At 46.8% G+C, this 144,179-nt stretch overlaps 1 pseudogene; it reads left to right on the top strand.

The window, feature by feature from the left end:
• The first annotated feature begins 79,684 nt into the window (after positions 1–79,684).
• On the top strand, positions 79,685–81,608 carry LOC109764706 (F-box/LRR-repeat protein At3g03360-like; annotated as a pseudogene).
• The last annotated feature ends 62,571 nt before the right edge of the window (positions 81,609–144,179 follow it).

Raw genomic sequence — 144,179 nt, 5'->3', positions numbered from 1 at the left:
AGTTGCGGGTGGAGGCTGGAGGAGGTCGACGGTGGATGAACAGTAGCCCGTGGAGGCTGGAGGGGGTCGACGGTGGAGATGAGCAGTATCCCGTGGAGTCCCGTTTTGCGGTACGCCCCACCCCTCCCGATGAATAGGACCCCTGTTTCGACCGTAGCGCTCCAACACAAGTCCGTTTCCTCCGTTTTGCCGTACGCCACACCCCTCCCGATCAACAGGACCCCCGTTTGGACAATATGAGGTCCGTTTCCTTCGTTTTGCGGTATGCCAGACCCCTCCCGATGAACAGGATCCCGTTTCGAACGTGGCCGGTCAAACACAAGGCCGTTTCCTCCGTTCTGCGGTACGCCAGGCCTCGTTTCCATCGGCTGTTCCGTCCAAGCCGGTTGGCTCCCACGCGTTCCATTGCCTCCCGATGAACACGACGCATTCCGTTGCCTCCCCATGAACACGACGACGACGCAGTTTCTGCATTCCGACCCAGCCATGTACACGAGCCCTGGCCGTACGTACGCGCGAGTAGGCGTTCGAGACCCCGCCCGTATGTACGTACGTGGCCGTATTTACTTTCTTGCACCCTGGCCGCTGTACGTACGTGTACATGCTACGTGCGCGCCTCTACTACGACACGTGCGCGCCTCTGCATCGACCAGTATGTATGTACATGTTCGCGACCAGAATGACAACGCTACGTACGCTTCGACCAGGTGGGTCCCGACTGTCAGTCACTTCCTTGCGTGCGAAGATGTAGCTGGTGGGTCCCAGCAGTCAGGGGGCGAATCATTTTTTTTGCCCGGGCGGACTTCCTTGCGTGCGAAGATGTAGCTGGTGGGTCCCAGCAGTCAGGGGGAAACATTTTTTTTCACAAAATATGGTGGCCCGTCCGGTGGGTCCCCGATGCCAGGTGGAGGAATAATTATTTTGCGTGTAATAAGGAGGCACTTCCTTGCTGCGGCCGTGGACCTAGCTGTCAGCCTCTCCACGTATAGTCCACGTCCGATGGAAGCCGTTCCTTGACCACGTTGACCATGCCGCGCCGAGAGCACCAGGGCGGTGGACGACGGCGAGGCCTAGGAAGGGGACAACACGGAGCCGAGGAAGACGCGACAGTGGATGCCCACGCGTAGAGGAGTACAAGGGTTCACTGGTTCACTGCGGTGTGAGGCTGCCGTCACCGCAGAATAACAAGGGGTGTGGGTGAGTAGAGGGATGGCCTGGCCAGCGGTGGGAATAGTAGGGGGCGGTGAGGCCTCCGCGGCAGCACAGCCGTCCACGAGAGGCAGGAGCATGCGGCACAACCAGCGCTGCTTTGGGCGGCTGGAGCAAGAAGACCAGAGGTTGAAGAAGCACTACGGCCGTTGGATGGACATCGTACGGTCACTGGAGCTAGAATCGTTCATATTGACTAAGTTGACAAAGCACTCCGTCCCCGTCAACTTAGTAGGCCCACAAGTCAGCCTCCCACCAAGGTGGGTCCCAACTAGCAGGGGGGTATTCATTTTTTTGTGCGTAATAAGGAGGCACTTCCTTGCTGCCGTCATGGACCCAGCTGTCAGCCTCTCCACGTACAGTCCACGTCCGATGGAAGCCGTTCCTTGACCATGTTGACCACGCCGCGCCGAGAGCACCAGGTCGGTGGACGACGGCGAGGCCTAGGAAGGGGACGACGCGGAGCCGGGGAAGACGCGGCAGTGGAAGCCCGCGCGGAGAGGAGTACGAGGGTTCACTGGTTCGGCTGCGGTGTGAGGCTGCCATCGTCGTAGAATAACAGGGGTGTGGGTGAGTAGAGGGATGGCCTGGCCAGCGGTGGGAGTAGTAGGGGGCGGTGAGGCCTCCGCGGCATCACAGCCGGCCACGGGAGGCAGGAGCACGTGACACGACCGGCGCTGCTTTGGGCGGCTGGAGCAAGAAGACCAGAGGTTGAAGAAGCACTACGGCCGTTGGATGGACATCGTACGGTCACTGCAGCTAGAATCGTTTATATTGACTAAGTTGACAAAGCCCTTGGTACGCGTCAACTTAGTAGGCCCACAGGTCAGCCTCCGAAATGGTGTGCCCCAGATGTCAAGGGGAGGAATCATTTTTTGGGCGGCTGAAGCAAGAATATCCGAGATTGAAGAAGAAGCACGACATCCGTTGGATGGACATCCAACGACCACAGCTGCCAGAACCGTGTGTTGTTGACAAAGCCTTGCATACGCGTCAACTTAGTTTTTTTAGGGGACGCGTCAACTTAGAAGGCCCACAAGTGTGTGGCAGAGAACATATAGCCCATTTGCGATTTGTAAGAATGTACAACCCATTTTTTAATTCTAATGGAATTTACTACAACCCATTTACAGTTTGTTAAAAGTACAGCCCATTTTCTAGCTAGGACAACAATTAATAATTTCAACCAACCACTCAAAACAAAATTCAAAAAAATTCCCACATTTTTATGGGATCCGAAATATTTTTATCCGAAATTTCTAGGCAGATTAAATATAATTTCAAAATAAAGTTGTATTACGTTGAAATCCAACGAAATATTGCGCGCGCAACAAGTAATGAAATTAAAAATTTCAAATTCCAAAAATAATATATTTTTTAAACTAATTACGCGTTTGGTGCATTTTTTTATAGTTACTGCCCAGTTATTATAATTACATCCCATTTATTATTTCTTAAAGTCCATTTTCTTGTTAGGCCTAATGCATACCTCCTAGGAAAGTTTGCAGCCCAGCGGGGCGGAGAATAACAAGTTGACCCGGATATTGTGTACAACTGTCGGCCCAGTTGCATTGCTGATGTTGAAAAAAAGGCCTGTGTAGTACAGTACAACCTAACATGGCTACTCAGCCCACATTAAGCGACGCCGGAAAGGCCCAAACAAGGCTTCTGTACAACTTTTTGAAGTCACTGAGCTCAATTAATAACTTAAGAAAAAAGTTAAATTACAGTGGAACCTAATTCAACGGGTCCCACTTGTGCGTGTGTGCATGTGTGCGTGTGTGTGTGTGTGTGTGTGTGTGTGTGTGAGAGAGACCCATCGGTCGATGCTCGTAAATACATCTTTCAGCCATGTGCATTGCTGATGCTCAGTAAATACTTATATAGTTGACACAATCATATAGAACATCATAGCACACTGAACTTGCATACAAAAATTTCACGCAGGCGGCACAATCAGGATGGAAGCAGTGGATCGCTACGGGTAGGGCTATGTTGAAACCAACGAACTCGTACATAACGGTTCATCGTCTTTATCAATGACAGGGAAATATCTTGAATGCTGTGCAAAGAAAACAGACAGACAACACAATAAGTTCTGCTAGCACATTAAGTTGACGTACAACCCTTTCTAAAAAAAGTTCAGGTACAAAATTAGAATAGGTCACGATCAAATGTACTGGCACATGAGTGCTTCACACCCATAGCTCGGATTTAACTAGTATCTGACAAGATTCACTTGTTACCTCAAATTAGAGCACATCCAGGCAGCCAGCCTTGCCTCTTCTCCCAAAGAAGCAGTGGCCTCCGCCGCGCGATGGAGTAGGCCCTGTGCATCCATCGTTCTGAGCAACACGGGGAAAGTCTGACGTTGACTCCTGTAATAGACGTTGTCGACGGACCCTGGCACCAGCGGCGGCGGCAGGACTTCGATTGATGGATTGACCACTTCTTCGACATGCACGAACACTCGATATAGGTACATCCCTAACGTGGTCCGCGGCGGCCTTGGTGGCGACGAATAGTACAACCCCGGTTCCTGCACCGATATCTCAACACCAATCACCTTCGGTATGGTGGACGGCTTCTTCATCCATGCCATAATCGTCAGAGCCAGCTGTCTGGAGGAACAAACAGTACAAAAAAAGACACATCCGTGACATTTTGGGCGGAACATTTTTTTTCTGTCATACATATGACACTTCTATGACGATAATTGTGACAAAACCCGGTATCATCATAGGTGTGGTGGGCTCCTACTTCTATGACAAAAAATCATGACAGAAAATGGGCTTTTCGTCCTGGGCGGGCTGGAGACGCAGCTGCATGACATTCTTTGGGCCGTCCATGACGGAAAAAACCGTGGTAGAAGCGAGGGCGAGGAAAATTTCGGCGAGTTCCCGGTTACGGTGGGAGGTCGGGGGCCGAGCGATGCGCGTTTCTCTCGTACACGTATGCGCGTGTGTGCGAGGCGTTGGCTCTAACTAAACCCGAGCGAGGCGTTGGGCTCTAACTGAACCCGAGCGATTGCACTACAGGCTACGCGTTACTGAACCCGAGCGATCGATCGATGGCTGTTAATTGAACCCGATCGAGCGATTCCTTCGCTACTGCTGCTAACTGAAGCCGATCGATGCTGCCTCTGGGATGAACAGTGAGCGTTGCGGGGGGGTTTGGATGAACAGTGAGCGGCGGCGTTGCCTCTGGATGAACAGGACCCCGTGGTGTGGTGGAGGGCTGGATGAACAGTAGACGGTGGAGGGGTGCCCGTGGAGGGGTGGTTGAACAGGACCCCGTGGTGTGGAGGGCTGGATGAACAGTAGACGGTGGAGGGGTGCCCGTGGAGGGGTGGTTGAACAGTAGCCGGTGGAGTAGCGCGCGGTGGAGGCTGGATGAACAGGAGCCCGTGAAGGCTGGAGGAGGTCGACGGTAGCCCGTGGAGGCTAGAGAAGGTCGACGGTGGAGATGAACAATATCCCGTGGTGTCCCGTTTTGCAGTACGCCACACCCCTCCCGATGAATAGGACCCCCGTTTCGACCGTAGGAGGTCCGTTTCGTCCGTTTTGCGGTACGCCACACCCCTCCCGATCAACAGGACCCCCGTTTCGACCGTAGGAGGTCCGTTTCCTCCGTTTTGCGGTACGCCACACCCCTCCTGATCAACAGGACCCCGTTCCGAACATAGGAGGTCCGTTTCCTCCGTTGTGCGGTACGCCAGGCCTCGTTTCCATCGTCTGTTCCGTCCAAGCCCTCTCGATGAACACGACCACGCATTCCGTTCCGACCCAGCCGGTTGGCTCCCACGCGTTCCGTTGCCTCCCCATGAACACGACGCATTCCGTTGCCTCCCCATGAACACGACGACGACGCTGTTTCTCCGTTCCGACCTAGCCATGTACACGAGCCCTGGCCATACGTATGCGCGAGTAGGCGTTCGAGACCCCGCCCGTATGTACACATACGTGGCCGTATTTTCTTTCTTGCACCCTGGCCGCTGTACGTACGTGTACATGCTACGTGCGCGCCTCTACTACGACACGTACGCGCCTCTACTACGACACGTGCGCGCCTCTACATCCACCAGTATATATGTACGTACACGTTCGCGACCAGAATGACAACGCTACGTACGCTTCGACCAGGTGGGTCCCGACTGTCACGCACTTCCTTGCCTGCGAAGATGTAGCTGGTGGGTCCCAGTAGTCAGGGGGCGAATCGTTTTTTTTCCTGGATGCACTTCCTTGCGTGCGAAGATGTAGCGGGTGGGTCCCAGCAGTCAGGGGCAAACGTTTTTTTCACAAAATACGGTGGCCCGTCCGGTGGGTCCCCGCTGTCAGGTGGAGGAATAATTATTTTGCGCGTAATAAGGAGGCACTTCCTTGCTACGGCCGTGGACCCAGCTGTCAGTCTCTCCACGTACAGTCCACGTCCCATGGAAGCCGTTCCTTGACCACGTTGACCACGCCGCGCCGAGAGCACCAGGGCGGTGGATGAAAGCGAGGCCTGGGAAGGGGACGACGCGGAGCCGGAGAAGACGCGGCAGTGGATGCCCACGCGTAGAGGAGTACGAGGGTTCACTGGTTCGCTGCGGTGTGAGGCTGCCGTCACCGCAGAATAACAGGGGGTGTGGGTGAGTAGAGGGATGGCCTGGCCAGCGGTGGAAGTAGTAGGGGGCGGTGAGGCCTCCGCCGCATCGCAGCCGACCACGGGAGGCAGGAGCACGAGGCATGACCGGCGCTGGTTTGGGCGGCTGGAGCAAGAAGACCAGAGGTTGAAGAAGCACTACGGCCGTTGGATGGACATCGTACGGTCACTGGAGCTAGAATCGTGCATATTGACTAAGTTGACAAAGCCCTCTGTCCCTGTCAACTTAGTAGGCCCACAAGTCAGCCTGCCACTATACTGGGTCCCAGCTAACAGGGGGAGTATTCATTTTTTTTGGGCGTAATAAGGAGGCACTTCCTTGCGTGCGAAGATATAGCTGGTGGGTCCGAGCTGTCAGTGGCGGTAACGTTTTTTTCGTGAAATACAGAGGCCCTTTCGGTGGGTCCCTGATGTCAGGTGGAGGAATCATTATTTTGCGCGTAATAAGGAGGCATTTCCTTGCGTGCGGCCGTGGACCCAGCTGTCGGCCTCTCCACGGACAGTCCACTTCAGATGCATGTCGGTCGTTGACCACGTTGACCAGGCCGCGCCGAGAGCACCAGGGCGGTGGACGACGGCGAGGCCTAGGAAGGGAACGACACGGAGGCAGGGAAGACTCGGCAGTTGTTTCCCACGCGGAGGGGAGTACGACTGTACGAGGGTTTACTGGTTCGTCTGCCGTCGCTGGAGAATAACAGGAGGTGTGGGTGAGTAGAGGGATGGCTAGGCCAGCGATGGGAGTACGGTGGGGCGGTGAGGCCTACGCGGCAGCACAACCGACCACGGGGAGGAGGGAGCAGGCAGTCCCGCCGACGCTTGTTTGAGCGGCTGGAGCAGGAAGAGCAGAGATTGAAGAAGCACGACGGCCGTTCGATGGACATCCAACAGTCACTGCTTGTGCGTCAACCTTTTTTTAGGAAAGCCTCAAATCTGTGAAAAACAGCATACAACCCATCTGCCATTATTTCTAATAATTTATAGCCCATTTGCTAATTCTTAAGGTTTTTGGAGCCCATATTCTTTTTGTTAGCATTACAGCCCATATTGTGGCCACGGTTAAAAAAGTATACAAAATTTTGCATATTTCGGTGCAGTCCGAACTGTTTTTAATCCCGAAATTTCGACTCACATTCAAACTGATTTTAAAAATAAATGTATATCAATATAAAATCCAACAAATTCTCCACGCATAAAAATTAATGTAATTTAAAATCTCAAAATGAAAAAAAGATATTTGAAACTAATTGCCGGTTTGATGTGTTAAAAAAATGTACAACCCATTTCTCATTACTGATAGGCCATTTTCTCGGCCAGCCGAATGAAGCTCTCCTCGTCTTGAAAGATTTGCAGCCCAACAGGCCTGACAAAGCGACTTACTTGGCAAATCACAAAAAACTGGGCTGTGGCCGTGGACCCAGCTGTCAGCCTCTCCACGTACAGTACTCTTTCGATGGAAGTCGGTCGTTGACCACATTGACCACGCCGCGCCGAGAGCACCAAGGCAGTGGACAACGGCGAGGCCTAGGAAGGGGACGACGCGGAGCCGGGGAAGACGCGGCAGTGGATGCCCACGCGGAGAGGAGTACAAGGGTTCACTGTTCGGCTGCGGCGTGAGGCTACCGTCGCCGCAGAATAACTGGGGGTGTGGGTGAGTAGAGGGATACCCCGGGCCAGCGGTGGGAGTAGTAGGCGGCGGTGAGGCCTCTGCGGCATCACATCCGGCCACGAGAGGCAGGAGCACGCGGCACGGCCGACGCTGCTTTGGGCGGCTGGAGCAAGAAGACCAGAGGTTGAAGAAGCACTATGGCCGTTGGATGGACATTGTACGGTCACTGGAACTAGAATCGTTCATATTGACTAAGTTGAAAAAGTCCTCCGTCCTCGTCAACTTAGTAGGCCCACAAGTCAGCCACCCACTATGGTGGGTCCCAGCTAGCAGGGGGTATTCATTTTTTGGTGCGTAATAAGGAGGCACTTCCTTGCGTGCGAAGATATAGCTGGTGGGTCCGACCTGTTAGCGGGAGGAACTTTTTTTCGCGAAATACAGAAGCCCTTCCCACGTACAGTGCACGTACAGTGTGTAATAAGGAGGAACTTTCCTTGCGTGCGACCATGGACCTCGTGGGTCCCAGCCGTCAGGCTCTCCACGTACAGTCCTCTTCCGATGACTCTCGTATGTTGACCACGCCGTGCCGAGCGCACCGAGGCGGTGGACGACGGCGAGGCCCCAGACTGGAACGACCCGGAGATGGGGAAGACGCGGCAATGGAGTCGCAGACAGAGAGCACTGGGAAATTTGACTGGTTCGGGTGCGGGGTGGGCCTACACTCGGCAGAGAATAACAGGAGGTGCGGAGTGGAGGGATGGCCTGGCCGTCGGCGGGGTAGCGTTCGGCTGAGGAGCGCAAAACAACGCCGCTGGACGCCGAAGGCTGGAGCATGCAGTTCCGGCAGCGCTGGGGGAAGAAGACGAGAGATTGAAGAAGAATGCCGGCCGTTGGATGTAAATCCAACGCCTTCTTAGGCTTCGACCCACTGGCCCACATGTCAGCCAGTCCATTTGTTTTTTTAGTCCATTTGGTGGGCTGGGTGAAACAATGATGTAGCATCTATGCAGCCCGTTTAAATCCCATTTGCATTTTTCTCGAATCCGCGGACTTGCTGGGCTGGGTGAAAAATATCATGTTGGGCTAGACGGAGAAATGTTATAAAAACATAAACACATGATTGCACGTCAGTAAAATCTTTGCAAGCTTATGTACGCAATCACTAGGAGTTAACTTGCCAAGTTATATATAAACAATTATTATTATTATTATTTTGTAAGAACTTTCAACTTACGAAATAAAATATCATTTTAATTTGATGAGTTAATAGTACGTGGGGTATTATTATTTTTTAGGCTAGACGTGGGACAGTTGAGTTGGTTCTAGGGGAAAGTACTGGGAGAAAACTTAGTTTACATCGAAAAAGAAAGTGGGAGAAAATTCAGGGACCTGCTGGGTCCACCTGAGGAGGGGAATATGTTGGGAGGAAGGAGATTCAAAGCACGGCAGCCGAGTGAACTAGTTTTTTTTACGGACAAGTGAACTAGTTTACATACATAAGCAAATAGCCACTAAAAAAAGCAATCAGGTTAATGGGTTCTTAAAAGAAATATTTCGGACAAAACAGATAATTACGACACATAGGCTAATGCATGAAACACTCAGATGATAAAGGTGCTTATAAACAGATAAAGTAAAACATCTAGACCTTCCTGGCACGCTTGATCATGACGCTGCGGCTGTCCATGTACTCGTCGGTTACGGGAAGCAGACACGCCCTCATGTCCAAGATCTGCCTGTACATGTGGTAGCATGCGTATGCGTCCTTGGCCGCGTAGGTTATGTAGGCTAGATTCAGAGGTACCTCCCACGTGTTCAGGTCGTCTTCTTTCATGTTGGCGTATCAGGGGTCGATGATGGTCTCAGCGAGGTCAACCACGGAGTCCTTCTCCTGCCCATTGCTGTTGATCTTGTATTGCTTTTGGATGTCGACAAGCTTGTTGCACCAGATGGCCGAATCGTCACGTTCTTCCTTCTCTCCACCGTAGCGAAGGTGCAGTCGGCGCTACCGATGAAACAGGCGAATGCTCCAGAACCTGGTGCAGCCATAGGACTAAGGCGAGGCAGAGCTTCACCGAGTCCGTATCGTTGGTGTACATCACATTCAACTTGGTGCAGCCATAGGACTGAACGGCGAACTCAAAGGGGAACTCCTTGCTGAAGTCCATATCCAGATGCCTCACCCCTCAGATCGCCATTGGAGTCTCTTAGAGTGAACGAGTGTGTAGGCGGCGGCAGCAGTTCGTTTTTCAGCTCTTGGGGAACTGGATTCAACAGTAAGCTAAGTGTGTATAGGCGACAACAGTTACTACCCCTCCCTCGTCCACTGCACGCCCGACAGAAGATGCACCCTCGGCCACACGTCGGTTCACGAGCGGGTCTGTATTGGTACTGTAATAACAGGAGTTAGTGGTCACTTTACTTAAATTTAATTAGCTTTAATAGAAATTTATACTTAAAACAAGCAATGCATTCGCTCGTTCTATCAGTGCCACAGGATCAACATGCACAACAATTAGAATTATTATTCTCAGGACGCAAACGATCAGCACATTTGTCGCACTTGCACAAAGATAATACTACCAAGTTTGAACTGTTTGTTATGGTTGTTGTCCTCTGCATCATCATGCCGTGTTTCCCAGCTTGCAAGATTCAGAACCAACAAATAAGATCAAAATAATAAGTACAACAAAGATGCCTACACATCTCATTGATTCCCAGCTTGCAAGATTCAGAACCAACAAATAATATCCAAATAATAAGTACAACAAAGATGCCTACACATCTCATTGATTCCCAGCTTGCAAGATTCAGAACCAACAAATAAGATTCAAATAATAAGTACAACAAAGATGCCTACACATCTCACTGATTCCCAGCTTGCAAGATTCAGAACCAACCCATTAGAGCCTTTTGATAAAGTGAATATTGGGATTAAATCCATCTTGGCTAGCCATGTCATACAATCGAAGAACTTGGCGAATGCTCTTGACCGTCACAACATCTGTAGTTGAGTATTCCTGTTTGCACAACACAAACAAGGAGACAGGAGAGCATGATTTCACTTTAATAGCGGCCTCCTTGAACTCAACCTCCAGCTCTACTTGGATGAGGTCTGCCTGGAGTTCCATGATTCAATTCATGCGCCTTTTTCCGCAGTTCACCTAAAATGAAGCAAAGATTGCATCATTCAGCTAGGAAGAAGTACTTGCTCTTGCGAGCTGGCAGGTTCTTCTTTAGTAGTTGCACTAAAATTGAGGAACATTAAGGTTGGTTGTCCGGCTCATGTAAGGTGCAACCATAATTTTCTTATCCTTTTGTGCAGTTCCACTAAAATAAAGTGCCATTGTGGTGACAGTGACGGCTCCATCTTGCAAAGGCTAATAAAATGTTGCACGAGATTACCAGCAGAACTTGACGGAGATTTTGGAAACTCCAATCACCATTTTGTGCAGTTCCACCAAAATTTAGAGATGTTGCCCACGTGACATTTTAGTTGAACTGCACAAGACACTCATTCCAAAAAAGTGTTTTGTGCAGTTCACCAAAAGGTAACAATAGCAACAAGGTGAAATGGATATCCCTATCTGCACAAAAAGATAGAAAATAAACAGTTGTTGGTCAATAAGAATATACGAAACATATACAAAATGAAAAGAAGCATCTTAATTATGTTCATGGCAATCACGCAAGGACAGTAGAAATTTAAAAACGTCAGCAATACTTCATGTTACCAGAAGCATTACGATCAACAATGAGATTCCTCAAATATGGGATTACTTTAATGGTGGCATTCCTTGTTTACAAGACACTGTAAATCAACAGCAGCTAAAGAGTTGGTTTAAGGGCATGGGACCGTGGGGACACCAGGACACTCAGCAGCGTAAAGGAGCAACTTACTTATCATACTGGGGAAAACAGTAGGAGTGCCATTTGTAACACAGTTTAATTGCATCTTATCACTGGAGGCATTAGATTAACAATAACACTGGTTAGACATGTCCCTAAGGTAACAGTGTGATCGCTTCATTTTACATGCGCCCTTACATTAACAACAGCAAAAGGTTGGTATAAGGACATGCGACAGTGGACGCATCAACACAATGTACCTACAAGGAGGCATAAAGTGGTGATGCCGAGTTTGTTCATGCTATGTGAGGGCAGCAAACCTAATCCTGGAGACCTTGTACTATGTGAGGGTAGCAAATCTAATCCTGGAGACCTTTTACTATGTGAGGGCAGCAAATCTAATCCTGGAGACCTTTTACTATGTGAGGGCAGCAAATCTAATCCTGAGACCTTTTACTATGTGAGGGCAGCAAATCTAATCCTGAGACCTTTTACTATGTGAGGGCAGCAAATCTAATCCTGGAGACCTTTTACTATGTGATGGCAGCAAATCTAATCCTGGACATACTCTGTTGACTTGTCCACCAGCCGCCACTTTCTATCCTTTTTTCAACCAATAATAGATCTGTTCCTTATCCAGTTTGTACTGCGTTTTCCCATTATTTCCCTTTTCAACCAAGAGACCGGTTGGGTATCCGGTCTCTACTACTTTCACCATATTATTTCCTCTTTGAATCAAGTCCTAGATTCATGCTACAACTTTCCCCCTTTCTTCGTTGTTTGAACAAAGCCCTAGATTCGAATGCATGAAGTAGCTTTACCTCTAATAATACTAAAAATTTAGGTGGCTTTGGAAGAGCTGATGGGAGTAGAAAAAGATGCACATGCAGATACGTGGGGAGCTGGGGCAGTAGAGCAAGGCCGCTTTCGAAGAACTTATACCTGTGGGTCGCTGGGATGTCGGCGGCGGCAGGTCGGATCTGCGGACAATACGACAGGGAGGAAGAAGGGTCGGAGGATCTCCCGAGCCAGCGCTGTGTCGGAGAGAACGACACGGGCAGAGGATCGGGCCCCTCCGGCAGCTGTGGGTTTCCTCCCTCGGCGGCGATGACCGCGTGAACGATGCACCTTTTAGTCCTCTACACACACCGGCCGAAGGGATCCAGCCGGATCTGTGACCAGCGGTGAGCAGAGAGAAAATGTCGCTACCGCTGTCTTGTTTATATCTGGAGACGATGAGAGAATGAAGAGAGCAACCCTAGTAAAGCAAGCGCTCAGGCCCTTGCGTCCATATATAGTGGAGTGATTATCTTTTTTCTCTCCACAACAAGCATTTCAATTTGTGTACGTGGCATTAAAGAAAAGAAACTCTCTATTTAAGGTGACTACTATACGACTCCTACTTACTACTAGTAGTACTACAGTATTGTTCACTTGTGCTCCCCGCCCCTCCATTCATTGAACAACCCCACGGGTGAATAAACATATAGTAAGTACAGTATTTATATAGAACGAACAAGCTCGAACTATTTTCGTGTAGTTAAAAGTTGAGGGCGGGGCTTTTCCCGGGCAGTACGCGTGGCAGTTTTTGGGTAGGCGGTTTGACAGAGAGGCGAGGAGGGTGAGCGAGTGGGGCTGTGCGATTTGATGGCGCGTTACTGCTGGAAAGACTTGTGATATGACCACTCACTATAGTCATGAATTACTGGCGCTCCGACCGGGGTGATGCCCCCCTTCCGTTCCGCGCTCTAATCTGGTGCATGACACGTTGACCCGGATGCTGGCTCTCCCACATGTCAGAGTAGTAAGAAGGAGCAAAGAATGATGCGGTATATACTAGTACTATACTACTCCCTCCGTTCCTAAATATAAGTCTTTGGAGAGATTTCACTATGGACCACATACGGAGAAAAATGAGTGAATCTACACATAAAATGCATCTATATACATCCGTATGTGGTCCACAGTGAAATATCTACGAAGACTTATATTTAGGAACGGAGGGAGTACTACTCAGGTCGGAGGAGTGTGAACCACGACAGCCCAGTGAACCAGCAGTGCGAACCACGGTAGCCCAGTGAACCAGCAGTAGAAAACAATGTGGTGATATGGCCATAAAAAACAATGTGCTACGGTCCACACTGTAGCATGTACAGTAACACTCCTCTTTGTTTCGATCCGTGAGTTAGAGCTAGTTTGGGTTGAAATAGCCTCAAATTATCGAAACAAGAGGGGTTAGTTTGAGCTAGTTTGCTCTAACCCAGCTAAAAAAACTAGCCCGGTGGAGAGGTTCTAATTGGGTTAGTTATCCTCGGGCCCACTAAAAGAGAACTAAAAAAATCTCCCCTGCCCGCACCAGATCGCTCCCCCCTCTCGCACGACTCCTCTCTGTTCCCCATAGGGCCGCTCACGCTCTCTCTCCTCCGTCCGCCCTCTCCTTCCGGCCTCCGCCGCCCTACTCCGGCCGCCCTCTCCCTCCGGCCTTCGAAGGTCGCCCCGCTCCCCCTTCACCAGTCGTTTTTCTCCCTCTGTCGTGCGCGGCGGCGGCGCATCTACCAGGGAGGTCGCGAGAGGGGTGAGTTTGTTCGTTCCTTCTCTGTCTCACAGCCATATCATTGATCTTGCTTGCTCTAGCGCTAATTCTGATTTGGAAAAGTAGATCCTGATCAAACTTGGTATAGATTTGTGGTGCACGCATGGAATTGTTTGATGCTGCTTGAGGAGGTAATAAATCTTTCTAGAGGCCCAAAGATTCAGGTCACCTTTCTAGGTATTTCAATTTCAGGCTTGCATTATTTCTAGAGGCCCAAAGATTCAGTTCACCTTTCTAGGTATTTCAATTTCAGGCTTGCATTATTTCTAGAGGCCCAAAGATTCAGTTCACCTTTCTAGGTATTTCAGTTTCAGGCTTGCATTATTTCTAGAGACCCAAAGATTCAGTTCACCTTTCTAGGTATTTCAGTTTCAGGCTTGCATTATTTCTAGAGGCCCAAAGATTCAGTTCACGTTTCTAGGTATTTCAGTTTCAGGCTTGCATTATTTCTAGAGGCCCAAAGATTCAGTTCACCTTTCTAGGTATTTTAGTTACAGGCTTGCATTATTTCTAGAGGCCCAAAGATTAAGTTCCCAGTCGGCGGCAAGCGGCCCTGCTACCCATGCCGGTGTCGACCTCAACTCGCAAGGGCCAGTGTCGGAGGGGTTCCCGGGGCTTGGGCTCTACGGAGCCTTCCTCCAGAGCGACGATGGCGAGCTCCTCCCTCGGTGCGTGAGGGGCTCCGGGCTCCCTCCCTATCGTGAATGACTTCCGTGATGAGTTAGCTCATTCTTTGTTTCATGAAGTGTTTTTTTATTTTGTGAAGCTTGATTGACGACTTGTATGTTTAAGTGGGATATCTCATTTGTATGGACAAAGTAAAAATTATCATGTTTTGCATGCTTGATTTGTATAGATGGTTCGTTTATGTCAATTGTGAGCGGGAGGAGGCCACAGAAGAGCCGGCCACACCAAGAGGGTGCTTGGATCCAAGGGACTTATTTTAGTCTGACTAAAAATAGTCTCTTTAAGAGGCTAAAGTTCCAAGCACCCCTGACTAAAGAGGGGCTAAAACTAGTCTTGAGACTAATTTTTTTTAGTCAAGGGTACCCCTACTAAAATGTGGATTAGTCCTCTCTCTCCTCATTTAACTCCTCTCCTTTAACACAGACGAGTTCTGGATTGGAGGGTTTGGAGGATAATAAATGCTCATTAACTTGATTTTAGTCTCTTTAGTATTTGATCTCAAGCATGGGTGAGGCTAGCAAGTTTTAGTCCCACTACTTTTAGTCATGGAACTAAAACGTATCCAAGCACCCTCCAAATCCGGCAGGAAATAGAGTCCAAAGTAGTCAAATGATTGAGATAGAGCATTTATTGTCAATCTAACCCTGCCATCCATACACCTCTTTGGTTTAGAGTTAGTTCAGGGTTAGAATCTAACTCTAACCTCTAACTGAGTTAGAGTTCTCCTCGTCTCGGTTCATCGCCATCATACTTTCCCCATTCCTATGTTTTCAGTATCCTGCGAATCAAAGAGGCCCTTTTTTCCGGGAAAAATCAAAGAGGCCCTTAGACTGGTTTCGGTCCGGTCATTTTTTATAAACGTGTTATGTCCAAAATTTAATGAACGTGCTCCGGTTTCCATGAAAATAATCCGGTTTCATGTAGTAATTCATTCATTTATTTATTCTTCTGCGGGGGGTTTGCATGTAATTCATGAGGTCTGAAATGTAAAGTACCCCGGCATATGCTCCGAGTCGTGCATGCACTACGACCCAGATGCTCTATGTCCCACATGTCGGTGAATGAGAGCACGTGGAAATAGCCTAGGAGTACATATAGGAGGATAAATGCGTGAAATAATATGTACTGTGAAGCGTAGCCGCGGTTCGAAAAGGAGACCTAAAGTGATGACAGCTATAGGTCGCACGCACCCAACTAGTGGTACTAGACATATGACTAATTTTTCCCTCAAAAAAAAGAGAGGCACGAGTGCTCAGTACTCCTATTCTATAAACACGAGTCCCATCTGACAACAGCGTCCGTGCTACAGCTAGCTCTCCTCCCTCGTTTCTCTCTTCTAATTCTAAACTCGGCCGACGCCCGGTGGGCGGGGTGGGTTTGCTCAACTGCGGCCCCACCTCACAGTGAAAACGTTATGACTGGAATAAAAATGCCATATACTCCCTCCGTTCATAAATATAAGCCTTTTTAGATACTATTTCAAATGGAATACAGCATACATATGTATGTAGACATAGTTTAGAGTGTAGATTCACTCATTTTGCTCTGTATGTAGTAGTCACTTGATGGAATCTTTAGAAAGACTTATATTTGGGAATGGAGGGAGTACTATACTAATAAAACATTAAGGCCACGAGGCGATGCAGTGCTGGTTACAGGAGGCAAGAAGAGATGCGTCCATCGACAACGTCCACCTCCTCGACTCAGGGCGCCGGCCCACCGAACGACGCCTAAGTTGCAGCGGCTTTCGTGGCCAGGTCGACGTGCTTTTGAACAATGGCATCCAAAGATTCCAGCCGCTGGAAGAAGGCCAACGTCTTTCTGTCCTTGCTTGCCTTGTAGTGGCCTATGTAGATGATTTCCTCGTAGACGTGGATGTGCAGGTCGACGGTTTCTTGCATGGCGAGGCGCTGCGCGGCGAGCGCGGCCTCGAGGTGCACAATCTTCGTCGCGACCTCCGGCACCTGCAGGGCCACCAGAGCTTGAAAGAGTTCGTCACCATGGAGGCCGATGAGGGTGGCAGGCAATGAGGAGCCTGGGCGCGCGGGCTGGAGCAGTACGGCAAGGTCGTCCGTGCGCTTCTTGATGGCGGTGAACTTGCGGATGGAGTTGACCATCATGTCGTCCATGCGAGAGGCGAAGCCGGTGTCGGCGAGGGCTACGATGCCTGCGGTCGCCAGCACTGTCTGGAAACGCTGCGCGGTGCGGGGCCGCAGGCCGGCGCCTTGGATGATTTGGCACAGCCGACTGCTGCTCGCGTCCATCGCCTCCATAGGTGCTTGTGGCTTCTGGTCACTTGGTCTTGGATTGGAGTGAGCAGTGTTGCGCAGAGACTTGGGAGTAGATGGATTGGAGTGGTGGGGCGCCTTTATTATACGAGAGTCCAAACTCTGTTGCATTCACATCATGCTGGCTCTATTCTGCTTCTCCAATTAATTCCCTCTGCATGTAATTGAGGATGCATCATTGACCGTTCAACATCTCGGGAACCGCTACCCTCTCCCTCCTTGGCATTCAAGCACCTATGGACCCGTCGACGACGAGGTGCCTATGGTGACTTCGTAAATTTCAAGATGATAGTGCCGTGCGTGTGTGCGTTCATAGGGGTGAGTGTATGCGCGTGTATATGAGCGCTTGTGTCTGTACTGTGTAAAAAACGTAAATGCGTGTCAAAAAGAGACTAGTCAGTATACTCAATAGTGTGCACCTCAGAGAGGAAAACGATAGAATTAGTACGTATTTATTTACGGTGCAGATTCACTCATTTTGCTCCATATGTACTCCGTCTCGGTGTAGTCTAGTCACTTGTTGAAATCTCTATAAGGGCAAATACTCCTTTCTAGTTTACAGGGCTATACTAGCAAGTAGTTGTACGTACTAGTACAATAGTGGGCTCACATAGCAATTTTGTCTCATGCAAGAGCCTGGCTATATGTGTGCTCCAATGTTCGCAACTGCAACGTTCGGTTTGCGCTTGGCTCTTCGCCTCTTCGAGAAGACGAACAATGATGTTACTACTACTGCTTCTACAGTGTCGAATCCACTGCTGCATGTCCGTCCACCGCGAGCGGGACGGATAGCTTGTTGTAGAAGTACTACTCCCTCCATTCCCTTATACAAGGCCACAAACTCAGATTACAGGTACCAAGGTAAAATTTAATAACCGCTTTGTAATCCAACTTTTCTTCTTGTTAACCGAGATCATTAATGCGCCCACATGCATGCAAGGAAGGAATGAGAAGAAAGTAGCATAGTGTCATTATGACTACATGCATGCAAGTGTTAGACAAGTTGCTACTACGACAAAACATCATTAACTTTTACCTCGATTGCTATTAGTGGCCTGTATAGATGTAAAATATATTTTTCATAGTGGCCTTGTATAAGGGAATGGAGGGAGTACTAAGCAAAAGCCTGTCCTCGTTTGCGAGCAACCGCGCCCATGGGTGAGGGAGAAGGCGTGTAGTAAAATCAAGCTTCTCCTCGTTGTACGAGTTGACGCGACACATCATAGCACTGGCCCCACATGCTTGCCTCTAAACTTGGCTGAAAGACCCGCAGTGTACAATATATTTGCTGCAACCTCTAACATTTACCCACCACAAATTAAAATATATGTGGCCGTATGCATCGTTCTGATGCAGAGGCCGGGGAGTCCCCCCTTTTTGAAAAAAAACAAATTAAAATATATATTCCTGTCTTGACCAGATGAGCGTGCAAACTACAATCACCAGGGTGTCAGGTAGGGCCAGAAGACTATTTTAATTTTTTTTAAAACTTCGAGACGGCCACATAGCATGGAGCCGACCCCAACGATTTTAAGCTTACAGGCACGGTACATGCTATCCTAGACTACTCTACACATGAAACTGCCACACGAGCGTCCGGGCTGCGCTTGGCTCTTCGCCTCTTCAGGAAGTCGAACAATGATGGAGTACTACTACACTGGAGGAGTACTATAGTATGCTTCTGGCCATCTGACACTGATTGAACTGCTGCATGTCCACCACGTGCGGGAGGGAGAGCGTGTAGCGAAAGCTTCTCCTAGTCTTGCCAGCCACCACGCTCATGGGCGAGGGAGGGACGCTCCTGCCTTTGCGTGTATGACAGGTGGGCCCGACAGGTGTGTGGCCAACCTGTCATACAGCCAAAGGCAGGTGCAGTTAAGTCCGCGAGGGAGAGGATAATCAAACTTCTCGTTGATGTACAAGTTGACATGACACATCAAAGCACTGCACTCGATATATTTCAATAATTTGCGTTTACCGATGCATTAATTACAACGCATGCATGCATGCCGTGACTCTCCTTTTGATACTTGCATGTGTTGATTTAATGCACCTTGAAGTAGTATAAAATATGTGACGGTAAAGCTTTGTAATACCCCGGCCCAAGTCAAGAGATGGTTGTGCACGAGGAGGGCGAGATCATGCAGACCGAACAGGACCCGATGATGGATCTCTCTAAGGTCTCGATGGACCTCACCGTGCTCCACTGCCCCTTGTGCCTCTGCCCCTTGACGCCTCCAGTGTATGAGGTTCGAATACACCTCGTCCGTTCGGCTGATTGAGCAAGGTGCAGGTTTCTTGATTGATGTGCTATTCGATTGATTTCTGCAGTGCAAGGGAGGGCACCTGGCCTGCGCGGGCTGCCGCGTCGAGCGCCCCGGGAACCAGTGGCAGTGCCAGAAGTGCGAGCGCGGCGGTGGCTTCGACGTGCGGAACACGGCGGTGGACTCCGTCCTTTCGTCGGTGAGGGTGGAGTGCCCGCACGAAGGCTGTGGGCTCTACGTCGCTTACCACAAGCTCGCCGATCACCAGAGCGTGTGTCCGCTCGTGCCCTGCAAATGCCCCGTGCCCGTCTACGGCTACGAAGGCCCGCCACCGGCGCTCTACCACCACATCAGCACCGCGCATCCCATGCCCGTGCACAAGATCCAGTACGGCAAGGTGCTCCAGCTACAAGTGCCACTGTCGAAGCCACGGCTCTTGCTGTTCGTGGAGGAGGACCGCCGCGCGTTTTTCTTGGTCGGCGGCGTGCTCGACATCGGCGCGCCTATCGCCGTGTCGGTCGTCTGCATCAGAGCGGGGGCGTCCCCACTGCCGCACTACGTGGCCAAGATGTGGGCGAACGGCCTGCCGGGGGAGCCCAAAGGCATGACCGACGCCGTCAAGGTGGAAATGGAGGTGACAAGCAGCAAGGATCCCGGCGACGTCGATGTGCAGGAGCTGACCTTCTTGACAGTACCGCCCAAGCTGCTGGCCGGGGCTAAGCTTGTGTCCCTCCACATTCAGATTGACAAGCTCGCGTCCTAAATGTTTCTACAATGCCTTCTGTTTATCTTAGTAATATGCTAATATAGGGATTACCTTGGTCTACTTTAGCTTAAGAAATGGTGGGTTTTCGTGGCGATGCAGCAATTACTTCGACATCAGATCAGTAATTTCCAACAGTCGAACGGATATTTTGTGTCTGTTGGATATAAAGTTCCTTTGGGTAAGAAGTACTACTTGTCATCAAAATGGATAAAAGGAGATGTATGTAGACGTATTTTAGTTCTAGATACGTCCCTTTTTATCCATTTTGATGACAAGCACTCCCTCCGTTCCACAATACATGCCTTCCGTTTGTCAAAATATAGATGTATCTAGACATGTTTTAGTATATAGGTACATCCATGATAGAGCCAATCGGATGGTTGAGAACACTACAATTCGTAGCTACAGATGCGTGTGTGACTCCCAGATGCAGAGGTCGGGGGTCATCATCCTCCTTTTTGAGAAAAAACAGACGCGTGTGTGAGAGGACAAGTGCGTGCGTGCACCTCTTCTCTTCCTGTATAACGTACTACTAAACTCAGAGTACAAGTTTTTGTGGGTGGCACGATGGTGCATGCGAGAAGTCCCGAGAGATAGGTTTAATGCCTCTGAAAAAAAGACTAGCCTAGAGCTCGCCACGCGGCTATTCCTGTCGAACGCCCCATTAACCGTAAGATATGTATACGACGGTGCCAGTTATTGCACGTACACAGCAGTACTCCCTCCTTTCCGGTTTATAGGGCTTAATTCAAAAATCTCACCAACCAAGATGGTGAGTGGTGGAATATTTTTTGTAGTTTGCAAAAGCACCTAATTAATGCTCTTGTTTTTCTCAAAAAATTATGTTTATCAATGCATTAATTGCAATGCATGCATGCATAAAGTACATGCATTGGTCAATTTTCTCTTAATACTTGCATGCAATGATTTAATGCACCTTGGAATCTGAACATGTGTTGGGGAACAACCAAATTGAGCCTTATAAAATGGAAAAACTAAAATTTTGAGATAAGCCCTATGAAACCGGAAAGGAGGGAGTAGAAAAAGAAGTACCTCATTCGGGAATAGTGCCGCACTTCGAAACTAGAACCGTCAATAAATTTTGAGCTTGCGCCTCGTCACATTCCAAATTACTCCACGCTATATTCAATTGCAAACCTGTTCACACCGATCACAACCTAAACGGTTTCCCACTTAGGAGCGTATTAGTACCACGCTATATTGAATTGCAAGCCTGTTCACACCGATCACAACCTAAACGGTTTCCCACTTAGGAGCGTATTAGTACTCGGTTATAAATACTAGTATGCCAAGATGACTGCACATTCCTCCTCAACTCCTCATCCACAAAAACAAACAAGTCATTCAGCATCCTTCCCTTGCGTCTGCCATGGCCAGCGTGAGTTCTGGGTCGAGAGATTGCCACCAGGGAGAGGCGAGCATGGAAGCGGAAGCACGAGAGATGTCCCGCCTCGCTGCAAGAGCAGCCGACATGTCCCGCCGCACGGAAGTAGCAGCAAAGAGGTCCCGACGCGCCGTCGATGCAGCAGACTGGTCCGGCCGCGCCGCGGAAGCAGCAGAGATGTCCCGCCGCACCATGAATGCAGTAGAGATGTCCCGCCGCGCCGCGGCGTCCTGGGAAAATTTCTCGCGGGCAGGCGATGACTGTTACAGGCGCATGCATGCGATCGTCCATAGCCAGATGGATCAGATCTCCGGCTGGGCGAGGTTGCAGGACAACATGAAAGCCTCGTTTGAACAGGCTACCGGCGTCATCCGGCAACTAAGGGAGGGCAATGAGAGGCTCCGGGCCGAGCGCGACCTGCTGAGGGAGAAGATCGTCCGAAGTGCAGACCAGCAGGAGGAGACCAGTGCCTTGTTGAAGAGGACCGGCGTCATCGTCAAGAAACTTATGGACGAGAATGACATGCTCCGCAACGAGCGCCAAAGGCTGGTGGAGGAATCCGTGGATGTTCTCAAGCAGCATCTTGAGGACACGAAAGAGCTCATCGCCGCTCGCCGCGAAGACTAGTTCCCGCGGCCTGCAACAACGCATCAAGAAAGTAGAGATCAGCGAGGCAGATCCTTGTCTTCCTTCTTCTTTTGCACTGTGTATTTCGGGCGTAGCCGCATGTGGCTTTTTAATTATCTTTCTAATTATGTAAGACAATTAATCGTCCTTATCTTTCTGTGGAAGATCAATGTTGCGAGGCTGGAATGAAGAAAACTCTTGCTGTGGCGACCCTGGCGTTGCTGTTCTTCTAGTTGCTGCTGGGCTTCCTTCAGTTTCCTGGTTTCTTTTGATGTAATAATCGGTTTAGGATCTGGATTGTGTCGTCGGTTGTGAAATGTTGGGTTCTAGCACGGATGTTTGGCCTTTGTTGGCCTCTTGGGATGTTGCGATTTCAATCTGGTAGCTTTTAGTCCTTCGTGTTAGGCTGGAGTTGTGCTGAACTTCTTGTGAATTGTGGTGGTTTTCAGTAATGAAAATCGGAAGGGGCAAGCCCTTCTTTGATCAAAAAAAATATTTAATCGTCCTTATATATTCATCAGTCTTGCTATAAGTCGCAGTAGATGCTATATAGGTCCGTCGGTAGGACTGGGCGTTCGATTTATATGGTTAATACGGTTCGGTTTGTTCGGTTTTTAATAATTTCGGTTTTGAAGAAATGGAAACCGAAACAATCACACAAAATTAATAAACCGAACCATATTAACCATAATATATCGGTTCGGTTTCTTCGGTTAACCGAAAAACCAAAATACATGCATTGTCAGTATAAGTGTAATGATTCATGAGCGTTGATTCACATTTGTATAGAAAGCATAAAATAGTCACAAGAGCATGCAACTTTAACATTAGGCAATACTTTATTCGGTCAAGCAAACTAGTGAACATAATTAAGTGGAAAAATCACATGGATTGTGCCATGTATTATATATGGAAGAATACGTATGATGCCTCTAAACTGAGCAGCTCATGCACTAAATGATACACTAGTACTCCCTCAGTCCCCGCCTAAGTACCTTTTGGAGATACCTCCGCATGATGGAGTGAACATGGTATTACACAGGGCATCCTACACTTCGGTTTGTTCGGTCTATTCGGTTTCTGGGCATTCAAAACCGAACACAAACCAAACACCGAACAACCTTAAAATTTCCCACCGAACCAAAAACCAAACCACCGAATTAACCGACATATCGGTTAATACGGTTCGGTTCGGTTTGGTTTTTCGGTTTTTGGTTTACTGTGCCCACCCCTATCCGTCGGATCTTACATCAAGATCCGTGCTTTCAGATTTTCTTTTTTCTCTCTTAAATCTCAGTCGAGTGAGACATAGCCACGCCATTAAACAGAGGCTCGGGCGCCATTAATGGAGACCTTGGGAGAGAGGTGGACGGCAGATGGAGGTCAAAGGGCTCTCCTCTCGATAAGCACGCGCAGGGGTCTGATCGCACGCCTCTTGTACTCAAATAGCTACCCTGCACGGCGCCTCCTAGCTAATAAAAAATGGGGACGCGTGGCGGCACGTAAATGGTACTAGTAAGTAGAACGCCCACGGTTTCAATAATACTTGTGTTTCCGATTGTAACATGACAGCACTTGTTCCAAAATGACTTTGTTGATTGTTAATGTGTGCGCCTTCACAAATCGGACTGCAAATTTACCACAGCATGTTGGTGCCATGTCATGGCACCAAGCCAACTTTCATTATTTTCATGCATGTTTTGGATTTACAGGAATTAAAAAACTAAGTTTCTCAATGTTTCCAACCCAGCCACGACGCCCAGAATTTTGAATTTCATTCCCATTTCTTGCATGGAACCTAGAAATTTACCCGAGGACACACATGTGATTTTTCAACCAACTTTGGTGCACTGGAATATGTGCTTGTATTTCAAATTTGAATTATGCACACAAAGGTGACACGTTCCCTCCCAGAACCACGAGCCTTCTTGAGAGAAGCTCCGATTTGCAAGAAGCTTATACCAAAATTTGTTCCTATTCGGCCAAATCTTTTTACCACGGCATGGTACTACCATGACATGACACCATGCCAAGTTTCATGATTTTAAAACCAAGTTTCTCAATGTTCTCGACCGAGCCACGATGCCTAGATGTTTGAATTTTATTCTCATTTTTTGCATGGGACCTACTCCCTCCTTCCATCTATATAGGGCCTAGTGTGTTTTTCAAGACAGCCTTTGACTATTGACAAGATTAATAGCACATGAGATGTATACTATGAAAATTATATTATTGGAAGCTCCTTTGACATACAAATTTGAAGGTATGCTTTGTGTAAGTTGCATGTCATATATTATTGCTCTAACGTTTGGTCAAAGTTAGCCTCGAAAAACGCATTAGGACCTATATAGATGGAAGGAGGGAGTAGAAATTCACCCGAGGACACAAATGTGATTTTTCAACCAAATTTGGTGCACGGGAGCATGTGCTTGTAGTTCAAATTTGTATTATGCACATTAAATGACCAAAAACTCAATTAATGTGTAAATAAGGCCAAACGAAGCCGGAATAATTCCAAAATTTAACAGGGCACTCATGTAGTTCTATGTTGCCTTTGTAAATAAACTCAAGGGGGACAACGTATATCGTTTCACACTCAAAGGTGGCACGTTCCCTCTCAGAACCACAAGCCTTCTTGAGAGAAGCTTCGGTTTGCAAGAAGCTTATACCAAAATCTGTTCCTATTCGGCCAATTTTTTTACCACAACATGGTAGTACCATGACATGACATCCATGCCAAGTTTCATGATTTTCAGACATGTTTTGGATTTATAAGAATTTTAAAACCAAGTTTCTCAATGTTCTCGGCCGAGCCACGATGCCCAGATGTTTTAATTTTATTCTCATTTCTTGCATGGGACCTAGAAATTCACCCGAGGACACAAATGTGATTTTTCAACCAACTTTGGTGCACAAGAGCATGTGCTTGTAGTTCAAATTTGACTTATGCACATTAAATGACCAGAAACTCAATTAATGTATTAAAAACGACAAACGAACGCGGAATAATTCCAAAATTTAACAGGGCACTAATGTAGTTCTATGTTGCCTTTGTTAAGAAACTCAAGGGGGGGGGGCAGCGTATATCGTTTCACACTCAAAGGTGGCACGTTCCCTCTTAGAACCACGAGCTTCCAAATCGGCCCAATTTTTTACCACAACATGTTAGTGCCATGACATGACACCATGCCAAGTTTCATGATTTCCAGGCGAGTTTTGGATTTACATGAATTTAAAATCAAAGTTTCTCGATGTTCTCGACCGAGTCATGACGCCCAGATGTTTGAATTTCATTCTCATTTCTTCCATGGGACCTAGAAATTCAACCAAGGACACACATGTGATTTTTCAACCCACTTTGGTGCACCGGAGCATGTGCATGCAATTCATATTTAGATTATGCACATTAAAAGTCCAGAAACTCAATTAATGTATAAAAAGGCCAAATGAACCTGAAATAATTCCAAAATTTAACAGGGCACTCATATAGTTCTATGTTGCCTCTGTAAATAAAATCAGGGGGGAGGCAGCGTATATCGTTTCGCACACAAAGGTGACACATTCCCTCTCGGAACCACGAGGCTTGTTGAGAGAATCTCCGGTTTTGCAAGAGGCTTATACCAAAACTTGTCCCAATTCAGCCAAAAATTATACGTATGAAAACAGGGTTTAGATTATCCCAAACATCTCGCTACCTAGACCAATAATGTACTATGATTTGAATTCAACATAAAATGGATACAAATATTTGAATTGGAGAGCGTATGGTACATGTAGTTCATAGTGAAATATGATTACTGCTATATGTATGTTTTTTGTTATCAAGATAATATTTAAATTATTGTATAACTTGACAACAATCGTATTCAAATAAGGAAAATTGATTCAAATTTAGTCCATATGGTAGACGACAATATATATGTTCACATGGTGGAGTAAAATGTTCATATATGATGGAAGATCAAAATGTACGACTACATCAATTATAAACCGCAAGGTCACCTAACGATATATTCGAATTCAACATAACGTGGATTCAAAAATTGAAATTCGAGATCATGGCATTTGTAATCATATAAAAAGGACATTACTCTTTCTTTGGTGGGAATTGATTTGTTTTTTGTTATTGTTGAGGGAAGTGCGAATCGATTTGGTACTGTGCAGGGTAATCTTGTTCTCCCAATTTTTTTTACATTTTTCTTGTAGTTTTTTCAATGGCATCTATAGCAATATAGTAAAAGGGGACATGACTCTCTTGTGTCTTGTATGAATTGTTTTTTTACACGTTAAGTTTGTTCTGCCGAACAAGGAATCCGCACCTTGTTATCCCGAAATTTTCAAGCTCGAGTATCTTTTGTCTCACCTGCTTTGAAACTCCCGCTTCTTCAACCCGCGCCGCGCCTTGTTATCCCGAAATTTGGAATCGCGCGAGAACTCCCTCCTCATCCGAAATCGCTCCCGCAGCCCAGACATGCGAAATCCCCCTTCTACCCCTCAGCCGGAAATGAAGCTCCACGTCGCGGTGTCAAAACCAGTGGGGGTACGCTGGTAACTTACCCTACATTTCGGACAAGCGGGTCCCTAAGCTTGGCTCCCCCTCCCCTTCGCCCCCCATCCGTACACTGAGGCCGCCAAAACCCGCGAAACCCCACGCTCCTCCGTCGGCCTCCCGACCGCCGCCCAGCCGGAGACTCTTCCCCGACTACGTCGTCCACCGCAACAGCTCGCCGTCCCTCATCCACTGCACTGGATGAGGATACGTTGTCGATCTCTTCGTCCCGCCGGATCAGCCGCCCCGTCCTCCACCTCCAAGGAGCTGCCCCGACGTTCGCCTCGTCTATCGCGCCACCTCAATCCCCACAGCGCCGTCTTGACCTGCCCCACCGGAACCGCAGCAACCTCACCAATTCCTCCGATGAAGCCGAGGCCAACTCGGCGCCACCAAGGAGGTTCTGCACTCACCGCTGCATTTTATCTTTTATTCGATCTCACGGGGCTGCCGGTGCTCGATACCGAGCAGACATGCATGGCGTGTCTCCATCGACGGCGCCGTCACCGGCCACATCATCCACGGCGTCTCTCCCCCATGTCATCAATTCCTCGGCGGCGACTTCCACAATGGCACTAGCTGCAGCTGCTCCGGCTCTCGCTCGCGCTGCGGCTCTGTTCTTGCTGTCGGTCGCGCTGCTGCACTGCTTCTGCTTTCGTTCGTGCTGCTGCTCTGCTCTTGCTCTCGCTTGCGCTGCTGCTGCTGCATGACCTCCGACAGCTACAGGAGTTGCTGCTTTAGCACTCGCTCGCGGTGCTACTGCACGACTTGCTCTCTGCTAGTGCGTTCCCTGCTCGAGCGTCTGTTGACTTAGATCACTGCTTCTCTGCTACTAGTGCTCGAACGCCCTAAACATCTATTGCAATGCTCTGTTACTAGTTCAATCAGTTTCGACAGTAAAATTCAGTTTCAACTGTGAAGTCCATTTTCTTCAGTTAAGTTCAGAGTGAACAGTACTTACAGCATCTGTCGGAGCGGCCGTGGCACGGCTGATGCGTTTTACATCTAGCACTTTTTGGTGATGTATTTTACACCATCTATTGCAGATGATATTAGGGTCCCACTTCAGATTAACGTTGTCTATCTTGTCATGCTTCAGCCTCGTTGCCGTACACCTTAGCGGAGCTGCTCCAATGACGGAACCATCCATCACAGCGGAGCAGTACCCTCGGCGCTGTTTCCAGAGGCCTCGGATCTTCTTCCCCGCCTCCGACAGTCACACCAGCATCATCACCATCCTCCACGTCCAACCCAATGATGCTGAGGTCCACAAGGCTATGCCAAAGAGGTTGTACACTTGTTGCATCACTTTGTTTCTCCATTCCTCTGTTCTTCCAATTCATGTGAGCCAAACACCCAGGTTGACTGAAATCCTATGTTTCCAAATGCTCTGTTTTGCACGTGCATTCCTATCCTATTCCTGTGTTTTTCCTGTGCCTGCGTTTATAGAATCCTCCAATTCTAAGGAGCCCTTACAGATTTACTTCATTTTCAGATAGGCGTCAAAAAAACTCTGTGTGTTATATCCTGCTCCTGCCGTGCCGTCATCCACCCCACCTGAGGTGCACCATCGACAGAAGCGTTCACTGCAGCAGAGATCCCCCTGCAGACTTCCTTTCGCCGCCTCAGATCATCTTCCCCGTTGCCGGCAGCCACGCCAACTGCATTACCATCATCGACTGAGCAGGTGAACCTGAGGACTACACAGTTCCGGAAGAGAGGTCGCAGTCTTTCGTGTTTTCTTACGTTATACATCGGTTATTATTACCTGCTACTTTATCGTTCAATCTTGAGTTTTGAATTGCCCATGGGTCTCATATCGAGCCAGCAACGAATAGTATCTGTCTACTATCTGGTTCATCTGGGGTCTTCTATGTGGTTCATGTTGGGTGGGCAACAAACAATAGATGATCCATTGTCTATCTTTTTAGACTGAAGCTATAATCTACCTGCTATCATTAGTTTTGGATCCATCCACTCGTTTGCTACCATCAGTCTTGATTTTTGCATGCACCCCTTAGGCCTTACAAAATCTAACTATTTTTTATTATGCATGTCAGATATTGTACACAATCGTACTGAACATGTAGAGAAAAAGAGAAGACTGTTGCGTGCGAATATAATGTCATGCAGACGCCGCTCCATGGTGGGCGAAGTGCCCCCCCTCCTGCATTTCCAGATTGTATTCCAGAGGAAGATAACTGTTCAGATGGAGATTCAGAAGGAGCCGACCACGCCTGTTTACCAACTGAGGTGTTTGCTCTAACCTGGCATGCTGATGTTGGTCATATCATGCATATGGCGCCTTGCATTGCTTACATTATACATCTTATATGTCATCAGCTTAGATTAGATTTGCTTTGTGTGAATGCCACCTGTTTGGTTTCTATATCATACTCCCACCATTCCTAAATATTTGTCTTTTTAGAGATTTCAACAAGTGACTACATACGGAACAAAATGGGTGAATCTACACTCTAAAATATGTCTATATACATCCGTATGTGGTAGTCCATTTGAAATCTCTAAAAAGACAAATATTTAGGAACGGAGGGAGTATATGGGAATTATGCAATGCCATCTTCTTTAGCCAGGCATCATATACGTGAATCATGCAATGCCATCCTGTTTAGCCAGTCATCGTATATGTGAATTGTATTGTGCCATATTTTTTTCCATAATGTATTCCATTTGTCAACAATGTTTATACATTCATCTACTCTTCCTGTGCATCAGCCATTTGAGTCGGTCATGGGAAAATCTGGAGTGAAAACAAGGTCTTCTGAGCAGTCAATGCTACCTGTCGATGCAGATTTCTTGCTGGTTACAGATAGCTCCTCAGAGGAGGATTCAGAGAGAGATGACCAGTTGTATTCCCCCCCGAGGTGCATGCTCTAACTTGGCTGGGTTATATTGCTCATATCATGAATATGGTGTCTTGCATTGCCATGCCATCTGCTTAGATTAGACATGCTTTGTGTGAATGCCTCCTGTTTGCTTTCTATATCAGATATGTGAATTATGCAATGCCATGTTTTTCAGCCAGTTATCATATATGTGAATTATGCACCGCCATGGAGCCAGGCATCATATATGTGAATTATCTCATGCCATCTTTTTTTTCATTACGTATTCCATTTGTCGACAATCTGTGTATATTGAACTACTCTTCATGTGTATCAGCCATTTGAGCCGGTTATAGAAAAATCTGGAGTGAAAACAAGGTCTTCAGAGCAGGTAATGGTACCTGTTGAAGCATATATCTCGATGGTTATAGGGAGCTCCTCAGAGGAGGATTCAGAGACAGATGACCAGTCCTATATCCCACCTGAGGTGTATGCTCTAAGTTGCAATGTTTATATTTCTCATATGATGCATATGGTGTCTTGCATTGCTTAGTTTAGACATCATATGCACAATATTGAATTCTATCTGCTTAGTTTAGAGATCATACATGCGAGTGCCAGCTGCTTAGTATATGAATCAATTATGTCAATTATATCATGCCATCATGTATACTTAGACAACATTTATGTGAATTATTTCATCCCAACCTATTTTAGAAAGACATCATATAGTTTTGTCATGTCATCCTGTTTAGGTATTCATCATATGTTGAATTATGCCATTATATCCTGTTAAGTTATACATCATATATCTGAAACTGTGTCATGCTATCATGTTTAGTTAGGCATCGTATATGTGAAATTGTGTCATGCTGTCCTGTTTGGTTAGACAACATATATGTGAATTACCACATCTGTCTATCATACAATGTCTGTACGTTCAATTTCTTTTCTTGTTTATCAGCCATTTGAATTGGAGGTGGTGATGGCAGTATCTAAGGGAGCAAAAACCCGTTCTTCACAAAAGACAGTGCTACCCGTCGATGCAGATAGAACCATGGTTGTACTGGCCCACAAACTAGCCCCACCACACATAATTGAGACTCTTCCAGATTGCACACTTACACCGTTGGGCAGAGAACCAGCTACAACCCATCTGACCGCAACCCCAGCGGATAGTAACCCACTTATAGTTGACAAAGCACCATGTCCACCACAAAGTACCCCCACACGAGCAGTTTGTAAAGCTACTGCAGTGCCCAAAGCACGAAGACCACCACAGCTAACCCAAACTCCACGTTTAAAGCAGAAGAGCAACTGTTCTCAGGTCAAATTCCGTAGCTATGGTCCATACTCCTTTGCTGTTGCATCACTGTATTTACTCATACCAACTACTTTCGAATTTGAAGGATCCAATTGAAACTCCAATGGTGCAACATGTATGTTTTAAACCTATTTGTTTAACTGGATTGCTGTTCTAACTTCTTGCTCTATGTTGATTTCAGTTTAAGTTGTATAAACAGTTATGTTCTCATGTGATGCACATTACAAGTGCTGCCAATGCTGTGTAGTTTCTCACACTTATATTCTCTCTATGCTGCCGTGTCTTAAAAATATATGAGTTGAACTGTGTCTCTATCTTGATTAGGGAACATAAACTAGAATGATATGGACAATACAGTGACCATAGTACATAGATATATGTTTGTTTCATGCTATTATCCTGTCCACCTTACTACTGAACCGGTTTACCAAAATGAGTTTCGTATACTACAAGCTAAACCTGTGATGTGTCTGCTTGTTTCTCTTGTAGTATGCAAGCAGAATATTGGAGAAGAGCACCCCACTATGCAATGGTAGAGAAAGTAATGCAGATAAGGTTCAAGATAGTGAGACAACCTTGTTGGTCTCCAAGAAAGGTGATAAAAATGATCTTGTAGACAGTGAAAAAAACCCACAGTCCTGCGTTGATGTAGTGTTCGAGTTACTGGCCAGTACCACTGGCACAAGCTCTTCGAACTCGCTGCCTGAATCACCTCGGCTTCTTCAGTCTCAGCTACAAGCTGAAAGGCATCAGTCAGCCGTGCTGCGGCAAGAAGCCGAAGGACTGAGGAAGTCCCTGCAGAATTCAGATGCGTACTTTCTTGTGCAACAGCAAGCGCTGGAGGATTTAAGCGCCAAACAAGAGAAAGTTAATAAGCTTGCTAAGCATCTTGCCAGCATTATGGGTACCCAGGATATTGTTTCTTGAACTCTTCTGAAGTGGTTTCAGTTCTGGACTTGTTTTGCTGCGGCGTTTATATGTTGCTTTGTTCCTATATTTGCACTGGTGGCGAACTTTGATGCCCAGTGGATGTAATATGTGTAATAGCCGTGATAGCCTAGCATAAGTTGCTTGCTTATTTATTTCCTTGTTGTCTTGTTTATTTGTTTGCTTGTAGTCAATGCAGTTCTTTTTCCGCGGTTTGCTAGTGGCTGCAATAACCTATTTTTTAAAACTAGGCCATAATAACCATGGGCTAATATTTACTGTAGTGACACTGGGCCTCCTACGGGTCGTAGAAACAGTGGGCCTTCTACGGTCCGTAGTAGTAGGCCTTCTACGGGCCGTAGAAACAATGGGCCTTCTACGGGCCGTAGAAACAATGGGCCTTCTACGGGCCGTATCATCAATGGGCCTTATACGAGCCGTATGATCGATTGGCCAAACATGGGCCAATAACAGGCCGCATCATGGCCGTAAACGGGCTAGAGTTGGAATCCTCCGTTCATGGGCCGACCATAATGGTCCATCGTTAATAGGCCGTATTTGATGACGCTATGAAAACGGCCCAACGTATTAACGGACCACAAATGGGCCAACTGTAACCACGGGCTGAATTTGGCCCACAAGCAGAAAATGACAGTAACGGGCCGTAAGTAAACGAATGCTGGAAATGAGCCCAAGAATAAATGGGCTCTGAGAAGGCCGAAAGATAACATGGGCTGGAAACGGCCCAACGGAATAACGGGCCGTTAATGGGTATAAAGTGATACACTGTTCATTACGGGCCAGTTTCACCACGGGCCGTTAATGGGTGTAAAGTGATACACTGTTCATTACGGGCCAGTTTCACCACGGGCCGTTAATAGGCCAAGAGTTACATAGGGCCTCATATGGGCCGAAAGACGTCATGGGCCATACATGGGCCAGAAGTGAAAACGTGCTGGAATCATATTGGATGGCCCAGATGACGCTACTGGGCCTAATTCGGATATGGCGTAACGGGCCTTGGGTTAGCGGGCTGTAAATGGGCTATATGCGAACAGGCCGTTAACAGGCTTTCCATGGGCCGGCCCGCCACCTTTTGACCAAGTCAAACGGGCCGGCCTTTTCACAGGAATGGGCCTCTATTGGGCCGTGCCACGTGTCGACGTATCATAGGCGCCTTCTGTCCAATGAGTGGATGACATCTGTCCCAGCGATGAGCCGACACGTGTTTCCTCCAGCCAATGATGATTTTACACGTGGAAAATCCCCATTGGTCGGGGCTGTTAACGGGTTATCGGATCCAAAACCCAACCCGATAGCTTAACGGCGTTCCGTTACGGTGGATGCCACGTGTCGGTCACCCTTGACGAAAGCACTTCTGTGACGCGCGAGTTATCGTCATGGAAGTGCACACTTCCGTGATGATAATTTTGGTAATGTCATGGAACACTTCTACGACAGCACATGTATGACTATCTTGATTCTGTCATAAAATCGTCATGGATGTACATGCATGACAAAAAACGCGACCTACTGTGACAAACACGTATCATCACGGAAGTGTATTTTTTTTGTAGTGAAACATACTTACGAGCTCACCCTAAGGTCGTTGATAAGCTCATTCATGGACTCGCTGTTCCAAGCACGTCGAGGCATGCCATGGAAGGTAAGCTTTGTTAAAAACTCAAGCTCAGAGGGCACCGAGCCCCATCCTGGGTGCCACCGATCAAAGCTCACCAGTGCGCCATCGCAGAACAAACGCCGGGGAGATTCGAACACACGACTGCAGTCGAAAGTTGTCCGGAACCTGACGAAGAAATCAGCCGGTGGCGGACAGACTTCGACGAGCAATTCACTTATTTGGATGTCGTGCGCAATGCCAAGAGCTTTGACAAGGTCGTCCGGCGAGACGGGAGGCCGGTCGCCGTTGATGGTTACCATCAGCACTTTGCCGGCAAACTGGTCGTCAAGCGCCGCCATGCCACTGTTGAGCGACAACATGCAGCGACCGAAGGCAGGACGGACCTCAGGATCTCCGGCTCAGAGATCCGCGTTGACCGGTGACATGATAGTGAGCTTGAGTACAGGGAGTACAGGAGGGGGATTTGGGGGAACCGGAGTAGGAATCGAGATTCCAGAGGTGGGGGAGGGGCGGGAGATTGGGGATGAAAAGGTAGCTTGAATTTTTAACACGCGCCAATATCCTCTCGGCGCGCAAGCGCACGAAAACACCGGTGGCGCCCACATGTCGGCCTAAGAGTCCTTATTCTTTCTTTTTTGGAGAGCTCGTCCTTTTTTTTGAGGATCTTTTGAGAGCCCGGCCTGAGAGTCATAATTGACCTGTTTGGCATTGCGTTACTACTCGGCCCATATTCAACGACACCTCACTGGCCCAAACAAGTGTACATCATCGAAAAGACACTGAGCTCAAATTATATAACTTGAAAAAAGGAGATACACTCTGAACACTGGAGAATGGTGATGCCCTCATTTAGCCCACCAGTAGTTCGAGAAAATAAACAGTTCGAAACAACGATATATACAAAATTCAAACACTGACTAGTGACTACTACTGACATAAACAGCAAGACATGATAGTTCATAAGAAGTCTTGCTACACCACCAGAACGCACCCATGTGCAGCGCTCAGACTCTCGTGATCCAGACGAGAAGGACATTCTAAACAGAGGCAACTATTACATAGTAAGAGTGACATAGACGAGGATGACCAAATGACAAGGAATATGCATAACAAAAGAAAGAACTACCCATCCAGAACAAGCAGCAAAGACAACAAAGTCATTCGAAGAGATGATCCAACACCATCATAATTTGCAGCCCCGCTTCAGCGACCAATGATCCGGAGACACCAGTACTCCACCCTTTCGACGCAACAGCCCAATTACCTATCAACCTGAAGGCTTGAACCACATCACTGCCTGTCATAATTGAGACATCCAATGATCAAAGTTAATGTGGATGCCTTTGTCATTCTCACCTTCTTTTGGCTGCAGGCTGTATCGTTGACAATCAGGGGAGTTTGCTCCCAAACTCCTAGGGCTCGCCGTGTAGACACAGTTTTCCATAGCAAACAAAGCCTCTCTACCATCAAGGTCCTTGCCAACGGTGATCTCCTGGTTAATCAGATAATTGAGTCCGAGAAACAGAGAGTGTGAACCAAGGCTGTTTACCCGCCTCCAACTAAAAAATCCTGAAGGCCCCAACAAGCTGGTATCCTACTCATAGACGTAACAACCACTGTCCGGATACTCACGTATTTCACGGTGCTTGTATATAGTGGGGTTTTTGCAATATAACTTTTCCGGCTCATGTGTCCGAATGATCATCAGTCTTTTGCCGTCGTCTGATCAAGCAAGGAACCAGTTGTGCTTCCCTATTTTTGGCAAAGGTGGTGTGATTACAAAGGGCAGTAACTGTAGGGACACTGCATCATATAAAAAAGGACAGACATTGTTAATGTAAGATCAGCATTGTTCAGAGTATGAGTAGGATAATGCAAGAAACAACATTGATATGTCCCTGTTGGAACTGGGAGGAAAATACAGGGAAATATATACTGGGTTCGAAAATATAGAAGTGCCATGCATGGTTATACTCATGTTATCTCGCAATCGATTCTTCACAGGAAACTACCATGTCATGCATGTTATGTAATCATGTTCTGTCCTCACAAACAAATTCTTCAAGGTAACTAACAGACCATGCATTGTTATATACTCGTGTTCTGTGGGCAAATTTTTTGTGAGGATATTATTCTAGCCATTGATTGCTGAAGGGCGAATATAGGTATGTACACATGGTAAGCATTACAGGATTTCACTACTTCCAAATATAGAGTTCTCCATATGCACATTTACTTCCCTAATGTATGGTTAGATGAAACCAATAGTGTGGTGCATGTTTCTACATCATGAAAAATGAGGAAACTAACATGGCCATTGATACACACTCATATTTAGTAGTAGTATATAGATTACTGTAAAATAAGGAGAATATCCATATATTCCTAACCGTTTGATTATTCAGGGGTACAAATTGGCTGTAATGACATGATCACAATCGCATGAATTAACTCATTCCAAATATAGCTGATTTACGGCATCTCTAATACATTGTCATAGTTCTACTCAAATTCGGCTCAAACAGGGATATGCCAATCATCACAAAAAGTTCAAACCGTGTCATGGCGTCATCATTAACATGAGACGGAAACAACTTACACGCGCCGTCCCAGCAATACGTGGTGCCATCTGCTTTGTCGATCGCGTAGATGATGCCATTGTGTTCAATAGCATCACAGAAGTGTGTATTAGCTTTGACGATGATCCACTTCAAGCTGAGTTGTCTCCAGCTAAAGAAGGCACCGGCGTAAAGATAGGCGAGTCCGCGGTCGAACAAGGCAATTAGCTTGAAGTCTGCGTAATTCGCATGTCATGTGGGCACTTGGCAGATTACAATCTTCTGCAAAACAAGGTCCGTCCAACTGACGTGGTAATCTAGATGACTAGGACCGCGATAGTAAAACTCTATATAATCCAACGGAGGAAGGATAATCTCATGGGAAGTTTGGAAGTTCACGAGCACCAACTTTTTACCGTCTTCTCTGAAGGCAGCCATCCAGTGGGAGTTCATGCCGACTCGGTACATACCTGCCAAGAAGTTTCGGGCGATGGTGATCAGATCGAAGTCAAGGGAAATGATGTACGGCGGCCCACTACATACCTGCAAAGAAGTTTCAGCTAATGGAGATCGGATTGAAGTCGAGGGGCATCATGTACGCCTCCGTATCATGGTGAGCCAATCAGGCAAAACCAGATAGCAGCAAGCAGGGTGTCTTGAAAAGCTTTGGCCTCGCTTCGATGATGGCCGTGTGCATGCCCCTCGAGCATGTAGCCAGCCGCAGGGCGCTCAACATATCCATACACGAACAACAGAGGTCGAGGACGTCACTGGGGAGATTGCTCCAATCGCGGCTCATATGGATCCTGTGCGGTTCACGTTCGGCCATGGTGGAGTTTGGAAGGTGGGGTTTTGGGGGGCTTGATTTACGGGGGAGAAGGTTGTCGGTGCTGGAGCGGCTAGCGAGGGAATAGTGGTACTGGGGGAGGCGAGCGAGGCGAGGGTACGCGGGGGCACAATGAGATGATGAAGAGTGACCTCAGGATCTCTGGCGAGACGGAGATGGAGATGGAGTGGTGCTAGGGGAGAGGGAGACGAGGCGAGGCATGCTATACAGCGGCGGTGACAGTGATTGCATAGTGCACAAGGTGAGGCTGACTTTGGTAGCCCGGACACACCGCCTGGACTGGTGTCACCTCGGGCGCAGGGTCTTGTCACTTCAGTGTGAGGACCGGATGAATAATAGTATTTTGACCATCAAGTGTACCACAGTTGTACTACTACTAGTAGTAGGAGTAGTAGGAACATGAGTAGTACTCCCGTGCTAGCATGCCTCTGGGTTCACTTCATCCTCCGGCTATCATCCATATTGCGAGCAGAACCAAATTCTCGTGCATGCGGAAGCGCGAAGAAGGACTTTTCTTTTTTGAGGATAACCGCATATTCCTTAACCGTAGTAGGAACATGAGTAGTACTCCCTCCGGTCCTCTTTTGTCTGCGCATAACTTTTTTCAGTATTTCTCTAATTAGTCTGCGTATATACCCTTTTGCATGCGCCCATTTCCCTCCCTGCCCCACATTCACAGCATTAATTAGCGTACGCATGAGCAGCAACAGCCAGACTCCAGCCAATAAACTGCAGCATGCAAGTGGGCCATTCTGTGCACGTGGGAGAGAGAAAAGGCAACCGAAGAGCCCGTCCAATCCATTGCATGCAGCAGTCAAACCACCGCAGCTCTCCTCATGCATGCGCATAACTTCTACAATTTACTTCTCCATCGGAACCAATTTTCCTCGGCTTTTTCACTACTCCTTGATCTTCATTTGCATCCAAACCACACTGCATTCACATTGTTTTAACCTCTTCACATCCTCCTGGAGTAATTCCGAAGCCCCTATAAATAATCATCTTCTTCAGTTAGACTAGCCATCTAATCTTAATTCTCCAAACCATAGCCCTCCGGTCCAGCGGTTCCAAATGGCGAAAGAGATCGAGATGCAGGTTTTTAGCGTCCAACATGTCCTCGTCGAAGGCTCGTTGAGCATAGTTGCCATAGTCACCGACCACCCAAGGGTTGTTCTGAAGTGGATCAACAATGTATCCAACTCCCTCCAAAAGGTGGAGATGAATGTCATCGGTCTCGACGCAGAGTACACGGAGCATGCCACTGGGAAGATCCAACGCGCCGCTGTCCTTCAGCTGTGCCTCTAAGATGATGTTTTGGTGTACCACATCATACACGCGCCCTCCATACCAGGTGAGCTTCACGATTTCTTGTCTCGGGAGGACATATACTTCTGTGGGGCAGCCATCGCAGGGGACAAACAGAAGTTGGAGCCGTACAACCTTGATTTGAAAAGCATCACTGACCTACAAACCAAAATAAAAATTCCTGTAGAAGATTGTGATAAATCGACACCATCCCTATTCGACGTAGCAAATTTTGTGCTAGGAACAAATCTTCAGAAGGGTGACGAGACGCTGGCATTAAGGTCGTCTGGATGGGAGAATTATCCCTTGACGTACGAGCGGATAAAATATGCTGCCCTCGATGACTGTGTGAGTTTCGAGATAGCTGCAAGGTCCAAAGAGCTTGTTGCGAAGCCGTCTCCCACAGAAAATGAGAACAAGAAGAAGAAGAAGATGTTGCACCAGCAGTAGGGCATTATGGATGGATGAACTATTACATCTCTTGTAAAAAAATATCACTATCTATGTATGCGTGTGAGAGAGATTGCACAATTCATTCACATATCACTATCTAGCGATCGTGGACGTGCATCGCTTGAACATAAATCAATATCTACTTCGTATCGTGGCCAAAGGTACAATATCGATTCAACGCTATAAAGATTGGACACTCACATATCACATTTTTCTATTTAAATAAACCTTTTCAGTTGTGCATGCCAAAGTTACAGTGATGTTTCTTCAAACAACCAATGTAGCTATCATGTACATGCACCATTGTTACTCTTGCATTCAAAATCATTAGTCTTGGATGATTTTGTTGGAAATATGCCCTAGAGGCAATAATAAAATGGTTATTATTGTATTTCCTTGTTCATGATAATTGTCTATTGTTCATGCTATAATTGTATTAACTGGAAACCGTAATACATGTGTGAATACATAGACCACAACATGTCCCTAGTAAACCTCTAGTTGACTAGCTCGTTGATCAATAGATGGTTATGGTTTCCTGACCATGGACATTGGATGTCATTGATAACGGGATCACATCATTAGGAGAATGATGTGATGGACAAGACCCAATCCTAAGCATAGCACAAGATCGTGTAGTTCGTTTGCTAAGAGCTTTTCTAATGTCAAGTATCGTTTCCTTAGACCATGAGATTGTGCAACTCCCGGATACCGTAGGAATGCTTTGGGTGTACCAAACGTCACAACGTAACTGGGTGGCTATAAAGGTGCACTACAGGTATCTCCGAAAGTGTCTGTTGGGTTGGCACAAATCGAGACTGGGATTTGTCACTCCGTATGACGGAGAGGTATCTCTGGGCCCACTCCGTAATGCATCATCATAATGAGCTCAATGTGACTAAGGAGTTAGCCACGGGATCATGCATTACGGAACGAGTAAAGAGACTTGCCGGTAACGAGATTGAACGAGGTATTGGGATACCGACGATCGAATCTCGGGCAAGTAACATACTGATAGACAAAGGGAATTGTATACGGGATTGATTGAATCCCCGACATCGTGGTTCATCCGATGAGATCATCGTGGAACATGTGGGAGCCAATATGGGTATCCAGATCCTGCTATTGGTTATTGGCCGGAGAGGTGTCTCGGTCATGTCTGCATGGTTCCCGAACCCGTAGGGTCTACACACTTAAGGTTCGGTGACGCTAGAGTTGTTATGGGAAATAGTATGTGGTTACCGAAGGTTGTTTGGAGTCCCGGATGAGATCCCGAACATCACGAGGAGTTCCAGAATGGTCCGGCGGTGAAGATCGATATATTGGACGAAGGGTATTGGAGTCCGGAAGTGTTCCGGGGGTACCAGGCTATGGCCGGCATGACCGAAAGGTGTTTCGGGAGCCCCGGCAAGTGTTGGAGGGCCTCATGGGCCAAAGGGGAAGGGGAAAACCAGCCCGCTAAGGGGTGGTGCGCCCCCCACACCCTTTCCCACGTTACTTGGGGAGGTGGGGCGCCTCCACCTGGCTTGGGAGGCAAGCCTCCACCTGCTTGGCTTGGGGGGCAAGTCTCCCTAGGATTTTCCCTAGGGAGATCCAATCTGCTTGGCCGCCGCCCCCTAGGGGAAACCCTAGGGCGCCTCCCCCTCTCCCCTTGCCCCTATATATAGTGGAGGGGTGGGAGGGCAGCCGCACCTCTTCCCTGGCGCAGCCCTCCCTCCTCATACACCTCCTCCGTAGTGCTTAGCGAAGCTCTGCCGGAGAACCACGAGCTCCATTGCCACCACGCCGTCGTGCTGCTGGAGTTCTCCCTCAACTTCTCCTCTCCCCTTGCTGGATCAAGAAGGAGGAGACGTCCCCGGGCTGTACGTGTGTTGAACGCGGAGGCGCCGTCCGTTCGGCGCTAGATCGGATCTTCCGCGATTTGAATCGCTGCGAGTACGACTCCATCAACCGTGTTCTTGTAACGCTTCCGCTTAGTGATCTTCAAGGGTATGAAGATGCACCCCCTCTCTCTCGTTGCTAGCATCTCCTAGATTGATCTTGGTGACACGTAGGAAAATTTTGAATTATTGCTACGTTCCCCAACAGATTTAAGGTTCTATTATGAAGTAATATATGTAATATTCATATATGAATTCAACGGGTGCGCAATTTATGAAATGGAGGCTATGTAATCATATGAGGTAACACTTTTAAGTAGCGGACTACAATATCCATTTCTTTTTGTGCGCCTCTACACTAACACGTCAATGCATTATGTTTAAAGTAAATAACCAATTGCACTAAATTATCTATTTACACGAGAAATACATGGGTTGAGCGTTTGATCCCTTTTTTTGTGAACGCGCCACTACACCCATACGATTGGCACGGTCCAAAATTAGTTGAAACTGGATACGAACGATCTCGCGGGCGGCAAAATCTCACGCCTCCTTCTAAAATTTCCGCCACCATAGTCTTTAGCATGCAAAATTCCCCTTTTATCCTTGGTGCACGGAGACCAACAGTTACAATACCGCCCTCATCTACATAATAGGTCGGGGCTGCTTTGGTAACTTCCGGTTCCCCCACTACACGGCACCCCCATTTCCTCTCCCCCTCCCGCAAAAATGACTAACTCCACAACACTAGAGCATCTCACATCACGCCGTCCGTACTTCATCGGCCTTTCTCCCCTCCCCTCTCGAAACCCTAGACTGCTCATCCACCGGCGTACCAGAGCCCATTCACTGCCAGCGGCGTCCACCTCGCTGGATCTGCTTCTGCGGCCGCATCTACCCCTCCCACCTCCCCTAGAAACAAGTAGACTGCTCATCCACCACTGTACCACAGCCCATTCAGTGCCGGCCTTGTCCACGGCGCCGGATCTGCTTCGCTGGTACTCTCGTCAACCGCAGCGCATCTGCAGCGGCTCATTCGTACTCCCCACGGGAGACGCTTCGTCCACACCCCCCCCGGAGCCGTCCCACCGACGCCCCCGTTGACGGCCTCTGATCCTCTTCGCCAACACCTTCCTCAACCCTACCGGAGCCGCTTCGCCAACACCATCATCAACCCCACCGGAGTAGCTTCGCCTATACCATTTTCAACCCTACTGGGGCCGCTTTGCCAACTCACAAGTCCAGGGCGTCAGATCCGCTTCCTCGCACCCTCATCCAACCTACCGGAGCAGCTTATGTCGCCCCGTCCACGGCCGTAGATCCGCATTGTCGACACCATCCTTAACCCAACCACCGGAGCAGCTTCACCTACGCCCTCGTCCACGACCACAGATCCGCTTCGCCCACACCGTAGTCCACCCTACCGGAGCCGCTCCACAAACACCCTACTCGACGGTTCTAGATCTCCTTACCGGACCCCGACAGCGAGCACAACGTCATCACCCTTGACGTTTCTAACCTGATTCCCACCATCTGGCAAGATGCCAAGCACCCGCCACGGCCTAGGTACTTGTCACCTTTAAACCCGTCCAGCATCACCTGCCCGATGTACTTCAAATATACTAATAGGTCGCTGTTACCTGTTATGCAGCTGGCAAAAACTGTAAGGACGATGTTTCTTCTGGATCTAGCAGCTTGGCCAACCAAGATCCTGGACCGAGGCATTGCTATGATCTTGTAAGCGCGTCTCTCTCTCCTGTATTGTTCTGTGCCTGCCAACGTGTTTTGCTAGGATTTTTGACCAGTAATCCCTTTGTGCAGACAATGATTTCTACTACTGGCTGCTAAATTAGATATGTAGATGTCATACATGATACTACCTCGTACCTCCGATCCTAAATATAAGTCTTTCTAGAGATTCCACTATAGGCTACATACGGAGCAAAATGAGTGAATCTACACTCGAAAATGCATCTATATACATTTGTATGTGGTCCATACTGGAATCTCTACATAGGCATATATTTAGGAACAGAGGCAGTACATTACACAAAATCGTAGGTGGCATGTAGGAATTCCAGTGCACTACATTAGGCTCCCTTAGAGTGCCTGCTAGTCCAGCACACAGAGTCATGGCTAGTTTATGCTATGCACACAATCATTAATTGGTGGTTTAAATATGCGCAAGGGATATGCAATGTATTATCATGTAGAGATGTCTGAAATTAGCCGTGTCAACTTGCAGATAGGGTTACACAATGAAAAAGTACAAGATGTATGTGGTAATTTCATGGAACATCGCAAAAAAAGGAGAGCCAGTGGTGAGCCTATACAGTGTGCTATGGTACGTCACTCCTCCATTGCAATCATCATGACATGTTATTTGTATGTCAGTTCTATTGGCCAAGTTTCTTAGGGACAGTTATTACGAGTTATCCTCAGAAAATAAGCACCTGTGAATATAAGCTCCATGTAATAAGCCAACCAGTTCTTTTAATTGATCAGTGAAAAGTCTAGATTGCATTATATTTTTTTTATTTTGCTGCAAACATCACAAATTGAACCCAGTGCAGTAATTAATATGATAGGAAAACAGACCATAACTATTTGCTCAAAATGCAAATACAAAGATACCATCTACTTGGCACAATCTACTTTGGTCAATGTTTTCCATAGAGATCCCATTGCCTAATTTAAACGAAGAACACATGACCCACATTTAAATGAAGAACAATTATTTATTGAATTTCGATGGTCCAAGTGGTTGGTTATTATCATATAGCAGCACCACCTGAAAGCATCATATAGCAGCAGTAGCAGCTCATAGCAACTCATCATACAGCAGCATCAGTGTGCAATTCATCATATACCAACAGCAGCTCATAGCAATTCATCATATAGCAGCAGCAGGAGCAGCTCATAGCAATTCATCATGTAGCAGCAGCAGGAGCAGCTAACAGCAATTCATCATATAGTAGCAGCAGGAGCAGCTCATAGCAATTCATCATATAGCAGTAGCAGTAGAAGCTTATAGCAATTCATCATATAGCATCAGCAGGAGCAGCTCATAGCAATTCATCATACAGCAGCAGCAGGAGCAGCTTATAGCAACTCATCATATAGCAGCAGCAATAGCTCATAGCAATTCATCATATAGCAGCAGCAGCAACTCATAGCAATTCATCATATAGCAGCAGCAGCTCATAGAAATTCATCATATAGCAGCAGCAGGAGCAGCTCATAGCAATGCATTATATAGCAGCAACACAAGCAGCTCATAGCAATTCATCGTATAGTGGATCAGAATGAAAATTTGGCAAAAAATCAGAGGAGATCCTCACCTTGTTGGATGAGCTCATCCTTCAACAGCACCTCAAGGCCACGGCCTGGGAGGTGGGGAGGGGGAATAAGATGCAAGCGGGCAGGGCAATGAACGCTTGCGTGTTTGTTTTTACTTGAGGGTGAGGTGTGACGCGGGCGTCATCAGTTGCATTTTGAGTGTAATATAGGCAGACAACAGAGTCATTTCACTATTCCCCTTCCCTTCAATTTTTAGTGAGGTTCTACCCGAAATACCCCCCTCCAAAGCGAAATTAGTTAAGCCCAAGCCCATAACTCAAAAATGACTTCTTTACATCTTTTATGGCTTATTTCGACAATAAGCCCTGAAAAGGCGGAATAGAACTGGCCCTTAACCTGCAATTCAATTGTGCGTGCAATGATGAATCACTCCTGCCTACTATAGTGTACATTTAGGCATCATCATACATGGCATATCTAATACATGTGCATTCCATTGTAGAATCTGGAATATGCAATGTTTATGTTAGTTCATACGTTGCACATGATGTTTAAATGCCCCTTAAATCTGGTCAGTCAAGTGATGGTCTTTAAGCCTCCTTCTTTGCTTCTTTTCTTGATATGTAAGATTTGCTCACACATCTGTTCAATTGCTTGTTTGCATCAGCCAGCCATACTAGGACTGTTTGATTTGATTACTTGTTGTTCTTGACCTAACACTCTAATAGAGCTTGTCAACGATTTAAACACTAAGGGCTGCTGTAGTGGGGCCTTTTCTAACTCATAGATGACATAAAGGTTTGGCTATACACTAAAGTAGGCTCTCCAAGAGTACTTGGAGATCCAGTTCGAAGGTATGCCTAGTTTTTACATAGTGCAGACATAGTAAATGCTCATTTCATTGTGTGCAAGTGCAAGAGATGCGGCATGTTTCATTATGTGGTCTTGTTTTGTTATAATCTCATCCTTTTGTGTTCATAGACTGGAAAGTATGCATATTTATCTTCCAAGGAGACGAGTAACTAGTTTGTGTCACCTTGCAGAGGGGGTGCAATAAAGATAAGATTGAGGATTTCCAAGTACAAGATGTTAGGAAGGAGCCTTGCAAGAGAAGTAGGAGCTGCGCTGAGCCTCTTCAACCTGTTAAGGTAAGTCACTGTATCCAACTCAACAGTTCAATTCCTTGTTTGTTTCAGGCATAGTTAATTTGCTCTTTTCAATTGCTTTATTTGTCCTCAGTTAATGAGATGCCCAAAGAAATGATGCCTGATGTTGGGTACTTGTATAACTATTAGTTGACATAATTAAAGGCCTTACCATTTAATTACTCTGCCGAAGTGTGCCTGAAGCTTTGAAGTCTATTAACCAACTATTATTGCATGAGGCTCACAATCTAGTTTATACTACGCTAATGATTGCATAGTTTTGCTTGCTGTAGTATGTTTGTATGAAACCGTCTGCTGTTCATTATGCTCCCTAAGACTTTAATTGAGCTACAGAATGGCCAACCGCTTTCTTACTTCTACGCAACGTGCTATCTAAATTTGTAACTTGTCTGTGTTTTGGATTGGGCCCCAACATCATGCTCCTCTGGTGAGCTAAGAGAGATTTCTGTATGCAGGCTGCACAAACTACCTTTTTTATAATTTTTAAAATATCGCCTACTTATGCTTCATGACGTGTAACATTATTGTTAGTCCTATTTTGCCATGTACAAAATAGTCTGTCTTGCTCGCTTCACTGTTGTAACTATATTTTTGCCCGAGTCATGTGTACTTACAGAAACATTTCAGGATGAAGTGACATCAACACAAAGATCTGCGAGCAGTGTGGCATGGCCGTTACCGAATGATTATGGATTGGAATTGGAATGTGCTGATGTTCTCGAGCATCAACTAGAGGTGGCAAGACAACGTGTACATGATTCTCAACGTACAATCAAAAAGTTGAGACTGGACATGCAGGTATTAGATGCAGGAGTCAAAAAATGAAACAAGACACTGAGGTAACAACGAAGGAATTGGAGATTTTGCAGACTGAAATTTGTGCTATCTAAATCCGGCCAATCCTATTTTCTGAAGAGATTATAGTTCAAATGGTAAGTTATGTTGATGCGCGTCCATGATGTATGAGCTGTATTTGCCCAGTGTATGTAATTTGCTGTTTGTGTATGTTTTGTTATCACTGGTGCCGAACCATAATGCCCAGTGGGTATAATCGGCTGTAATTTCTTTATTGTATAGTGTAGGATTATTCTACGTTGCTATGCCTTAGTCTCTTTATTGTATAGTGTATGTCTTTTAGAGGTGATAGTATAGAGTAGGATAATTCTTTGAATATGCTATATCGTTCAAAAGGGGACCAACTCGCCCAAACGTTGTAGTGACCATGGCCCTCCACAGGCCGTACGATCCATGGGCCATCTACGGGATGGACGATCCATGGCCTTCTATGGCCGTCGGATCCATGGGCCTTCTATGGGCTCTCGGATCCACGGGCCTTCTATCGGCTGTAGGATCCATGGGCCTTCGATGGGCCGTCGGATCCATGGGCCTACTGTGGGCCGTCGGATCCATGGGCCTTCTATGGGCCGTCGGATCCATGGGCCTTCTATGGGCCGTCGGATAAATGGGCCTTCTATGGGCCGTCGGGTCAATGGGCCTTCTACGTCCCGTAGGATCCATGGGCTTTCTACAGGTCGTCTCATCTATGGGCCTTGTACTGGCCGTATAAGGGGCCATAAACGGGCTAGACTGGAAATCGTACGTTTTATGGGCTGACCATAACGGGCCATTAGTAGACCGTATTTGATGATGCTATGAAAATGGCCCAACAGATTAAGGGGCCACAAACGGGCCGACTGTATCCAGGGCTGAATTTGGCTCACAAGCAGAAAAGGCCAGTAACGGGCCGTAAGTAACCGAATGCTGGAAATGAGCCCAAGAATAAATGGGCCCTGAGAAGGCCGAAAGGTAACATGGGCTGGAAACGAACCAATGGAATAATGGGCCGCTAATGGGTATAAAGCGATACACTGTTCATTACGGGCCGGTTTCACCACGGGCCGTTAAGGGACCGAGGGTTACTAAGGGCCTCATATGGGCCGAAAGACGTCATGAGCCATACATGGGCCGGAAGTTAAAATGGGCTGGAATTATATTGGATGGCCCAGATGACGCTACTGGGCCTAATTCGGATAGGCCGTAAACGGGCCCTGGGTTAGCGGGCTGTAAATGGGCTATATGCGAACATGCCGTTAACAGGCTTGCCGTGGGCCGGTCCACCACCTTTTGACCAAGTCAAAGGGGCCGGCCTTTTCACAGGAATGGGCCTCTATTGGGCCGTGCCACGTGTCGACGTATCATAGGCGCTTTGTGTCCAATGAGTGGATGACATTTTTCCCAACGGTGAGCCGACACGTGTTTCCTCCAGCCAATGATGATTTTACACGTGGAAAATCCCCATTGGTCGGGGCTGTTAACAGGTTATCGGATCCAAAACCGGGCCCGATAGCTTAACGGCGTTCCGTTACGGTGGATGCCACGTGTTGGTCACCCTTGACGAAAGCAATTCTGTGACGCGCGATTTATCGTCATGGAAGTGGACACTTCCATGATGATAATTTTGGTAATGTCATGGAACCCTTCTACGACAGCACAGGTATGACTATCTTGATTCTATCATAAATTTGTCATGGATGTACATGCATGACAGAAAACGTGACCTACTGTGACAAACACGTATCATCATGGAAGTGTATTTTTTTGTAGTGGAGAGAGAGAGACGGCGTGGGGAGAAACAGATGAATGGGTATTGGAGTGGAGGTCGGCTTGACATCACTTAGCTTGAATCTCTTGAGCATGTCTTGAGTATATTTGGCTTGGTTCATGAAGGTTCCTTCTCTTATTTGCTTGACTTCGAACCCGAGAAAGAACTTCAACTCTCCCATTGAAGACATCTTGAACTTTGAGGTCATGAGAGCGGCAAATTCCTCATTGAAAGCTTTGTTAGGGGAACCAAAGATAATATCATCAACATATAGTTGGCACACAAACAACTCCCCTTTGACCTTCTTAGTAAAAAGAGTGGGGTCGATTTTCCCAACTTCAAATCCACGATCTTGCAACAACTCGGTAAGGTGGTCATACCACACATGTGGGGCTTGTTTAAGGCCGTAGAGTGCCTTATCGAGTTGATACACATGATCGGGGAAGTAGGGATCCTCGAACCCGGGGGGTTGCTTGACATACACCAACTCATTAATAGGACCATTAAGAAAAGCACTCTTCACATCCATTTGTTGCAACTTAAAGTTATGATGAGAAGCATAAGCAATCAACAAACAAATGGATTCAAGGTGAGCAACGGGAACAAAGGTTTCACCATAGTCGATACCCTCGACTTGGGAGTAGCCCTGTGCTACCAATCTTGCCTTGTTGTGAATGATGGTCCCATGAGCATATTGCTTGTTCTTGAATATCCACTTGGTTCCAATGACATTGTGGTTCCCCGTTGGCCTTGGCACCAATCTCCACACCTTGTTGTACTCAAAGTTGTTGAGTTCTTCATGCATGGCATTGAGCCAATCCGGATCTTTGGGGTTCGACATAAGAGACAAACGCGTGATGTTCACAATAGTTTGCCAATTGTCTACGAGTGCTTACCCCCTTTTGAATGCTTCCAAGCACATTCTTCATGAGATGACCCTTGGTGGAGAGCTTGGATGCAATCTTGGCGGCACGACGCTCCAATTCCTCCTTGGGGGTGAGTTGAGGAGCAGTCACTTGATCATCTTGAGCACCGTCTTGAGCTTGTTCTTGATCTTGAGGTTGCTCTTGATCTTGAACTTGCTCGGAGGAGAGAACTTGACCTTGGGCATCACTTGGTGATTCAACACCATCTTGAGATTGATCTTGCCCCTGGTCTTGTTCATGAGGTTGAGGGCCTTCACTTTGTTCTTCGGAAGCGTGTGGGCCTTGGGTTGGTGATGGCTCCACTTGAGTGGAGCATTGTCCTTCTCCTTCGGCCACAAAGGGTTACTCAATGGGTAGGATAAAACCAACTCCCATTCTTCTTATGGCTTGAGGAGGAATTTCGTCACCTACATCACAAGTGCCACTTTGCTCCACGTGGGAGCCGTTATTCTCAGCAAACTCCATGTTACACGTCTCCTCAATAAGTCCCGCGGACTTATTGAGGACACGGTAAGCATGAGAGTTTGTAGCATAACCAAGAAATATGCCCTCATAAGCTCTAGCCTCAAATTTAGACAACCGAACACCTTTCTTGAGAATGAAACACTTACACCCGAACACCCGAAAGTACTTGAGGTTGGGCTTGTTATCGGTGAGTATCTCATATGGAGTCTTGTTCAAGCCTTTGCGGAGATAGAGCCGATTTGATGCATGACACGCGGTGTTGATGGCTTCGGCCCAAAAGTTGTATGGAGACTTGAACTCTGCCATCATGGTCCTTGCCGCATCCATCAACGTCCGGTTCTTTCTCTCCGCTACACCATTTTGTTGAGGGGTGTATGGTGCATAATATTGATGCTTGATCCCCTCATCACTAAGAAACTCATCCAAGGTGTAGTTCTTGAACTCGGTGCCATTTTCACTTCTTATAGTCAAGATCTTTGCATTGTGTTGACGTTGGGCTTCATTTGCAAAGTCAATGACGGTTTGTTGGGTCTCGCTCTTCCTCTTGAAGAAGTATACTCAAGTGTATCTTGAATAATCATCCACAATCACCAAGCAATACTTTCTACCCCCAAGACTATCAAAGGATGGAGGCCCAAAGATATCCATGTGGAGGATCTCCAAAGGTCTCTTCGAGTGTGGGAGGGTGAGCCTTCTCATGTAGCTTTCCTTCGATACAAGCACTGCAAGCACGATCTTTAGCAAAACTAACATTTGTTAGTCCACGGACATGGTCCCCCTTGAGAAGACTTTGCAAAGATCTCATATTGACATGGGCTAAATGGCGATGCCAAAGCCATCCCACGTCAACTTTAGCCATTAGGCATGTCGCGGTCTTAGTGGGTCGCTCCGAAAAGGTAATCACATAGAGACCGTTCTCGACATGCCCAACAAAGGCTACTTTAAGAGTCTTGCTCCACAAGAGGGCCACGGTATCAACATCAAAGAAAGTGGCAAAGCCCATGAGTGCAAGTTGACGAACGGAAAGTAAATTGTATGCAAGGGACTCAACAAGCATGACCTTCTCGATCGTGAGATCATGAGAAATGACAACCTTGCCAAGTCCCAATACCTTAGAGGACGAGGCATCACCCCACTCGACATTGGTGGGCATAGATGGAATCTTGTGAACGTTCACCACCAAGTCCTTGCTTCCGGTCATATGATTAGTGGCTCCACTATCGAGCAACCATGATCCCCCACCGGAAGAAAACACCTACAAGAAATCAATGCTTGGTTTTAGGTACCCATTTTCTAATGGGTCCTTTGATGTTAGTAACAAGGGTCTTAGGAACCCAAATAGACCATTCAATGTACTCATAAGAAGAACCAACAAATTTGGCATAAACATGTCCATCACTAGCACGGCATAACACATAAGAAGGGTTAAGGTCGCCGGCTTTGTTGGGAGGGGTAGCATTGCCCTTCTTAGCATCACTACCCTTCAAATTGTTCTTCTTCTTCTTCTTAGAAGCACCCTCTCCCTCCTTCACAAAAGTTTGCTTGAGAGGGGGAGGTCGTTTGGCCTTGTTATCCTTCTTCTTGTTCTTGGACTTGGGTGTGAACCCAATTCCTTCCTTGGCCATAACTTCCTTTTGATTGCTCAAAAGGTCATTGAGGTTCTTCTCACCTTGTATGCACGACACAAGGCCTTTCTCAAGCTGCTTCTTCAACTTTGCATTCTCCTCAACAAGATGCACATGCTCACAACAAGGGTTAGTAGCATTTGCATTATCAATTAAGACCATATGAGGAAAGGTGGCTTTCTCCTTGGTTAGCTTTACTTGGAGTTGATCATGAGACTCTTTGAGGCTAGCATGAGAACCCTTCAAGACCTTGTGAGCCTTGTCACGTAAATCAAACTCCTCTTTGAGTCTAGCAAGATCAACCCCAAGCTTGGCCTTCTCGGAGTTTAGCACACGAGACACAACAAGAGCATGATCAAGATCTTTCTTTAATTTAACGTGGTCATCGTTGTATGACTCCTCAAGAGACAAACGAAGACCTCGCTCTTCCTCAAGAGCATTGGAAAGATCCGAAATCTCATCGGCATAGTCACGACTATGCCCCTCCATCTTAGAGATGGTATCTTCGTGAGCCTCGATCATGTCATTGGCTTCACCAAGTTGTTCCAAGAGAGCAACGAAGTGCTTCTTGGATTTACCCTTGAGCTTACTCATAAAAGACTCAAATTCATTCTCCTCCACATTAGACCCCTCATGTTCATCAATGCAATCCATCAAAGAAGGATTATTAATGATGGTAGTTTTGATGTTGGGGGTTACCTTGTTGGTGGCTTTAGCCATGAGGCACTTGGCGGTGATGTTCTCATTGGGTGAGTCGAAGAGAGACACCCGTGGAGTTGTCACAATGGCAATGGAGGCCATGGCAACCGACTCACCGTCTTCATTATCATCATCATCCTCATTGTACTCTTCTTGTGCCACCAACCCCTTGGGAGGAGTCTTCTTGGTGAAGTTGCTCTTGTTGGGGAAAGACTTGGCCTTGTCCTTTCGGATGAGCTTGCCACCAATGTCTTCCCTCTTCTCATAAGGACATTCCGCAACAAAGTGGCTCACGTTGCCACAATTATAGCAAGTCCTCACTCGTTGCTTGACCTTCGTGCCACTTGAGTTGTTCTTGTTGAAGTTGGGCCTTGTGTTCTTCTTGCTCCAAATTTGCCTTGAAGCAAGAGCCATGTGGTCATGATAAGAATGCTTTGTATCTTCGGGGTTGCTCTCCTCTTCTTCCTCATCATCCTCTTCTTCCACACTAGCCTTGGCCTTCAAGGCAAGATTGGGCTTCTTTGCTCTTTGAGAATGTAACACCGCATTGTCAGCGGTCTTGTCCAAGATGCTCATAGCCACAAACTCATCCAACACTTCACTTGAGGACAAGGTGTGGAAGTCCGGCCTTTGATGAATGACGGAGGACATGGCCTTGTGGTAAGGCATCATGGCCTCGAGGAATTTGTGCTTGATCCAATTTTCATCTGTATCCTTGCTCCCATGATCTCGGAGTGAGATCGCGAGAGTAATTAATCTCCGATAAAGCTCACGAGGTTCCTCATCTTCTTTCATTGCAAACTCATCGGCTTCATCTTGCATGTGACGCCCGGATAATCATGCTACAGTAATCCCACGCTAACGATGCCACGTCACCTCCATTCCTGTTGCTAACCTATCGTTAGATCAAAACCGGTCCAAAAATTCAAATTCAAAATTTGGCAAATAACAAAAGTTTTCAAAATATTAAACTAAAATGTTCGGAGTGTGCAAATAAATGCCTAGGTATTTATGGTGAAGGAACCATGCCTTTATAAAAAAACCTAAATGAATTCAAACAGAAAAGAGAGATAAATAAAAGAAAAAGGGAAAAGACAAAACTAAAAAAGAAAGAAAGAAAGAAACAGAACCTCCCCTTGGGCCATTCGGCCCAGCTAGCCAGCCGACCCAGCTGCTGGCCAGCCCACTGCCCCCTCAGGCCCAACCGGCCATTCCCCCACTCCCCCTTATCCAGTACCCCCCAAACCCTAACCCCTGACCGCACCACTCCTCCCTCTGCTCCCCCGATCCAGATTGGATCGGGCGCTCGACAGCGCCTCTCGCCGCGTCGGCCATCGACCCCGCCTCGCCGGAATGCTCCCTCTCCGGACCGCCTCCCCGACTCCGTCGCTGCTCGTCGTCCCCGTCCTCCTCCCCAAAGGCTCCACCGAGCCTCGCCGCCCCCTGCTCACCAACGCGGGTGAGAACCCCGGCCGTCCTCCCTCGCCGCCCCCGTACCCTTCCGCTCGCACACAGCTCCGGCCGCACCGAGCGCCCCTTGCACGCGCCCACACGCACTCATCTGTGCCGATCCGCGCCTGCCCGTGCTCTCCCTCGCCCTACCGCTCGTCCCCCCGCCGCGCGTGCGCCCACGACCGCGTCCACGCGCCGTCCAGCCGCCGCCCTGGCCCCCGTGCCGAACCCCGTCACCGTACGCCGCGGCCCCTGCTGCATCTGCGCCGCCCCGCTGCGTGCAGTGCGCGCCCGCACGCGCCTACGCGCCCAGCGCCCGCCTGCGGTCACCCAGCGTGTGCGCGGCACCGCGCCTCGCCGCGCCACCGCGACCGCTCGCCGCCCCTGCTCCCCTCTGCTGGTCTGCTCCGCCGCGCAGCCGCGCCGCCTCGCTCCCACTGGCCACAAGCCGCCGGAGCCCCCACACCGCACGGCCCCTCCTGCCCCCCCACGGCGCCCACCTCCGCCCCGACCGGCGCCTGGGGCCAGCTGGGTTGCGCCCGCCTCCAGCGCCCATTAGCGCCCGGGCGCCCGCTAGTGCCCGCTCGCCCGATAGGCCCCTCTGGGCCACAGACACATGGGACCCCCCCCCCAGAACGTTATTGTTAAAAAAAGAATTAAAAATAAAAATAATAAATAAATATATTAATTAAGTAACTAATTAACTTAATTAATCCATTTTAGATTAACCTAATCACTAGTTAAACTAATTAAACTTGTTTAGTTAGTCTTGGACTATGACAGTGGGACCCGCCTGTCAGTTTGACTAAGTCAACTAACTGGTTGACTGATGACATCATGCTGACCTCATGCTGACATCATAATGACATTTTCTAAATTAAATTAATTCTGTTAATTCTAAAAATGAATTAAAAACTTTGAAAATTAATATTAAATAAACCGTAACTCGGAGGAAAATACTTTGTACATGAAAGTTGCTCAGAACGACGAGACGAATCCGGATACGTAGCCCGTTCGTCCGCCACACCTCCCTAACATAGCAAACACGCAACTTTCCCCCTCCGGTTGATCTGTCCGAAAACGCAAAACACCGGGAATACTTTCCCGGATGTTTCCCCCTTTGCCAGTATAGCCTAGTACTGCGTTAGGGCACACCTAGCACCGTTCATTGTCATGTCATGCATCGTCATGCATATGTTTGCTTTATATTTATTTTTTCTTCCCCCTCTTCTCTCGCTAGACACCGAGACCGACGCCGCTGCTACCCAGTACGACTACGGTGTTGACGACCCCTTCTTGCCAGAGCAACCAGGCAAGCCCCCCCTTTGATCACTAGATATCGCCTATTCCTTCTCTCTACTGCTTGCATTAGAGTAGTGTAGCATGATACTGCTTTCGGTTAATCCTATTCTGCTGCATAGCCTGTCATTGTTGATACAGTTGTTACCCTTACCTGCTATCCTACTGCTTAGTATAGGATGCTAGTGTTCCATCAGTGGCCCTACACTCTTGTCCGTCTGCCATGCTATACTACTGGGCCGTCGTCACTTCGGGAGGTGATCACGGGCATATGCTATATACTTTATACTGTTACATTACTTATGATACTGTTCGGAGATGGGGGCTGAAGGGGCAGGTGGCTCCATCCCGGCAGAGGTGGGCTTGGGTTCCCGACGGCCTCCGGCTGTTACTTTGTGGTGGAGCGACAGGGCAGGTTGAGACCACCTAGGAGAGAGGTGGGCCTGGCCCTGGTCGGCGTTCCTGGTTACTTCATAATAACACGCTTAACGAGATCTTGGTATTTGATCTGAGTCTGGCCACTGGCCTATACGCACTAACCAACTACGCGGGAACAGTTATGGGCACTCGACGTCGTGGTATCAGCCGAAGCCTTCGTGATGTCAGCGACTGAGCGGCGCGCGCCGGGTTGGACTGGAACGCCTGCTAGGCTAGGTCTGCTTCCGGCCGCATACGCAATGTGCAGGTGTGCAATGGGCGATGGGCCCAGACCCCTGCGCGCATAGGATTTAGACCGGCGTGCTGACCTCTCTGTTGTGCCTAGGTAGGGCTGCGACGTGTTGATCTTCCGAGGCCGGGCATGACCCTGGAAAGTGTGTCCGGCCAAATGGGATCGAGCGTGTTGGGTTATGTGGTGCACCCCTGCAGGGAAGTTTATCTATTCGAATAGCCGTGATCTTCGGTAACAGATGACTTGGAGTTGTACCTTGACCTTATGACAACTAGAACCGGATACTTAATAAAACACACCCTTCCAAGTGCCAGATATAACCCGGTGATTGCTCTCACACAGGGCGACGAGGGGAGGATCGCCGGGTAGGATTATGCTATGCGATGCTACTTGGTGAACTTACCATCTACTCTCTTCTACATGCTGCAAGATGGAGGTGGCCTGAAGCGTAGTCTTCGACAAGATTAGCTATCCCCCTCTTATTCTGGCATTCTGCAGTTCAGTCCACCGATATGGCCCTTTACACATATACCCATGCATATGTAGTGTAGCTCCTTGCTTGCGAGTACTTTGGATGAGTACTCACGGTTGCTTTTCTCCCTCTTTCCCCCTTTCCCTTCTACCTGGTTGTCGCAACCAGATACTGGAGCCCAGGAGCCAGACGCCACCATTGACGACGACTCCTACTACACCGGAGGTGCCTACTACTACGTGCAGCCCGCTGACGACGACCAGGAGTAGTTTAGGAGGATCCCAGGCAGGAGGTCTGCGCCTCTTTCGATCTGTATCCCAGTTTGTGCTAGCCTTCTTAAGGAAAACTTGTTTAACTTATGTCTGTACTCAGATATTGTTGCTTCCGCTGACTAGTCTATGATCGAGCACTTGTATTCGAGCCTTCGAGGCCCCTGGCTTGTATTATGAGCTTGTATGACTTATTTTATTTTTAGAGTTGTGTTGTGATATCTTCCCGTGAGTCCCTGATCTTGATCGTACACGTTTGCGTGTATGATTAGTGTACGATTGAAGCGGGGGCGTCACAAGTTGGTACCAGAGCCGACTGCCTGTAGGAATCCCCCTTTCCAACTCCTTGGCCGAAGTCGAGTCTAGTCATTGAAAAAGTTTTTACTAACATGGCTGTGCGGCTTACGGGCCCACGTCGCCATTGGGTGGTATTAGGATCTTTTATTCCTTGATCTATTCTCTGGGACTCTGATCTCTCTTCTATTCGCGTTAAATGATTTTGCTAACTCTAACTATAGGTTCTCGTAATTACTTCGTCCCGGAGAGCCCCTCACTCCAGATGATTGTTTGGTGCACCGAAGGATTCCGAAGATACTCTCCGATGTTCTCTCGAGACTCTTTGCTCGTCGCTTTTGCAATCCCCTACCACCGATACATCCCTATGGATAAATACTTACACCTGTCCTTCTTACTTTCATTCCCAGCTGCTCTTGTTATTACAAGATGCATCGAATTATTTTTGACTTTTAAGAATCTCTTGAGCTACTGCCTTGCAGTTCCTTGCCACCTGAATACCCCTACGGAAAATTCCTCACACTTATCAAGGATTCATTCATCCCCAGTTGTTCATGCATTTCACAAAATACTTCGAAATGCCATTTGATCTTCCAAGAATCCTCTACAGCTTAGTGATCTTGAGATTCTTGTTGCCTGCTGCATTGTGGTTAATTCCATATGCCTAGCAATATTCTTTGACGTCCTTTGTCATTATCATCTTGAGTCCCTCGATTCAATACGTGTGTGATTGCTCACAATCATCACCTGATCCTTATGAATTGTCTTTCTGGCTCAGACGCCATTCCAGATATGAGCTGGTTTTCCGCCAATCAAACATTGAGTGATGGTGCCTCTAAGTCTACTCAACTTTCTCGTAATTGATCAGGGCATCTGATTCTGATACACCGATCTGGAATCATAATTTCTTTGATTTTAAAACATCAAAGTATTCAGATATTGCCATAATCTGATGCCTTTGCATTCTTTCTTCCTCTGATTGAGTACCGATACTCATGTCAGCTCCGTTGTGGACCGCCAGACCCATTGCTGGGTTGTTATCCGATGGTACCATTCACATTCAAATCTTTTGAGTTCTTTTCCTGATACATAATTCCTTTGGTAAATTGTATCCTCTGCTTTGACAACCATGCTCTACTTTCGAGCTTGTGTTAATTACTCCCAAAAGTTTGTGGTATATGTTCCTAAGATGCCCCTACGGGTTGAACCTATGCCTTCATTAAATCTGTGTGAACCCAAAAGATTTCACGGGTCATACTTATCGGGTATTGCACCAGGTAAAACTTTCAACAACTAATGTCATTTTTGAAAAGCGAGAGGTGAATGGAAGGTTATACATTGAAGAAGTGGGAGTCGACCTTGAACTTGTGTTCATGCCCATGGACACGATGTAGATCCTATCATGGAAGCTTCTTGTAATAATAACCATTGCCTTGATATAATATTATCTGGTATATGTGAATTGATCATTTGCAATCGTGGTTCCGACCATATTTTCTACTTGATCCCATTTCTCAAGCAAGTGAAAACACTTGTCTTTTGCGGATCAATACATCTCCGCAACCCCTATGTCGATCTACCTTTGAGTTTTACCCTCCGGTATCTCGAGAGTATCAAAGAACTGTGTTGCTTCCTGCGAGTCTTCATCTAGTATTGCTTCTCACCGATATCAGATTTCCTCCAGGTTCTGAGTTATTAGTCACTCGAGAACACCGATAAGTGAATCGATTCCGCACTCTGATTCAATAACTCTAAGTAATTCTCGTTGCTTACGACTTTATTAATCCTTTTAAGTCATTCCTAGCCTGATCGGCTATATCGTTATCATGCTAAATTTTAACCGTGCTACCCGGTCCTTCTTCCCGGAGCACAAATTTCGACGGTGAGCTAATCTTACGTCGATCTTCCTCATCATATCATTTCTCCTTGAACAACAAACTTGATTTCGAGTTTGTGTCGTACCTGTGGTTCCAATAACCTCTTGCTTCATCATTCCTTTGACTTGATGTCATCACTGATCGATTACATCTTCATGAAATCTCTCTACAAAATTTGTCGTGATCCTCATCAACATTTTGACTGCTTTTAGGATATCAATCGAATTCATGACGAGAAATACCATCCTTGCCCTCGATGATTGTGTTATCATCGGCCACTTTATTGCCTTCCCTCCAACACAAACTTGTTCGTGTTTTGTGTTATACCTTGAGTTCCTTGCTACCCAGCATTTGTTCTTCCTTACCTTGGAATATTACCATCTTTTATGTCAGGAATGTCGTGAGAATTTCACCACCTCTTAAGAAATTCTTGTTGCAGCGATGCTTCTCGCCTGTTGTGAGAATTTAATACCTCTAGCAATCCTATTGTTTCGAAGTGAATGGCTGATAGTTTCATTATTGAATCACCATTCTAACTTTGATCGTCCTACTTGGTCCATATTTCCAGGTGCATTTTCGTTCAACATTTAATTGTGGAGGTTCTCATCGAACATACCTCATTATATACTTATGCGTGTCCGATGCTATCACCTCGTTCACTTAATCGTGTTGATCTTCCGAGGCCGGGCATGACCCAGGAAAGTGTGTCCGGCCAAATGGGATCGAGCGTGTTGGGTTATGTGGTGCACCCCTGCAGGGAAGTTTATCTATTCGAATAGCCGTGATCTTCGGTAAAAGGACGACTTGGAGTTGTACCTTGACCTTATGACAATTAGAACCGGATACTTAATAAAACACACCCTTCCAAGTGCCAGATATAACCCGGTGATCGCTCTCACACAGGGCGACGAGGGGAGGATCGCCGGGTAGGATTATGCTATGCGATGCTACTTGGTGAACTTACCATCTACTCTCTTCTACATGCTGCAAGATGGAGGTGGCCTGAAGCGTAGTCTTCGACAGGATTAGCTATCCCCCTCTTATTCTGGCATTCTATAGTTCAGTCCACCGATATGGCCCTTTACACATATACCCATGCATATGTAGTGTAGCTCCTTGCTTGCGAGTACTTTGGATGAGTACTCACAGTTGCTTTTCTCCCTCTTTTCCCCCTTTCCCTTCTACCTGGTTGTCGCAACCAGATGCTGGAGCCCAGGAGCCAGACGCCACCGTTGACGACGACTCCTACTACACCGGAGGTGCCTACTACTACGTGCAGCCCGCTGACGACGACCAGGAGTAGTTTAGGAGGATCCCAGGCAGGAGGCCTGCGCCTCTTTCGATCTGTATCCCAGTTTGTGCTAGCCTTCTTAAGGCAAACTTGTTTAACCTATGTCTGTACTCAGATATTGTTGCTTCCGCTGACTCGTCTATGATCGAGCACTTGTATTCGAGCCTTCGAGGCCCCTGGCTTGTATTATGATGCTTGTATGACTTATTTTATTTTTAGAGTTGTGTTGTGATATCTTCCCATGAGTCCCTGATCTTGATCGTACACGTTTGTGTGTATGATTAGTGTACGATTGAACCGAGGGCGTCACACCGGGGCCTCGACGGCGACGAGCCCGTGCGAGTGCGTCACATTGCACCACTTCGTAGTTGGAGCGTTGAATGCTTGTGGTTCCCCGGTAGAGGGACACAACGTGGTGCCATGCATCCTTGGCCACGGTGAATGGCCGGAGGTGAGCAAGATCTTCGGGTGGAATTGCATCTTGGATGATGAAGAGAGTATTCTCATTGAATTGATTGTCCGCGGCTTCTCTAGGGGTGAAGTTGCTTCGGTCATGCGGATAAAAACTTTCTTCAATGATTCTCCAAAGATTAGTATTAACATGGTTCAAATGACGCTTAAAGCGATAAACCCAAGAATAAAAGTCATCATATTTCACAATATTAGGGGGAGGACCGGCATGATTCAAATGAGTGGAAGGAATCAGTCCACCATAAGTAAGTGGAGGTTCCACATGGGCAAAGATGTCGTTGCCAATTTTACCACTAGAAGGAGCCTTTTCACTAGTAGCTCCCCCCTTGTCGGAGTTAGCATCCGTCACCTTGTTAGTGGGATCACCCACTTCCATCGGTGCGGTAGATAGTCTAAGCCCTTCTAAGAATTTATTAAACATGCTTTCAACCTCGGTCGTCATGGAGGTTTTCAATGTGTCCAAAGCCACACTGAATTCCTCACGAGAGACCGCGGTTCCCCCATCGGCCGTAGACGATACCGGAGTCACACCGGAGTGCTCCTCCCCACCGTCTACGGTGCCAACCATACTCTTCGGACGGCAAAGTCCTTAATAAAGAGACGAGGCTCTGATACCAATTGAAAGGATCGATATAGTTGACTAGAGGGGGGTGAATAGGCAACAACAATTTTTAGCTTTTCTTTACCAATTTAAACTTTGCATCAAAGAAGGTTTTGTAGATATGCAACTAGGTGAGCAACCTATATGATGCAACAACAACAAGCACACAAGCAAGCAAGGGATATAACACAAATAAGCTTGCACAAGTAAAGGCACGAGATAACCAAGAGTGGATCCGGTGAAGACGATGATGTGTTACCGAAGTTCCTTCCTTTTGAGGGGAAGTATGTCTCCGTTGGAGCGGTGTGGATACACAATGCTCCCCAAGAAGCCACTAGGGCCACCATATTCTCCTCACTCCCTCACACAATGCGAGATGCCGTGATTCCACTATTGGTGCCCTTGGAGGCGGCGACCGAACCTTTACAAACAAGGTTGGGGCAATCTCCACAACTTAATTGGAGGCTCCCAACGACACCACGAAGCTTCACCACAATGGAATATGGCTCTGCGGTGACCTCAACCATCTAGGGTGCTCAAACACCCAAGAGTAACAAGATCCGCAAGGGATTAGTGGGGGGAATCAAATTTCTCTTGGTGGAAGTGTAGATCGAGGCCTTCTCAACCAATCCCTAGAAAATCAACAAGTTTGATTGTCTAGGGAGAGAGATCGGGCGAAAATGGAGCTTGGAGCAACAATGGAGCTTGGGGATGGAAGAGGTAGTCAACTCGGAGAAGAAGACACCCCTTATATAGTGGAAGAACAAATCCAACCATTATCCACCAACCCAGCCTGCGTAGCATGGTACTACCACGCCGGGGACGCGGTACTACCGCAAGGGCACGCAGTACTACCGCAAGGCACTGCGGTACTACCGCCCGTGCAGCAGAAACCAGAACAGCCCTGATGCGATGAAGCAGAGGGTGGTAGAACCGTTGGCGCGGTACTACCGCTCCCCCTTGCGGTACTACCGCAAGGCAGGGAAAATCCAGATTTTGGGAAGGCACGGACATATAAAAATACATCCGTGGCAACTTCCACTGAGTTTGGATCTATGCAAAAATCCGACACGGTAGTACTCCAAGCCAGGAGTGGTACTACCGCACGGGGCGCGGATGTAAAAAATTACATCCGCCCCTACTGCCGCGCATGATGCTGAGCCTCGCCAGAGCGCACGGTACTACCGCGTAGGGCACGGATGTAAAAAATTACATCCGCCCCTACTACCGCAAAAGCTGCAGCGCTACCGTGGGCGCTTGCGGTACTACCGCGCCAGGGGGCCGGTACTATCATAAGGGCCTGCGGTACCACTACTCCTAGGAGTAGTACTACCGCATGCCCAAGTTCTGCAATCACGACATTTTGCATAGACAAGAAAAGACGGAGGATGCTCCAAAGTGCCAAAGGAAAGATGGTGCAAATGGAGTAGACGTGTATGTGATGATTCCACCCAAACCTTTCCAAAGCGGACCACCTCTTAATAATACAGCTTACTACGACTCAAATCCACCGAAAAGAAACATAGAGAAACGCCGTCTTCAATAGTCTTCGAGGGCCACCAAATCGTCTTTGTGCCTAGTCATGATATATCTGAAATACTCAATGCACACGATTAGTCCGCAAAAGCATTGTCATCAATCACCAAAACAACTAAGGGATAAATATGCCCTTACACACGTCTCCGATCAATAACCAATTGCGGAACCTGGATGCTCATATTGGTTCCTACATATTCTACGAATATCTTTATCGGTCAGACCGCATAACAACATACGTTATTCCCTTTGTCATCGGTATCTCAATACCTAGTTCAATCTCGTTACCGGCAAGTCTCTTTACTCATTCCGTAATGCATCATCCCGCAACTAACTCATTAGTTACATTGCTTGCAAGGCTTATAGTGATGTGCATTACCGAGAGGGCCCAGAGATACCTCCCCGACAATCGGAGTGACAAATCCTAATCTTGATCTATGCCAACTCAACAAGTACCATCGGAGACACCTATAGAGCACCTTATATAATCACCCAGTTACGTTGTGACGTTTGGTAGCACACAAAGTGTTCCTCCGGTATTCGGGAGTTACATAATCTCATAGTCAAAGGAACATGTATAAGTCATGAAGAAAGCAATAGCAATATACTAAACGATCAAATGCTAAGCTAACGGAATGGGTCAAGTCAATCACATCATTCTCTAATGATGTGACCCCGTTAATCAAATGACAACTTATGTCTATGGTTAGGAAACTTAACCATCTTTGATTCAACGAGCTAGTCAAGTAGAGGCATATTAGTGACACTCTGTTTGTCTATGTATTCACACATGTACTAAGTTTCCGGTTAATAAAATTCTAGCATGAATAATAAACATTTATCATGGTATAAGGAAATATAAATAACAACTTTATTATTGCCTCTAGGGCATATTTCCTTCAATTTTTACCGACCAAAAGAAGTATCGTGCAAGAAAATGGAGTCCGGAGGGCACACGAGGTGCCCACGAGGCAGGGGGCGCGCCCAAGTGGGTAGGGCGCGCCCTCCACCCTCGTGGATGCCTCGTGTCCCTTTTGGACTACTTCTTATTTTCCTATTTTCTTAAATATTCCAAAACGGAGAAAAATTGCCATTAGAACTATTTTGGAGTCGGTTTACTTACCGTACCACATACCTATTCCTTTTCGGAGTCTGAAACATTCTGGAAAGTGTCCCTTATATATTCCTCCGGGGTTACGGTTTCAATAACATTAGTTTCAACATTTATTGGATTACCTGAGATATAATGTTTGATTCTTTGACCGTTCACCACCTTTGGATTCGTGCCTTCGAAGTTGTTGATTGTTATGGCACCGGAACGATAGACCTCCTCGATAACGTAAGGACCTTCCCATTTAGAGAGAAGTTTTCCTGCAAAAAATCTTAAACGAGAGTTGTATAGCAAAACATAATCACCTACATTAAACTCACGCTTTTGTATCCTTTTGTCATGCCATCTTTTAACTTTTTCTTTAAACAGTTTGGCATTCTCATAGGCCTGGGTTCTCCATTCATCAAGTGAGCTAATGTCAAATAACCTCTTCTCACCAGTAAGTTTGAAATCATAATTGAGCTCTTTAATGGCCCAATATGCCTTGTGTTCTAGTTCGAGAGGTAAGTGAGGGAGTCCTGGACTAAGGGGTCCTCGGGCGTCCGGCCTGTTGGACATGGGCCGGACTCATGGGGTGTGAAGATACAAGACCAAAGACTCTCTCCCGTGTCCGGATAGGACTTTCCCTGGCGTGGAAGGCAAGCTTGGTGATATCTGTGTCTCCGGAACATTGGAGCCGCACGCAGACCCAACCTTGGGTGATATCTGTGTCTCCGGAACCTCGGACTTGTTTCCGGTGATAAGTTCCGAACCATGTGCGTCCGCTATGTCGAGCTGGATCGGTCATCGATCACCGAATTCAGTGCGGCGGACATCTTCTGGCACTCGCCTCTAGGTGACGTGCTGAACTCATTAAAAAATTTGTCCTTAGCAGGGGACTCACAGCTGAACTATGTCCGATTCGAACTAGAGGCTGATGATGGGGAATTTCGCTTCCTACCCGCCACCCACTACATAGCCACTGCTGAGGACTTAACTGACATGCTTGAGTATGGCTCCGAAGACATCGACGGTATGGACGACGATGCAAATGAGGAGCATGGCCAAAACCCGCCGTTTACCGGACGCTGGACGGCCACCTCTTCGTACGACGTATACATAGTGGATACACCCAAAGAGAATAGCGGCGAGGACAAGGAAAAGCCAGTCGAGGACGAGCCTCCCAAGACACAACCAAAGCACCGGCGTTAGCGGCGCCGCTCTAAATTCCGCCGCATCAAGGACAGCAACACCAGCGCAGGAGACGATCACACTCCGGACGGTGCCGAAGACAATGAAGAATGACCGAACAGGATGAACGGGAAGATGGGCATGTTAGCCCTGACGAACAGGCCATACATGAAGACTTAGAGGACAGTAACTATCTTCCGCTCTCCAAGGATGAGGAGAGCCTCGGCAATGAGGATTTCATTGTGCCTGAGGAACCCCTCGAACAGGAGCGCTTTAAACGCCCGCTAATAGCCACAACAAGGAGCCTGAAAAAGAAGCAGCAACAGCTTCAAGCTGACCAAGATCTGCTCAATGATAGATGGACCGAAATCCTAGCCGCCAAAGAATATGACCTCAGCGGCCCAGCTAAAAGTTACCCGAAGCGCAAATTGCTACCTCAGTTCGATGACGGGGCGCTGGAGCCCGTACCATCATCGCACAATGCGGCTGACCGACCACCACGTGGTCGGGATAAAGTAGTAACTCAAGCCGAACATCAGATCGCCCCACCTCGCTGTAAAGGCAGGGACAAAACAGCCCGTCGTTACACATACGACCCTCGGCAGGACCTGGATAGTAGAGCAGGACACACAAGATCGATCTATGGATCGCGAGGACGTGCCTCGACACACGACGATGGCTACCTATTCGGACGTGACAAACCTAGTCACGCCCGGTCCAAAAACCACAGACGGACTCCATTGGAACTACGTCGCAGTGTGGCCCAATATAGAGGCGCCGCACATCCTCTTTGCTTCACAGACGAAGTAATGGAGCACGAATTCCCAGATGGGTTTAAACCCATGAATATCGAATCATACGACGGAACAACTGATCCCGCAGTATGGATCGAGGATTTCCTCCTCCATATCCACATGGCCAGAGGAGATGACCTTCACGCCATCAAATACCTGCCGTTAAAACTCAAAGGACCAGCTCGGTACTGGTTAAACAGTCTGCCGGAAAACTCTATTGGCAGCTGGGAGGACTTAGAAGACGCCTTCCGCAATAACTTCCAAGGCACATATGTTCGGCTACCAGATGCCGATGACTTAAGTCACATTATCCAGCAGCCCGGAGAGTCAGCCAGGAAGCTCTGGACTAGGTTCTTAGTTAAAAAGAACCAAATCGTCGACTGTCCAGACGCGGAAGCCCTAGCGGCCTTCAAACACAGCGTCCGAGACGAGTGGCTTGCCCGCCACCTTGGTCAAGAAAAACCAAAATCCATGCCATCCCTTACCGCTCTAATGACCCGCTTTTGCGCGGGAGAAGACAGCTAGCTCGCTCGTAGAAGCAACAGCGCCAGCGATCCGGGCACTTCCAAAGTCCGAGACGGCAATGGCAAGCCACGGCGCAGTAAGCACAAACGTCGCAATGATAATGAAAGAACGCACGACACTGCGGTCAACACCGGATTCAGCAGTCCCAAACCCAGTCAACGGAAAAAGCCCTTCAAGGCAAATAGAGATGGACCATCCAATTTAGACATGATATTGGATCGGCCCTGCCAGATTCACGGCCACCCCGATAAACCAGCTAATCATACCAACAGAAGTTGTTGGGTCTTCAAGCAGGCCGGCAAGTTCAACGCCGAACACAAGGGGAGAAGGCCGCCCGGTGATAGCAACGATGAAGAGACTCACCAACCAAATACCGGGGGTCAGAAGCAATCTCCCCCCCCCCCCCCCCCCGAATTAAAAACGGTGAATATGGTACACGCGACACACAACTCCACATGGGAGAAGGAGAAGCACTCCCTCTGGACTAAAGATTATACTACGGCAACCTCAGCTGAAGTACAAAGCGGTCTCATTAAACCGCACACCTTGCCGGCCATTAAGCCACCGGTGTCCGTTCAACAGGATCGACCGATTTCGGAGCGGACCTAGTAGTTCGGCTTCCGCCGCCCGCCTCATATACCTGCGAAATCTGTATCGCGCATACATAACTATGCACTTAAGATACCATGGGCATCGGCGGAAGCACAATACGGACGAGCCTGCAAGCACTCCCATAACCCTTTTTTTTCTAATTACTCTTTCTCTTTCATTATCCTTTACCACAGGTGACGCAAAGGCTAATCATCTCAATGGACTCCATCAGAGTTCTGATTCATACACTCACCTAAGGGCTATTTCCATCAAGGAATCCAATCACCAAGGACAGGCGACGCAGACGTGCGACAGGAGGTCCAAAATAACTTTTTGTAGACCACACTCTTTATTTTGAGCCTGTAATGTGCCTTTTTCCTCCGCCTTCGACCCCGAGCATGTCAAATAGCCGGGTTTGCGGCTTTGTTATCTATAAAATAAATATTGGCATATCACTCAGGTCCTAGTAAATATAACCCGCATACAGCTCCTGTGGTGGTTTCACATATATACCTCGGCATAACTTGCCAGGGGCTCGGTATGGGAACAAATGAGTTGCCGATAAGTCCGAACAGCTTTATAGCGTACTTCGGCGTCACGAGTTTGGCCTTATATGCATCAGCTCCGAATCATGTCTTGGGTCAATAGTTGGGTTGCCCGGCTCCTGTGCTTGCTACCTTATGTTCCGCTCTATCGGCTAGGGTAGTAAAGGGAGAACTACTGCGATTGTGCTTCCAGTTCATCTGGTCAAGCACCTCAGTAGAGGAAGCCGAAAACTGACTGTCATGATGCGGCGAGAGCTGGTCAACCACTGGATGACTTATCGGAATCTTTTGCGATTCCCTCCGTATTATACGAAGGACCTTTTTCTTCAGGTTATACATGTAACGCACCATATTGGAATAAGCCGTATACATACCAGGGGCTATATCGTAGTCCCCCCATAAAACTCCTATGGCTAAGTAAAAGTGTTAATGCCCTATAGTCCGATTGCCTAGTTCACCGCATTGACACCTCCTTAAAGGACCAAGACGTTGGGTTAAGAGTGATCAAATGCTTTTCTGAACACCCCCGTACTTTATACGAGGGGGCTGAAGCCGACGACTGGAAAATTAATACAAAAGCGGCCGCACAGGAGGAACAAAAGTTTTGGACGAAACTAAAAAATATATAGCCTTATCACAATATTGTCTTTTACAAATTCCCATACATTTCACTCGAATATCACGTTTTTCGAGCATTGACCCTCTATCAAGCGGGCACCCTCCAGGACGTCCTCGAAATAATGCTCTGGTGCGTGGTGGTCCTTGCCCTTGGGTGGACCCTTCGCTGCAACATCGGTGACCTTCATCTTCGCCTAGTACGTCTTGACGCGGGCAAAAGCCATCCGTGCACCTTCAATGCACGCTGACCGCTTAATGACGTTGATACACGGCACCGCATCAGCAAGTCGCCACACCAAACCAAAATAACTATCCGGAATTGGCTCGTTTAGCCACAACCCGAACACGGCATCCTTCATGGCAGAACCGGATAGTCTATGCAGTTCAGCCCATTGGGTCATCTGTTCGTTCAGCAACAGTGGGCGTTTTGACGCATCGAACTGCGACCAGAAAAGCTTCTCCGTTGCATACCCTTCTTGCACTTGGTAAAACTGCGCCGCATCGGAAGCACTCTTCGGCAAGTCCAACAACGCGTCTGGAGAACTCCACACTTTATTAAGTGGAGCATAATTCGGATCGCTGAACTTAGTTTGAAATAAAAAGGGCTTCCTAGCCACGATCTCCCCAGCTTGTCGGATCTCCTCTCGGGCCGCTCTAGACTCGGACCGCGCTTCTTTCGCCTCTCGCAAGGCCTTGTCAAGATCAGCCGTTTTTGCTTTATTATCCTTCTCGGGGATCTCACAGCGGCTAGCAGCATCCTTTAGCTCACGTGCCATCGTGGATATTCTCTCCTCGCATTGGCGCCGAGCAGCCTGTTCGGCCTTTAGCTCGGCAGACGCCTTCTCGGCAGCCGCATCATTAACCCTGGCCTGCTCCTTGGCCCGGGCCAGCTCAGCCTGAAGGATCTCGACCGCGGCGGCACCATCTGCAGTCATGCATATTTCAATATCAAATTCTTAGCGTCATGATCAATTACAGGCACGTGCATGTAATGACAAACCTCGAGACATACCTTGCACCTCGTCAAGCCGCCTGTTGATCAGCGTAATGTCATCATCTGCCACATCAAGCTTCCGCCGCAGCTCTGCCACCTCCGTAGTCCGGGCAGTCGCCAGAGGGGTAATAACCTGTGTTCCAGTTCATCTGGTTATTTCCTGGGCATATCTTTTTGATCCTCTGACTGCCCCCCTTGGGTGGCCAATCAGAGTCTCAGGGGCTACTACCTATACACAGATGCAGTTCGTGAATAAAACACACTCAATGGTTTTTTTAGTACAAACCTCGAAGCCTCTTAACAGGCTCGCGCAGGCTTCGCTTAATCCGCTTTTCGCGGACAGAACCCTTTCAACCACCATACCCATCAAGGTACGATGTTCTTCCGAGATGGACGCCTGTCGTAGCATGCTCGTCAATATATCCGACGCTTCTGGACCTCCGGAAGCTGCCGCAGGAGTACGGCCTCCTTTCGAAGGTATCCGCTCATCTGTTCACAGAGTCGTCTCCAGCTGTAAACCGGACAGTCCGGGGGCTTTATTGTTGGCCCCTGGATCCTGGGCTACCAAAGTATCACCTTTGGCGGTGTCTTCATCACCCCTCGCACCACTTGTTGATTAGCAGAGGTCCTCCGGGACGACACCTCAAAGTCGTCCGCCTTATTAGGCGAGGAGACCGGTGGAGGTGTCTCACTTTCCATCATCTCTGGGAGAAGATCTCCTGAAGAAGAAGATTGGTGAAGAAGACTATTTGCCGAGCTGCGAAAACATATATTTTAGAAGTTACCCTGGTAACAGGAAAGGAACGGGATATGTTTAAAGAAAACATCCTGGTCCACTCACGATTCGGTTGGAGGCTTGCCCTCATCACGGGACTGTGCGAAGACGCCATCCTCCAAGCCCGAGCCACACGACTGGGGCACCTTGCCTCGCTTAGGAGCCTCTTTCTCCCAATCTTCGGAGGCAGCCCTTTCTTTACCATGGGGCGAGGAGACGTCAACTCCTCCTTCACCTTTGTCTTCGGACGAGGGAATTTTGATTCCACTGGGCACAATGTTCGGTATACCTTCGGGATGAAGACCACCTTTGGTCCTCCCACTCTCCACCTTGTCCTCCTCCACAGGCATCTGGTACGGTGCCGGGGCCAGCATCCTTGTTAGTACGGGATCTGCAGAGTCTTCGGGGAGGGGAGCCGGACACCAAATTCGCTCCGCTTTCTTTACCCAGCCTTGGAAGAAGATAGCTTGCTCAGTAACATATTACGACACGCTTAACTACAAAGTGTTCGGGGATTGAGCGCTTACCGAGGTATCCGGATGGTTGCAGTCGAGGCCGATGTCCTCGGTGGTGTCCGGCCACTGTTTCCGCTTCCCGAAAAACAACTTCCACATCCCTTTGTGCGTAGTGCCGAAGAAGTGTTGGAGGGTTCGTGGTCCTTTCGGATTAAACTCCCACATGCGAAGAGGCCTACGCTGGCATGGCAGGACTCGGCGGACTAGCATTACTTGAATCACATTGACAAGGTCGATGTCCTTCTCAAGGAGGGTTCGGATGCGGCTCTGTAGAGTCTGCACTTCGTCAACTGATCCCTAGTCCAACCCCTTATTGATCCATGATGCAAGCTGTAACGGAGGGCCAGAACGGAACGCGGGTATAGCCGCCCACTTGGTACCGCGGGGTTCGGTGACGTAGAACCACTCCCGCTGTCATTGGTTGGACGCTTCGGTGAAAGAGCCTTTTGGCCAGGGAATATTGGTAAGCTTGCTCACTGCAGCGCTGCCGCACTCCGCTTGTTTCCCGTCGACCACCTTTGGCCTCACGCTAAAGGTCTTGAGCCATAAGCCGAAGTGTGGGGGAATTCGGAGGAAAGCCACACACGTGATGATGAACGCCGAGACATGGAGGAAAGAATCTGGGGCTAGATCGTGGAAATCTAGTCCGTAATAAAACATGAGCCCCCGGACGAAGGGGTCAAGAGAAAACCCTAGCCCTCGGAGGAAGTGAGAGATGAACACGACCCTCTCGCCGGATATGGGAGTCGAAACAACCTGTCCTTGAGCAGGAAGCCTGTGGGGGATCTCCGTGGTCAGATATCTGGCCGCCCGAAGCTTCACAACATCCTCCTCTGTAACAGAGGAAGCCACCCATCAGCCCTGAGAGCTGAGCCCGGACATGGCTGGAAGCTTGAAGCAATGGAGTCGAACCTTGGATGCTAGAACTCGAGGGTGGGAAGGCTGAAGAGAGGTTTGGCGTAAATAAAGATGGCCCTTGGCTCCTTTATAAAGGCAACGGGTATCGAACGCCCCCTCCTAAGCCTGAAAACCTGCCTATTCCTAGGGAATCTTTCCAATGGAACGGTTGGGTTACCCACGCTCGTATTAATAAAAATCCCGCGATAAGGGAACACGATCTCTGCTTCGACAAGACGTGCCAATAAAAACCTCGCCTCAAAACATGGAACGGCGGGATAGAAACGGTTCAAAATAATGACCGGGCGAGCGTGATGTCACGTTATGAAAAGACGTTGACAGATTGGACTCGTGAAATATTATATTCTCTTGTGATGTTCGTGTTGCAGATTCGGTCACATTTGTTCGAAGACTATCTTGGAGTATTCGGGAAGGGGAACCCGCCTTGCAATGCCGAAGACAATCTGCGCGCCGGACACCTCGTCATTGAAGCCTGGTTCAGGGGCTACTGAGGGAGTCCTGGACTAAGGGGTCCTCGGGAGTCTGGCCTGGTGGACATGGGCCAGACTCATGGGCTGTGAAGATACAAGACCAAAGACTCTCTCCCGTGTCCGGATAGGACTCTCCCTGGCATGGAAGGCAAGCTTGGCAACCACATATGAAGATTCCTTTCTCTGTAACCGACTTTGTACAACCCTAGTCCCCTCTGGTGTCTATATAAACCGGAGGGCTTAGTCTGGAAACAGATACAGTCATACAGGCTAGACTTTTAGGGTTTTAGCCATTACGATCTCGTGGTAGATCAACTCTTGTAATACTCATATTCATCAAGATCAATCAAGCGGGAAGTAGGGTATTACCTCCATAGAGAGGGCCCGAACCTGGGTAAACATTGTGTCCCCCGTCTCCTGTTACCATCGACCTTAGACGCACAGTTCGGGACCCCCTACCCGAGATCCGCCGGTTTTGACACCGACAGTAAGTGACATGCTTTTCCATAAACCATTTTATACGGAGACATACCCCTAGGAATTTTATATGCAGTTCTATAGGCCCATAATGCATCATCAAGTTTTTTGGACCAATTCTTTCTAGATCTATTAACAGTCTTTTGCAAAATTAATTTAATCTCTCTATTACTCAATTCTACTTGACCACTAGACTGTGGGTGGTATGGAGATGCAATTCTATGATTAACATCATACTTAGCAAGCATTTTACGAAAGGCACCATGAATAAAATGTGAACCACCATCAGTCATTAAATATCTAGGGACTCCAAACCTCAGAAAAATAACTTCTTTAAGCATCTTAATAGAGGTGTTATGATCAACACTACTAGTTGGAATAGCTTCTACCCACTTAGTAACGTAATCAACAGCAACTAAAATATGTGTATACCCATTAGAGGAAGGAAACGGTCCCATATAATCAAAGCCCCAAACATCAAATGGTTCAATAACAAGTGAATAGTTCATAGGCATTTCTTGACGTCTACTAATATTACCAATTATTTGACATTCATCACAAGACAAGACAAACTTACGGGCATCTTTAAAAAGAGTAGGCCAATAAAAACCGGATTGCAATACCTTATCCGCAGTTCTATCTCCAGCATGGTGTCCTCCATAAGCCTCAGAGTGGCACTTGCGTAGGATCTATTCCTGTTCATGCTCAGGTACACAACGTCTAATAACACCATCTACTTCTATATAAAGGTGTGGGTCATCCCAGAAGTAATGTCTTAAATCATAGAAAAACTTTTTCTTTTGCTGGTATGTGAAACTAGGTGGTATAAATTTAGCAACAATGTAATTAGCATAATCAGCATACCATGGAGCAGTACGAGAAGCATTTATGACAGCTAATTGTTCATCAGGAAAACTATCATCAATAGGTAGTGGGTCATCAAGAACATTATCTAACCTAGACAAGTTGTCTGCAACGGGGTTCTCAGCTCCCTTTCTATCAATAATATGCAAATCAAATTCTTGTAGCAAGAGAACCCATCTAATAAGTCTAGGTTTAGCATCTTTCTTTTCCATAAGATATTTAATAATAGCATGATCAGTGTGAACAGTTACTTTAGAATCAACAATATATGGTCTGAACTTATCACAAGCAAATACAACCGCTAAAAATTCTTTTTCAGTAGTAGCATAATTTCTCTGGGCACTGTCTAGAGTTTTACTAGCATATTAGATAACATTTAATTTCTTATCAACTCTTTGTCCTAAAACAACACCTACAGCATAATCACTAACATCACACATAATTTTAAAGGCTAAATTCCAATCAGGTGGCTGAACAATAGATGCAGAAATCAAGGCTTTCTTAAGTATTTCAAATGCTTCTACACAATCATCATCAAAGACAAAAGGAACATCTTTTTGTAAGAGATTAGTCAGAGGCCTAGAATTTTTTGAGAAGTCTTTAATGAACCTCCTATAAAAACCGGCATGACCAAGGAAACTTCTTATACCTTTAATGTCCTTAGGACACGGCATCTTTTCAATAGCATCAACTTTAGCTTTATCAACTTCAATACCTCTTTCAGAAATTTTATGCCCCAAGACAATACCTTCATTAACCATAAAGTGGCACTTCTCCCAATTCAAGACAAGATTAGTTTCTTCACATCTCTGCAAAACTCGGTTAAGGTTGCTTAAGCAATCATCAAAAGAAGTTCCATAAATGGAGAAATCATCCATGAAAACCTCAACAATCTTTTCACAAAAGTCAGAGAATATAGCGGTCATACATCTTTGAAAGGTAGCAGGTGCATTACATACACCAAAAGGCATACGTCTATAAGCAAAGGTACCGAAAGGGCAAGTGAAAGTGGTCTTTTCTTGATCCTCTTTTGACACAGGTATTTGAGAGAAACCAGAATAACCGTCTAGAAAGCAAAAATGTATATGTTTGGATAATCTTTCTAGCATTTGATCAATAAAAGGTAAAGGGTAATGATCCTTTTTAGTAGCTTTATTTAGTTTATGGAAATCAATTACCATTCTATAACCGGTAACAATTCTTTGTGGGATCAATTCATCTTTATCATTAGGAACAACAGTAATACCTCCCTTCTTAGGGACACAATGGACAGGACTTACCCACTGACTATCAGCAACATGATAAATTATACCTGCCTCCAGAAGCTTTAGTATTTCTTTTCTTACCACTTCTTTCATCTTAGGATTTAACCGTTGTTGGTGATCAACAACCGGTTTAGCGTCTTTCTCCAATTTTATTTTGTGCGGGCATAGAGTGGGACTAATGCCCTTAAGATCATCCAGAGTATATCCAATGGCAGCATGGTGCTTCTTCAGAGTTTTCAACAATTTCTCTTCTTCCTGCTCTGAAAGGTTAGCACTAATAATAACAGGATATAGCTTCTTTTCATCAAGATAAGCATATTTAAGAGTATCAGGTAATGGTTTAAGTTCAAACACGGGATCACCCTTGGGTGGAGGAGGATCCCCTAGGATTTCAACAGGCAAGTTGTGTTTCAAAATAGGTCCCTGTTTAAAGAATACTTCATCTATTTCCCTTCTTTCATTCATAAACATATCATTTTCATGGTCTAAAAAATATTATTCTAAAGGATCATTAGGAGGCACGGCAATAGAAGCAAGACCAATAATTCCATCTTTACTAGGCAATTCTTTATCATGGGGTTGTCTATGAAATTTAGCAAAATTAAAATCATGAGACATATCCCCTAATCCAACAGTAACAACATCCTTTTTGTAGTCTATCTTAGCATTAACAGTATTCAAGAAGGGTCTACCAAATATAATGGGACAGAAGTTATCTTGTGGGGAAGCAAGAATAAGAAAATCAGTAGGATATTTAATTTTCCCACACAAGACCTCAACATCTCTAACAATCCCAACCGGTGAGATAGTATCTCTATTGGCAAGCCTAATTGTAACATCAATACCTTCTAACTCAGTAGGTGCAATATCATGCATAATTTCTTCATATAAAGAATGAGGTATTGCACTCACACTAGCACCCATATCACATAAACCATGATAGCAATGATCTCCTATTTTAACAGAAATAACAGGCATGCCTACAATAGGTCTATGTTTATTTTTAGTATCGGGTCTAGCAATCCTAGCAGCTTCATCACATAAGTAAATAACATGCCCATCAATATTATCAACCAAGAGATCTTTAACTAGGTTCAACTTTAATTTGCTCAGAGGGTTTGGGTGTTCTTATATTACTTTTGTTGACCACAGTTGAAGCTTTAGCATGATCCTTTATTCTAACAGGGAAATGTGGTTTCTCAATATAAGCAGTAGGAACAATAGGATCAATATTATAAGTGATAGTCTTTTCTTCAACTTTAATAGGTTCAACTACTTCAATGGGAGGATGATATTTAAACCACTTCTTCTTAGGGAGATCAACATGAGTAGCAAATGATTCATAGAAAGAAATTACTATCTCAGAGTCAAGTCCATATTTAGTGCTAAATTCACGGAAAACATCGGTATCCATAAAAGATTTAACACAATCAAACTTAGGTGTTATACCTGACTCCTTACCTTCGCCGAGTTCCCAATCTTCAGAGTTGCGTTTAATTCTTTCCAATAAATCCCATTTTAATTCAATAGTCTTCATCATAAAAGAACCAGTACAAGAAATATCGAGCATGGAGCGATTATTGAGAGAAAGCCGAGCATAAAAAATTTGAATAATAATTTCTCTTGAGAGCTCATGATTGGGGCATGAATATAACATTGACTTAAGCCTCCCCCAAGCTTGAGAAATGCTTTCTCCTTCGCGAGGCCAAAAATTATATATATAATTACGATCACGATGAACCAGATGCATAAGATAAAACTTCTGATGAAATTCCAATTTCAATCGGTTGTAGTTCCATGATCCAATATCATCACATAGCCTAAACCATGTCAATGCATTTCCCTTCAAAGATAAAGGGAAGACCTTCTTATTGATAACATCCTCGAGCATACCTGCAAGCTTAAATAATCCACAAACTTCATCCACATAGATTAGGTGCAAATCGGGATGCAATTTTCCACCTCCTGTAAAAGGATTAGCTAGCAGTTTCTCTATCATACCCGAAGGAATTTCAAAGTAAACATTTTCAGTAGGTTCATTAGGTTGAGGAGCAACTCTTTGCTCTACTGGTCGGGGTGAAGATACCCCGAACAAGCCCCTCAAAGGATTATGTTCCATAGTAACAAGTGACAGTAAATTTTAGCACACTATATAAATTTTTCCTTACCAAATTCCACCTACCAAAGGCGCTTCACTCCCCGGCAACGGCACCAGAAAAGAGTCTTGATGACCCACAAGTATAGGGGATCTATCGTAGTCCTTTCGATAAGTAAGAGTGTCGAACCCAACGAGGAGTAGAAGGAAATGACAAGCGGTTTTGAGTAAGGTATTCTGTGCAAGCACTGAAATTATCGGTAACAGATAGTTTTGTGATAAGGTAATTTGTAACGGGTAATAAGTAATAAAAGTAAATAAGGTGCAGAAAGGTGACCCAATCCTTTTTGTAGCAAAGGACAAGCCTGGACAAACTCTTATATAAAGGAAAACACTCTCGAGGACACATGGGAACTATCGTCGAGCTAGTTTTCATCACGCTCATATGATTCGCGCTCGTTACTTTGATAATTTGATATGTGGGTGGACCGGTGCTTGGGTACTGCCCTTCCTTGGACAAGCATCCCACTTATGATTAACCCCTATTGCAAGCATCCGCAACTACAAAAGAAGTATTAAGGTAAACCTAACCATAGCATGAAACATATGGACCCAAATCAGCCCCTTACGAAGCAACGCATAAACTAGGGTTTAAGCTTCTGTCACTCTAGCAACCCATCATCTACTTATTACTTCCCAATGCCTTCCTCTAGGCCCAAACAATGGTGAAGTGTCATGTAGTCGACGTTCACATAACACCACTAGAGGAAAGACAACATACATCTCATCAAAATATCGAACGAATACCAAATTCACATCATTACTTATAGCAAGACTTCTCCCATGTCCTCAGGAACAAACGTAACTACTCACAAATCATATTCATGTTCATAATCAAAGGGTATTAATATGCATAAAGGATCTGAACATATGATCTTCCACCAAATAAACCAACTAGCATCAACTACAAGGAGTAATCAACACTACTAGCAACCCACAGGTACCAATCTGAGGTTTTGGGACAAAGATTGGATACAAGAGATGAACTAGGGTTTGAGAGGAGATGGTGCTGGTGAAGATGTTGATGGAGATTGACCCCCTCCCGATGAGAGGATCGATGGTGATGATTTCCCCCTCCCGGAGGGATGTTTCCCCAGCAGAACAGCTCCACCGGAGCCCTTGATTGGTTTCGCCAGGTTCCGCCTCGTGGCGGCGGTGCTTCGTCCCGAAAGCTTGCTTATGATTTTTTCCCGGGCAGAAGACTTCATATAGCAGAAGATGGGCACCGGAGGCCTGCCAGGGGGCCCACGAGGCAGGGGCGCGCCCAGGGGGGTAGGGCGCGCCCCCCACCCTCATGGATGGTGGGTGGCCCCCCTCTGGTGCTTTCTTCGCCCAATATTTTTTTATATATTCTGAAACTGACTTCCGTGGAGTTTTAGGACTTTTGGAGTTGTGCAGAATAGGGCTCTAATATTTGCTCATTTTCCAGCCTAGAATTCCAGCTGCCGGCATTCTCCCTCTTCATGTAAACCTTGTAAAATAAGAGAGAATAGGCATAAGTATTGTGACATAATGTGTAGTAACAGCCCATAATGCAATAAATATTGATATAAAAGCATGATGCAAAATGGACGTATCACAAGCCACCGCCGACGTAGCCAGGACGAGAAGGAAGAGGTGGTTTCGATCTCGATGATGTCCGTGGACGTGGTGCGCGGAGTCGGGGGAGGCGAACGTCCACGGTCACCAAAGTGGCAATCCTTCATGCTGACATCCACGTCATCCCTTGCCGCAAGCTCAGCCAAGCGGTGGCGGGGGCGCCTACCAGAGGCCGGAATGACCGAGCCGTCCGGCAGGCGCTGCATCCATGCCTCGTCAATGCGGCGAGCATCAGGTACGCCCACCTCTGTCCCGCGCCTCCTGCCATCGGCGCGGTCATCACGGCGGTGGTCTCGGTGTCGTGGAATTGTCACGTCAGATGTCCTAGTGTGAGGACTTAGTCGTGGAGCCATCGCACTAGGTTAGCTTAGAGGGGTTAAACGGGACAGAGGACACGGGAGTTTATACTGGTTCGGCCCCTTGCAGTGAAGGTAAAGGCCTAATCCAGTTGGAGGTGGTATTGCTTAGGTTTCGATTACCAGGGAGCGATTAAGCTTGACCTAGTTCTCGATTTGTTGTCTGTCGCCCTAACTCGCCGCCGGGTCGTCCCTTTATATACTCAGGTTGACGCCCGGTGGCTTACAGAGTCCCGACCGGCTCATAAACGTGTCCGGCCCGGTGACTTAATTACAATTGCCTTATAATACAAGTCACACACATATGGCGGTTTACACCTACGGGCCTTAAGCTGCCTTTGGGCCTTGGGCTCTTCATAAGTCATCCTCATGAACCACCATCGTTGATTCCTTCATGGGCTTTGTCTTGTGAGTCGCCATGAGTATAACCCGGCCCCTCCTGGGCGGGTTAACTCAATAGCTATATCCCCAACACTCGGCGTTCGTCGCGCCTCGAATCGCGGCGATCATCCTCCCGGCGCCTCTCCGGAGCCCTGGAGCGGCTACGGAAGATGCGGTCGCGCCAAGAGGACCTTCTGCAGTCATGGCCATCAGGGTGGCCACGGCGGTCGCCGTCGTCGCGGCCATCATGGCGACGCCCGCGGTGACCATCTCTGTCGTCGTTGTCATTGTCGCGCCTGTCTCGGTCTTCATAGCACGACCAATCATCTTTGCATCTGGATTGACAGGCTCCGCACCGCGACGACGATCAATACAGCCACCACGTCTGCATCTGCCGTCCGCCGCAGGTGGAGCATCGGGATTGGGAGGAGGTGCAGACGTGCGCTGGACGGCGGCTGCACGCGACGAGGTGCAATTCCGGGCGCGGTGGCCAATCTGTCGGCATCTGAGGTAGGTGAATGGATTTCGGCAATCCACCTTTACTCTTCGTGCTTGCTATCGACCCGCTGCACCATATCCTCAACAAGGCCACGGCTCAGGGGATGCTCCAACCCCTTCCTGGGAGGCACATGGAGATTCGTGCCTCTCTTTATGCCGACGATGCTGCTGTTTTTTGTGCCCCTATTAAGGAGGATGTCCGATTCCTGGCCACCATGCTTGCTTCCTTCGGCGAATACACCGGTCTATCCACTAATTTCGCAAAGTGTATTGTTGCCCCCATCAGATGTGGTAGTGTGGACCTCGCGATATTCTTCGTTCCTTCCCGGCAGGTCGCTCCAACTTCCCTATTCGTTACCTTGGTCTCCCTCTCGCAATCAAAAGGCTAAAGAGGATTCATCTCCAACTTTTGGAAGACAAGGCAACTGGCAAATTGGTACCTTGGAAAGGCAAGCATGTGGCTATCTCGGGTCGCATGACCTTGGTCAAGGCGGTCCTTACCGCAGTGGCAATCTATCATATCACACCACTGGACCTGCCGGTGGAGGTTCTCAAGACAATTGGCAAGCTGAGGCGGGCCTATCTTTGGGCTGGAATGGACAAAGTGACAGGTGGAAAATGCAAAGTCAACTGGAAGCTGGTGTGCAAACCGAAAGAGTATGGAGGTCTTGGCATTTTGCACCTTGGAAAGTTCGCAACTGCTCTCCGGCTGAGGTGGTTGTGGCTAGACTGGGACGACCCGCCAAGGGCGTGGTGCGGGCTGGGCACGCCTTGCATGAAACATGATCATGATCTCTTCGCGACTGCGACCAAGGTGACGGCTGGTGATGGAAATAAAGCAAAATTTTGGGCCTCTTCCTGGCTGGAGGGGCTCAGGCCAAAAGATATCGCCCCAAAGATTTTTGAGATATCACGCAAAAAAGGTTGCATTGTTGCTACGGCCTTAAGGGATGGGAGCTGGATAACTCAAATTGACACCCAAAGCGGCCTCACACTTGTGCACCTCCAGCAATTCACGGCCCTATGGGAGAAGCTTGCAAGTGTTGTCATCCAGCCGGGCGTCAAGGATACCATTATGTGGAAGCTTGCCAATGATGGAATCTACTCTACTAAGACCGCTTATATGGCGCAGTTCTCCAGACTATCTCGTTCAAGCTTGCAGGTTTCGGTTTGGAAGGCTTGGCCCCTCCCAAATGCAAATTCTTCGCCTGGCTTGTCAATCAAAACAGGATTTGAACCGCGGACATGCTTCAACGCAGAGGATGGCCCAACTGCGACCGTTGCCCTCTGTGCAAGCAAGTACAAGAATCGGCGGCTCACCTCCTTTTCCAATGCAGGTTCTCTATCCGTATTTGGAATGAGGTGTTCGCCTGGCTTGGTATGCATATCCCCACGGCTCTCTGGCACCGGTTTGGCACGGTGAAAGCTTGGTGGGATGAGCTCCTCACTTCCAATGCTCATCCAGTTAAAGCCTTGTCTTCTGCATTACTTCTTGTGTGATGGGAAATCTAGAAGGAAAGAAATGCGCACGTTTTCAGAAACAAGGCGACACCGGTGGAGGTCGTCTTGCGAAGCATCAAAGAGGAAATGTCGCTTTGGGCCATTGCAGGTGCCAAGCACTTAAGTAATGTAATGCCGCGAGAATAATACATCTAGTGTTTGCCGCTTGACGGCGTGTGTGTATCAAAACTCTCTTCTTAATTAATGAAAATGGCAAATCTTTTGCCTTGTTAAAAAAAAAAACTTGGAGCCCTTCCCTCACAAGCTTCAAACCCTCGCCACACGAACTGTTCTGAAAAAATGTCCGAGAGACCGCGGCGGCGCCAGTGAGCCAGCCTCCTCTGCGCAGCTGCGCCTGCGCCGCGCCGCCACCGGCCATGGAGATGGAGGCGGCGGCTCCTCTTCCCAAGAAGAGGAGGTCGGAGGTGCCCGGAAGCAACCAACCGGAGGAAATCTCGAGCCACGAGCCGGCGGCGGCGGCCATGGAGGCGCCCGAATCCGACATCGGTGAACCACCGCCTGGAGCTGGAGGGGCAGAAGACGGGGTCGACCACATCAGCGGACTGCCCGACGCCGTCCTCGGCGACATCATCTCCCTCCTCCCCACCAGGGAGGGCGCCCGCACCCAAACCCTCGCCTCCCGGTGGCGCCACCTCTGGCGCTCCGCTCCTCTCAATCTCGACTACTACGACCTCCCCGCCGAAGGTGACGTTCTGATACGCCTCATTTCCCAGATCCTCTCCGCCCACGCTGGCTCCGGCCGCCGCTTGTGCGTCTCCGCGCACCACCTCTACCACCACCCTGCCACCGTGGATGCCTGGCTCCGGTCTGCTGGCCTCAGCAACCTCCAGGAGCTCGAGTTCTGCTGCGCCGGTGATCCACTGGTACTGCCGGCGGTGACGGCGCCTTCCGTTTCTCGTCCAGCCTCCGTCTGGCCACATTCAGCCAATGCCGCTTCCCCGACAGCATCGTCCAGACGCTTCATTTCCCCGAGCTCAAGCAGCTCGCACTTGAAGAGGTCAGCATCTCGGAAGGTTCTCTGCAGAGAGTCATCGCTGGTTGCCCCGTCCTGGAATCCATGCTTCTTAACCACTGCATTGGCTTCGGCTGCATTCGGATCTGCTCCCCAAACCTTAGAACCATTGGCGTACGTGCTGGAAATGCTGGATACCGAGGTAAATTGGTGAAAGTCTCTATTGAGGATGCCCCTTGTCTTGAAAGGTTGCTCCAACTCAACATAACTACGGGCTTGGACATATCGATAATATCAGCGCCCAACCTGGAGACCATGGGCTGCCATCGTTACGATGACTCTTACGGCCTCAGCTTTAAGGTAGCTTTCACCTTCACGTCTAACCTCATTTGTCAGCAGGCAAAATTCATACTATCTGCATTTTTATATGGCCTGATGCAATGTTCCATTCTTCATAGGGATTTCCTACTCTGTTCCCAATGGTGGTACACACTGTCAAGACTTTATCTATCTCTGTTCTTCCTCTCTGTGTGGATATGGTTATTGATCTCATGAGTTGCTTTCCCTGCTTGGAGAAGTTGTATATCCTGGTAACCGTTCAACTGTGATTTGTAGTGTTAACTTTTAAGCTACTCCTTGCATGAACTTTTGTCTTTCCATTTTCAGATACGTTCGTCAGGGAGAAAGAGTTTGTGGTGTCGTAAACACCAGAGTCACATCAGATGCCTTGACATCCGTCTCAAGAAAGTAGTGTTGGCAAATTATCGAGGCATCATGTCAGAAGTTAACTTTGCCATGCTCTTTGTCCTGAATGCTAAAATGCTAGAGTTATTACAGTTTGAGGTTCAAGGCTGGTGCTGTGAAAAGTTCATTGAAAGGCAGCATAGGTTGCTTCAGCTTGGGAACAGGGCTTCCAGAGGTGCTCAATTTGTTTTCACAAAGGATAAATGTCTCCGCAAACTTGAGGACATCAAGCATGTGCGGGATTTGTCTGTAGCTGATCCCTTTGAATGCTGATGTTGACATTTGGTTGTTGTGTACTTTGATGAGTTACTCTTGCTTGTCTAATTATTTGTTTCATCCAAATTTGATCAGGTCTCCTGTTTCTAGTGCTTTGAAGTTCCTAGTGTCCTGGTGCTTTGTGATGTTTAGACTAACTATGCAGAATCTGTAAAAGATGTGGAATTTTTTTTCAGCTAATTGTGCCTAGGCAAGGTTTGCGTGTGCAAAGTTTGAAACCATTCTCTTAATATTTGTTATGCTCTGTACGTTTTCTTAACATCCTGCGTGTTCCCTAAAACTGAGCTACATCCTATAACAGGTCTATTTTATCTGAATGTTCCAAGAACAGGGAACTTTACTTTGTGTCTTGGCTTCTGAACAGATTTTGCATTTGGAACCTTGTGATGTTTAAACCAATTATGTAGAATGTGTAGAGAGTGGGGACAAATTTCCGGCTAATGGTGCCTAGGCAAGGTCTGTGAGTGCAAAGCTTGAAACCATTCTCTTTCTTAATACAGTATTTGTTATGTTGTGTACACTTTCTTGTTTCCTCTAAAACTGAGCTACATCCTACAACAGGTTTATTTTATTCGAATGTTTCAAGCACAGGGAACTTTACTTTGTCTCTGCTCTTTTCATTCAGTAGTACGTACATCTTGGCTTCTCATCATCTTTATTTACGTATTGTATGTGTTCCATGATTTCCATGAGATGACGATCGGATTTTGCATTTGAGAGTATCATTTTACCTGGAGAGCGTAACGAGCATCTATCTAGCCTTGGTTGGAGTCGAGACATGATTGGTGAGAGCGTTTCCACATGATCTGTAGTAGTGCCTATGAGTCCCACGGCTGGAGCTTGCATTTCCTGTAACATTTGTCCCTTCATCTGTCTGCTCCCTTTTGCCCTTCCAGCCTGTATGCCCTTAGGTAAGCAGCCTTCCCGACGTAAGCATGTAAATGATTTTCTGATAATTCCTTGATTTCATAGTACAATTTACTTCATGCATGTTTGCATGGTATTCATTCCTAATAATAGTTTGGATGGATTGAAATCGCATGTTGAAGCCATTCAAGTCAACTTCATATGCTCAATGAGATCCTCGACCTGCAGAGAGGATTACAATGTGCCAATATCTGCAGTTCCTTCTCTGAAGCTCTAATAATAGGCGTACCTTTCACCTTTGTATAGCCAATTCACATGTACTATGTACACAGCAGCTGAAGCATGGTGACCCCGCCGAAGCAGCGCCTCATCCATCATGCGTGATCAGGCAGCGGCAGATCTCACGCATACTGCCTGTTTTCTTCCGCAATCTTTAGAGGCTCGATCAGGAAGAATGGCTCTAAATTGGCATGCAATTCGTACAGTTACCACACCAGGGTGATATATTGGCAGGACCAGGTCGCCGACAAATCGCAAAAAACTACCACAATTGCGTCGAAGTTTGCTGAAAACCACCGAGACGCTATAGCGATACTGAAAACCACCGAGATGCTATAGCAATAGAAAAATCACTGGAAGCGAGATGACATGCATCTCAACTAGTAGTATATGCGCGCTTTGCCGCGCCGTTTTCTTTCATCGATGAGAGATTTACATATAGCGGAGCTGGTGTCTATCATCGGTAGTCTCATTGGTTGTAGTATTGTTGAAGCAATCTTGACCATCTTGAAGCTGTTCCATATAATCTCACAGCAGTCTTGAAGTAATCTTGCCGCAAAATTAGAGCGTGAATGAGTCTTGTTGAAGTAATCTTGCTGGAAAATTAGAGCGTGAAGCAGTTTTGAAGATGTACCATATGATATGTGTTATGTATTTTTCTTCCTCCATTTTTTGGGAAAATAATAAATACGTAAGATAATGTCTTTGTGGTAATTGCTGTTGTCTGTCGTTGGCAGGAGATATGTTGTCCATATGGAAGTTTTCCTTAATTGTCTTAGTTAGCATCCGGTTCCAACTAGCTGCAATGTGTATGCTTGGAACTGTACCACATTCCAAGATACTACAACAAACTAACATATAGGTCAAAACAAACAAATCTCTACTATACTACTTGAAAAGAACGTAAGGTTTCCATTTCACCTTTCTTCCCACCACCCCTTCGTCCAACCTTCCCTGTATAATAATAAATCAACTTAATTTACTTACCTTTTGAACCCGTTCCACTTTAATTTACTTACCAAACTTTGGATCAGAATATAAGGTATCCATGGGCAGAATTTGATAATCATTTATTTACACAATCACATTATTATAGACACGTAAATTAGAAGCCGACGTACTAGAAGATTTGTATCCCGTTGCAATGCACGGGCATTGTTCTAGTATATGAAAAGGTCAGCTCGCATATTTGTAAACCAGGGGGTTTCCACTTCATAGTGACTGCTCCATCTTCGCTCTGAACAAATGGACTGTGTCGTTGTTTGTAGCTGTTGTCCTTTCTTTGGTTTCAGTTAGCGGAGCTCAACAGCCGGCCAACATCCGTTTCCAGCTGAATGACCAACGATACCACAACGGAAAGCAATGAATAATACAACTGAACTTGGTTTTCCATCAGGTGCTAGATTGAGTGAGTTCAGAGTTTGAAAAATGCATGTTCCATGAGAGAAAAAAAGAGAAGCGGAGTAACAACAGATTTGTAAGCTTATGACTAACCACCAGAGAGACAGTTGTGAGATTAAACTCAATGTGGAGAACAAACACATACGTGTATCATATTCTTGGGGATTAACATGTCCAAGACCCCGAAGATCACATCGAGCCACCTGCAACCCATGCACTCTAGAAGCACTATCTGATGGCGGATGGCCTGATGAATGGCAAGGTTCGGATCATTGGAGATAATGTAGTAACTTACCACTGTTGGGAATAGCAAGAAAGTTCCAGCAAACCTTATGGTCATTTGTTCGAATAAATAGATGATCACAAGTACTTTAGCCACTTCATCGCCAAGCCCCATTTGCTTTTCAATGGCTGGTTCAAAGTCTTGGAGAAATTGTCCAGACTGTTGAGGTTGATGATCATTTAAAGCTTTCAATAGAACACACAAATGATAAAAAGACTGGAAGATGCCCCACAAAAATAATACTCCCTTCACTCCAAAAAAAGTGTCTCAACTTTGTACTAACTTGAATACAAAGTTATACTAAAATTAAGACACTTGTTTTTGGAAAGAGCGAGTATCAAGTAGAAACACTCTATTGGAACATCAACATTGCAGAATTTCTTTGGAATTTCCATCTCTAGCCCACCCAACTAAAAATCTTTTGGAGAGTTCATATCACCTTGCTGGGATGGCTTAGGATTGGTTGTCTCCCTGAGATTAAGGGCCATAAATTCATGAGAAGAGACACTCACCACAGTAACGAAAGGTTCACGCGCTAGCTGAAACTGCACAGTCTATATTGTTTCCAGTAAACAACAAATGATTCGAAATGCGCCTCACAGGGATAGCCTGAGGAGGCGGGTCATTGACCCAGATTATAGCTTTGGAGTGATTCTTATAGGGAAAGAGATGTCGTTTGATGCATAGGATAAAGCCTCTTTTGATTTGTAGGAATATTGTAGGAATTTTTATAGGATAGAATTTTTAGAAGAAAAATTCCTCTGGAGCCCTTTGATTTCTAGGAATGGATTTCTATCCTACCTATGTAGGATAGGAATTAATCCTTCGTATTTCAAAGTAAAAAAAAATTAGCCTAGACTCAATGAAGAAATTCATATCCTATGGATCAAATGGCATCTTTTTACTTATAGGAATTGAGATATATGTCATCTCATTTCTTATGATTTTCCTATTTCAATGATATTCCTATGCTATGAACCAAAGGAGGCGTAAGGAATTTTTTCATTGAGTCTAGACTAATATTTTTTCCCTTTAAAATGTGAAGGATTGATTCCTATCATACATAGGGACAAGGATCCGTTCCTACAAAGGCTTCAAAGAAAATTTTCCTTTAAAAATCCTATCCTAAAAGAATTTCTATAAAATTCCTACAAACAAAATGAGGCCTAAAAGTTTGCAACAACCACAGTTTTTCAGCAATTTTTTAACAGAACCTAACTGCTCAGTTGACCCCATTTTGACATGAAATCTGATCAATGGGTCCACTGTAAGTGATGACATGGCGTGAGAAAACTCGCACAGTTTGATGCTTTGATTGAAACGTTAACTTAACTAAGGGACCACATGTCGGTCACTCCCTCCTCTCTTCCCAACCGTGCATCCTAGTCTGCCATCGTCGAGTCGTGTGTTGTAGACTGGTCTGCAACGGGGTGGACACCCTGGCCGGGGGAGGTAGGAGGCGTTCGGGTGTTAGAGCTATATTTGATAGTTAGAGATTTCGCGGGATTAGATAGGAATTATTTTCATCTTATTTATAGGAGGCTTCTTGCCCTTCCAATCTTGTACACTATAGTACCCACCCTCGAGGCTACATACAACATGCATCATATTACGCCAATTCTGTCCCTCTAATCCTCTTGCATGGTATATGCCGCAAGTTCCTGACCTAGCTCCACCACAGTTTCTGCGTCGCGTCTCCCTCGGGGAGGTCGATCTCCATGATCTCCACGGGGTCTGTGCAACCTGTAGCTAGAGTTTGTCCGCCGATCGTGTTGATCGACTGCGTTAGAGAGTCTTTTCCTTGATTCATTAATTGATTTTTTCTCTCTCGTTGATCAATTGGTCGGTGCTTTTTTTGTTTGTCTGATCTAAGATTGGATTGAGTCGCGCGCCATTTACAATGAGCGTCTACTCAATCAACATCTTCATCATCCATTGAGATCAGCTGCATCACAACGTCGGAAGCTGATTGGGCTGCGCATCAGCTGCAACGGCCGCTCGCACCGTTCACGTGCCCATGCACAACGCTGCTATCCAGCCGCACGATGCACGTCGTGGACTTCATCACACCCATCCGTATTTTCTCCATCTGACTAGCTGCGTCCGGTCTGATCAACTGCATATGACACAACTTCGTTGGATCACATGATAATTGTCTTCCGACTATGTGTGCCTCTCCACCAATCGAGCAATGAGTTAATGATGCGTTATTCCTTCTGACCGCAGCGTCGCCGGTTCGAGGTCCTCACCGCCGTTGGACCGACACACCAACAACAACTATGTCTCCCCTACAGGCCATAGCGTCGCTGCACGCGGTCCACTAGTTCGTCCTCAAGCGTTAACATCTACCCCGCTGAGCCACCCCCTAGGCACATGATCAACATCGTTCGCGTATGGTCTTTGTCACATTGTTGGGTTCTTCCTTGCCTGATTCGAGCACCGCCACCGCGCTTATAAAGGCAAGCAACACGGCCCCTCTCGCGCTACCTCTGGTTTCATCACCACATCTTTGTCTTCGTCCAGCACAAGCTTATTGCCAACATCGTCGTTTCTTCCCCGACCACTTTGTCTACTGCAGCAACCGTGGGCAATATTGGAACCTTCTACCCCCATGCCATTTTGCACCACTGCTCGCCTGGAGGCCTCCTTTGCTGGTCCCTCTGACATGGCGTACAACTCGTGCCGGGCCCCGTCTACGCATGCCCGGTGCTGGGAACACTAACACGTTCCTTTGTCCGATGTGTCCCCGGGCTTTGCAAACTCAGTGCGGCGCCTCGTCTACGACGACTTCGACAACATCGTTTTCGACATCAACACCCTCCTTGACACCTGCCTCGATCGCGTTGCCATTTTCATCTTGGTGCACCCCTGCATCCTCGACTACATGGTACTTCCTTGCACCCTTGTCTCCACCTGCGGTTACCTCGACACCGGCTACCCCGACCTCGACATCGACCAAGGTGTCCCTCGCACGACTACCTCGACCATGGCTACACCACCCCACGCTCTCGGCTACCTTGACATCGGCACAAAGGGCTATCACCTCGTTTGAGCAACTCGTCGGCTTCCTCTACAGTCAACGTGCCCGCGACGCAATTGCTCCCGCTTCAATCGTGGGGAGATGTTATAGATATATTTGGTAGTTAGAGATTGCCCAGGACTAGATAGGAATTGTTTCCATCTTATCTCTAGGAGGCTTCTTGCGCTTCAAGTCTTGTATTCTATATATACTCGCCCTAGAGGCTCAATAAAACATGCACCACATTACACCAATTCTCTCCCCTCTAATCCTCTCACATCAGGGCGGCTTGGGCGTGCAGGAGGAGGCCAAGGGGAGGTGTGCCTGGTTGCAGCGAGGCTTGCCGGCAGGAACAGAGGTGGCTGCGGCCGGCTGTCAGCCATGGCACGTCTGGGTGGAGCTGAAGGTGCTCGCCGCCGGGAGAGGTGTTAGTGGTGGCGCTCTCCGGTTGTCGCAGACGGACGTGGGCATATGTGCGGTGGGGGAAGGAAGACGAGGAGGAGCGACACGGGTGTGGGGCTCCGGTTACCCCCACCCTCTCGCCCGGCGACGGGTGGCTGCAGATCGGGCTCGATCCCAACCGGGAGTTACCTCCCCTGACGACCAGGGTTGGCGGTAGGGGATCAGGAGTTGCGTCCCGTGAAAATCAGTATTTTTTTGCAAACTTTAATGTTTTGGTGGTTTTTGACATACTTCAACTAATTTTATGTTTTTTTGCAGTTTAGTTTAACTAGAGTAGATTACCTATACTAGAGCCTGCAATGGCTTGATTAGATGAGCACCTTTCGAAGTATAAAGTGGTTGCGCGGGGGTTGTTCAGAACTGAGAAGGTTCGGGGCAATCGCTCATCCATCAAGACGGCTCCGATAGGGGAGCACCTACGGCGGCACGTCAACGGTTCTTCTGACAATGACAGTGGTCGTTTGATCTCAGAATCTTAATTTTAGTATGTACTTTGTATTTTCAGAGAACTTTAATAATACGTCTGAATCATTTTTGAAAAAAAACATGTGTTGTTGGTGTTTCTGGCCCTCGATAGGACACACCGCCGGTTTCATGCAGGACAAAGAGATGTATTTTTTTTTAGAAAAAAAATGATATGATCTTTTTTCCTTGAGGACAAAGAGATGTTGATCTCCTTCTCCTGCATGTAAGAGCAACTCCAATGTGGCGATCTATTTCGTCCGCGCGCGTCCGTTTGGGTTGGTGCGGATAGAAAAATCGGCCCAACGCGCCGACCGAAACGGACGCGCGTCCGCTTTTTTGTCCGTGTGCCGACCCATTCCCAGCCCATTTTTGAGCCGGATTTGCGTCGGCGCGGACACGAGAAGGACGCGCGCCCGCCCCCCTACTCTTCCCCGTGGCCCGCTGGTCGGTGGCACATTGGCCATCCTCTCCCGTTCCAACAGCAAACCCTCGCCTGCCTCCTTCGTCATCGACGCCGCCGCCCATTTTTCCGGTGACTCTGTTAGCTGCCGGCGCCGCAACATCTCCTCTGCAACGCCGCACCTCCCACGTTGACCGCCACCGCCGTCTTGCCGCCGGGGAACCGAAAGCTTCCCACCCCCGCTCCGCCAGCCGTGACCGCGACCAAGAAGCCGCCTCGCCGCCCCGGCCAGATCCTCACCGGCACGCTTGTCGGACGCCGGCAGGGCAGCTAGCTGGTCCGTGTGCACTGCGACTCCCTTCGTCGGCCGTCTCCTTCGTCGACGCCCGCAGCTGTTCGACAGTTTGCCAAGGTACACAATGGACTCCGCCGACGAGTTCTTTTTTCACAATTTCCTTTGCGACTTTGACGATTCGTCGTCCGATGATGATGAGGAGATCTTGGTTGCCGTGTTGGTCCATCACCACCTCAATAGCCAGCGTCCGGCGTTCCGTAGCTCCATTCCGGGCCACCTTCCGGCGTTAAATCGGAACCGAGAGAGCGGGCATTTCCTTCTTTGGAAGGACTACTTTGACACAACAAATCCGTTGTTCAAACATCAGAAATTTTGCCGCCGTTTCCGTATGAGTAGGCATCTTTTCAACCATATTAGAGAGGGGGTGGTCGGCTATGATGACTATTTCGAGTGCAAAGAGGATGCCGTTGAAAAGATTGGTTTCTCCTCTTATCAGAAATGCACTGCCGCCATCCGAATGCTTGCATACAGAGTGCCCGGTGATCTCATTTGACGAGTATCTCTGTATGAGCGAGTCTACATGCCTAGACTCCCTCTATAAGTTCTGCAAGGCTGTTATTGCTGTGTTTAGCCCCGAGTACTTGAGAGAGCCGACTCCTGAAGATACAACCCGTTTGTTGGCAATGAATGCCAGCAGGGGCTTCCCAGGGATGCTTGGCAGCATAGACTGTATGCACTGGGAGTGTAAGAACTGCCCTTCAGCTTGGCAAGGGCAGTATAAGGGCCATGTCAGGGCTTGCACTGTCATACTTGAGGCCGTGGCGTCTCAAGATCTCTGGATCTGGCACTCTTTTTTGGCATGACCGGATCACACAATGATATCAACGTGCTTCAGCGCTCGCCGATGTTTGCTAGGCTTGCCGAAGGCAACAACCCACCGGTGAATTTTACTATCAACGGCCACAACTACGACAAAGGATACTACCTGGGTGACGGTATCTATCCTCAGTGGACCACTATTGTGAAGACAATCTCCAACCCTGTCGGAGAGAAGAGGAAAAGATTTGCCCAAGAGCAAGAGAGTGCTAGGAAGGACGTCGAGCGTGCCTTTGGTGTTCTGCAATCTCGATGGGGCATCGTTCGGTATCCTGCTAATACTTGGAGCACGCAGAAACTGTGGGAGGTGATGACTGCTTGTGTGATAATGCACAATATGATCGTAGAAGATGAGCACCCGGAATGTCTGTACGATCAAGGGTTTCAGTTTCAGGATGAGAATGTTGTGCCTGAGCATGGAGCAGCGGCAACGTTTGAACGGTTCACCCAATTTCATCATGACATGCGTGATTGGGAAACTCACATGCAACTACAAAATGATTTGGTTGAGCATATGTTGGCTCATGTTGGCAACCAATAGATGTATCTTTTTATTCGGCTTGCAAAACTATGCGTGAACTTTTTACTTTTATTCGGCTTGTAAACTATGCTATTTATTTGGTTGAAACTATGTTATTTATTTGATGGACTATATATTTGCTTGTGAAATAATACAAAAGTTGTGTGTGAAATAATGCAAATTTTGTGTTATATGATGAAAAAGGACGGCCAGCCGGCCACGCCGGCACATATAAATTAGTACGTTGGGCGCATTGCCGACTCAAATCTCAAATCAAGCAGACGCCGGGCGGGCGCCGATCCAAACGAATAAAAATGGACAAAAACGCTTGTCGGCGCACTGGAGTTGCTATAAGACGTCGCCATGCAGTCCTGCACTCTAGCCAGAGTGCACGTTGACGCAGGTCAAGTCAGGTCAAGTCAAGTCAACCGCTGCCACGAGACCGATCAAGTCACGCTGTTTTCCATTGCGGTCAGATAGCGAACGCGCGCAATTTCAGTCTGCCTTACTCTTGCAAACCGTATTTCTACCATTTATTAGTCACCTCCGTTGTTTAGACGCCTGGTGTTGGCAACAATGTCACCTAACCTTAGTAACTACTAGACAATAGTAGAAATTTTACATTTTCTGATAAAAATAATATACTTAATACTCCCTCCATCCGGAATTTCTTGTCGCAGAAATGAAAAAAAAATGTATTTATAACTAAAATATATCTAGATACATCCATTTTTATGACAAGTATTTTTAAACAGATAAAATATTAAAAAATGTTAATTATATCTGCTCCAGCCTAACATAATATCAAGAACTACTTAAGGCACATGGCCTAATAATTATTATAAAGGGAAAAGGAATAGTTGCAGCAAACGTCAGCATCAACCATCATGGACGAGACAACGTAGGGTAATAATGGCAGCTCCAGCACAGACCCTCAAACCTGCTTGCAACCGTCCGGACCATACGGTTCGGACGGGTTGTGCCATTCAACGCGGACCTGTATCGATCAGTTCGACGGTCCCACATACTTTTTCCCGTAAACCGTAGATAAAGTTGGGGGCTTTGCGGGCGTTTGGGCTGCTGTCATGCCCGCGTCTAACCGCCCTCGCCCATCAAAAATCCTCCTCACTTGCCCGCGTGCGTTCCCACCTGGCGTCAGCTGCCTGCATTCATGCCGCCATAGAGCGGCCGCTCCGCAATGACGCCGGCCCAGAGCGGACACAACCTCTCACTGACGCCAACATTGTGAAGAAAATATGCTCTAGAGGCAATAATAAAATTGCTATTTTATATTTCCTTATTCATGACAAAGGTTTATTATTCATGCTAGAATTGTATTGATCGGAAACCTTAATACATGCTAGAATTGTATTATTCATGACAAAGGTTTATTTATGGAGTTTACTAGCAACGAGGGGAAAGGAGTGCATCTACATACCCTTGTAGATCGCGAGCGGAAGCGTTCTAATGAACGGAGTTGATGGAGTCGTACTCGCCGTGATCCAAATCACCGATGACCGAGTGCCGAACGGACGGCACCTTCGCGTTCAACACACGTACGGAGCAGCGACGTCTCCTCCTTCTTGATCCAGCAAGGGGGAAGGAGAGGTTGATGGAGATCCAGCAGCACGACGTCGTGGTGGTGGAAGTAGCGGGATCCCGGCAGGGCTTCGCCAAGCACAAGCGGGACGGAGAGGTGTTGCAGGGGGAGAGGGGAGGCGCCAGGGGTTGTGGTACTGCTGCCCTCCCTCCCCCCACTATATATAGGCCCCCTGGGGGGGGGGGGGCGCCGGCCCTGGATCCCATCTACAAGGGGGCGGCGGCCAGGGGGGAAACTCCCCCCCCCAAGCCCATGGGGGGGCGCCCCAGCCCACTAGGGGCTGGTTCCCTTCCCACTTCAGCCCATGGGGCCCTCCGGGATAGGTGGCCCCACCCGGTGGACCCCCGGGACCCTTCCGGTGGTCCCGGTACAATACCGGTGATCCCCGAAACTTTCCCGGTGGCCGAAACTTGACTTCCTATATATAATTCTTCACCTCCGGACCATTCCGGAACTCCTCGTGACGTCCGGGATCTCATCCGGGACTCCGAACAACTTTCGGGTTTCCGCATACTAATATCTCTACAACCCTAGCGTCACCGAACCTTAAGTGTGTAGACCCTACGGGTTCGGGAGACATGCAGACATGACCGAGACGCCTCTCCGGTCAATAACCAACAGCGGGATCTGGATACCCACGTTGGCTCCCACATGTTCCACGATGATCTCATCGGATGAACCACGATGTCGAGGATTCAATCAATCCCGTATACAATTCCCTTTGTCAATCGGTACGTTACTTGCCCGAGATTCGATCGTCGGTATCCCAATACCTTGTTCAATCTCGTTACCGGCAAGTCACTTTACTCATACCGTAATGCATGATCCCGTGGCTAACTCCTTAGTCACATTGAGCTCATTATGATGATGCATTACCGAGTGGGCCCAGAGATACCTCTCCGTCATACGGAGTGACAAATCCCAGTCTCGATCCGTGTCAACCCAACAGACCCTTTCAGAGATACCCGTAGTGTACCTTTATAGTCACCCAGTTACGTTGTGACGTTTGGTACACCCAAAGCACTCCTACGGCATCCGGGAGTTACACGATCTCATGGTCTAAGGAAAAGATACTTGACATTGGAAAAGCTCTAGAAAACGAACTACACGATCTTTTGTGCTATGCTTAGGATTGGGTCTTGTCCATCACATCATTCTCCTAATGATGTGATCCCGTTATCAATGACATCCAATGTCCGTAGTCAGGAAACCACGACTATCTGTTGATCAACGAGCTAGTCAACTAGAGGCTTACTAGGGACACGTTGTGGTCTATGTATTCACACATGTATTACGATTTCCGGATAACACAATTATAGCATGAACAATAGACAATTATCATGAACAAAGAAATATAATAATAACCATTTATTATTGCCTCTAGGGCATATTTCCAACAGTCTCCCACTTGCACTAGAGTCAATAATCTAGTTACATTGTGATTAATCGAACACCCATAGCATTCTGGTGTTGATCATGTTTTGCTCTAGGGAGAGGTTTAGTCAACAGATCTGCTACATTCAGGTCCGTATGTACTTTACAAATATCTATGTCTCCATTTTGAACACTTTCACAAATGGAGTTGAAGCGACGCTTGATATGCCTGGTCTTCCTGTGAAACCTGGGCTCCTTCGCAAGGGCAATAGCTCCAGTGTTGTCACAGAAGAGAGTCATCGGGCCCGACGCATTGGGAATCACCCCTAGGTCGGTAATGAACTCCTTCATCCAGATTGCTTCTTGCGCTGCCTCTGAGGCTGCCATGTACTCCGCTTCACATGTAGATCCCGCCACGACGCTTTGCTTGCAATTGCACCAGCTTACTGCCCCTCCATTCAAAATATACACGTATCCGGTTTGTGACTTCGAGTCATCCAGATCTGTGTCGAAGCTAGCGTCGACGTAACCCTTTACGACGAGCTCTTCGTCACCTCCATAAACGAGAAACATATCCTTAGTCCTCTTCAGGTACTTCAGGATATTCTTGACCGCTGTCCAGTGTTCCATGCCGGGATCACTTTGGTACCTTCCTACCAAACTTACGGCAAGGTTTACATCAGGTCTGGTACACAGCATGGCATACATAATAGACCCTATGGCCGAGGCATAGGGGATGACACTCATCTTTTCTCTATCTTCTGCCGTGGTCGGGCATTGAGCCGTGCTCAATTGCACACCTTGCAATACAGGCAAGAACCCCTTCTTGGACTGATCCATATTGAACTTCTTCAATATCTTGTCAAGGTACGTACTCTGTGAAAGACCAATGAGGCATCTTGATCTATCTCTATAGATCTTGATGCCTAATATATATGCAGCTTCTCCAAGGTCCTTCATTGAAAAACACTTATTCAAATAGGCCTTTATACTTTCCAAGAATTCTATATCATTTCCCATCAATAGTATGTCATCCACATATAATAAGAGAAATGCTACAGAGCTCCCACTCACTTTCTTGTAAACACAGGCTTCTCCATAAGTCTGTGTAAACCCAAACGCTTTGATCATCTCATCAAAACGAATGTTCCAACTCCGAGATGCTTGCACCAGTCCATAGATGGAGCGCTGGAGCTTGCATACCTTGTTAGCATTCTTAGGATCGACAAAACCTTCCGGCTGCATCATATACAATTCTTCCTTAAGAAAACCGTTAAGGAATGCCGTTTTGACGTCCATTTGCCATATCTCATAATCATAGAATGCGGCAATTGCTAACATGATTCGGACGGACTTTAGCTTCGCTACGGGTGAGAAAGTCTCATCGTAGTCAACCCCTTGAACTTGTCGATAACCCTTAGCGACAAGTCGAGCCTTATAGATGGTCACATTACCATTCGCGTCTGTCTTCTTCTTAAAGATCCATTTATTTTCTATGGCTCGCCGATCATCGGGCAAGTCAGTCAAAGTCCATACTTCGTTTTCATACATGGATCCTATCTCGGATTTCATGGCTTCTAGCCATTTGTCGGAATCCGGGCCCGCCATCGCTTCTTCATAGTTCGAAGGTTCACCGTTGTCTAACAACATGATTTCCATGACAGGGTTGCCGTACCACTCTGGTGCGGAATGTGTCCTTGTGGACCTACGAAGTTCAGTAGTAAATTGATCTGAAGCTTCATGATCATCATCATTAACTTCCTCCCCAGTCGGTGTAGGCACCACAGGAACATCTTCCCGCGCTGCGCTACTTTCCGTTTCGGAAGGGGTGACTATCACCTCATCAAGTTCCACTTTCCTCCCACTTAATTCTTTCGAGAGAAACTCTTTCTCCAGAAAGGAAGGACCCGTTCTTGGCAACAAAGATCTTGCCTTCGGATCTGAGGTAGAAGGTATACCCAATGGTTTCCTTAGGGTATCCTGTGAAGACGCATTTTTCCGACTTGGGTTCGAGCTTTTCAGGTTGAAGTTTCTTGACATAAGCATCGCATCCCCAAACTTTTAGAAACGACAGCTTAGGTTTCTTCCCAAACCATAATTCATACGGTGTCGTCTCAACGGATTTCGACGGAGCCCTATTTAAAGTGAATGCGGCAGTCTCTAAAGCATAGCCCCAAAATGAGAGCGGTAGATCGGTAAGAGATATCATAGATCGCACCATATCCAATAGAGTGCGATTACGACGTTCGGACACACCGTTTCGCTGAGGTGTTCCAGGCGGCGTGAGTTGTGAAACGATTCCACATTTCTTTAAGTGCGTACCAAATTCGTGACTTAAATATTCTCCACCACGATCTGATCGTAAGAACTTTATTTTCCTGTCACGTTGATTCTCAACCTCACTCTGAAATTCCTTGAACTTTTCAAAGGTTTCAGACTTGTGTTTCATTAGGTAGACATACCCATATCTACTTAAGTCATCAGTGAGAGTGAGAACATAACGATATCCTCCGCGAGCCTCAACACTCATTGGACCGCACACATCGGTATGTATGATTTCCAATAAGTTGGTTGCTCGCTCCATTGTTCCGGAGAACGGCGTCTTGGTCATCTTACCCATGAGGCATGGTCATGTGTCAAATGATTCGTAATCAAGAGACTCCAAAAGTCCATCTGCATGGAGCTTCTTCATGCGCTTGACACCAATGTGACCAAGGCGGCAGTGCCACAAGTATGTGGGACTATCGTTATCAACTTTACATCTTTTGGTATTCACACTATGAATATGTGTAACATCACGTTCGAGATTCATTAAGAATAAACCATTGACCAGCGGGGCATGACCATAAAACATATCTCTCATAGAAATAGAACAACCATTATTCTCGGATTTAAATGAGTAGCCATCTCGAATTAAACGAGATCCAGATACAATGTTCATGCTCAAAGCTGGCACTAAATAACAATTATTGAGGTTTAAAATTAATCCCGTAGGTAAATGTAGAGGCAGCGTGCCGACGGCAATCACATCGACCTTGGAACCATTCCCGACGCGCATCGTCACCTCGTCCTTTGCCAGTCTCCGCCTATTCCGTAGTTCCTGTTTTGAGTTATAAATATGAGCAACCGCACCGGTATCAAATACCCAGGAGCTACTACGAGTACTGGTAAGGTACACATCAATTACATGTATATCACATATACCTTTGGTGTTGCCGGCCTTCTTGTCCGCTAAGTATTTGGGGCAGTTCCGCTTCCAGTGACCACTTCCCTTGCAATAAAAGCACTCAGTCTCAGGCTTGGGTCCATTCTTCGACTTCTTCCCGGCAACTGGCTTACCGGGCGCGGCAACTCCCTTGCCATCCTTCTTGAAGTTCTTCTTACCCTTGCCTTTCTTGAACTTAGTGGTTTTATTCACCATCAACACTTGATGTTCCTTTTTGATCTCCACCTCCGCTGATTTCAGCATTGAATATACCTCAGGAATGGTCTTTTCCATCCCCTGCATATTGAAGTTCATCACAAAGCTCTTGTAGCTTGGTGGAAGCGACTGGAGGATTCTGTCAATGACTGCGTCATCCGGGAGATTGACTCCCAGCTGAGACAAGCGGTTATGTAACCCAGACATTCTGAGTATGTGCTCACTAACAGAACTATTTTCCTCCATTTTACAGCTGAAGAACTTGTCGGAGACTTCATATCTCTCGACCCGGGCATGAGCTTGGAAACCATTTTCAGCTCTTCGAACATCTCATATGCTCCATGCTTCTCAAAACGCTTTTGGAGCCCCGGTTCTAAGCTGTAAAGCATGCCGCACTGAACGAGGGAGTAATCATCAGCACGTGATTGCCAAGCGTTCATAACGTCTTGGTTCTCTGGGATGGGTGCTTCACCTAGCGGTGCTTCTAAGACATAATCTTTCTTGGCAGCTATGAGGATGATCCTCAGGTTCCGGACCCAGTCTGTATAGTTGCTGCCATCATCTTTCAGCTTGGTTTTCTCAAGGAACGCGTTGAAGTTGAGGACAACGTGGGCCATTTGATCTACAAGACATATTGTAAAGATTTTAGACTAAGTTCATGATAATTAAGTTCATCTAATCAAATTACTCAATGAACTCCCACTCAGATAGACATCCCTCTAGTCATCTAAGTGAAACATGATCCGAGTTAACTAGGCCGTGTCCGATCATCACGTGAGACGGACTAGTCAAGATCGGTGAACATCTCCATGTTGATCGTATCTTCTATACGACTCATGCTCGACCTTTCGGTCTTCCGTGTTCCGAGGCCATGTCTGTACATGCTAGGCTCGTCAAGTCAACCTAAGTGTATTGCGTGTGTTCCGAGGCCATGTCTGTACATGCTAGGCTCGTCAACACCCGTTGTATGCGAACGTTAGAATCTATCACACCCGATCATCACGTGATGCTTCGAAACAACGAACCTTCGCAACGGTGCACAGTTAGGGGGAACACTTTCTTGAAATTATTATAAGGGATCATCTTACTTACTACCGTCGTTCTAAGCAGATAAGATGCAAAACATGATAAACATCACATGCAATCAAATAGTGACATGATATGGCCATTATCATTTTGCTCCTTTGATCTCCATCTTCGGGGCACCATGATCATCTTCGTCACCGGCATGACACCATGATCTCCATCATTGTGTCTTCATGAAGTTGTCACGCCAACGATTACTTCTACTTCTATGGCTAACACGTTTAGCAATAAAGTAAAGTAATTTACATGGCGTTATTCAATGACACGCAGGTCATACAAAAAATAAAGACAACTCCTATGGCTCCTGCCGGTTGTCATACTCATCGACATGCAAGTCGTGATTCCTATTACAAGAATATGATCAATCTCATACATCACATATATCATTCATCACATCTTCTGGCCATATCACATCACAAGGCACATGCTGCAAAAACAAGTTAGACGTCCTCTAATTGTTGTTGCAAGTTTTACGTGGCTTGTATAGGTTTCTAGCAAGAACGTTTCTTACCTACGTAAAACCACAACGTGATATGCCAATTTCTATTTACCCTTCATAAGGACCCTTTTCATCGAATCCGTTCCGACTAAAGTGGGAGAGACAGACACCCGCTAGGCACCTTATGCAACTAGTGCATGTCAGTCGGTGGAACCTGTCTCACGTAAGCGTACGTGTAAGGTCGGTCCGGGCCGCTTCATCCCACAATACCGCCGAAACAAGATAAGACTAGTAGCGGCAAGAAGAATTGGCAACATCTGCGCCCACAACTGCTTTGTGTTCTACTCGTGCATAGTAACTACGCATAGGCCTGGCTCATGATGCCACTGTTGGGGATCATAGCAGAATTTTAAAATTTCCTACGCATCACCAAGATCCATCTATGGAGTATACTAGCAACGAGGGGAAAGGAGTGCATCTACATACCCTTGTAGATCGCGAGCGGAAGCGTTCTAATGAACGGAGTTGATGGAGTCGTACTCGCCATGATCGAAATCACCGATGACCGAGTGCCGAACGGATGGCACCTCCGCGTTCAACACACGTACGGAGCAGCGACGTCTCCTCCTTCTTGATCCAGCAAGGGGGAAGGAGAGGTTGATGGAGATCCAGCAGCACGACGGCGTGGTGGTGGAAGTAGCGGGATCCCGGCAGGGCTTCGCCAAGCACAAGCGGGACGTAGAGGTGTTGCAGGGGGAGAGAGAGGCGCCAGGGGCTGTGGTACTGCTGCCCTCCCTCCCCCCACTATATATAGGCCCCCTGGTGGGGGGGTGGCGCCGGCCCTGGATCCCATCTACAAGGGGGGGCGGCGGCCAGGGGGGAACTTCCCCCCCAAGTCAAGTGGGGCGCCCCCACCCCTAGGGTTTCCAACCCTAGGCGCAGGGGGAGGACCATGGGGGGGGCGCCCCAGCCCACTAGGGGCTGGTTCCCTTCCCACTTCAGCCCATGGGGCCCTCCGGGATAGGTGGCCCCACCCGGTGGACCCCCGGGACCCTTCCGGTGGTCCCGGTACAATACCGGTGACCCCCGAAACTTTCCCGGTGGCCGAAACTTGACTTCCTATATATAATTCTTCACCTCCGGACCATTCCGGAACTCCTCATGACGTCCGGGATCTCATCCGGGACTCCGAACAACTTTAGGGTTTCCGCATACTAATATCTCTACAACCCTAGCGTCACCGAACCTTAAGTGTGTAGACCCTACGGGTTCGGGAGACATGCAGACATGACCGAGACGCCTCTCCGGTCAATAACCAACAGCGGGATCTGGATACCCATGTTGGCTCCCACATGTTCCACGATGATCTCATCGGATGAACCACGATGTCGAGGATTCAATCAATCCCGTATACAATTCCCTTTGTCAATCGGTACGTTACTTGCCCGAGATTCGATCGTCGGTATCCCAATACCTTGTTCAATCTCGTTACCGGCAAGTCACTTTACTCATACCGTAATGCATGATCCCGTGGCTAACTCCTTAGTCACATTGAGCTCATTATGATGATGCATTACCGAGTGGGCCCAGAGATACCTCTCCGTCATACGGAGTGACAAATCCCAGTCTCGATCCGTGTCAACCCAACAGACACTTTCAGAGATACCCATAGTGTACCTTTATAGTCACCCAGTTACGTTGTGACGTTTGGTACACCCAAAGCACTCCTAAGGCATCCGGGAGTTACACGATCTCATGGTCTAAGGAAAAGATACTTGACATTGGAAAAGCTCTAGCAAACGAACTACACGATCTTTTGTGCTATGCTTAGGATTGGGTCTTCTCCATCACATCATTCTCCTAATGATGTGATCCCGTTATCAATGACATCCAATGTCCATAGTCAGGAAACCACGACTATCTGTTGATCAACGAGCTAGTCAAGTAGAGGCTTACTAGGGACACGTTGTGGTCTATGTATTCACACATGTATTACGATTTCCGGATAACACAATTATAGCATGAACAATAGACAATTATCATGAACAAAGAAATATAATAATAACCATTTATTATTGCCTCTAGGGCATATTTCCAACAGAATACATAAACAAACACTGTGTCCCTAGTGAGCCTCTACTAGACTAGCTCGTTGATCAAAGATGGTTAAGGTTTCCTAACCATTGACATGAGTTGTCATTTGATAACGGGATCACATCATTAGAAGAATGATGTGATGGACAAGACCCATCCGTTAGCTTAGCATATTGATCGTTCAGTTTTATTGCTATTGCTTTCTTCATGTCAAATATATATTCCTTCGACTACGAGATTATGCAACTCCCGGATACCGGAGGAATGCCTTGTGTGATATCAAACATCACAATGTAACTGGGTGATTATGAAGATGCTCTACAGGTATCTCCGAAGGTGTTTGTTGAGTTGGCATAGATCAAGATTATGATTTGTCACTCCGAGTATCGGAGAGGTATCTCTGGGCCCTCTCGGTAATACACATCATAAGAAGCCTTGCAAGCAAAGTGACTAATGAGTTAGTTGCGGGATGATGTATTACGAAACGAGTAAAGAGACTTGCCGGTAACGAGATTGAACTAGGTATGAAGATAACGACGATCCAATCTCGGGCAAGTAACATACCGATGGACAAAGGGAATAACGTACTTGTCATAACGATCCGACCGATAAAGATCTTCGTAGAATATGTAGGAGCCAATATGAGCATCCAGGTTCCGCTATTGGTTATTGACCGGAGAGGTGTCTCGGTCATGCCTACATAGTTCTCGAACCTGTAGGGTCCACATGCTTAACGTTTGATGACGATTTAGTATTATATGAGTTATGTGATTTGGTGACCGAATATTGTTCGGAGTCCCAGATGAGATCACAGACATGATGATGAGTCTTGAAATGGTCGAGAGGTAAAGATTGATATATAGGACGATAGTATTCGGACACCGGAAGTGTTCCGGAGTGTATCGGGTATTTATCGAAGTACCGGAGGGGTTATCGGAACCCCCGGGGGGAATATACGGGCCATATGGGCCATGAGAGGGGAGCACACCAGCCCATAAGGGGTGGCGCGCCCCCCTATGGCATGTGGCCGAATTGGAGAAGGAAAAAGGAGGGTTCGCCCCCCTTCCTTTCTCTCTTCCCCCTTCCCTTTCTTCTACGGTGGAAAAAGGAAATGGGGGGGGGGACTTGGGGAAACCCCAAGTAGGATTCGGATCCTACTTGGGGTGCCCCCTGGCTCCCTCTCCTCCCCTCCCACCTATATATATATGTGGGGAGGGGGCGCCTAAAACACATAACTTGTTAGCCGTGTGCGGTGCCCCCCTCCACAATTTACACCCCCGGTCATATTTTCGCGATGCTGAGGCGAAGCCCTGCAAGGATCACTTCACCATCACCATCACCACGCCGTCGTGCTGATGGAACTCATCTACTACCTCGACACCTTGCTGGATCAAGAAGGCTAGGGACGTCACCGAGCTGAATGTGTGCAAAACTCGAAGGTGTCGTACGTTCGGTACTCGATCGGTGGAGCGCGAAGAAAGTTCGACTACATCAACCGCGTTGTGAAACGCTTCCGCTTACTGTCTACGAGGGTACGTAGACACACTCTCCCCCCTCATTGCTATGCATCTCCTAGATAGATCTTGCATGAGCATAGGAATTTTTTTGTTTTCCATGCAACGTTTCCCAACAGTGGCATCATGAGCTAGGTCTATGCGTAGATGATATGCACGAGTAGAAAACAAAGAGTTGTGGGCGGTGAACGTCATACTGCTTACCACCAATGTCTTTTTTTTGATTCAGCGGTATTGTTGGATTAAGCGGCCCGGACCAACCTTACATGACCACGTTCATGAGACTGGTTCCATCGACAAACATGCAACTAGTTTTGCATAAAGGTGGCTGGCGGATGTCTGTTTCTCCTACTTTAGTTGAATCGAATTTGACTGGAGCCGGTCTTTATTGAAGGTTAAAATAGCAAACTTGATAAATCACCGTTGTGGTTTTGATGCGTAGGTAAGAATGGTTCTTGCTAGAAGCCCGTAGCAGCCACGTAAAACTTGCAACAACAAAGTAGAAGACGTCTAACTTGTTTTTGCAGGGCATGTTGTGATGTGATATGGTGACATGATGTGATATACGTTGTTGTATGAGATGATCATGTTTTGTAAAAGTTATCGGCAACCGGCAGGAGCCTTATGGTTGTCTCTTTATTGTATGAAATGCAAACGCCATGTAATTGCGTTACTTTATCACTATGAGTTAGCGATAGTTGTAGAAGCAATAGTTGGCGAGATGATCACGACGCTACGATGGAGATCAAGGTGTCGAGCCGGTGACAATGGAGATCATGACGATGCTTTGGAGATGGAGATCAAAAGCACAAGATGACGATGACCATATCATGTCACATGTTTTGATTGCATGTGATGTTTATCATTTATGCATCTTATTTTTCTTGGTACGGCGGTAGCATTATAAGATGATCCCTTCACTAAATTTCAAGGTATAAGTGTTCTCCCTGAGTAACAGTTCGTCATGTTGAGACACCACCTGGTGATCGGGTGTGATAGACTCTACGTTCAAATACAACGGGTGCAAGACATTTTTGCACATGCGGAATACTCAGGTTAAACTTGACGAGCCTGGCATGTACATACATGGCCTCGGAACACTGGAGACCAAAAGGTCGAACGTGAATCAGATAGTAGATATGATCAACATAGATATGTTCACCATTGATGACTACTCCATCTCACGTGATGATCGGACATGGTTTAGTTGATTTGGATCACGTATCATTTAGATGACTTGAGGGATGTCTATCTAAGTGCGAGTTCTTAAGTAATTTGATTAATTAAACTTAATTTATCATGAACTTAGTCCTGTTAGTTTTTGCATATCGATGTTGTAGATCAATGGCCCGTGCTACCGTTCCCTTGAATTTTAATGCGTTCCTAGAGAAAGCTAAGTTGAAAGAGGATGGTAGCAACTACACGGACTGGGTCCGTAACTTGAGGATTATCCTCATTGCTGCACAGAAGAATTATGTCCTTGATGCACCGCTAGGCGACAGATCTATTGTAGGAGCAGATGCAGACGTTATGAACGCTTGACAAGCTCGGTATGATGAATACTTGATAGTTTAGTGCGCCATGATTTACGGCTTAGAACCGGGACTTAAAAAAATGTGAACGCCACGGAACATATGAGATGTTCCAATAGTTGAAATTGGTATTTCGGACTCATGCCCATGTCGAGAGGTATGAGACCTCTGACAAGTACTTTGCCTACAAGATGGAGGAGAATAGCTCAGCCAGTGAGCATGTACTCAAAATGTCTGGGTACTACAATCGCTTGAATCAAGTGGGAGTTAATCTTCCAGATAAGATAGTGATTGACAGAGTTCTCTATTCACTATCTGAAGGAAATATGCCCTAGAGGCAGTAATAAAGTTGTTATTTATATTTCCTTATATCATGATAAATGTTTATTATTCATGCTAGAATTGTATTAACCGGAAACTTAGTACATGTGTGAATACATAGACAAACAGAGTGTCACTAGTATGCCTCTACTTGACTAGCTCGTTGAATCAAAGATGGTTAAGTTTCCTAGCCATAGACATGAGTTGTCATTTGATTAACGGGATCACATCATTAGAGAATGATGTGATTGACATGACCCATTCCGTTAGCTTAACACTTGATCGTTTAGTATGTTACTGTTGCTTTCTTCATGACTTATACATGTTCCTATGACTACGAGATTATGCAACTCCCGAATACCAGAGGAACACTTAGTGTGCTACCAAACATCACAATGTAACTGGGTGATTATAAAGGTGCTCTACAGGTGTCTCCGATGGTACTTGTTGAGTTGGCATAGATCGAGATTAGGATTTGTCACTCCGATTGTCAGAGAGGTATCTCTGGGCCCTCTCGGTAATGCACATCACTATAAGCCTTGCAAGCAATGTGACTAATGAGTTAGTTGCGGGATGATGCATTACGGAACGAGTAAAGAGACTTGCCGGTAACGAGATTGAACTAGGTATTGAGATACCCACGATCGAATCTCGGGCAAGTAACATACCGATGACAAAGGGAACAACGTATGTTGTTATGCGGTTTGACCGATAAAGATCTTCGTAGAATATGTGGGAGCCAATACGAACATCCAGGTTCCCCTATTGGTTATTGACCGGAGACGTGTCTCGGTCATGTCTACATAGTTCTCTAACCCGTAGGGTCCGCACGCTTAACGTTCGGTGACGATCGGTATTATGAGTTTATGTGTTTTGATGTACCGAAGGTAGTTCGGAGTCCCGGATGTGATCACGGACATGACGAGGAGTCTCGAAATGGTCGAGACATAAAGATTGATATATTGGATGACTATATTCGGACACCGGATGAGTTCCGGGGGTCACCGGATAATTATCAGAGTGCCGGGGGGTTAATGGACCCCCCCGGGGGGGACTATTGGGCCTACATGGGCCATAGGGAAGAGGGGAGGCAGCCCCCAAGGGGCAGCCGCGCCCCCTCCCTATAGGGAGTCCGAACTGGACTAGGGAGGGGGGCGCCCCCCCTTTCCTTCTCCTCAACCTCTCCTTCCTTCCTCCTTCCTCCTCCTAGTTGGACTAGGAAAGGGGGAGTCCTACTCCTACTAGGAGGAGCACTCCTCCCCCTCCTTGGCGTGCCCCAAGGCCAGCTGGCCTCCCCCTTGCTCCTTTATATACAGGGGTAGGGGGCACCCTAGGACACACAAGTTGATCATTGATCCCTTAGCCGTGTGCGGTGCCCCCTCCACCATAATCCACCTCGGTCATATCGTCGTAGTGCTTAGGCGAAGCCCTGCGCCGGTAGCTTCATCATCACCGTTATCACGCCGTCGTGCTGACGAAGCTCTCCCTCGACACTCTGCTGGATCGTGAGTTCGTGGGACATCACCGAGCCGAACGTGTGCAGATCGCAGAGGTGCCGTACTTTTGGTACTAGGATCGGTCGATCGTGAAGACCTACGACTACATCAACCGCGTTGTCATAACGCTTCCGCTTACGGTCTACGAGGGTATGTGGAGTACACTCTCCCCTCTCGTTGCTATGCATCACCATGATCTTGCGTGTGCGTAGGAATTTTTTTGAAATTGTTACGTTCCCCAACAGTGGCATCCGAGCCAGGTTTATGCGTAGATGTTATATGCACGAGTAGAACACAAGTGTGTTGTGGGCCATAATAGTCATACTGCTTACCAGCATGTCATACTTTGATTCGGCGGTATTGTTGGATGAAGCGGCCCAGACCGACATTACGAGTACGCTTACGCGAGACTGGTTCTACTGACGTGCTTCACACACAGGTAGCTGGCGGGTGTCAGTTTCTCCAACTTTAGTTGAATCGAGTGTGGCTACGCCCGGTCCTTGTTGAAGGTTAAAACATCACATACTTGACGAAAAATCATTGTGGTTTTGATGCGTAGCTAAGAACGGTTCTTGCTCAGCCCGTAGCAGCCATGTAAAACTTGCAACAACAAAGTAGAGGACGTCTAACTTGTTTTTGCAGGGCGTGTTGTGATGTGATATGGTTAAGACATGATGCTAAATTTTATTGTATGAGATGATCATGTTTTGTAACGAAGTTATCGACAACTGGCAGGAGCCATATGGTTGTCGCTTTATTGTATGAAATGCAATCGCCATGTAATTGCTTTACTTTATCACTAAGAGGTAATGATAGTCGTAGAAGCAATAGTTGGCGAGACGACAACGATGCTACGATGGAGATCAAGGTGTCGCGCCGGTGACGATGGTGATCATGACGGTGCTTTGGAGATAGAGATCAAAGGCACAAGATGATGATGGCCATATCATATCACTTATATTGATTGCATGTGATGTTTATCCTTTATGCATCTTATTTTGCTTAGTTCGACGGTAGCATTATAAGATGATCTCTCACTAAATTTCAAGGTACAAGTGTTCTCCCTGAGTATGCACCGTTGCGAAAGTTCGTCGTGCTGAGACACCACGTGATGATCGGGTGTGATAAGCTCTATGTTCACATACAACGGGTGCAAGCCAGTTTTGCACACGCATAATACTCGGGTTAAACTTGACGAGTCTAGTATATGCAGATATGGCCTCGGAATACTGAGACCGAAAGGTCGAGCGTGAATCATATAGTAGATATGATCAACATAGTGATGTTCACCATTGAAAACTACTCCATCTCACGTGATGATCGGACATGGTTTAGTTGATATGGATCACGTGATCACTTAGATGATTAGAGGGATGTCTATCTAAGTGGGAGTTCTTTAGTAATTTGATTAATTGAACTTTAATTTATCATGAACTTAGTACCTGATAGTATTTTGCATGTCTATGTTGTTGTAGATAGATGGCCCGTGCTGTTGTTCCGTTGAATTTTAATGCGTTCCTAGAGAAAGCTAAGTTGAAAGATGATGGTAGCAACTACACGGACTGGGTCCGTAACTTGAGAATTATCCTCATTGCTGCACAGAAGAATTACGTCCTGGAAGCACCGCTAGGTGCCAAACCCGCTGCAGTAGCAACGCCAGATGTTATGAACGTCTGGCAGAGCAAAGCTGATGACTACTCGATAGTTCAGTGTGTCATGCTTTACGTCTTAGAACCGGGACTTCAACGATGTTTTGAACGTCATGGAGCATATGAGATGTTCCAGGAGTTGAAGTTAATATTTCAAGCAAATGCCCGGATTGAGAGATATGAAGTCGCCAATAAGTTCTACAGCTGCAAAATGGAGGAGAATAGTTCTGGCAGTGAGCATATACTCAAAATGTCTGGGTATAACAATCACTTGATTCAACTGGGAGTTAATCTTCCTGATGATAGTGTCATTGACATAATTCTTCAATCACTGCCACCAAGCTACAAGAGCTTCGTGATGAACTATAATATGCAAGGGATGGATAAGACAATTCCCGAGCTCTTCACAATGCTAAAGGCTACGGAGGTAGAAATCAAGAAGGAGCATCAAGTGTTGATGGTCAACAAGACCACCAGCTTCAAGAAAAAGGGTAAAGGGAAGAAGGGGAACTTCAAGAAGAACGGTAAGTAAGTTGCTGCTCAAGTGAAGAAACCCAAGTCTGGATCTAAGCCTGAGACTGAGTGCTTCTACTGCAAAGAGACTGGTCACTGGAAGCGGAACTGCCCCAAGTATTTGGCGGATAAGAAGGATGGCAAGGTGAACAAAGGCATATGTGATATACATGTTATTGACACTACAAAAAAAGACACATCCGTGACATTTTGGGCCGAACGATTTTTTTTTCTGTCAGTACTTATGACACTTCTATGACGATAATTGTGACAAAACCCGGTATCATCATAGATGTGGTGGGCTTCTACTTCTGTGACAAAAAATCATGACAGAAAATGGGCTTTTCGTCCTGGGCGGGCCGGAGACGCAGCTGCATGACATTCTTTGGGCCATCCATGACGGAAAAAGCCGTGGTAGAAGCGAGGGCGAGGAAAATATCGGGGTGTTCCCGGTTACGGTGGGTGGTCGGGGCCGAGCGATGCACGTTTCTCTCATACACGCACGCGCGTGGGTGCGAGGCGTTGGGCTCTAACTGAACCCGAGCGAGGCGTTGGGCTCTAACTGAACCCGAGCGATTGCACTGCAGGCTACGCGTTACTGAACCCGAGCGATCGATCGATGGCTGTTAACTGAACTTGATCGAGCGATTCCTTCGCTACATCTGCTAACTGAAGCCGATCGATGCTGCCTCTGGATGAACAGTGAGCATTGTTGGGGGGGGGGGGGGGGTTTGGATGAACAGTTCCCGGTGGGGGTGGATGAACAAGACCCCGTGGTGTTGCCTTTGGATGAACTGGACCCCGATCGATCGAGCCGGTTGGGGCTGGATGAACAGGACCCCGTGGAGGGCTTTATGAACAGGACCACCCCATGGAGGGCTGGATTAACAGTAGACGATGGAGGGCTGGATGAACAGTAGCCCGTGGAGGGGTGGTTGAATAGGAGCCCGTGGAGAGGGCTGGTTGAACAGTAGCCGGTGGAGTAGCGCGCGGTGGAGGCTGGATGAACAGGAGCCCGTGGATGAACAGTCGCAGGTGGAGGCTGGAGGAGGTCGACGGTGGATGAACAGTAGCCCGTGGAGGCCGGAGGGGGTCGACGGTGGAGATGAATAGTATCCCGTGGAGTCCCGTTTTGCGGTACGCCACACCCCTCCCGATGAATAGGACCCCCGTTTCGACCGTAGCGCTCCAACACAAGTCCGTTTCCTCCATTTTGCGGTACGCCACACCCCTCCCGATCAACAGGACCCCCGTTTCGACCGTAGGAGGTCCGTTTCCTCCGTTTTGCGGTACGCCAGACCTCTCCCAATGAACAGGATCCTGTTTCGAATGTGGCCGGTCGAACACAAGGACGTTTCCTCCGTTCTGCGGTACGCCAGGCCTCGTTTCCATTGGCTGTTCCGTCCAAGCCGGTTGGCTCCCACGCGTTCTGTTGCCTCCCGATGAACACGACGCATTCCGTTGCCTCCCCATGAACACGACGACGACGCAGTTTCTCCGTTCTGACCCAGCCATGTACACGAGCCCTGGCCGTACGTACGCGCGGGTAGGCGTTCGAGACCCCGCCCGTATGTACGTACGTGGCCGTATTTACTTTCTTGCACCTTGGCCGTTGTACGTACGTGTACGTGCTACGTGCGCGCCTCTACTACGACACGTGCGCGCCTCTACATCGACCAGTATGTACGTACATGTTCGCGACCAGAATGACAACGCTACGTACGCTTCGACCAGGTGGGTCCGACTGTCAGGCACTTCCTTGCGTGCGAAGGTGTAGCTGGTGGGTCCCAGCAGTCAGGGGCCGAATCGTTTTTTTTGCCCGGACGCACTTCCTTGCGTGCGAAGATGTAGCTGGTAGGTCCCAGCAGTCAGGGGGGAAACATTTTTTGCTCGTAATATGGATGCACTTCCTTGCGTGCGAAGATGTAGCTGGTGGGTCCCAGCAGTCAGGGGGCGAATCATTTTTTTGCCCGTAATATGGGCGCACTTCCTTGCGTGCGAAGATGTAGCTGGTGGGTCCCAGCAGTCAGGGGGAGAAAACATTATTTTTTAGGGTAAAAAGGATGCAGTTGCATGCATGCGTCCATGGGCGTGGTGCGTCCCCACTGTCAGCCTCTCACGTACAGTCATCTTCCGATGACTCTCGGTTGTTGACCACGTTGACCACACCGTGCCGAGCGCACCAAGGCTGGTGGACGACGGCGAGGCCCCAGACTGGAATGACCCGGATATGGGGAAGACGCGGCAGTGGAGTCGCAGATGGAGAGGAGTGGGAAACTTGACTGGTTCGGGTGCGCGGCAGCACTGCCGCGGTGCCGCCCACGGGAGACACGAGCAAGAACAGAGGTTGAAGAAGGAGCACGGCTGTTGGATTAACATCCAACAGTCCAGCTGCTAGAATCATTTGTTGATTAAGTTGACAAAGCCCTGCGTACACGTCCGCTTAGTAGGCCCACAAGTCAGCCATCAAATCTGACGGGTCCCAGCTGTCAATGGGAGGAATATTTTTTTTGCATAACAAGGAGGCACTTCCTTCCGTGCGAAGATACAGCCGGTGGGTCCCAGCTGTCAGGGGGAGGAAACAACTTAATAAGGAGGAACTTTCCTTGCGTGCGACCATGGACCTCGTGGGTCCCAGCCGTCAGGCTCTCCACGTACAGTCCTCTTCCAATGACTCTCGTATGTTGACCACGCCGCGCCGAGCGCACCGAGGCGGTGGACGATGGCGAGGTCCTAGACTGGAACGACCCGGAGATGGGGAAGACGCCGCAGTGGAGTCCCAGACGGAGAGGAGTGGGAAACTTGACTGGTTCGGGTGCGGGGTGGGCCTACACTCGGCAGAGAATAACAGGAGGTGCGGAGTGGAGGGATGGCCTGGCCGTTGGCGGGGTAGCATTTCGCTGAGGCGCGCAAAACAAAGCCGCTAGACGTAGGAGGCTGGAGCAGGCGGTCCCGGCAGCGCTGGGGGAAGAAGACGAGAGATTGAAGAAGAATGCCGGCCGTTGGATGTAAATCCAACGCCTTCTTAGGCTTCGACCTACTGGCCCACATGTCAACCAGTCCATTTGTTTTTTAGTCCATTTGGTGGGCTGGGTGAAACAATGATGTAGCATCTATGCAGCCCATTTATACATATGGTAGAATTTAAAGCCCATTTTCATTTTTCTCGAAATCCGCAGACTTGCTGGGCTGGGTGAAAATATCATGTTGGGCTAGACGGAGAAATGTTATAAAAACACAAACACATGATTGCACGTCTATTACTGCATTGGTCAGTAAAATCTTTGCAAGCTTATGTACGCAATCACTAGGAGTTAACTTGCCAAGTTATATATAAACAATTATTATTATTATTTTGTAAGAACTTTCAACTTACGAAATAAAATAACATTTTAATTTGATGAGTTAATAGTACGTGGGGTATTATTATTTTTTAGGCTAGACGTGGGACAGTTGAGTTGGTTCTAGGGAAAAGTACTGGGAGAAAACTCAGTTTATATCGAAAAAGAAAGTGGGAGAAAATTCAGATATAGGATTAATGAAAACAAAAAATAAAGGAAGTGGGAAGGTCTATAAAATGGTTGGACGAACGACAGGTTTAACGGAAACTTATGTTGTTTCTAATATATATATATATGTAATAAAATAAGATATAAATATAGGTTCAATTTTACATTCTTATAGAAAACATAGGTTCAGTTTTGCATTCTTATAGAAAAATAGAACTGAGCTGTGCGTCGTCTTGAAAAAACAAACATAACTTGGGCTGCTAATGTTATAGACAAGCTAGGTTGGGAGGCCCAGAGGCCGCCTGATACCTGCTGGATCCAAAAAATATTGAAACATGTCGTGGGCTGCCCATGTTAAACAACAAAACCTAGGCCATGGACCTGGTGGGCCCGGGACTGTCAGCCTCTCGACGAACAGTTGTCTCCCGATTCCTCTTGTTTTGCTGACCATGTTGGGAACGACAGACGGCGGCATCGCAGCTAGAGCACCAAGGCGGAGGACGACGTCGAGACCTCAGACCGAACAAACCGGAGCGGGGGAAGACGTAGGCGGAGGGGAGTACGAGGGTTGACTTGTTCGGGTGCAGCGTGGGCCGGTGGAGCTGCCGCCGTCGGACAATGTGTGGTAGTAGAGGGATGGCCTGGCCAACGCCATAGGCTATGATGGCCAGCCGCTGTATAGGAAGAGGACGAAAGATTGAACAAAATAAAGAAATACAAATGGATAGGTGGTTAGTCCTTATGTTTGTGTACGAAACCTGCTGGGTCCACCTGAGGAGGGGAATATGTTGGGAGGAAGGAGATTCAAAGCACGACAGCCGAGTGAACTAGTTTTTTTTAACGGACAAGTGAACTAGTTACATACATAAGCAAATAGCCACTAAAAAAGCAAACAGGTTAATGGGTTCTTAAAAGAAATATTTTGGAGAAAACAGATAATTACGATACATAGGCTAATGCATGAAACACTCAGGTGATAAAGGTGCTTATAAACAGATAAAGTACAACATCTAGACCTTCCTGGCATGCTTGATCATGACGCTGCGGCTGTCCGTGTACTCGTCGGTTACGGGAAGCAGACACGCCCTCATGTCCAAGATCTGCCTGTACATGTTGTAGCATGCGTATGCGTCCTTGGCCACGTAGGTTATGTAGGCTAGATTCAGAGGTACCTCCCACGTGTTCAGGTCCTTGGTATCGTTGTCTTCTTTCATGTTGGCGTATTAGGGGTCGATGATGGTCTCGGCGAGGTCAACCACAGAGTCCTTCTCCTGCCCGTTGTTGATGATCTTGTATTGCTTCTGGATGTCGACAAGCTTGTTGCACCAGATGGCCGAATCGTCGCGTTTTTCCTTCTCTCCACCGTAGCGAAGGTGCAGTCGGTGCTGCCGATGAAACGGGCGAATGCTCCAGAACCTCTGATAGCCCTATAGATGTGGTAGATGAGAACCTCGTCCCGCACACATACCTGGGCGACGGCGATCCGCTGGTCCCTGCCAGGAGACGAATGGATGGGCAAAAGGTCTAGTCCTGCAACCTTGTGCTTTCTCGTCCTGTAGGTACTGCTTGAACTCGGCGAGGCAGAGCTTCACCGAGTCTAGATCATTGGTGTACATCACATTCAACTTGGTGCAGCCATAGGACTGAACTGCGAACTCAAAGGGGAACTCCTTGCTGAAGTCTATATCCAGCAGGCTTACCCCTCGGATCGCCATTGGAGTGTCTTCAAGTGAACGAGTGGGTAGGCGGCGGCAGCAGTTCGTTTTTCAGCTCTTGGGGAACTAGATTCAACAATAAACTGAGTGTACAGGCAACAACAGTTACTACCCCTCCCTCGTCCGCTGCACGCTCGGCAGAAGATGCACCGTCGGTGCATTCAAACGCCTCCATTAAGAAACCTTCTCCGGCCACACGTCGGTTCACGAGCGGGTCTGTATTGGTACTGTAATAACAGGAGTTAGTGGTCACTTTACTTAAATTTAATCAGCTTTAATAGAAATTTCTACTTAAAACAAGCAATGCATTGGCTCGTTCTATCAGTGCCACAGGATCAACATGCACAACAATTAGAATTATTATTCTCAGGACGCACACGATCAGCACATTTGTCACACTTTCACACAGATAATACTACCAAGTTTGAACTGTTTGTTATGAGTGTTGTCCTCTGCATCATCATGCCGTGTTTCCCAGCTTGCAAGATTCAGAACCAACAAATAAGATCCAAATAATAAGTACAACAAAGATGCCTACACATCTCATTGATTCCCAGCTTGCAAGATTCAGAACCAACAAATAAGATCCAAATAATAAGTACAACAAAGATGCCTACACATCCCATTGATTCCCAGCTTGCAAGATTCAGAACCAACAAATAAGATTCAAATAATAAGTACAACAAAGATGCCTACACATCTCATTGATTCCCAGCTTGCAAGATTCAGAACCAACCCATTAGAGCCTTTTGATAAAGTGAATATCGGGATTAAATCCATCTTGGCTAGCCATGTCATACAATCGAAGAACTTGGCGAATGCTCTTGACCGTCACTACATCTGTAGTTGAGTATTCCTGTTTGCACAACACAAATAAGAAGAGCATGCTTACTATAATAATGGCATTCCTTGAACTCAACCTGCAGCTCCACTCAGATGAGGCCAGCCTGGAGTTCCATGATTCAATTCATGCGCCTTTTTCTACAGTTCACCTGAAATGAAGCAAATATTGCATCATTCAGCTAGCAAGAAGTACTTGCTCTCGTGAGTTGGCAGGTTCTTCTTTAGTAGTTGCACTAAAATTGAGGAACATTAAGGTTGGTTGTCCGGCTCATGTAAGGTGCAACTATAATTTGCTTATCCTTTTGTGCAGTTCCACTAAAATAAAGTGCCATTGTGGTGACAATGACAGCTCATCTTGCAAAGGCTAATAAAATGTTACAGGAGATTACCAGCAGAATTTGACGGAGATTTTGGAAACTCCAATCACTATTTTGTGCAGTTCCACCAAAATTGAGAGATGTTGCCCAAGTGACATTTTAGTTGAACTGCACAAGACACTCATTCCAAAAAAAGTGTTTTGTGCAGTTGACCAAAAGGTCACAATAGCAACAAGGGGAAATGGATATCCCTATCTGCACAAAAAGATAGAAAGTAAACAGTTGCTGGTCAATAAGAATATATGAAACATATACGAAATGAAAAGAAGCATCTTAATTATGTACATGGCAATCACGCAAGGACATTAGAAATTTTAAAACATCAGCAATGCTTCATGCTACCAGAAGCATTACGATCAACAATGAGATTCCTCAAATATGGGATTACTTTAATGGTGGCATTGCTTGTTTACCAGATACAGTAAATCAACATCAGCTAAAGAGTTGGTTTAAGGACATGGGACCGTGGGGACACCAGGACACTCAGCAGCGTAAAGGAGCAACTTACTTATCATACCGGGGAAAACAGCAGGAGTACCATTTGTAACACAGTTTAATTGCATCTTATCACTGGAGGCATTAGATTAACAATAACACTGCTTAGACATGTCCCTAAGGGAACAGTGTGATCACTTCATTTTACATGCGCCCTTACATTAACAACAGCAAAAGGTTGGTATAAGGACATGCGACAGTGGACGCATCAGCACAATGTACCTACAAGGAGGCATAAAGTGGTGATGCCAAGTTTGTTCATGCTATGTGAGGGCAGCAAATCTAATCCTGGAGACCTTTTACTATGTGAGGGCAGCAAACCTAATCCTGGAGACCTTTTATTATGTGAGGGAAGCAAATCTAATCCTGGAGACCTTTTACTATGTGAGGGCAGCAAATCTAATCCTGGAGACCTTTTACTATGTGAGGGCAGCAAATCTAATCCTGGAGACCTTTTACTATGTGAGGGCAGCAATTCTAATCCCAGAGACCTTTTACTATGTGAGGGCAACAAATCTAATCCTGGACATACTCTGTTGACTTGTCCACCAGCCGCCACATTCTATCCTTTTTCAACCAATAATAGATTTGTTCCTTATCCAGTTTGTACTGCGTTTTCCCATTATTTCCCTTTTCAACCAAGAGACCGGTTGGGTATCCGGTGTCTACTACTTTCACCATATTATTTCCTCTTTGAATCAAATCCTAGATTCATGCTACAACTTTCCCCCCTTCATTGTTTGAACAAAGTCCTAGATTCGAATGCATGAAGTAGCTTTACCTCTAATAATACTAAAAAATTAGGTGGCTTTGGAAGAGCTGATGGGAGTAGAAAAAGATGCACATGCAGACATGTGGGGAGCTGGGGCAGTAGAGCAAGGCCGCTTTCGAAGAACTTATACCTGAGGGTCGTCGGGATGTCAGCGGGGGTAGGTCGGATCTACGGATAATACGACAGGGAGGAAGAAGGGTCGGAGGACCTCCAAGCCGGCGCTATGTCGGAGAGAACGGCACGGGCAGAGGATTGGGCCCCTCCAGCAGCTGTGGATTTCCTCCCTCACCGGCGATGACCGCGTGAACGATGCACCTAGTCCTCTACACACACCAGCCGAAGGGATCCGGCCGGATCTGTGACCAGCGATGAGCAGAGAGAAAATGTCGCTACCGCTGTCTTGTTTATATCTGGAGAGGATGAGAGAATGAAGAGAGCAACCCTAGTAAAGCAAGCGCTCAGGCCCCTACGTACATATATAGTGGAGTGATTATCTTTTTCTCTCCACAACAAGCATTTCAATTTGTGTACGCGGCATTAAAGAAAAGAAACTCTCTATTTAAGGTGACTAACTGTACGACTCCTACTTACTACTACTAGTAGTAGTATTGTTCACTTGTGCTCCCCGGCCCTCCATTCATTGAACAACCCCACGGGTGAATAAACATACAGTACTAGTATTTATATAAAACGAACAAGCTCGAACTATTTTCGCGTAGTTAAAAGTTGAGGCCAGGGCTTTTCCCGGGAAGTACGCGCGATAGTTTTCACGTAGGCGGTTTGACAGAGAGGCGAGGAGGGTGAGGGAGTAGAGGATTCAACTTACTTACTGCTGGAAAGGTCGGGCTGTGCGATTTGATGGCGCCTTACTGTTTGGATCCATGTGTTAGAGTTAGTTTGGGTTAGTTTGAACTCAACTAACCCAAAAATATCCAAACAGGAGGTTAGTTTGGGTTAGATGCATCTAACCCATTCAAAAAATCTAACCCACCCAAGAGGTGCTTATTTGGGTTAGTTCTTCTCGGGACACTAAAAAACACATTTTTCTCTTGCTCTCCCCGCAGCAGATCCCTCCCCACTTCCTCGAAGCTTCTCGTCCTCTCCCTCCCTCCCTCCCTCTCGCACCGCCCATGAAGGCACCTCGCCGTATCCGCGCTCCATCTAACCCTGTCATCCAAACACCTCTTTCGCTAGAGTTACTTCAGGGTTAGTTCAGGATTAGAATCTAACTCTAACCTTTAACCGAGTTAGAGTATCCAAACAGGGCCAGGCGGTACGACCGGGGTGATGCCCCCTTCCGTTCCGCACTCTAATCTGGTGCTTGACATGTATTACATCGACCCGGATGCTGCTGGCTGTCCCACATGTCGGCGAAGTAGTACGTAGTAGTAAGAAGGAGCAAAGAATCATACGTAGTAGTACATGTCGGCGAAGTAGTACGTAGACTACACCGCGTGCAGTACTCCCTCCCTTCCGGTTTATAGGGCTCAAATCTCAAATCTCATCAACCAAGGCATTTTGCAATTGGAGGAATGTATCTCGTACTTTACAAAACTACCCTAATTAAACTCATGCATTAATTACGTAGTTCTCTCATTTTCTTCTCCGCCTTGGTCGCCTTGAGCACTCCTATATGACTAGCCACTCTATCTACATGCGAGACATCAAAGCATCCAGGCCCGCGTGCCATCCACCAAATCACAGCGAGGTGCTACAGTCGAAACTCACCGGTCACCCCGGTGTGGCCGTCATGACCCGTCAAATCACAAAACCCACACCTTTACCAGCAGTGGTAAAGTGGCCTCGAAGTTGGACTGGACGAAGCAACCATCATTTCACTGGAACGCTCGTTGAAGCCCTTTCTCCCCTTTCTTGAAGAAAACCTCACTCCAGGCTACTCACTTCTGCCATTTTTCTTCTGTACCGATGAAGGAAAAGGTGGGCGAATCAGTGATGCTGCTATATTTTCATTTCAAGAATCTTCTTTTTGCGAAGCACCGAACGATTCTCACAGCCTATTCTTTTCCCGTTTTCATTGCGATTGTGGTTTCCTTTCGATTGCTTTTTGTTTGTCAGTTCATTGATGGATCCTGGAGCACTAGGCAAAGAGTTGCCGGCGGACAACCCACTGGAGACAACGATCTCCAGGAAGCAAGCACCGACCAACGAGTTGACCATGTTGGCGGGCCAACCCATGGATACGAAGAACTCCAAGAAACAAGCACTGGCCAAAGAGTTGACGACGTTGGCGGATGAACTCCTTAAAGAAAGTTGGAAGAACAGCAAGGGCCCCACCGTGCCTACCCCAGAAACTCTGATGGCCACCTATGCGAGGCTCAAGGCCGAGTTTGAGGAGATAGTCGCCGTTGAGAAGCAGTATTCCCCTAGCAAGGTGATGGCCCCCATCGAGGACGAGGAGATGGCCCCCGGAGGGATGGGATCCCCCGGTGAGCTGTACAAGGTAAAAAATAATGGCTTATTACCATAGTTGTGGTTTTTGATTATTTGCAATGTGCTTGCTAATATGTTAGGGTTGTGCAGGTGCCGGTGGACGTCCTTGATGATTCCGATGTCGCGGCCCGTCCTGTGGACAACGCCCCAGAGATCGTTTTCGATGTCGCGGTCCGTCCTGTTGGCATCGCCCCGGAGATTGATTCCAATGCCGCTGTCCATCCGGTGGACATCACCCCAGAGATCGATTCTGATGTCGCGGTCAGTCCTATGGACATCGTCCCAGAGATCGATTCCCATGTCGTTATTCGTGCTGTGGTCATTGCCCGAGAGATCTATGATAAGAAATAGTTGGTCGCGCTAATCCTTCAGGGTAGTTTGCATTGCCCTTTGTTTAATTACCAGAACGATGCGTGTTATCAAACCATCTTAGGGCTAGTGCACTGTCTTGTGTGGGCGGTACTTGCTACTTTTGTTTGATAGTGAATCATGTGAACCCTCTCCGAGTTATGGAAACAGATGTATCCTCACCAGCTTTCGATGTAATATATGGCATGCTTAGATGTAAGTTTGAACTGTTTATCATATCAGCAGGGCTTATTTGATGATTCTTGGTGTTAGTAGGCTATCTACTGTGCGAGCTATAGTACTTGCAAAACACTCACCGAAGAGAAAATTTGGGGCTGATGAGCTCGTCGTACGCTTATACTGATCCGTCGTCGATCGGCCAATAGCCCAAGCTCCTTAAATTGTAGGCTTAGCGATTGATTAGACAATAGTCGACACGGATACATTCAAGCCTCATTTGGTTCATAGGGTAGGAAAATCGTAGCAAAAGTACAGAGACGTACAACACAAAATCATAGCAATGCAGAGACGTCCCTCCGTTCCAAAATAGATGAGTCAACTTTGTACTACTAACTTTGAAACGGAGGGAGTACAAATCCTAGGCGGGCTAGTTTGGCCTAGTGGGTTTTAGTGATATGACGTGGTACAGTGCCGTCCAGTCTTCGCGTGTGGTAGCAGTACTGCGGGTAGAGTAAGTTTTCTTGAAGAAGCGGAATTCAACGAAGTGATGATGGTTCCTTTGTCCGACTAACTTACAGTGGGAAAGGTTGAGCCTGCGCTACGACCGGGGTGGACCAGGATAATTTTGTGCATGGCAGGTGGACCAGGATGGTCGACGTCCCACATGTCGGCGAATGAAAGTATTCTTTCCGATATAGTGGACGAGCAACGAGTATTCATTGTTTATGTTTGATGAAACCTATTGTCTCCACTGTTAGGACGGAGGAGTGTGAAACACGGCAGCCCAGTGAACTTGGCATGTGCACCACTCCCTCCTTCCTCATGTAATACTACCATAGTGTTCACTATTAAGTTGGCTATAAGGTTACAAATTTTTCTCACTTTCTCTCTATCTATTTCCTCTCAAATGTTTTTTACCTTTCTTTTTTTAGACACATTTGTTTTTTATGCCTCTTATTTTAGAATTAGTGTTTTTATACCTAGGAGCACGTGTAGAGACGGGCTCCCGCAGATCCCACTCCTTGACTTTGTCAATGCCTCTCTCTCCTCCACATAAGCGGGCTTAGGGCATGTACAATGGTTCTATTGTAGGGATGCCACATAGGATAAATGATGAGGTGGAGGAAAGAGAAATCATAAGAAAAGGCTTGTCTTCTCTTATTTAAGAGAAGACAAGAGATGATCTCTTAGCACAATATGTTTCACCATGTTTTTAGGAATAACTAGTTATTGAAGATAAGGCTAAGAGATGATCCATTGTACACATGCTTTTTGTCATCTCTAAATTACATGCAAGACTTATGATAAGACTATCTTATCAACCATTGTACATGCCCTTATAGCCCAGAATTTTACTGGTACTACTTGCTATGAATGCGGGCAGCTGGCGCCTGAAGGGGGAGCGCGTGCAGGGAGGTGGTGGGGTGGGGGAGGGGTTCTGGTGGGCCAGGGCGGTAAGAAGCGGGCTTGGAAGCGGTGTGGACTCCCGCATGGCCCACCTCACATTATCGCCACATATTTCTTGGAGTCCGTGCATGGTGGGCGGGCGACGACCGCCGAGCGATTAGATTTTGGCTATCGACGGTTTATCAATTGCAGTCCCACATGTCAGTGAAAATGCAAGACAACGCGTGTCCCCTCTGGTGAGCGGCGTGCGAGCCGGACTGTCGGGGTGCGACGTGAACGCGACACGTACGAGTTGTAAGTGTGCCGCCTTTTCCTTTTGAACTTGCAAAGCGTAACATTTTCGTGCGATCGATTGATAGAAATCCAGAACAAAATGACGAGGGCGGTGCTTTCCCGCGCGTTAGGCGGGCTAGTTTGAGTGATATGACGTGCTACAGTGCCGTCCACTTGCTCCATTTTTATGTAAGCAAGAGTCTACACTCTTACGTGGGAGGAGTGCGAAACACGGCGGATCTGATTTTGATCGAGGGATAACTGTTCCCTGCGAAATAATGGAGCACTGTTAGCGATTAGAGCATGATAGTTAGGGCATCTCCATCGCTGGCCCTCAAATTTACACCGGCATCTGTCCGAGGACACTGATGGATGCCATCCAATGCTGCCTGCATACCTTTCGACAACTATATGAACTAACCGGACGAAATTCATGCAAAAAAAGCAAATTTCAAATTGACCGGATGAAATTCATTACATTTCGAGGACTTTTCCTATAAATTGGACGAAATTCATTACATATTTCGCACAAACCGTACTAAAACCTACTGTAAACCTAATCTAAACAATCGCCGGGCCCCGACCACCACGTCCGGCCATGAACCCAAGAAAGCCGGCCATTGCCTTTGCCTCCTTATCCGCCTCGATAATCTGCTCCTGCGATAGTACGTCCAAGAGAGCTTTGGAGTGCCTGGAGGCCATGGTTGCAGTGGTGCCAACAGAAGGAAGGGACCGGAGGAGAATGAGTGTGGGTCTTTGGCTATGGCTGGGAGCTGGGGCTCAAGTTAATATAGCGGGCGAATGGCAATGAGCCGCGGCAGACGGATGGACGGCTGGCACCAGAGTAGGTTCGTCGGCAGCCGCGTGTCATTAATGTTGGCAGCAGACGGAAGGATGGCCGTGGTGTCATTAACGCGGAGCAGTCGCTTGCACTGGGATGCCGCGCGGGTGGCGCTCTCTCGGCCGTCGCGCTGCTGCAATGCCGGCGCCAGTGAGAGGTCGCGTCGGGCGTGAATGCGGACGCTGCTTCAGTGACTTAACCGCAGGTGCGTTATCTCACTGACATGTGGGCCCAACGGGCATCTGGCCCGCATGTCAGTGACACACCAACTGCACCTGTAGTTAAGGCTGGTGAATGCGGCATTGACGTTCTGGAGAGACGGTGATCGTTTCAGGCGGGAAGCGCGCGCTAGCGATGGAAGGGGTTTCGGTAGGCCAGGGCGGTCAGACGCTGGCGTGGTGGTAAAATGTGAACTCATGGATGACGAGCCTTTGAAGTGTATGCGACACGTATTGACAACCAGGCATCCATGCAACCGCTCTTGTCGCCAGCTAGCCTTCGACGACCACCATTAGACACCACACAACCATGCATAACTTACGAATAATGGACGAATCGATCAGACACACACTCGTGTGTAGTGGCACTATGATCGGTTGCTCACGATAGTACATACTCCGCACCATAGTACCCTCTCTAGCTAGGCTGTTTTATAGATTGTCGTTGTGATGGACGATATACATGAGCAAGGCGCCGAGTCACGAGTATGACCGTTGGTGTTGAGCCAGTGAATACATGCTCGGTGTTCGCGGAGGCCTCCAACAAACATCTAAACAGTAATGTCACATACGCATAATTTCGTTTTTTATTTCTTTCTCCACTAATAGGTAGGCCCGCATAGATAGATAGATAAAGAACACGAGCTGATGAGGCGCATGCGGACTGTTTGAGTGGTCAACCAGACAAATACGGAGCTATACGCTAAGCCACTGACCGTATAATCACCATATCTCGTATACAATGATCAAAGTGAGCTATCAAGACAAGTTCAATGACCGCCAATGCATTTTACTCAGTAATAAATGACCAGGATTGAACGGGAATCCAAATTTCCTTCGTCTTGTGTCCTTGAGCTCTTGACAAACCAATGCACTTTACGGTTGTCCGGCCACTCCACCCCAGAGCTGTCACCAAGCGTCGTTCATGCCACCGCGCCGCACACTAATCGGTAAGGAAGCGATGGCATCCCGCCGCGCCGAGTTCCTCGCCGCCCACGACCGCACACAGAATGGTAGGTAAGCGGTGGCATCCCGCCGTGCCGAGTTCATCGCCGCTCACGACCTCACACCTATGTGGGCGGAATTTGAAGCTGCCAAGGCCGAATGGGCGGTAGAGCAAGAGGCGGCCAAAGCCGCACAGAGGGAGCGGAAAAGTCAGAAAGCACTCAAGAAAAGAGAGGCCCGCTGCTGCAAGAAAGAAGAGGACGCAAGCGCTGCTGCGGAGAGGTCAGCGAAGATCCAAGCACGGTGGGGTGTCGCTGACAAAGCCGGGAAGGAGAACGACGGCGTCTGGCCAGCATGTGAGAAGTAGTAGTACTAGTAGTTAGTGTGTGTGTCTCTGTCGCCCGTACGTTTGTTTAATTAATTACGAGCATGTACCAATACTACTAGTTACTACTGTAGTTTTTAGAGCAAATTACCAGTACATTAGCCTAGACTCAATCGAAAAATTCCTATCCTATGCATCAAATGGCATCTCTTTCTCTATAGGAATTGAGATGCATGTCATCTCACTTCCTATGATTTTCATATTCCTATAAAATTCCTATCCTATGAACCAAAGGAGGCCTCTCCTGGAGTAACTAATGTAGCTAGCAGTACTGCTGGTACATTAGTTTTCTTCAAGAAGCGGAATTCAACGAAGTCATGATGGTTCCTTCGTCCGAGCAACTTCACAGTGGGTAAGGTTGGGCCTGTGATTTGACGGCTCATTAGTAATTACTGCGGCGCGACGACCGGGTGACTCTCCCTTGGAGTTCTGCGGGCATGGCAAGTGGACCAGGATGGTCGACGTCCCACATGTCGGCGAGCGGAAGTATTCTTTCCGATATCGAGGAGCAAGGAAACCGTGTGGTATAGTATCACTGGTGATTTATATTTATTTATTATTTCTGATGAATGCTAGCGTTTCAACTCTTACGACGAAGGAGTGCCAAACACACGGCACGTGCTGGATGTCCCACACGTCAGCGAAAGGAGTGGGACATGAACAACGTGGTAGAGCGTCTCCACTTCTGGGTCGGAGGCCACACATAGTAGTACCACTGTACTAGTGGTATGAACGATACAAAGTGCGACCCGGAGAGAAAGACACGTCTAGTTGGAAGGTCTCGGGGCATACACGTAAAAAAATATAAAACCTAATATGTGCCTCCAATTAATATAGTAGTAGTAGAGTACTTAGTCACGTACTCCATAACATCACCGGGCATTGCACGTACAACATTTAGTGGTAGTAAGAGACAACTGCCTATATGCCACGCATGTTCATACTATTTGTGCCTTTCTACTTCACTTACTACGCTACATTACATAGGTTCGCACGTCCACTAGTGGGTACATGTCCGTCTCGTAGTTCCAGTCCCAAGTGTTCTTCATATAGATGGAACGATCCTTGCATGACACGTGCACCTTGATGCTAGATGTCTCGCGTGTTGGCAAAAGGATGAACAAAGCTCACGTAAAAAAAAATAGAGTGGAAGAACATAGATTCCCGACGACCGAGAAGGAGCAAGGAACCTCGTGGTGGAGCGTCTGCACTCATAATATTTTATATTATTTAGCGATATAAAATCAACTAGTCATCTCCACAGTGGACTGGAAGAGTACGAAACACGACAGCCCAGTGTAGTTACATCATACTAGTACATGGCTAACCCACGCTATCACCATATTTCTTGGTTTCCGTGCGACACCTATCTCTAGTAATCCAGCAGCACGTATCGCTTCTCCCTCCTCGTCTCTCTCAAAGTGCGGCGGGCTGGCATTTTTGCCGTCTATTGAGGTCGGTTAACTCATCACATGTTAGCGACATGCCACGAGCATTCTAAAAAAAATCCTTTCACGTTCCATTTTCAAAAAGAAAAAAAATCCTTTCACGTACGAATTTGACTGTATGCTTTGAGAAACTTGCATGTCCTATACTCCTGTTTGGATACTCTAACTTAGCTAGAGGTTAGACTAACTCATGACTAACCCTGAACTAACTGTAGCCAAGGAGGAGTTTGGGTGATAGGGTTAGATTGACAATAAATGCACTTGATGGAGAGAGAGAAAAGTGATTTTTCAGTGGTCCCATTGAGAACTATCTTCAGTTAGCACCTCTTGGGTGGGATAGTTTTTTTTGGTGGGTTCGGTGCAACTTGCTCCAATTTAAACCCTCATGCTTGGATACTTTAGGGCTATTTGAGCCCCAACTAGCTCAAACTAACTCTAACCCATGGATCCAAATAGGGCCTATGGCCAACCTCGATGCGGAGCAGTCGCGTGCACCGGGAAGCGGCGCTCTCTCGGCCGTCGCGCCGCTTCAAAGCCGGCGCCAGTGAGAGGTCGCCTCCGCTCTGGCCGGGCATTAATGCGGCACTGACGCTCCAGGGTGACGCTGACCGTTTCACGCGGGAAGCGCGCGCTGGCAAGGGAGTATAGGTTTTGAACCGTTTCAGGTGTACTACTGGTAGTTTGCAAAACTACTCAATTATTGCACTCAGTTTCCTAAGAAATTGTGGTAAAAAATGTTACTCCACAGCCCGCTTCCCTTCTCCTTCCTCTTCCACCGCCTGCGCCCGTCCGCGGGAAGTGACCGATCAACCCTTATGTAGGAGTGCTAGCACAAAAAGATGCATGCATGACCACTAAAATTTCCAGATTAAAGCGCCGCTCCGACGGGAGTATGGCGTATGTTGTTACCCTCGGCCGGGCCATGGCTACCGGGCGATGGCGACCAGAGAAGAGGCGGCGGGAGGGGAATGAATGCAGCTACTGTTTGGGTTCACCGTCCGGCTTAAATAAATGCGCAGCATCACATGTACCCGCGGGTGCACAAATTGTAACATACATGTCTGCTTAAGTGGGCGTCACGTAACTGGTGTGTGTGTGTGTGTGTGTGTGTGTGTGAGATTCTGAGAGACAGAGTGCGTGTGTGCGAATCTACTCTTCGGACATGTACTCAACCTTTTGCATCGGAATATAAGTATAATGGTATTTACTTTAGCTAGTGATTTACGTGGCCATGTTAACGTGGTCGTGTAAAAAAATGTCACTTCCTGCTTGTGATTTGAGTTATATAATTACAAGCAAGATGCTCGTGCATTGCACGGAACATCAATATGCATTTTTTTACAAAACACCTGTTGTAATTTACCCATGCAGGAGTAATCCCATGTGTAAAAACTAATGATATTTTGAGAATTTTATCGGAAAACTGGTATCTCGAGAATGTCATCGAAAAAATGAAAGATGAGAGATAAGGTGAGGAGGAGTGGAGAGTGGTGGTGACTAGTGGTCGGAATGGGCAGAGGCATGGGGATGGACGGCGCCGGCAGGCGGCAGCGGCCACCATGCTAGATTGTTCCAGAGACTTTCTTTTTTAATTGCTGAGCAATGATGTTGTGGGAGATAAGGATGTGGAGAGAGGTGCGGGTATCTTTTGTAAAATTATCATAGTTTGCTTTCTATCCGTCAGATATAGATCAGACGGTCTATATTACAAGATGGCAGGCACACCATCATCGCCAACTCAGTTTTTTATAAGGGTACAAATGATAAGTTTGCTAACTACTAAAGTAAAGTGGAATTTGTCCATGTTATACAAGTAAATTAAGGTGATTGTTTATCATACGGGTAAGGGTGGATGAAGGGTGGTAGGAATAAATGCTCCGCCTAGAGCATGTGTGTGTGAGATGGAGTCTCAGTGTGTGTGTGTGTGTGTGGGTGTGTGTGTGTGTGAGAGAGAGATGGAGTCTTAGTGTGTGTGTGCGTGTGCGTGTGTGTGTGATGGAGTCTTAGTGTGTGTGTGTGTGTGTGTGTGTTGGTGGGTGGGTGGGTGGGTGCATGCGTGTGTTTGTGTGTGTGAGTGTGTGTGTGTGTGTTTGTGTGTGTCGCGGGGTCCTCGGTGGCGGATGTAATTTAAGTGTGCATGGCTTCATCATAGAGAGGTGATGTGTATGGCAGAGGCCACCAACGATGGGGTGTGAGAGAGAAAATGCCCGTAGAGAGGGAAGAGAAGGTGTGTGCGCGTGAGAGTAGTCGACATCGAGAGAACGTGTTTGTTCGAGAGACACCGAGGAAGACTACTATATATCGATGGTGCATGTAGGCGGGAATTAAACAAAGGGATGGTCTTATTGGTTTCGGGGATATAGGGGAAGAGTGAGAGGGGGGGTAGCTAGAAGGAGATTGTTAAGTGTGAGTGTGTGTTTTACCCATCCAGGCGGAAGTTATGAGCACACAAGAAGAGAACGATTCGATGTGGCATTAGGGTTGAGGGTAATTAACTACGTATGGAGACATAGAGACCTTGAACGTGCATGTGTGAGAGGTATACATGTATACGTGGGATGTGTGTGTGTGCACGCATGATCGAGATAAAAGAAAGAAGACATAAGTCATAAGATCAACGACATGGGAGAGACGGATCGGTATGACGATATGCATGCATGTGAGAATGCAGGCAAGAAGGCCCGACAATTGAGCATGTGTTTTTGTCTTTAAGAGATAGTGGCGTGGGCTGGAGCATGCATCTATGGCGAGCAGAGGGAGTGTGGCACAACGATTGTGCAAAAGAGATCAACCTATAAATGAAAGAAGGTTGATGGAGAAACAGATAAATAGAAAGATAAAGATGCTAGCTAGTGTGCGTTAGAGATAGGAGTCGAGTGGATCAGAAGGCTGAGTTATGTGTGTGGGTGTGAGAGAGATGAAGAAAGGGTGCATGTGACTCACATACAAACAAATATCGGAGAGAAATGAGATCCCGAGAGACGGAGTTTTGTGTCTGCGAGAGAGAAAGATATTTCACAACGAGAGTGATAGCTAGAGAGACATATGAGGGAACGCAAGATATCTCTAGGGAGAGAGAGTGTGTGTGAGTGACATACAAGAGAACAGTGGAGAAATATGAGACCCTGGGAGACAGAGTTTGTGTTTGTGTGTGAGAAAGAGATATTTAAGAGGAAGAGTCGTAGGTTCTCATACCGAAGGAGCGAAAGACATCTTTGTATGAGGGGTGTGCGAGTGGCACACAGGGGAATAGTAGAGAGAAATGAGACCCCGAGAGACAAAGTTTTGTGTTTGTGTGAGAGAAAGAGATTCCACATGGAGAATCATAGTTAGAGACACATAGCAGGGAGCGAGATATACTTAGAGAGAGATAGAGTGATGAAGGTCGAGGGAGAGAGTACCGTTAGTGTGTTACGAAGATAAAAGATCATTGTTGACATACAGGTAGCACGAGAGATACCCGAGAGACGATGAACGCGTATAGGTCTAGAGAGATAGTCCTATATAATCATGAGTGATAGTTATATGAGACAAATATCTGGATTAAATGGGATTCAAATATTTAAACTAGAGATCACGACATCGATAATATCATAACGGAAATTGGTGTATCAAACATGCATATTCATTTGAATTTGGGGACACATGTAATGTTATATAGTTTATCAATATTGGTGATTCATAGATTCTTTAATTAGAAACAATGCATGGTTTATATGCAATTAATGTCTAAACGGGATTACACTATATGTTGCGTGTGTGAAACACATTATACATGTTTGAGAAGTAAAAAAACCCCCGCATGAAACACACATTAATTGGAGACAGTCAACGAGGAATGCATACATTGGATTTCAACATAAAGTGGTTTCAAATATTTGAAAATCCAAATTGATGGATACAACCATATGAATCTGAGATCATGCCATTTGTAAACCATATTTATGTATAAAGGGTGTTGTGCTTTTGAAAGTATATAAAAAATGATGTATATAGAATTTTATTCCAATCAAAAATGGATCCCGCCCGAAAAAAATAGAATACAAACGGGATTCGAATTGAGTTGGCATGGTAAACATGCAGTCTGCAAAATTTGAACGAGGCGGGGAAAATCGCAGTAACCGCCTGAAACCAAAATCCGCGAGATGGAAATTACTACTGCCTATCCCTGCCACGCAAAGCCTATCTGCTCGATTTCTATAGGTTTCGATAGGGGAAGGTTTGTAATTTCACTCAAACGTGACATAACCGCCTCTCACCCGGATTCATACACGGTGGGCGCCAAAACACAGTGTGTCCTCGGCCAAAATCGACTCCCTCCCCGATTCATACACGGTGGGCGCCAAAAACAAACCCTCATCGGCAAATATTTGGTGTATGCGAGATTACCGTCCTATCCCCAACTGACTAATATTGCTGTGATGTAGGAAATTTGAAACGGGGGCTAAGTTTGTAAATTTCCTCGCATTTGAGACAAGCGCGCCCTGCAGACATGGTTCCCCCTTCCTCTCTACCTCCATTTCCCCATTTGTACTCCGTGGGCGCCAAAACACCCTCTCCACCCCAGCCTCCTCCGTCCGCCACCCCATCCACCGCCGTCCTCCTCCACCATGCCGGAGCTGATACCCCGACGCCGCCGTCCATTACAAGAGATCGACCTCTCTCATCCACGGCTTCGGACCGAGATCCTTGCATCCCGTCGTCTCGCTTCATCCCCGCCGTCGTCCACCTTGCCGGCGCCGCTCCTACGACCGTCTCGTCCATCGCGCCCTGCCGCCACCGTCTACCCTCCTAGATCTGCTTCCACGCCGCCGATGGCCATCGCTACCGCAGCACCATAAAATTCTCAGCAGATGCATACATGGCGCCGCACCAGAGGCGATACTCTTTCGTATCTGCTCAACTTATTTATCGCAGCAAGAAAATAGATCGCCACCGCTTTACTCTGATTTCTTGTCCATCGCTTACTTGCTAGTTGAAAGCAAACATTGGTTGCGAAGTTGCCTTTGTCCGGTTTGCACCTTCAGATCCGCCATGGCACGCTCAACACTATACTCCCAATGCTTATGGTTTTCCCCTTTTATATTCCACACTAGTTAAATCACAGTAGACTAAATTTCAAAATTGGGTCAGTCAATTTTTCAGAGCTCGCCGGAGTTTGCCGGTGCGAACGAAGGGGCTCGGGTGGGGATGGTGGTTGTGGGGGGCAGTGGTGGGGCCTCGCCCAACGAAGAAAACTCAACGTGGGTGGGGCGGGGGTGGGAGGTGGGGGTGGCGGAGGAACACAGGCGATGGGGGCCGGTGGTCCGGCCGGCGGCCCGTGCGGCGTTTTGTATGGGAAGAATCAGAGACGAGGAAGAAGAAGGGTTAGGAGACGTAGGATCTTCATCCAACCGCCTGAAATGGTCGACTGACCCAAATGACAAAAGTCACGCGACTTGCATACAGACATGCCTTTATATTCAGTACCATCATCGTACCTGCTTAGCACTGCTCCAGAATCCATCAAGCTAAACAACGTGCCACTCATAATTCTAAACTTGTTGCTCAAGTACGAATCTGATATGATGCTGATATTACTAAAACAGATACCATTTAATTGGTCAGCTAATGTTCCTACTTTACTTTCGAAAAGCACGTGCACCACATATAGAGAGACAGCAGGGAGTTGCTTTCTTGATGCGCTCTGGTTCATCATGTGTGGGCACTGCGCAACGAACATTTTATTATCCAAAATATGCTTGCTCTTCTTTAGCATGTTCCTCTTCCGTTCTTCTTTAATAAGTACTCTCTCTGTTCCTAAATACAAGTCTTTGTATAGATTCCACCATGGACTACATATGGAGCAAAATGAGTGAATCTACACTCTAAAATGTATCTGGATACATCTGTATGTGATCCATAGTGGAAATCTCTACCAAGACTTATATTTTGGAACGGAGGGAGTATGATAGTAGTACAGTATGTTCCTTGTAGTGAAGATGAGCAGGGACATTTGCAGTGTAGAGGTCTATACGGTCGGTTGTGATGGACACTTTGAACTCTTCGGGCCTCTTTGATTCGTAGGATTTTGTAAACATGGGAAAAAGATTTGTAGTGGACTGCCCACTTGAATCCTATAAGAATAGCAAGGAAAGGCGGGGAGCTGTGTCGCCTTTGAGAGTTACACTGATATTAACAGTACCGCACCTTAAGTTGAAGAGAGCTGGTATCCGAAGCCTTTCTAGCCATACCGGCAATACTAGCACATATATTCCAGCAAGTTTCACTTTGCTGATTTTACTCTGATGCTTACTGTTTTCCCGTTATATCTACACTATGATCTGTGTACCTGTTTTGTGTCGCACTAGCAGCAGTCCACTCTTGAAGCTAAACACTGCAATGACTTACAAAATTGGCACCAAGGCATTGAGTGCCATTCTGGATGCAATGAAACTCATACGCTCCCCACCTGTCAACTCTTGTTCAGAATATGATCCTAATGACTCTTGTTCAAAATTGCCACATATAGAGAGACAACATGGAATTGCATTTCTTTGGGCGCTGTGATTCATCATGAGTGGGCAACCAACATTGTATATATGCAATTAAGCGGAACCTCAAGAATATGCTTCCTCTTCTGCTCTTTAACATGTTCCTCTTTTGTTATTCTGTATTTAGTACGTACAGTACGTTCCTTGTCAGGAAGGAGAGCAGGGAAATCTGAAGTCAACAGCTGATAGAGCTGGCCTGTACGTGATCGATAGGCTTTCAATTACTAGCGGCAATACAACACCATATTTTCAAGCTAGTTCCACTTTCCCGATTTATATATCGTGGTTATGGTGTACCCCTTTTATGTACACTATGATCTGCCTAGTTGTTGTGTGCTCTTGTTATCATGGTTTGGCAATAAACTCTCTATACAGTATATTTTGAACCTATCATCTGCCAACTATCCATACTTCTGGAGCCTATTTTTTGTGTACTTGTGCCAGATTATATAAATGCACGCACCATATTACAACACACATGAGCTCTCTCATCGGAATCCAGTGATAGCACACAAGTGTTTATAGGGGCGCCCCTATATTAGAACATCCTCTGCATTACAAAGATAATCTCACAACTATTTATGTTTTCATGGTTCTTAGATATTATACGTAATGACAGTGAATATCAAAATCCGCGCATCAGAAGAATATTGTGGAACACTGCAATGACTTGCAAAATTGGCACCAAGGCATTGAGTGCCATTCTGGATGCAATGAAACTCATACGCTCCCCATCTATAGATTCTTGTTCAGAATATGATCCTAATGACTATTCTAACCTCGAGGAGTCAAAGGCAGATGGCCTGTCATGTTCACCCATCAAGGTGCCTGTTCTAATTTGGCAAGGTTTTATTGATTGCGCGTATCTTGCATATGTTGTCTTGCATTTCTTCTACTTTGTTGCACTGCCATCTGCTTAGTTTACTCATCATATATGTCGAGATGCCATGCCCATCCATTATCAATACATATTCCATTTGTCATCATACCATGTTTTTCCACTCAAATGATGTCCTTGTGCATCAGACATCAAAAAGGAAGAGGGTGATTGCCGAACCTGAAGGAGCACCAGCAAAGTCCTTGAAAAACGTGGTTGTGCCAGAGAAATCAGACATCACCCCACTTATATTGGCTATACAACCAGTGACACAAAACGTAGAACCGACTCCAGCAGACTGTACCCATACTTCACTGGCCACACCACTAGCCCCACCACACAGGACCTGCACTCCAGCAAAAGGTATGCCGATTTCAGTTGCCATAGCACCAGCCGTACCACAGAAAAATGCCACTCCAGCAAAAAGTACAGCAAGTCCACCGGCCGAAGACCTATCCCAACTGAAGAGACGGCCAATTCCTGCAGATTGGAACCCCATTCCAGTTATTCCCAGTTTAAAATACAATGCTTTCAATGTTGTTAGGGACTACGTGCATATATTCCCATCATGGGAAGATTATAGTGAAGACAAACACCATTTTCACATCTTCCTGTCCCACTTACGTGTAAGTGCTATTATTCATGGTGATTATTTTCCTGTTTTCTGCTGATTGAGCACATCAATGATTTACATTACATTGTTGTAAGTAGGCGAGGGTCAATCTGGATAGTCATGACGAGCAAAGCTTGCTTGCGCTTTTCAAGGAAGCATTGCAGCAGTATTGGTGTTACCTGAGGAAATCACACTTTGATGGCAAGTCTATAAACGAATTTTTGGTGAAGTCTCCTATGCTAAATTTAGAAGACATTGAATGGAAAAACCTTGTTATGCACTGGTCTCGTTCCGAGGATGAGGTACTATCTATGATATCGCATGACAATTTGAACTTCTACTTTTCTGCATGTGCCTTACGGATCTTTTTTGCAGGAAATCTGCTCGAAAAAGAATTCCGGTTTGAAAAGAACGACAGGATATCGCAAATATGTTGCCCGCTGCTTTGCTCTTGTTAGTACCTGTTGTCCTGTATCATTGTACTTGCATACATACCTGGTTCATTATGTGACAACAGTATGCATGATAGCTTGCTTATCAATTGTTCGCTCCAAATTATCTGATCTGTATGAATGGTTACATTAGTGTAGAATATATCCAATGCCAATGAATTTTTTTAGCTCTGCATTGTTCTTGTAAGTACCTGCTGTCCTTTACAGTGTACTTATATTGACAGGTAGTTGTTCATGTACCATCACTCTGCAGCTTATTTTCCTTTGCCCTCCATTTTCTACACATAAGATCTATATTTACTCTTACCATAAGGTTGGATAACACCGATGGTGCTAAAGAAGTTTAGCTCTGCATTGCTCTTGGCTGTACCTTTTGCCTTTATCGCTGTACTTACATTTATAGCTACTTGGTTATGTAGCATCACTCTTCATCTTATCTTAAATATTCCCCATTTTTTCTTATATTGTCACATCTATATTTACTCTTAACAAAATGTAGAATAAAGGTAATGCTTATGGAGAAGATTATGTCGTAAACTTCTTGAATTGCCCCCCCCATCAGCATGGACAAGGGCTTTATAGAGCCTGCCTTCACCAATAATGTAAGTTTGTCCTTCTCAAGCCTTCAAACTTTGTTGTGTATATTTGGTTAGGCATGACTGCAACAGCTGTTTATTTTTGGTGTTTGCATCAAATTGCATGTTTAAAGTTTTTTATGTACTCCTAGGTTTGTCCTTCTCAATTTAAGTTTTCAGTTGTACAACCAAGTTCCTTCTTCATACCATGTAAATTAAACTATACAGAGCAAGTGATCTTATTTTGCCAATCTAAAATGGGATAAATTGACAGCACACTAACCATTGATACTTATGAGTTCTTGATCTGTAATCCAGTGGTGTCGTGAAGCTGCCAACTCCTTCACAATGTCATTTCCTGCCATGTCTTGACCTGAACACTGGCATATTGTGTTAATGCTATTTTAAACTGTGTCACTTTATTCGTCAGTAAGAAATGTGATGAATTGTCAGCACTGATACTTATATGTGCAAAACCTGTCATCTGTCAGCTTGTTTATCTTTCAGAGTGAGGAGGATATAAGTGTCAAACAAGTGCAGTCTCACCAGCTTGCTCAGCTGCTCGCGCTGCAGCTCCCGAGCAGGGCTAACCTTTCTTGAACTCTATTGAAGTGTTGTCGGTTTTGTATATTATTTTGTCGGCGTGTTTAATTGCACTGGTGGCGATCTTTGATGCCCAGTGTATGTAATCTGCTGTCTGCTTGTGCTTTATTATCATAGTGGCAAACTTTGATGCCCAGTGGATGTAATATGCCGTAATTTCTTTATTGTATAGTCTAGGTTTTTTTCTTGTTCACGATGCTGCAGTTATTTTACTGTATATATATCCTGTCTTCATAGTAAACCGGCCAAATCGTCAATTACGGTCCATAATCAGGCCGTCATGCAAATCACCATGTGTGAGAACCCGGAATTAACTTCCAGACCCTCCTGTGTATATTTGTCAACCCCAGGATCATTGTTGACAACACAGCGAAATGGTATCATTGCACTATACGTAAAAGTATTACAATTAGTATATTTGTCACAAGACATACCTAGTGAAATGTCTCATGACATTTATTACAATCAGAAAACAACGAAAAGTACAATGGTAGCGAGTACAATGCGTAGGAACTCGATCTCCGCCACTGGCAGTCGATGTAGTCCACGTGTCCTCACTCCTCAGGATCATCATAATAGTCGTAGTCGACGCCCTCGTCTTCATAGATCTCTGTTGTTCAGTAAAAGTATTGCCATGAGTACATTACGTACTCAACATGCCTCCCACGGGGAAGGAACTAATAGCTACATGTGGCTTCAAAGGAAGGTTGTATGGCTCATTTGCATAAAGCTAATTTTGTTTGACAAATAAAGTAGTTGGGTAAAAGCAGTTTTAGATGAAAACATGTTTTATCTCCAGAATAACTTTCATCAAAATGACGATCCTCGATCAACTCACGTCCTTCATAGGTTTCAAGAATAGGGGCAAAGAGGGAATAAGCAAGACATGTCCTGTACATCAAGAAAGATTCATGTGTTGTCCATGACCGTGGACACGGCTATTCGAATAGTTTTACACTCTGCAGAGGTTGTACACTTTACCCACACGACACAATCCCGTCTTGTTGCCACCAGTGGTGGCTGGCATAGTACACCATTTGGTATACCGGCAGGGAGATTGTGACGAGGTCTTTCATTAGACCACACTTACTGCGCCAAGCCCACTAGGTTTCAACACGGAAGCAACCGCAGTTCACAGTCCGGGCCCCCCTTTTGTGCCGAGGATACTCCTCGCAAGGCAGCTATCCCATATGCGGTACGGTGATGACGACAATAAGAGTGAACTAACTAATTAACCAAGAAAGTGCCCATATAGCATGTGGTTGTACTGTTATCACAATCTTCAAATCCAAGACTTATTAGGCCTCATGCGGCACGGATGACTGATTGCCCCCTTAACTCATGAAGGGCGGCCAATCGCTCCTTCAATCCTTGATTCAGCTGTCGCCCGCGCCAGTATTCAGATGGTAAGTTTTACAAAGAGTAGAAGAGGATAGAGAAGGTGTAAGGGCATATTTATCCCTAAGGTGTTTTGGTGATTGATGACAATGCTTTTGCGGACTAATCGTGTGCCTTGAGTATTTCAGACGTTTCGTCACTAGGCACAAGATGGTTCGGTGCCCCTCGAAGACTAGTGAAGACGACATTTTTCTACGTTTCTTTTCGGTGGATTTGAGTCGTAGGAAAGCCGTACTATTAAGAGGGGTCCGCTTTGGAAAGGTTTGGGTGGAATCATCACGTACATGTCTACTCCTTTTGCACCGCCTTTCCTTTGGCACCTTGGAGCATCCTCCGTCTTTTTTCGTCTATGCAACTTGTCTTAGGTTGTTGAGTTTGGGCATGCGGTAGTACTACTCCATGGAGCGGTAGTACCGCAGGCCCTTGCGGTAGTACCGGACCACGGTGCGGTACTACCGCGGGAGCCCATGGTAGTACCGCTCCTCAGGAGCTGTAGTACCGTGGCCCCCAGGCCAAGTGCTGCTGCGTAGCGGTAGTAGGGGCGGATGTAATTTTTTACATCCGCGCCCTACGCGGTAGTACCGCGCCTAGTGCGCGGTAGTACCATGCCTCCTGGCCTGGCTCAGCCACCGCGCGGTAGTACCGCTCCTCGTGCTGTACTACCGTGTCGGATTTTTGCATCAACTCCAACTCAGCGGAAGTTGCCACGGATGTAATTTTTTTAGGTCCGTGCCTTCCCGTTTTCTGGAACCTCCCTGCCTTGCGGTAGTACCGCTAGGTGGTGCAGTAGTACCGCACGAGTGGTTCTACCGCCCTCCGCTTCAGTGAGTTTGGGTTGTCCAGGTCTGTGCCGCTCGGGCAGTAGTACCGCAACCCTTGCGGTAGTACCGCGGCCCTGCCACGGTAGTACCGCGGTGCGCAGACTGGGTTGGTGGATAACGGTTGGATTTGTCCATCCACTATATAAGGGGTGTCTTCTTCCCCGAGTTGACCACCACTTCCAACCCTAAGCTCCATTGTTGCTCCAAGCTCCATTTTCGCCCGATCTCTCTCCCTAGCCAATCAAACTTGTTGATTTTCTAGGGATTGGTTGAGAAGGCCCCGATCTACACTTCCACCAAGAGAAATTTGATTCCCCCCACTAATCCCTTGCGGATCTTGTTACTCTTGGGTGTTTGAGCACCCTAGACGGTTGAGGTCACCGCGGAGCCATAGTCCATTGTGGTGAAGCTTCGTGGTGTCGTTGGGAGCCTCCAATTAATTTGTGGAGATTGCCCCAACCTTGTTTGTAAAGGTTCGGTCGCCGCCTCCAAGGGAACCCATAGTGGAATCACGACATCTCGCATTGTGTGAGGGCGTGAGGAGAATACGGTGGCCCTAGTGGCTTCTTGGGGAGCATTGTGCCTCCACACCGCTCCAACAGAGACGTACTTCCCCTCAAAAGGAAGGAACTTCGGTAACACATACTCGTCTTCACCGGCTGCACTCTTGGTTATCTCGTGCCTTTACTTGTGCAAGCTTATTTGTGTTATATCCCTTGCTTGCTTGTGTGCTTGTTGTTTTGCATCATATAGGTTGCTCACCTAGTTGCATATCTAGACAGCCTACTTTGATGCAAAGTTTAAATTGGTAAAGAAAAGCTAAAAATTGTTAGTTGCCTATTCACCCCCCCCTCTAGTCAACTATATCGATCCTTTCAGAAGGTCAACAAGGGCCAGCAGGCCTAGCTCAGCGTTAAGTTTCAACTGTCAATGACTCAGAGGTCATTCAACAAGGCACCTATAGGGTGATAAGCATGGCTAAGCATTTCTACTCTATGGGAACCTTATACTTCTACTTAGGTGTCAAGTAAATAGGCGACAAGTGGATCAAGGTAATGTGTCAATCGACACGCTAGCTACGAGAATTAAAATAGCATGCACATAGTAACAATAAAACTCAATGCAATTTTGTAAACCATAGGATAAGTATGATCAAAGAAGGAGGCATGCCTTCGTTGTTGAGTCCTTCTTCGGTAACCTATTTCTGTCCATGTCCAACATCGTCGTCACGCCCTACTCGTCGTAACGATAGGAAAGGAAAAACAATAAATACCAAAGAAATAGAAAATCCAAATAACATCCAAAACAAATTAAGAGTGGATGGATAGCAAGATACTGATCAAGATGGAGATTCCAAAAGGAGATAACATGACTGTAAGATAAGTAGAGGACTCGATGAATTGACAGGGTTTAGTTGATGATGGATAATCAAGGCTTGCCAACAATACTAATGTTCTAATACGAACTATGGTACCAACCACTAGTAGTACCCACTACACATCTCACCTAACTATATAAAAAAACAATGGCATCAACACACATGAAAAGGAACCGTCCTTTGCATACTACACAATCATAATCATGGCATGATAAAGGTAAAAGTTAACCATAATAAATATTTAGATAGAATCTAAATATTTACAATGGTTATTAGCAAGCAAGTATTCTATATGACAACCAAACCAACATTATAAGCCATACTAGTTAATCAATCAAATATCATTCCATAAAAATGAATTGAATTGATCTAGCGTCTAGACCTAAAACATTAGGATCCACTCCATTAAATCAAACCAATTCATTTGTCAAACAATTAACAAGAAACTATACAACACATGGAACAAAAGGATGAACAACCATCAGAAACATGATATGGTTAAGATTAATATTAACCACAAGTAATTATTTGGAAGAATCCAAATGATTATAATGGTTAACAACAAGTAAAGACTAAACATCAATCATAACAACTATTAGTAAGCATTTCTATAATAGAAGACAAACCAATACTATGGTAGAAACTAATTAAACAATTTAATATAATAACACACATCTCACACAAGGCATGTGAGTATAGGATCATACAGATGTCTTAAGTAATAACACAAGCATCACACATAAAAGTTATAAAGAGAAGATACTAAATTAGGACATGCTCTTAATAATAAAGAACAACTAATACCAATGACCACTAGCAATACTATTATCACCACATGCTTACAATAACAAGGCATGATACACACACTTAGTGTGTGATCAAAGTACAACTCTACTAACATGACATATGACTCATCCCAAGCATATGATAAGTCATAGCAACAAGTATTAAAACATTCATAATACTAAAATGAGACTAAGTTAAACATCTATAAGAAACACAAGGGTCTAAGTACTCAACTATAGCATATGTAACATAATAAGACAAGACAAATCACTAGCATGACTTGATCCATAGGCTTAAGCATATCACAAATGTAATAGTAAAATAAACCAGACATGATGCGAGGCATCACACAAGATGCTACTAATAGAATACAACTCCTAACTGTGAGATTACCTAGTTGATAATAACTAACCTAAAGAGCAAACACGATGTTAGCATACAACACTATACCATGCTAGTTATGATAAATAAGCACATGGAAGCATACTAATCATGTGGGAAAGTAAACAACTAGATCATCTCATCAACCAAATCAACATGTATTATAGAAGCAAGAATAACAAGATGACATGTATTTCTATCTGGTACAACCTACAATTGCAAGTACATAAGATGCATCACTAGTCATGATCTTCTAATACATGAATTGGTACACACACACACATATCCACACACACATGCACACACTATGTAGTCTAGTTATACAATCACAACATCATGGCACTATATTGAAGCAAGAAGGACTCCTACTTAATTAAAATATATGAGATCATAAACTACTAACATGCACCTCTACCAAGCAAATATTAAGCATATGATTGGTCATACAATATAAAGTAGCAATCATATAACACATACAATCAAAACATGCGTTGGACATTGAGCAAATCCTAACATGGCATGGTAATAAACAAATGTAAATGGACACATGATAGTTAGCAAGATGAAATAAACTAAATTCTATTTCACAAGAATAAATTATATATAGTAATACAAAACTAAATGATTTCATGAAGCATCTATCCATGCAATCTTGTATAACACACATTTATAAAATAAAAGGAACAACTAGCCAATAATATTCTATGCTATGAACTACAGTGTACTCATATCCAAACAATAAGGCATTTCATTCGGCATCTTGCATAAGGAATACTATGCAATAACACGTACTAAAAATGTATAAACACCTATCGTAGACATGGCATGATTTCAAACCAATCAACCAAACATGGAACATCGATGAAAATGAATATGTAATCAATATATAAGATATCCTCATTCCCAAACAAAAATGAAAATAATCAAGACATTCGGTATTGCATAATCACACAAAGGTTACAGTAATTCTACATAAACCTACGCATGGTAATAATTTGCAAAAACATGTACATATGCATATCTTAACTATGTACCACAAGAACGAAAAATATCTACCTGAAATAACATGTGGAACAATTTTTGAATAACTATAATTGGTGAAAGAAATAAATCTAACAAGTCCTACGTTGCACTAAAATTATAAGACGAATAACATACACTTGTAGGCATATCATGAACATAATAAAATAACATACTAACAAGAAAAGTTGACCGATCAACTAGTACACATGGTAGTAATACATAAGAACTAACACAAAGGTGTATCTCACTACTACATGATGCACGAAGTTGTCTACAAGAAACCATACAAAACTATACTTAATAAATAAAACGCACATTCAACTTAAGTGAATAAAACACAAGACACTCCTAAAATTATAATATAACTCAAGATGACTCCTAGGCATGACGAGACATAAAAAATCATTAAACTAACAAGAAAAGTTATCAACTCAAAACACTATCGGATTTAGGCCAAACGACTATAATTAAATCAACACTAAACATGATTACCAAACAGGTAATCTAACTCTACCACGGGGTTACCAAGGACATGGGAAACAACTCATGTGTTGAACACAAGATCATCCAAGGGACTAAAAAGTACGCAGACATGTTGATGACATCCGTTCATGCATCGGCGTGAGTAACAACAGAGATAGGTTGAATAATGATGTCTATGAGATACTACGAGTGATGTTGAGAAGGTGTGCATGAAGAATTGGATAGAGGCTCACCGAGTTGGACGGAACGGTGTGGTGAACTTGACGAACAGTGTACACGCACATGTGAAATTCTTCGCGTGTGGTCGACGGAATGTGTTCCTTCTTTCAGACCCTCCTGTGTATATTTGTCAACCCCAGGATCATTGTTGACAACACAGCTAAATGGTATCATTGCACTATACGTAAAAGTATTACAAGTAGTATATTTGTCACAAGACATACGTAGTGAAATGTCTCATGACATTTATTACAATCAGAAAACAGCGGAAAGTACAATGGTAGCGAGTACAATGCGTAGCGACTCCATCTCCGCCGCAGACAGTCGATGTAGTCCACGTTTCCTCACTCCTCAGGATCATCATAATAGTCGTAGTCGACGCCCTCGTCTTCATAGATCTCTGTTGTTCAGTAAAAGTATTGCCATGAGTACATTACGTACTCAACATGCCTCCCACAGGGAAGGAACTAATAGCTACATGTGGCTTCAAAGGAAAGCTGTATGGCTCATTTGCATAAAGCTAATTTTGTTTGACAAATAAAGCAGTTGGGTAAAAGCAGTTTTAGATGAAAACATGTTTTATCTCCAGAATAACTTTCATCAAAATGAGGATCCTCGATCAACTCACGTCCTTCATAGGTTTCAAGAATAGGGGCAAAGAGGGAATAAGCAAGACAGGTCATGTACGTCAAGAAAGATTCATGTGTTGTCCATGACCGTGGACACGGCTATTCGAATAGTTTTACACTCTGCAGAGGTTGTACACTTTACCCACACGACACAATCCCGTCTTGTTGCCACCAGTGGCCGCTGGCGTAGTACACCATTTGGTATACCGGCAGGGAGATTGTGACGTGGTCTTTCATTAGGCCACACTTACTGTGCCAAGCCCACTAGGTTTCAACACAGAAGTAACCGCAGTTCACAGTTCGGGCCCCCCTTTTGTGCCGAGGATACTCCTCGCAAGGCAGCTATCCCATATGCGGTACGGCGATGACGGCAATAAGAGTGAACTAACTAATTAACCAAGCAAGTGCCCATATATCCCATATGCAGTTCACTAGTTATCACAATCTTCAAATCCAAGACTTATTAGGCCTCATGCGGCACAGACGATTGATTGCCCCCTTCAACTCGTGAAGGGCGGCCAATCGCTCCTTCAATCCTTGATTCAGCTGTCGCCCGCGCCAGTATTCAGATGGTAAGTTTCACACAGAGTAGAAGAGGATAGAGAAGGTGTAAGGGCATATTTATCCCTAAGGTGTTTTGGTGATTGATGACAATACTTTTGCGGACTAATCGTGTGACTTGAGTATTTCAGACGTTTCGTCACTAGGCACAAGATGGTTCTGTGCCCCTCGAAGACTAGTGAAGACGACGTTTTTCTACGTTTCTTTTCGGTGGATTTGAGTCGTAGGAAAGCCGTACTATTAAGAGGGGGTCCGCTTTGGAAAGGTTTGGGTGGAATCATCACGTACACATCTACTCCTTTTGCACCGCCTTTCCTTTGGCACCTTGGAGCATCCTCCGTATTTTTTCGTCTATGCAACTTGTCTTAGGTTGTTGAGCTTGGGCATGCGGTAGTACTGCTCCATGGAGCGGTAGTACCGCAGGCCCTTGCGGTAGTACCGGACCACGGTGCGGTACTACCGCGGGAGCCCACGGTAGTGCCGCTCCTCAGGAGCTGTAGTACCGTGGCCCCCAGGCCAGGTGCTGCTGCACAGTGGTAGTAGGGGCGGATGTAATTTTTTACATCCGCGCCCTACGCGGTAGTACCGCGCCCAGTGCGCGGTAGTACCGTGCCTCCTGGCCTGGCTCAGCCACCGCGCAGTAGTACCACTCCTCGTGCTGTACTACCGTGTCGGATTTTTGCATCGACTCCAACTCAGCGGAAGTTGCCACGGATGTAATTTTTTTAGGTCCGTGCCTTCCCGTTTTCTGGAACCTCCTTGCCTTGCGGTAGTACCGCTAGGTGGTGCGGTAGTACCGCAACGCTTGCGGTAGTACCGCGGCCCTGGCGCGGTAGTACCGCGCTGCGCAGACTGGGTTGGTGGATAACGGTTGGATTTGTCCCTCCACTATATAAGGGGTGTCTTCTTCCCTGAGTTGACCACCTCTTCCAACCCTAAGCTCCATTGTTGGTCCAAGATCCATTTTCGCCTGATCTCTCTCCCTAGCCAATCAAACTTCTTGATTTTCTAGGGATTGGTTGAGAAGGCCCCGATCTGCACTTCCACCAAGAGAAATTTGATTACCCCACTAATCCCTTGCGGATCTTGTTACTCCTGGGTGTTTGAGAACCCTAGACGGTTGAGGTCACCGCGGAGCCATAGTCCATTGTGGTGAAGCTTCGTGGTGTCGTTGGGAGCGTCCAATTAAGTTGTGGAGATTGCCCCAACCCTGTTTGTAAAGGTTCGGTCGCCGCCTCCAAGGGCACCAATAGTGGAATCACGGCATCTCGCATTGTGTGAGGGCGTGAGGAGAATACGGTGGCCCTAGTGGCTTCTTGGGGAGCATTGTGCCTCCACACCGCTCCAACGGAGACGTACTTCCCCTCAAAAGGAAGGAACTTCGATAACACATCCTCGTCTTCACCGGCTCCACTCTTGGTTATCTCGTGCCTTTACTTGTGCAAGCTTATTTGTGTTATATCCCTTGCTTGCTTGTGTGCTTGTTGTTGTTGCATCATATAGGTTGCTCACCTAGTTGCATATCTAGACAACCTACTTTGATGCAAAGTTTAAATTGGTAAAGAAAAGCTAAAAATTGTTAGCTGCCTATTCACCCCCCTCTAGTCAACTATATCGATCCTTTCAATTGGTATTAGAGCCTTGTCTCTTTATTAAGGACTTCGCCAGCTGAAGAGTATGGTTGACACCGTAGACGGAGCGGAGGAGCACTCCGGTGTGAATCCATTCTCGTCTACGGCCGATGGGGGACCGCGGTCTCTCGTGAGGAATTCAATGTGGCTTTGGACACATTGAAAACCTCCATGATGACCGAAGTTGAAAGCATGTTTAATAAATTCATTGAAGGGCTTAAACTATCCACCGCACCATTGAATGTGGGTGATCCCTCTAACAAGGTGACGGATGCTAACTCCGACAAGGGGAAGCTACTAGTGAAAAAGCTCCTTCTTCTAGTGGTAAAAATGGCACCGGCATCTTTGCCCATGTGGAACCTCCACTTGTTTATGGTGGAACGGTTCCTTCCACTCATTTGAATCATGCCGGCCCTGCTCCTATGATTGTGAAAAATGAGGACTTTGATTCTTGGTTCTATCGCTTTAAGCGTCATTTAAATCATGTGAATACTAATCTTTGGAGAATCATTGAAGAAGGTTTCTATCCGCATGACTGAAGCAACTTCACTCCTAGAGAAGCCGCGGATAATCAATTCAATGAGAATGCTCTCTTCATCATCCAAGAAGCAATTCCACCCGAAGATCTTCCTCATCTCCAGCCCTACTCCATGGCTAAAGATGCTTGGCACCAAGTTGTTTCCCTCTACAGGGAAGCGCAAGAATTCAACGCTCCAACTATGAAGTGGTGCAAGATGAAGCCGATGAGTTTGCAATGAAAGAAGATGAAGAACCTTGTGAGCTTTATCGGAGAGTAACCAAGCTCGCGGTCTCACTCCGAGATCATGGAAGCAAGGACACGGATGACAATTGGATCAAGCACAAATTCCTCAAGGCAATGATGCCTTACCACAAGGCCATGCCCTTCGTCATTCGTCAAAGGCCGGACTTCCACACCTTGTCCTCAAGTGAAGTGTTGGATGAGTTCGTGGCTATGAGAATCTTGGACAAGATCGCCGACAATGCGGTGCTACGCTCTCAAAGAGCAAATAAGCCCAACCTTGCTCTAAAGGCCAAGGTTAATGTGGAAGAAGAGGACAAAGAGGAAGATGTTACACCCTCGATTCAATCATACACTAATCATACACGCAAATGTGTACGATCAAGATCAAGGACTCACGGGAAGATATCACAAGACAACTCTAGACACAAATTAAAATAATACAAGCTTTATATTACAAGCCAGGGGCCTCGAGGGCTCGAATACATAAGCTCGAATATACAAGAGTCAGCGGAAGCAACAATATCTGAGTACAGACATGAGTTAGACAAGTTTGCCTTAAGAAGTCTAGCACAAAAGCAACAACGATCGAAAAGGGAAGGCCTCATGCCTGGGAGCCTCCTAACTACTCCTGGTCGTCGGCGGTCTCCACGTAGTAGTAGGCATCGACAGTGCATCTGGCTCCTGGGCTCCGACATCTGGTTGCATCAACCGGAAAGAAGAATAAAGGGGGAAAAGGGGGAGCAAAGCAACCGTGAGTACTCATCCAAAGTACTCGCAAGCAAGGATCTACACTACATATGCAACATTATCAAAGGAAGGCTGTATATGTGGACTGGGCTGCAGAAATGCCAGAATAGAGAGAAGGCCTAGTCCTATCGAAGACTAGCATCTTCAGCATCTTCAAGCATCTTGCAGCATCAGAAGAGATAAGAGTAGCATAAA

Source organism: Aegilops tauschii, chromosome 7 (assembly GCF_002575655.3).
Source record: "Aegilops tauschii subsp. strangulata cultivar AL8/78 chromosome 7, Aet v6.0, whole genome shotgun sequence".
Classification (NCBI taxonomy): Eukaryota; Viridiplantae; Streptophyta; class Magnoliopsida; order Poales; family Poaceae; genus Aegilops; species Aegilops tauschii.
Note: the sequence above shows the minus strand (reverse complement) of the source record. Positions and strands in the feature narration are given on the sequence as shown.